The 144179-nt window shown below is 40.7% G+C and overlaps 2 protein-coding genes across 2 annotated transcripts; both read right to left on the bottom strand.

Annotated features, from left to right (window-relative positions):
- Positions 1-26342: 26342 nt before the first annotated feature.
- On the bottom strand, positions 26343-29754 carry LOC100038995 (PRAME family member 8-like). The gene is made up of 3 exons (XM_006542784.4): positions 29454-29754; positions 28196-28786; positions 26343-27220 (listed from the first exon to the last, which is right to left on the bottom strand). The coding sequence occupies exons 1-3, from the start codon at positions 29738-29740 to the stop codon at positions 26653-26655; spliced, it is 1446 nt and encodes a 481-aa protein (XP_006542847.1). The 5' UTR covers positions 29741-29754; the 3' UTR covers positions 26343-26652.
- A 27758-nt stretch (positions 29755-57512) lies between these two features.
- Positions 57513-118482, bottom strand: LOC100039010 (PRAME family member 8-like). Its single transcript, XM_017318919.2, has 4 exons — positions 118444-118482; positions 60608-60921; positions 59355-59945; positions 57513-58390 (listed from the first exon to the last, which is right to left on the bottom strand). The coding sequence occupies exons 2-4, from the start codon at positions 60892-60894 to the stop codon at positions 57823-57825; spliced, it is 1446 nt and encodes a 481-aa protein (XP_017174408.1). The 5' UTR covers positions 60895-60921; positions 118444-118482; the 3' UTR covers positions 57513-57822.
- Between the last annotated feature and the right edge of the window lie 25697 nt (positions 118483-144179).

Genomic DNA, 144179 nt, shown 5'->3' with positions numbered 1-144179 from the left:
CATAGGGCTCCCAATGGAGGAGCTAGAGAAAGTAGCCAAGGAGCTAAAGGGATCTGCAACCCTATAGGTGGAACAACATTATGAGCTAACCAGTACCCCGGAGCTCTTGACTCTAGCTGCATATATATCAAAAGATGGCCTAGTCGGCCATCACTGGAAAGAGAGGCCCATTGGACTTGCAAACTTTATATGCCCCAGTACAGGGGAATACCAGGGCCAAAAAGGGGGAGTAGGTGGGCAGGGGAGTGGGGGTGGGTGGATATGGGGGACTTTTGGTATAGCATTGGAAATGTAAATGAGTTAAATACCTAATAAAAAATGGAAAAAAAAAAAAAAAGACACAAACATCTTGAGTGCTGCGCAGGTGTACCAGGATACAGGTGAATCCAATTTGGTGGAGATTTGCCCCTGCTGCCCTGATTAGCTGAAGCTGCGTGCCTGGTGAGGTGGCGTGGCCTGCTGTGCGTGGATGGGAACTGAGAGTATAAAAGAGTGAGAGGCCCAGGGTTCAGGGGAGATATAAACAAGGGAAGATATAAACAAGGGGAGATATAAACAAGGGAGATATAAAAACAAGGGAGATATAAAAACAAGGGAGATATAAAAACAAGGGAGATATAAAAACAAGGGAGATATAAACAAGGGAGATATAAAGAAAGAAGAAACAGGACTGAATAAACGTGTGCAGAAGGATCCTGTAGCAGCGTCGTTCTTCCTGGCCAGTTGGGCGCGCGCAACAACTAAGTATCTTTATAAAGAATTAGATTTCTCATACTAGCAATTTAATACTACACCTGAAAGCCCTAGAAAGAAAAGAAGTAAACACATCCAATAGTTGTAGACAATAGAGCTGAAACCAATCAATTAGAAACAAAAAGAACAGTACAAAGAATCAAGCTAACAAGTTGGTTTTTTGAGAAGACCAACAAGACAGACAAATCTTTAGTCAAACTAACAAAAGGCAGAGACACTACCCAAATTAACAAATTCAGAAGTGCAAATAATGACAACAGGCACCAAAGAAATCATTAGGTTTTACTTCAAGAACTTGTACTCCTCAAAACTGGAAAATCTAAATGAAATGGAAGATTTTCAAGACAAATGCAACTTACAAAAGTTAAAACTCAATGTCAGGTTAACTGTCTAGTCGTATAACGCCTAGGGATATAGTAGTAGTCATTAAAAATCACTCATCTGCATATGTATCAAAAATGGCCTAATCGGCCATCACTGCAAAGAGAGGCCCATTGGACTTGCAAACATTATATGCCCCAGTACATGGGAAAGCCAGGGCCAAAAAGGGGGAGTGGGTGGGTAGGGGAGTGGGGGTGGGTGGGTATGGGGGACTTTTGGTATAGCATTGGAAATGTAAATGAGCTAAATACCTATTAAAAAATGGAAAAAAAATCACTCATCCAAAAAATTCTTATGGTCAGATGGCTTTAGTGTAGAACTTTACCATACTTCGAAAGAAGAGCTTATGCCAATAATCCTCAAATTATTCCATATAATAGAAACAAAAGGAACACTGACAAACTCATTCTAAGGCCAGAGTCTCCCTGCTGCCTAACTTATATAAAGCCTCAACATAAAAGGAGAACTTCAAACTAACATCCCTTATGAATATTTATACAAAAATACTCAATAAAATATAGGAAACTGAATCCAAGAACACAACAAAGACATAATTCACCATAATCAAGTAGGCTTCATCCCAGGGATGCAAGGAGAGTTCAACATATGAAAATTCACCAATGTATTTCACCATAAATACAAACTTAAAGAAAAAATATCACATGACCATCTATATCACTATATGCTGAGAAAGCCTTTGACAAAAACTAACAGCCTATTATGTTAAAAGTCTTAAGGTTATCAGGATTCATGTTGGATATGTAAACATAAGAGAAGCAACATACAACAAACCAATAGGCAACATCAAATTAAAAAGAGAAACCTAAAGCAATCTCAGAAAAACCAGCAACAAGTCTTCCCACTCTCTCCCTATCTACTCAGCACAGTACTTGAAATTCTAGCTAGAGCAAAAACCAAAGGATTTCAAGGGGACAAAAATTGGGAAGGAAGAAATTAAAGTATCACTAGTCACAGATCATATCGTAGTATAGGTAAGAGATCTACAAAATTATATCAGAGAATCCCTACAGCTGATAAACACCTTCAGCAAAATGGCTAGATAACCAAACTCACTGTAAAAAAAAATAACCCTTTTTTAGACAAATGATAAACTGACTTAGAAAGAAATTAGGGAAACATCACCGTTTATAATACTTACAAAATATCTTGGTGTAACTCTACTCAAGCAAGTGTAAGACATGAATGACAAGAACTTCAAGTTTTTGAAGAAAGAAACTTGAAAGAAATTGGAGGAAGAAATTTAGGAAGATATCAGAACATAGAAAAATCTCCACATACATCGATTCATGGCCTCAATCTAGTGAAAATAGCTGTAATACCAAAAGCAATCTACAGATTCAATGCAATTTCCGTCAAAATTCCAACACAATTATTTACAGATATGGAAAGAACTATTATAATCTTCATATGGAAAAATAAACAAGATAATTAAAACAATCCTGTATAATAAAAGTTCTGGAGTCATCACCATCTTTGACTTCAAGTGGCTCTAGAGAGTAATAGTAATAAACCTTGAATCATTGGTATCAAGACAGAGAGGTTGAATCAAATTGAGGACCCAGAAATAAACCACTATAATTATGGACAATGGTTTTTCACAAGGAACTCAAAAGCATACAATAAAAAAAGAAAAGATCTTCAACAAATGGTGCTGGTCTAACTGGATGTCTGCAAGTAAAAGAATTCAAATAGTTCCATATCTATCACCATACAGAACACTGCAGTCCAAGTGGACCAAAAACCTCAACCTAAACCTAGATATATTAAATATAATTAAAAAGTGGGTAATAGCTTTGAAACCATTATTACAGGAGCCATCTTCCTGAAAGATCCAACATCTCAGTCACTAAGATCAAAAAGTAATAAATGGGACCTCATGAAACTAAAAAAAATCTCCTGTATGGAAAAGGAGATTTTGTCAAGGACAATGGTCAAAAGGACAAAACAGTAGCCTAGAGATTGGGAAAAGATCTCCACCAACCTTCCATCTGAAAGAGGGATGATATACAAATTACCTAAAGAACTAAAAAAAGTAGACACTAACAAACCAAGTAGCCCAAATTTTTAAAATGGGGTAGACAGCTAAATAGAATTTTCAACAGAGGAATATTTAATGACCAAGAAGCACTTACAGAAATGCTCAACATCCTTAGTCATCAGGGAAATCCAAATCAAAAATGACTCTGGAATTTCATTTTACACCCTTTAGAAGGGCAACAGTTCATGCTAGCTAGAGTGTGGAGCATGGGGAACACTCTCTTTCTTTGCTGGTAGGAGTGCAAACTTGTACAACCAGTCTGAAAATAAATTCAGTGCTTTCTCAAATAATTGGAAATAATTCTCTCAGAAATGATTATACCACTCCTGGCCATATACTCAAAAGATGCTGCATCATACCACAAGAATAGTGTTTTAACTATGTGCACAGTTTTTTTTTTTTTTTTTTTTTTTTTTTTTTTTTTTTTTGGAAATAGCCAGAAACTTGAAACAACTCAAATGTCCCTCAACTGAAGAATGGAAAATGAATATATGGTACATTTACACAACAGAATACTACTCAGCTGTTAAAAACAATGACATCATGAAATTTGCAGGCTAAACCGAGACTCAGAAAGGCAAATGTGGCATGTACTCACGAGTGAATATTAACCATAAAGTACAGGATAACCTTGTTATCCAGAGACCTAAAGGAACTAAGAAGGAAGGCCCCGCAGAGGATATTTGGATCTTACTAAGAACATAAATAAAGTATACATCAGGAGTAGATGGATGGAGGGAACTATGTGTAAGGGAAATTCTGGAATGTAACCAGAGTTGTCACATGTGGTGAAGATGAGGTGATAGAGAAGTGGAATCTGTGACTTTGGAGAATCTCTGAGATGAGCTAGATAACTAGGACAATGGAAACTCCCTTGAATCTATGAGAGTGACCCTAGCTATCTATGACTTCTTGCAATAGGACCTATGGAACATGAACCAGTCACCTCTTGTAATTAGGCAAATCTTCTGATGGAGACAACAACTCACCCACAAACTTTTTTTTCCTGCTTATAAATATGCATGGATAAAGAAGGAGCAGAAATTGAGGGAATGCCTAACGAATGACTGGCCCAATGTGAGACCCATGCCATGAGAGAAACACCACCCCTGATGTTATAGTAACAATAGTGTGGATATTTAAAGACAGGAGCCTAGCATACATGCCATTTGAGAGGCTTCATCCATCAACTCATGGAAACACATGCAGAGACCCACTGCAAAACATTAGGCAGAGCTTGAAGAATCTGTGGAAAAGGGGGAGGTAACATTGAAGAATCAGATAAGCCAAGGATACAAGAAAACCTACAGATTCAACCAACCTTGCCCTATAGGGTCTCACTGAGACTGAATTACCAACATAGGATAGAAATAGGCTCCCTAAACAGATGTAACAGATATGCACCTTGTTCTTTCCATGGGATCCCTAATAGCAGGACCAGGGGCTAACTGCCTTTGGATCCCTTTCCCCTAACTTGGCTGCCTTTTCTTACCTTAATAGAAAAGGATGCAACTAGTCCACTGAAACTTGATATACCAAGGCAAATCCATGGGAGGCCTCCACTTCTCTGGGGAGAAACTTTGGGAGTGGAGGGAAGGGAGGTGAAAGGGAGTGACTGGGAAGACAGGGAGGGGAAGCTTCACTCTGGATGTAAAATAAATAACTTAATACATTAATGGAAATCATCCAGTCTCTCCTCCTTTTGGGTTCCCTTGTACAGCCTTGATATGTGGGCCTTTGTCTCCCCTTGCTTTGTTGTCTCTGGCTTTCATCCCTTGGAAACCTGCTTTTTTTCTGAAGAGAAAACAAAGGGGGATTGGATCTGGGGAGGGAGGTATATGTTGATAGGGAGTTGGGCAGAGTAGAGGAAGAGGGAAATGTGCTTTAGATGTGTCATATATATTAGAGAAGAATATTGTAAACAAAATATCCATTCACTTTTAAAATACAAAATCTGCTTTCAAAGTTCAAAGTCTCTCAAGTTTGGGCTCCTGTGAAAATCAAATGTCAATTAAATTCTTACTTCAAGAGGAGAGAAACAGGGCACAGTCACAATCAGATTAGAGTCAACCTCAATGGCAAGAGTATAATGTACTCAATGTCCAATGTCTGGGTACTACCCCGTCTTTTCTGGGTTCCTTCAAAGGGCTTGGGTCACTTCTCTACTCTGCCCTGTATAGCACACAGAGCTTGTCTTCTAGACTCAGGCTGGCTCCATTCCATACCTGCTGTTCTTGGTGCTCATGCCTAGGTACTGTATCTCCAAATGCCGGGGTCTCTCAACTGGGTAGCACTTTCACCCATAGCCTTTCCTAGACTCCAAGACTCCAAGACTCCAGCACTGCTTTCCAGTGCCAAGCTTCACCTGTTCTCCCCTTAGTAACTTCAAAAACAGCACCACCAGGGTGATTCTTTCACTACCTAGTTCAGCTGTCAACCTTCAAATAAAGCTTCTTTGGATTCTGAAAGAACACTTTCCAGATGACCTCACCTCAATAATGCTGGTCTGTTATCTCAGCTGATTCTTCAGCCCCAGCTGACCTGTTGATATTTCAGGAAATCAAAGGTTTCATTTTACTTGTTCTGGTGACTTGTTAATCAAGAGCTGATTCTTAAGCTAAAATCTGAACTATGAAGTCTTAACTCAAATGACTCAGTAGTGTCTTGGCTTCCCTCTGAAGCATTTCAAGCCATGCCTCCATCATCTGTACTGCTCTCATTGCTCTTACCTTCCAACATCCTACAGAACATCTAACTGAGATCTCCTCACTCTATGGATTTTCGAGTCCAAATTTCCAAAGTCCTTCCACAATCCTCCCTAAAACATGACCAGGTGTGTCAAAACAACAGCCCACTATGCCAGTACCAGGTTATGTCTTTGGGATTGTTTGCTGTGATGAACCAGGTCCACGAGCCCAGGGGTGGAACTACCCACAATGGGCTGTGCCCTTCCCCATTAATCACTAATTAAGAAAATGCTCCACAGGCTTGCCTATAGCACAGTCTTATGGAGGCATATTCCCTCCTCTCAGATGACTCTAGCCAGTGTCAGGTTGCCACAAAACACACCACTCCCTCTCCCTCTCCCTCTCCCTACACACACACTTACACACACACTTATACACAATCACACACAAATTCCAACCCAACAGAGTTTTCTCTTATTAGCAACAGAGGAAAACTCCTCTTCAAGATATTTAATGTATTTTTCTATATATTTCTCTTAACCATGAGAATTTCACTTTTCTTTAATGAGTCTATGTTTCCTGAATGCTGACAAGAAGTAAATGAAATAAAAGTTTAAATGTATATACTAGACATGTAGTGAGTTTCAGGAAGGCTTGTCTAGCATGATTTGAGCACTCTTCATCACCACATGCTGTTAAGACACTTGTGTCCCGCCACTTAGGAGGTAGAGGCAGAAGGTCTCTGCTGCTCAAACTCATCTAAGATACATATATATTTCTGGGGTAGCCTGGACTATAGGAGACCATGTTTCAGCTTAACAAAAACTAACCAAGCAATCAAACTAGCCAGAAACACTAAAATGAAAGAGAAGATTCTTGAGTAATAGCCTGTAATGTCAGCTCTTGGGAGCTGTGGCTGGATTTGGTGACACATGCCAATGACTCAAGTATTCAGGAGACAGGGACAGAAGGACTGCAGGTTCCAACTACTCTTAGCTACATGGTCAGTTCCAGTCCAATCTGGGCAACATAGCAAAATGCTGTCTCAAAAATTAAAAGACTTACAAATTATCAAAGAAAACACTCTTTCAGTTAAAGCTAAAACTGAATTTGTCTTGCGCGCACTCAACTGGCCAGGAAGAATGATGCTGCAACAGGATCCTTCTGCACACGTTTATTCAGTCCTGTTTCTTCTTGTTTAGATCTCCCTTGTTTAGATCTCCTCCAAACCCTGGGCCTCTCACTCTTTTATACTCTCAGTTCCCATCCATGCATAGCAGGCCACGCCACCTCACCAGGCATGCAGCTTCAGCTAATCAGGGCAGCAGGGGCATATCTCCATCAAAATGGATTCACCGGTATCCTGGTACACCTGTGCAGCTCTCAAGATGTTTGTGGCTTATATGAGGAAGTCAGGGGCAAATCATACGACTTAGCTGCAGTCCCTGGTGCCTGTGGGACTGCCGCCACACCCGCTCCTCACAAATTTGGGTTTGAATTCAATATCTAATCTGCAAATTTGGGGTTAGAAATTACAGTGCCTGTTGCCGCCTAATGTCCTCAGCATGGAGTGAAAGGGTGGGCTGCAGAATGCAGGGGTTTAACTTACCTGAGGTGACAGTGTCCCTAGTTCAAGCAAGGACAGGCTGAAGTTTTAGGTTCTACAACTCTGAAAGTTTTCCTGACTCCTCTGGAGCAAAAAGCCACTTTCCTCCTCACTCCTCCTCTTTGCCACCCCAGATCCACCCACAAGCTACAATTTGATTCGATGGGAAGGGGTAAATCTCAGAGAGCCCCACCTCTAGTTCAAAAATTGCAGTTAACTAAGGGCTGCTGAGAGAAGGGGGAATTATTACAAAAACCCGAGCCTCCTAATTGCTGTGCAGTTCCAGGTGGTTGGACTTGAAAACACATATGCACAGTAAAGAGTAAATAAGACTCAGCAGGTTGTAGGTATATATATTAGGCATTTAAGTAATTTCATGTGTGTATGTGTAATTGTGTATGTGTATTGTTACTGGAAGTGATCCATGATGTCTCACAATGCAAAGCTCATGTTCTTTGCGTCATGAACAAAGAGTAAGATTGACACATCAATCCAGGGGAGAAGTGGAGTTCCTCTTGTTGATGAGAAAACAATAACAACAACCACCACCCCCCCAAAACCAAGCAAACAAAATAACAACAACAAAAATAAAACAAAAGAAAACAAGACAAACCAGCTCTGATCTCCAAGGGAATAAAACATACTTTATTCTGGTGTCAAATAGGAGTAGCCATGTTCTGAAAAAGGATTTACTTTACACCAAATTTCATATTTGAACATAAAAGCAGGTTTATGAAATTCTTATGGTAGCAACTCAAAAAAGAAATCATAAAGCAATTCTTAGATATATCGGTAAAAATTTAAAAATATTTACATCGGATGGATCCCCAGGTATGGCAGTCTGTAGATGGTCTATCCTTTCGTCTCAGCCCCAAACTTTGTCTCTGTAACTCCTTCCATGGGTGTTTTCTTCCCGATTCTAAGATGGGCCAAAGTGTCCACATTTTCGTCTTCGTTCTTCTTGTGTTTCATGTGTTTTGCAAATTGTATCTTATATCTTGGGTACTCTAAGTTTCTGGGCTAATATCCACTTATCAGTGAGTACATATCATGTGAGTTCCTTTGTGATTGGGTTACCTCACTCAGGATGATACCCTCCAGGTCCATCCATTTGCCTAGGAATTTCATAAATTCATTCTTTTTAATAGTTGACTAGTATTCCATTGTGTAAATGTACCACATTTTCTGTATCCATTCCTCTGTTGAGGGACATCTGGGTTCTTTCTAGCTTCCGGCTATTATAAATAAGGCTATGAACATAGTGGAGCGCTGAAAAGACCCTGATATAGCTGTCTCTTGTGAGGCTATGCCAGTACCTGGCAAACACAGAAGTGGATGCTCACAGTCAGCTATTGGATGGAACACAGGGCTCCCAATGGAGGAGCTAGAGAAAGTACCCAAGGAGCTAAAGGGATCTGCAACCATATAGGTGGAACAACAATATGAACTAACCAGTACCCTCCAGAGCTCGTGTCTCTAGCTGCATATGTATCAGAAGATGGCCTAGTTGGCCATCATTGAGAAGAGAGGCCCCTTGGTCTTGCAAACTTTATATGCCCCAGTACAGGGGAACATCAGGGCAAAGAAGTGGGAGTGAGTGGGTACGGGAGAAGGATTGGGGGAGGGTTGTGGGGATTTTTGGGATTGCATTTGAAATGTAAATGAAGAAAATATCTAATAAAAAATTAAAGGAGCTAATGAGGAAGAGTCATGTCTTTAGAGTTAGGGGCAGCAGTGGAGGTCTGCAAACACAATAGAAAAAGATCGTCTACAGAAGAAAATGGCAAAAAGCCCAGAATAGTTCAGCAGGCATGTTTAGAATTTACACAGGTATTGGAAGGAGAAAGACTGTATTCACAGCTTTGAGTTGGAACCAGGGCAACAGGCTAGTTTGGCAGTGAAAATGACTGACCAACTGGTAGTAGGGAAGTGTAAGAACAGCAGCTCATTATGGGGTTGATCATTCCTCCCATGTCCTTGGAATATCTTCAGGTGAACCAGCCTTCCTGTGGGATGGTCTCCTTTGTGGGATTAACTCACAAGATAAAGGGATAATATAATGTAATGTTCTAATCTTTGGTGCAGGTTAAAATGACAGGTTCTCTCAAGGTCAGGTGTATAACTCAACTCTCACATTCTATGCCCAAGAGAAAGTAGATTTCCTTTAGCATCTGTTAAAAAAATCCAATACCTCTGCCTGATTCCTAGTAAGACCAGTGACACTTGCTGTGAAGAAATTCCCAAAAGAAGCATTTTTCCTGGAAAAGGGTCTTCGTTGTCTCAAAGTTCAAGGGAATACTGTCCATCACAGCAAAGAAGACATCACGGCAAGAGTGAGAGGCAAGTGGTCAGGATGTGCACAGTCGGGAGCAGAGAGAAGGCAAGGGTCATAGTATGTTTACACTCCCTTTCTTATTCTCTCATGACACCAGCAAATGGGGTCAGCCTATGAAACAGTACCTCCACATTCAGATTGGAGCATCGGCCCAAAGCCTCTTTTCACAATGCCATCAGGTATGTTTGCTTGATGTATCTAAAGTGCACCAAGGTGACAAAGTTAACCATTTTATAAATGCTTTTTATGTTGTAGTTTGATTGGTTTTGGTTTTGGACAGTTTGTCTGTATAGCTTTGGCTGTGCTTGAACTCTGCAGACAAGGTGAGCCTACAAGGCTCAGAGCTCTTTTTACCTCTCTGTTTTATGATGCTGGTATTGAAGGTAAGCTCCACTAGACCCAGCCCCATAAATGACTCTTAGCACCCAGAGTAGAAAACTAGAAGTTTTCACTGAAGTTGGAGAAAAGGTACAAGACTGTGGCTAAAGACATTAAATACTTCCAAGGATTTGCTCTTTGAGCCCTAGCAAGTCAGCAAATGGAATCCTCAAAGGTGAGAGCAAGTTGTGCTTTCTAGTAACAAACATTCAAACTACCACACCTTCAAACTTTAACTGAATTCAGAAACTAACTCTCCTGAATTCCCAGAAACCTCTTATTTAGGTGATTAGACCCTGTCTAGTTGAGAGATGATCTCTTTTGCCAAAACCTTATACCTCATCCCAATGCCAATCAAAATATCTACTTATCTGATTTTGGTGTTTGGGTTCTGTATTAGTCGGGGTTCTCAAGAGTCACAGAACTTATGGATAGTCTCTATATAGTAAAGGAATTTATTGATGACTTACAGTCTGCAGTCCAATTCCCAACAATGGTTCAGTAGTAGTGAAAGATCCTGGCAGAATGTAAAAGGACACAGAAGTCCTGAAATTGGCAAGATAGATGTCAGTGTTAGCAGAACTAGCTTCACTGATTTAGAAAAATAGAGGTGCACAATGCTTTGGCCACTCCTTGAACCTGTGTGTCTGCCAATGTTCTGACCAGGTGTGTGTCCATTGCTGCACCTTCATTAGACTCTTTCCTTGTACCCCTCCCATACCCATTTCTTGAGAATAGACATTGTTTAGATCTGGAAATCCCCTACTCTCCCTCTTCTCCTTTCCCCCCTGAGGGCCTATAAAAACTGGGAACTCTTTCCCCTCGAGGACGACTCCTCTACCCCTGTGTGGGATATGAGTCGTCCCCAGAGCTCTGGCTTTCCCCGAATAAAGCCTCATGTGGTTTGCAACAAGCTCGGTCTGTCGTGAGTTCTTGGGTGTCCGCTATTGTCCTGAGGCCTGAGCGAGGGGCTCCTCTCGGAGTCTTTCAGTAGCTGTGAATGGAAGTCCAAGGATCTAGCAGTTACTAAGTCCCACAGGGCAAGCAGGCAAAGGAGAGAGAGTGAGAATCCCTTCTTCCAATGTCCTTATCTGGTCTCCAGCAGAAGGTGTAGCCCAGATTAAAGGTGTGTTCTACCACACCTTTAATCCCAGATGACCTTGAACTCTGAGATCTCCCTGTCTTAATCTTCTGGAATCCATAGCCACTATGCCTTAAGATCCAGATCAGAAATTTCTATCTCCCAGCCTCCAGATTAGGGTCACTGGTGAGCCTTCCAATTCAGGATTGTAGTTCATTCCAAATATAGTCAAGTTGACAACCAGGAATAGCCACTACAGGTTCCAAGTGATGGCTAAGCATGTTTATGGATTTAGAATCTGTATGGAAATCCACCTGAGAATATTTCCTAAAACCTGCGACTGAGAAGAAAGGTAAAACCAACTTAAATGGGAGTGGTACCATCTAATGGACTAGAGGCCAGAACTGAATGTGTGAGGAGCAGGTGTGGCAGTAGTCCCAAGATGATGCCTGGGACTGCTGCTAAATCTTATGACTTGCACCTGACTTCCTCATACACCTGAAAATAAGCCACGACCATCGTGAGAACTGCGCAGGTGCACCATGATGCTGGCGGTGTAAACAAGTCCAGGTGGAGATGTGCCCCTGCGGGCCTGATTGACTGAAGCTGCGTGCCTGGTGAGGTGATGCAGCCTGTTGTGAGTGGATGGGGGCTGAGAGTATATAAGAGTGAGAGGCCCGGGGTTCAGGGAAAGAGAGAGATGAAGAGGGAGAGAGATGTAGACTGAAGCTTGCTGAATAAATTGCTGTTAGAAGAACTGGTGGCCCTGTAGTTCTTTCTGGTCGAGAGCAGATGCGACATGAATTAAAGAGAGAAATCAAGCTGAGCACCACATTCTCTCTGCTTCCTGTTAGGATACACTGTGACCAGGCCTCTCCTCTTTCCACAAGTCCTTTCCCACAATACCATGCTGTAGCATCCCAAGAATAGCAGGCAAAGTAAACTCCTTTCTCTCTTAAGTTGTTTCTTGTGAGGGTTCTGACGACAGCATTTGTTTTTGCAGCTACTAATGTTCAGAGCCTGAGGCTTGATAGACCTAAAAAGTCAGATGTGGTCACTCTTCCCCAGTAAGTCAATTATCAAGTAAGTCATCAGGACCTTGGGCCCAAACTCAGCGGACTGTCTTACAGTCCCCAGAGGACTCTCTACCCCCACCCCAGGTACCCTAGCATGCCCAGGATCTTAGAATCACTGGTGAGTAGGACACAACATCTGTTCAAAGAGAACCAGGAGTGCCTGGGCCCAGCTGGAGCACAGACACAGGAACCCCACTGACCAGTGTCTCAGGTTCCTTCAGGTTAGCTGTGGTCTACATTTGTTTTGAACTCAGCAGACAGTTCCCCAGTCCCCAGAGGAGGTACAACTTCCAGGCACTCTAACACCCAGGATCCCAGGAGCTTGGTCACATCAGGATCTCAGGGTCTCAGCATCACATGATCCCACAATCACAGGATTACAAAGAAAGCTGGACTTTGAGAAGTTCTGACGCAACTGGGGTTAGAGGAAACACAGGCTCCAATCAAAAAATCAAGGGCAGGGAGCACTTAAAATAATCAAATGGCAAGAGGCAAGCATAAGAATAGAAGCAACACAAACTGAATCTTGCTTTTTGGGTGTGTTGGGGTATCCAGGACTCACTGTGGTGGGTGTACTGTGTTCTGATGATGTCCAGTGGTCCTGGTTACTGTTCATAAGATTCTTTTTGCCTTTCGGCATCTGGTAATCTCTAGTGTTAGATATTCTACCTGTCTCTGGCTGGAGCTTGTTCCTCCTGTGATTCTTTAGCCTCTGTCATCACTCATGGGTGACCAACTCTCTCCTGTGTCCCAGTGGTTAGAACATTTTCTGCAGGGAAGCTCTCCTCTTGCACGGAAGGTGCACAGAAGTTTGGAGCTCAGATCCACCTCCTGATTCCTGGAGTCAGAGCCCTCCCTGGAGGCCGACTCTCCTCTGGCAGGGAAGGTGTCCATGGGTCTGGGTCTCAGCTCTGTCTCCTGGCTGAGGATGAAGGACCGAAGGGACCCTGTTCACGAAGCTCTCTTGCTTCTGCTGCCCCCATGCTCTCCTGCTTAGATTGGTGTTAGTGATCCCAAGATTCTGGGTTTGCTAGGGCCTGCCTTTGTCCTTTGACCCTGTTGCTGCTAGCACAAGACCCTCTGTGTATTTTGGAACTGATGTTGCCGAACTCACCAGTGATCTCAGGGTCCTTGGTGTGCTAGGGTGCCTGCAGCATGGAGAGACATCTGGGGACCTTGGGGCCCTCTGTGGAGATTGCACAGAAGATGACATGGGGGTGGTGCAGACCAGAATGAACCCCAGCCAGCAGCCGTCCTTTGTCCCTGTTGCTGCTAGCACAAGACCCTCTGGGTTTTTTGGAACTGATGTTGTGTTCCACTCACCAGTGATCTCAAGGACCTGGGTGTGCTAGGGTGCCTGCAGCATGGAGAGTCCTCTGGGGACCTTCAGGCCCTCTGACTAGATCACACCCAAGATAGCGCAGGGCTCTTTACTTTTTCTTGTGTCTCCCTATCTCTCCCATCTCTAATACTGTCAGACTGCCTTCTTTATCCACTACCCAATAATAGGCTCTAGTGATTGCTGGTTATGCCCTATTATCTTGTGCCTGCCTTCACCTGCATATAGACAACAATCCATATTTCTCCTTTTTTGTCCAGTTAAAAGGCTCTTTCCTCTACAAAATAAATTGAACACCACTATTACCATTTTGTAATTTATAAACTGTATCTTACACCTAATATAGAGTTCATCATTTTTGCCATTTAAATAGAGGCTTATAATTCCATATCTGTTATGTCCTGGTTTAGCTTGCATATTATTTGAACACTATCCTCTCAAATATATACTCTCTATACTAAATAGCCTGGGTTGACTATGAGACTATAACTAGTCTTCAATCCTGTCAGAAATCCAAGAAGGAACAATATTATCTGAAAATATAGGAAACCTAATACAGCTTCCAGAACTGAGACAAGTTGTAGAGACAGCTGCTTACCTATACCACTCCTGTGTGTCAGGAAGTTGGAGTATCAATCTTCAGCCTTCTGGCACAGGATCATCTGACAGTCCTTTGAAACAGGAAATATTAAGGACTAGCTTATTCTGTCTTAGCAGAACTAAGCTGTGCTATCCTGTAACGTGTGTCCTCTCATGAACAATATGAGACTTTAGATGAACTGAGGCAACTCTTGCCTAGTGGTTGTCTCTCCACAACTAGAACAACTCCACTGATGCTTACTTTCTTCTTTGAATCCAGAAATGATGATGTCAGGAACAGATGTGTCTCAACAATAAATGAATAAATATCATTAAATGTCACATGATGTTGATTTCTGATGTTTTTGAAAACTACCTATTTATGTAAAATAATCTGGACTGTTTTCCATTAACTCAGCTATTTCTAAACAAAATATCTTGCAAGTAATATATCTAAATTAACTAAGAGCCAAGAATTTGTTATCTGGACCTTATTTCATAATGTATAAGCATTTTAGATCAGTTTGTAATGACATTTATCGAAGAAGTGGATCTAGCTCTGTATTTTCAAAAATTTTGTATCAATAGAAGAAATTTATACTAATAAAAACCTTGATTCTGCATCAAAATAAATTCTGTACCCGTGTAAGAAATTATAACTTCGAGTTGGTAACAATTATAAAGATTTCTACCAAATGAGATTATGGCCACATAATCAATTCTATCTATATCCTGTTAAAGTCTGACCATTACTAAATTCCCCAGAAAGACAACCTCAGAATGATCACTGCCAGCCCCCAAGCCCAGGGAAGTGGGATGACTCTTCATAACTTTTCCCAGCCTAATATGGGCATTAAGAGATATTGAATGGGCAGGGTTAGGGAAAATGACAGAGTTGGTTGGTCTTAAAAAGGCTACATCAATGGTTGTTGTAGCCTCTGGTGTCCCTGTCCTGACTGGATCCAGCTGAAAGTCTATGAGATCAGGAGATCAGTTCATCATGTCTGGCAAAGAAACTCACCAAGCTGTGCATTCTGTAATACAGAAATCTCAAAACAAAATTTTAGTTCTATCAATATATCTGTATGGATTGTTTTAGTCTGGGTAGGGTGTTCAGACTAGTTAGGATGAAATTCTGTGGCAATCATAAGTCTTCGTTTGTGCCACGTGAAGGATGGCATAAAAAGTCTTTACCTTTTTTGTTTGATTGTCTTGACTCTAGTTCTTCAGGGGGTCCCCCCTCTGTCACAGTTGATCCATATAACTCTGGAAGGTGTCTAGAGTTTAATAACCTTCTCTAAAAATGCAAAGACAAAACCTTTCTCCCAAGTCAGCATATCCTCTAGTTGGCAACCAGGAAATCTTGTCGCTCTCCTTCTCTTCCAGAGGAATAATAAAACAACCACAAAATTCATAACCCTACCAATTTTGATAATAATACCTATTCAAAACAAATGAAGGAAACTAAACCAATACTGTATAAACCTATTTCTAGGCCTATTCTAATGTGACACACCAGGATATTAACACAAAATTCCCATGGAACCCACAAAGAATATGAGTATCCTGTAGACTATATATATTAGACCATCTATCCATTATGCTCTCTGCCCAGAGCTACAGAAATTTGTTGTATTAATACCTGTTCATAGCTGGCAATTATCACTGCTCTCTGATTGGAGTCAGTGAGTAAGTTTTCCCTATACTAGTTCTGAACCACTGGCAAAATTCCCCATATGATTCGGTCAAAATCTGTATATAAATCTATCCTAAAAGCAAATAATCCCAATGTTATAAATTCATAGTTCAATCGATATCTGCTCCAAGAAGTAGGCAGCTTCCAATCTCTGCCTCTCTGTGACTCAGAGCAGCCTGCACTCCCCAGAGCAGGGGTCCTCAGAGCCTGCAAGCAGGAATCTGTCCATTTTCTGTTTTAAGGTTCGCACCCTTGAGTCATCGTGTTACTTGTCCCTGTGAGGCTTGCCCAGACTAAATGACTGACTCACGGGCTAAGAATCTTAAATTTCTAGTGGATTATGGCTTCAATTGTTAGATCGCCACCATTGCATGAAATATTAAATAAGGCACCCACACTATTGTTGATTATGTTATATTCTCGAGGTCTCCGTGCCCTCAAGGTTTCCATGGTACTCATGGTGTGGCTGCCCAACTCCCAGTTCTCTTGCTGTGGGTCCTGCTTGCATTCCCAGCTATATGTCCCCTGTTGTTAGCTGACACAAATCCCCACAACCCGGTAAAATCAAAACTCTGGAGGCTTGTGATTTATCAGTCAGATTTATATTAGAAAATTCTCAACCAACAAAATGCCCACACAATAAACTGAGAGCCCATAGATACTGATATAAACTGTTCACCCAGACTAGTCAAATTATCCTGTCATTATCTATCCCTTATATGACATTTATAGCTACCTGTGGCTATTTAAAGCCACTCAGATCTTATTAGATCTTATTAGTCTTTCTCCTCCTCCATCTTTCTTCCTTCTCCTTGTGTCTCCCCATCTCTCCAGTCTCTAAAACTCTCAGCCTGCTCTCTTTATCCTCTGCCCAATTGCAGGCTCTAGACTTAAAGTGTTCCTGCCCTCACCTGCAAATAGACATCAATCCACACTCAAGCACAAAAACAAACAAATAAATAAGCAAATAACAAAAACAACGAAACCTGCCAAGATCTCCAACCTTCTATACACAGTTTATAGTAAATAAGACTCGACAGGTTGTATTTATATATTAGGCATCTATACATACACTCGTGTATTCATGTTTGTATGTGTAATTGTTTGTGCCTGTGTGAGTGTGTGTGTGTGTGTGTATTTGTAACAAAGAAATAGAAGTCGTGCATTTGGGGTAGATCAGGGAGGGATACATACATGAAAAGAGTTGCAGTGAGATAAAAGAAATCGTATAAACATATTTTAATATAAAATTATTTTAAAAACAAAAATATGGGATAAGTAGATGACTGTACAATAAAGAGCACCGCCTGCTCTTTTAGGGTACCATACTTGGGTTCCCAGGACTCCCTTCTGCTAGATCACAACCCTCTGTAACTCTAGATGCAGGAGGATCCATTATATTCTTCTGGCCGCCCTTGGGACTCCCACTCACCCACAGATACAAATGTTTAATTAAACGTTTTAAACCAAATTATTAACAGAAAATTAAAAGACAACTTTAAAATTATTATGTAGCTTAACTCCACAGTGGAGTGTTTTTCTTCTTCTACCTAACCAAAGTACTTTTATTTTGATTATCTTGAGTTTTCTGTTTCATGAGCCTGATCCTAGAGGTCTGTTTGCAAGCAAGATGTAGTTTCCTTATGGCTTAAGGATCATTAGTGGAAGTGATCCTATGATGTCCCACAATGCAATGCTCAGGTTCTTTGTGTCATCAACAAAGAGTTAAGATTGACACCTATTAGTGGAGAAGTGGAGTTCCTCTTGTTGATACAAAATCACGGCTCTGATCTCAAAGGAAAGAAAAAAAATAGTTTCTTCTGGGCCCAATTATGAGTAGCCATGTACTGAAAACAGATCTAGGTTACTTCAAATATCATCTTTCAACATGGAAACAGTTTCATGGAGTTCTTATGGTTACAACTCAAAAAAAGTCTTAAGTTAAAGCAGTTCTTAGGTATATCAGTACAAAATTAAAAATATTTCCATTGCTGCAAACATTAGTGTGTGGGTTTAACAAAGTTGAGATATTCATATTGGTCTCAGATGGCATCTGAGAATATTCTAAAGCCCTTTGGTGGGACTTGGGTTCTTTAACATAATACATTATAAGTTCTTAAAAGATCTATTAGGCTATTAGGTCCTGTTTTTTTTTTTTTTTTTTTTTTGTTAGTGACAGGATGTTCAGTGGGACCTGTAGGAAGAAACAAGGCATGGCTATTTAATACACAAAAGCTTCCCCAAGTAACTGTGTTGGGAACCCAAATAAACATCCCCAAATTGTTTTGATCATGATTTTTCATTGCAGCAATAGAAACCCTAAGTAAGATAATTAATTTGGTTTGTAGGATCTTCTCAAATCTATAGAATGCAGCTATTAATGGATTGTGACTTTTCTGTCTCAGGTAATACATATTTTGAAGAATGATCCTTACTGGCTCTGAAGCAATACTGTGATTCAGATCAACCTGTTGGCCAGTAGAGGGCAGAACAGACACACACTAAAAGTGCTTGGGGGTAGTGTGTTCTCACCAAGGCCTAGGCTAAGAAGGTCCCCATCACCACCAACCCCTCCCCAACACGTGCAAGTATGATTTATTTGTATTTGAAAATATAACTAGATAGAAACTCATTAAAAATGTAGCTAACAAAAGCTGAGCTTGTACTGATCCTTCTGGCAGTAGAAAATGGGCTACAATGTCCTCACGTGTCTTCAAGGTTGTTTAGCTCACCTGGGCCTCAGAGTGATTTTATTCCACATTTTTTCTTCTTTTGATTCTTCTGCCTTTCCTACCAGCAGTCTTTGCTCCTTCAGGAAACCATTGATAAGAAATGCCAGTCTCTCTTCCTCACCCTTGCTCAGGTGTTTCCAGAGCACTGTAATGTATACTTCCTCTTTAAGCTGCAGCTCCTGGTGGCTCTTGGGTATGGGAAGGTAAAAATAACATAGACTACCTCCTCCTTCGGCTCTTGCAAACAAGAGGCCATGTGTGGCACTTCCCACACCAATGCTGTGGACAAAGTGTGTTTGAAGTTAGGTATTTACACAGTCTCTCTATTGTGGGCTCCTGTGAAAATAAAAATTAAATGAAATACTTTCTTACTATAGAGAAAAGGACCAGGGCACAGTGCCAATGATACTAGAGCAAAATCAAACTGCAATAGTGTAAATAGTTCAATGTCCTCCACTCCTACTAACTTCTCCAGATACACAGAAACACTCCTCCCCAGAGATGACAGCCAGACAGGACAAAACAAGATGCTGTAAGTCAAGGCAAACATCTCCATGTCAAGGATGTAGAAGGGAACCCAACAAGAGGAAAACGGTATGTTTTCAGTCATTCTCTAATTTATTTTACACCCTATATTATGTTAGTTTACATATCATAGCTTCCCCTCCCTCCCGTCCTCTCAATCATTCCCTCTCTTCTCCCTTCTCCCAACTCCCCTCCCCTTCTCAGAGAAGGTGAGGCCTCCCATGAATATATGTTGGCTGACCTAGGTGCATCTTTTTCTATTGAGTCTAGATAAGGCAGCCCACTTAGGGGAAAGGGATCCCAAGGCAGGCAACAGTCAGAGAGAGCCCTTGCTCCTATTGTCCTAGGTGCCACATGAAGACCAAGCTGCAGAACTGTTACATTTCTAGGTGGCTCAGGTCTATCCTATGCAAGCACTCTGGTTGTTGGTTCAGTCTCAGTGAGCACCTATGGGGCTAGGTTGGTTGATTCTGTTTGTGTGTGTGTGTGTGTGTGTGTGTGTGTGTGTGTGTGTGTGTGGTGTGGTGTGCTTGACCTCTCTGGCTCCTTCAATCCTTCTTTCCCTCCTCCAGAAGATTCCCCAAACTCTGTCTAATATTTGGATGTAGGTCTCTGCATCTGTTTCCATCAGTAGCTGAGTGAAATCTCTCAAAGAACACTTATGGAGGTCTCCTGTTTGTAGAATATTATAGTGTCAGGGCTATTGAACTAATTGAGAAAGGTCACCACCTCCTAAACAGAACACCCATATTTCAGGTGCTAAGATCAACAATAAATGGGGCCTCATGAAACTGAAAATCCCCTGTAAGGCAAAGGACAGCATCAATAGGACAAAATGTCAGTCTACAAGAATGGGGGTATGGATTCTCTTAAACTGCTTCCTGCTGTCTAGGGTGGTCATTAATTTTGGGGTGTAGCCAACATTCACTATTGGGGTCTACTTAGTAAATGTTCACACCAGGTTCATCTGTTGACAGCAGCTCCTCTGTAGACAGTGTCTAGTAATCCTGTAACAGGAACTGATTAATAGTTTGTTTATAAATTTTTTGTATTTGCCATTGAAGGAATGTAGAAGATTAATGAGGCAGGGTGTGAATAATAAAACCAGGAAGATGGCTAGGAGAGGCGTTACAAAAGGGAGTATCCACTTGGGTTGGGGGTATCCATGTTGGGTTCTGGAAAATCCCAGAACTGGAGGTCTTGGGTTCCCTGAAATTCTGTATGTCTGATTCTAGCTACTGGATTTTATTTCTCACTATCTTGGATTGGTTGACTTAGAAACAGCATTCTTCTTGGAGGAACAAGCAAAGACTACCTTCTTTAGCTGTCAGGACATCTAGCACCCATCAGTTCTGAAGCACCACAGCTGTCAAAGAATTGGTCTGTTTCTGGATAGTAAGAATAGTTTCAGACATTTTTTGAAAACTGCTTTCAAATTTAGAAGTGCACTTATTATATTGGGAAATGGAAGTCATTATCCCTGTGATTCAAGTTTCAGCTCCTATGGCTATTCCTGCAGTTACTTAGAGTGGCACAACCTGAATTGCCCTCTTATGTTGAGCAGCTGTCTACAACTGGGATTGGCAAGGGTTCATTTCCATGGATTACTCCTAATTCAGGGAAAAGGAGTACCAACATGCAAATTCCTTACCAGCCAGCAGGTAGGTGCTGGGCTGCCTTGTCTGGCCTCAGTGGGAAAGGATGCATTTAGTCCTGATGGAACTTGGGTGTGCCAGGGTGGTATGGTACCTGGTGGGGGTGAGGAGTAGGTGTTGAAGTCTTACTCACAAAGACCACAGAGATCGCCATCACTGCAAACCGCATGAGGATTTTTATTGATCCAATATGTTGGGGACTCCCCTCTCTGTATGCAGGCCAGAGGAGAGACCCAGAACAAAAAAGAACACACTTTTTATACCTTGTAAGGAGCAGATTTAAGCAACAGGGTTCTCATTGGTGTAGCAAGTAACCCTTTCAGACATTGGTTGGTTTGTATAGTGACTACCTCTGTGGTGTAGCAAGTAACCCTTTCAGACATTGGTTGGTTTGTATAGTGACTACCTCTGACCTAGTGACTCACTTTGGTTGCCCCCATGGTGGGTTATTATGATTTGGTCAGCAAAGCAATAGTACATTTTGAACTTATGGGTCAGTCACAGCTACTAACGTCACAGGGAATCCTAGCAAGGTCAGTGCGGTTTGTGGTCTTTCTCAGAATTTAGTGTGGGGCGGGGTAGGGGATTTCTCTGGGAGCTGCTATCCTGTTATGGTTATTTCTCTGAGAACGGCTAATATTGTTTTGGCAGCTTGTAGGCTTAATCATTTTGAACACCCAAACTAAGTTTTTACATTTGTTTAGTCATCCAGCTTCCTTATTTGGCTCTGCACTTGGCCTGCTAGTACAGTTTGGAAAGTCCTTTTTGAAGGCGGAAGGTACTGGTGGTCTTGGATTCATTTTGGATATTCTGTCAGTAACTCTCCTTTTCTGGGGAGAATGGGAGAAGGAAATGAGGAGAAAAGACAGAGGGTAGGTAGGACTGGAGGGCAAAGAAAGGCATGATGTGATCACCTGGTAAAGAGAATAAATGAGTTAATGGAAACCAAAAGAAACGATAAAGAAGGAGGTAGATATTTTAAACAATTAAACTTTGTCCACTGCAAACAGAAATGAAACATGTTTTCCTTGAAACATGTTAGCAACATATGTTTTCATGGGCCACTTTTAATTACACTAAAAAACCTCATGAAATATGCAAGTACTTTGGTAGAAAATAAAGTTCTAAAGATTGCTTTGAAGCTTGATGGCTGTCATTAGTATGTACTTATAACTGATAATTAGCATATGCCAATTATACAAAGAATCTTGTTTCAGTCAGCCCTTTCCCTACAGACATAAATAGATAAAGTTATATTTATTCTTAGTTTTGTATCTCCCTCCCTCTTTCCTTTTTTCCTTTCTCCTCTCTTGTTAATATGTGCTTAAGATTTATACTATAAAAATCATTAAGGTTGTTTTTTTCTGTTTTTTTTTTTTTTTTTTTTTTTTTTTTTTTTTTTTTTTTTGGTTTTTCGAGACAAGGTTTCTCTGTGCAGTCCTGGCTGTCCTAGGGTTTTGTATTATTTTGATTTTTATTTACTTATTTTTCACAGCTTTTATTCCATTCCTGAGCAGGAATAAGATAAAGTCAAGAGAGACCAGAAGGAAAGTGCAGAGGGACACTAGCTCCATGTCAAAAAGAGGTTTCTTGAATTTTCCTAGTAGGTATTTATAAAAGTAGATAGAATGATACTGAATTTCTGCTCTGAAGTCTCAACCTGTATGGTGCTGAGAAAACAGTTATGAACACCCTGTTTAATGGGGTTCACAGATCCAGTGAGTGGATAGATAAACACTCTAGGAAGTGCACTACATCCAGACCTTTCTTGGACTGACCCCGGCCGGATATTGCAATTGCTTTGGCAGACCTACATAGTGAATATGTAAGAAACCAACAAGGAAACCTGCAACACACACGTACAAAAAACGTTTGATAGACACTATTGCATACACCAGAAAGATTTTGCTGAAAGGACCCTGATATAGCTGTCCCTTTTGAGGCTATGTCAGTGCCTGGCAAACACAGAAGTGGATGCTTACAGTCACCTATTGGATGGAACACAGGGCCCCCAATGGAGGAGCTAGAGAAAGTACCCAAGGAGCTGAAGGAGTCTGCAACCCTATAGGTGGAACAACAATATGAATTAACCAGTACCCCCAGAGCTCGTGTCTCTGTAACAGAAGATGGCCTAGTCAGCCGTCATTGGGAAGAGAGGCCCCTTGGTCTTGCAAACTTTATATGCCCCAGTACAGGGGAATGCCAGGGCCAAGAAGTGGGAGTTGGTAGGTAGGGAAGCAGGGTGGAGGGGAGGGTATAGGGTACTTTCAGGATAGCATTTGAAATGTAAATGAAGAAAATACCTAATAAAAAAATTGGAAAAAGAAAAAAAAAACATTTGAAATATAATGAATTAACAATAATGCCAAACTGGTAAGTTTTTATGTAAAATAGACACCTCATTCCTTGTGATTGTGTATCCACAAGTACTTCTTGCATTGTCAAACATGGGCCGGGAGAGAAGATGGCTCAGTAGTAAGAGTCCTGGCTGCTCTTCCAGACAACCAGAGTTCAATTCTACACAACCACCTGGCTAGTTTACAACCATCTATATAGGGTTCTGATGCCTTTTCCTGACATGTAAGCATACATGCAGCTAGAACAGGAATATACTTAAAGAACATACAGAAATAAATATTGAACATTGACAACCTCCTAATTTCTTCTCACTTACCCATGGTGCAGGATGTCAAACTCTGGAGCCCAGAGCACCCTACACTATTGCTCACCAACAGAGGTCAAAGGACACACCTGAAACTCCACATGCTCTCTTCACTGAGCCATACAACTGCTGTCACCTCCCCAGCCTGAAACCTGTTTGCTCAGGTTTCAGTGTTAGCTAGAAGAGAGCATCAGGGCGGAGCTTGCAGCCCCATCATTTTGCCACTCCCACTGCCGCTTACTGTTCTGGAGTAAGTAACACTTGGTCACTTGCAACTTTACTCCAGGATGATTTGGCAGGAAAAGGCCCCTTCCCCTGCTTCATAACCGAGTGTCAGAAATAGTAAAATCGAACCTTGATCAGACTGGCTGTCTTGTTTCCATCTTTATCGCACCGCCTAGCCCCCCACTCCTTCTCTTGCAGATTCCAAGATGACTTTGAGACTAGAACCCACACATGTGAGCCGCTGGCCAGCCACAACAAACTGCTACTGATCAACATCACCATTTTAATTAATTGAGCCATTTTTTATTTGTTTGTGAAATTGAGTCTTTATTATTTTTTTTTTTTTTTATTTAAAGACTTCTTTGGCTAGGCCTATAGCTAAATGAGTATTATGTGGATTTGTGCTTGTGAAAGCCAGGGTCCACATAACCCAGAAAAGAGGGTCCTATCACCTGAAGACTGAGTACCTGTAAAGAACAACCTGATTATTTCCACTGAAATCAAACTTTGGTCCTCTGCAAAAGCAGCACATACTCTTAAGCTGTGAGCAATCTCTCTCAATATATGGCTTTCCAGTTTTGTTGAGTATAGCCTTTTGTAGAAGGATCTGATGGTGTTTTGGATTTCTTCAGGATCTGTTGTTATGTCTCCCTTTTCAGTTCTGATTTTGTTAATTTGGATTTTGTTCCTGTGCCCTCTAGTAAGTCTAGCTAAGGGTTTATCTATCTTGTTGATTTTCTCAAAGAACCAAATCCTCGTTTGGTTAATTCTTTGAATAGTTCTTCTTGTTTCCACTTGGTTGATTTCACCCCGGAGTTTGATTATTTCCTGCCATCTGCTCCTCTTGGGTGAATTTTCTTCCTTCTTTTCTAGAGCTTTTAGATGTGTTGTCAAGCTGCTAGTATGTGCTCTCTCCCGTTTCTTGTGGAGGCACTCAGAGCTATGAGTTTCCCTCTTAGAAATGCTTTGTGTCCCAAAGGTTTGGGTACGTTGTGGCTTCATATTCATTAAACTCTAAAAAGTCTTTAATTTCTTTCTTTATTCCTTCCTTGACCAGGGTATCATTGAGAAGAGTGTTGTTCAGTTTCCACGTGAATGTTGGCTTTCTGTTATTTATTTTGTTATTGAAGATCAGCCTTAGTGCATGGTGATCTGATAGGATACATGGGACAATTTCAATATTTTTGAATCTGTTGAGGCCTGTTTTGTGACTTATTATGTGGTCAATTTTGGAGAAGGTACCATGAGGTGCTGAGAAGAAGGTATATCCTTTTGTTTTAGGATAAAGTGTTCTGTAGATATCTGTCAGAACCATTTGTTTCATAACTTCTGTTAGTTTCACTGTGTCCCTGTTTAGTTTCTGTTTCCATGATCTGTCCATTGGTGAAAGTGGTGTGTTGAAGTCTCCCACTATTATTGTGTGAGGTGCAACGTGTGCTTTGAGCTTTACTAAAGTTTCTTTAATGAATGTGGCTGCCCTTGTATTTGGAACATTTAAAAAAATATATGGCTTTCTTGTTTAAGGAACTTGAATGCATGTTTATTATTAGCAAATCTCAGGTGAGTTCACTGGTCCGAAGGAACAAGGCCAGAGAACTGGACATTCAGACAGGGAGTCAGGTTGTGGGGAAAGACAGAAAAGAGCCTGAGAGAGGTTTGTTGTTTCTTTGTCTTCTTCTATCCCTTAAGCCAGCCTAAATGTCCATGTGTCCAACAATAGCTGATTCCTTTATCCACCTTTTGAATTGTGACAAGCCTTGCATCAATGTGTACATTTTGACTTATCTCCAGAGGGCATCTGTTGCCGAGGCCTTAAGTTTAGCTATGCTATTCAATGCAGAAAATAACAATGATATTTAAACAGAGAACTCATGTTCTAAGTGTTCCGTAAATACAGAGTAACGATAAATTGTTTTATTGATAGTTTACCATACAGAAAGGGTTAATGACTAGGCAAAGGAGATTTTTCTTTTGCTTTTAATAAAATTGAAGACTTAAAATACACGTCTTTTTGAAAGTAAATACTTTATGTAGCAAAGGTACCTGCATAATAGTGGGCACCTTTTTATACACTATGGTTACTTCATAGAGTTTGGGACTCCAAGGGAATTGAGCTCTAGAGACATGTGGCATAAAGACTGTATATAGAGGTTCTTGTTAGTAAGCTCATTAAGGCATGACCAAAAGTTCAGGAGTTCAAAGCTAGAATGGAAAGCCTGTTTTTCTTTGCTTTATGTTGTCTTCTTACCTTTAGGCATCTTTGAGGGGTCCAAGGTGCCTTGTGGTCTCAACATACTGGATATTAACCATCTGTGATCATTTTAATCCCTCTTCACAAGATTTGTGTCTATGTTGCTCACATTAATGTAAATGTTTTGTGCACATAACTGATCAGCCACCCAAAAGTGTTATACATGTAGCCCAGGCAAGAGACTAGGGAAAGATGTGTCAAGAAAACTTTTATTTTATACATGCCATATTCACCTGGAACTTTGCTTCCTTCATAAAACAACAGTGTCTTTCCAAACCTGGACCTATTCTATCATCCTGACACTGAACCTGGTAGTAAGGTTGGAAAAAGTCCAAGACCCCGGGGAGACATCATCCAGGTTGATAGGTACACAAAAAGCATCTATATATACTGTCGGGGCAGAAGCCACATATAAATGCCAAACTGTTATTCTGACTCCATCATGCCCCTGGTCCAACAGTCTATTGGAATAGTCCACATTTCAATCTAAGCATTCAGGGTCCCAGTCACTACCCATCTCTTTACTTCTAACCATATGGGAAGTGTCTGAAGTCACAGTCTCTGAGCACCTTGGATGAGAGATGTGTCCCAAGCATGTCATTTATTCATAGTCAGAAGTCCTGTATCCATGTTTACTGCAAACAGGAACAAAGCCTTGCCCCCTGGCCATAGACACAGGTCTTGCCACAATTTTGGCAGACATTTGTTGCAAAAGATATGCTCTTAGGCTCTCTTTTGGCCCTGAGGGTATCCATGAGCTCCTGACAAAGTTCCACAAATCTTTCTCTGGAGACATGACCCAATGCATCATAGCACTCCAGAGGGACAGGGTATTGTTCCACATTCATCTTGCTCCAGGTGGCTGTGTGCTGCAAAAGGTCCTTCAGGATGGCCATGGAGAAGTCATTGCTGTAGAAGTTGATCTGGTTGAGCTGAGAGCATTGACTGAGGGCAGGTAAGAGGACAATGAGCTGGGAGTCCTTCATGCTACACCACTGAAAATCCAGAGACTTAAGAGTACCTGCCAGTTTTCCTAGGAGACCTCTCAGAGGCATAAGATCGAGAGCAAATAATGTCACTCCTCTGATTTCCAGATTTTTTAACTTAAAAAGGTTGTGACAGCAGGAAAAGGAATCCAAGTCTGTCTGTGAAATTAGGCAGTGAGTGATGGAGAGGGTCTGCAAGGGCGTCCTCAGGCACCTAGGGATAGAGGAGACCAGAGGGTTAGTTCTGGCAAGTGGTGTTGTAAAGGTTTGGCTGGGATGTACACAGTGGTAGAATGAACCAAGTGCCCCAAGGTCAGTTTAAGTAAATGATCAAGGACAACATCTGTGATGCTTCCTGTTGCAAACTGCTCAGTCATGACAATCTCGCAATTCACCCTTGGGCCTCACCCTCAAGCCGAAAACCAGTTCATCACTTAAGCTAAGAAGGCACACAGAAGCTGGGCTTGATGGCACATGCCTTTAATGCCAGCACTCAGGAGGAAGAGGCAGGAGGGTTTCTGAGTTCCAGGACAGCCAGGACTACACAGAGAAACCCCTGTCTCCAAAAGACCAAAAAAAAAAAAAAAAAAAAAAAAGCAAGCAAGCAAGCAAGCACACAGAAGATTGAGCTTCCAACCCAAGAAACCCCTGACAGGATTTTGATAAACTCATTGAATCTGCATTCTATCATTCCCTCTGCAGTCATGCTGGCTCTAAGTTTCAGTCCAAGTTATACTCCTTGTCCCATGCACTCAGTGCTACTTGGGCTCGCACAAAACATTTCATCCAAGGGAACTGGGCAGAGATAGAAGGCTGTTCCCACAGATCTGAGCATATAGTTCATGTTCACACTGAGCTGATGTGTACCCTGACACCTTACTACACACTCCCCTGCTGGTCCCTTTCCATTTGATTGAGTGGGCATGATTGACGAAGAATTACAACCCATGCTTACTAGAACTGACCTCCCCTTAGATCAAATCACTTCTGTACTCCATGAGTGCTTATTTCAGTTGACTGAATTAACTTGTAAAATTTCCCTTGCATATCTCAGTATACATGGAAACAAGACATAACTTTCAGAGTGTTATGAGTATCTAAATTTTGTTCCTAGTGAGTGGCAGGCATTATGTACCACTAATCCTTAAGAGAAGAGAGACAGATTTGCTTTGGTAGCTGACTTGCTTACCCTAGGATCTGATGCAGGTGGTCTCTGAGAAAATGGACACGTTTCATGAAGACATGTTGGAGACAGTTGAATTTGGAAAACTGAGAAATAATCTTTTTGATACACTTGACTTTTGAGGCCCCTGTTATATTCATAATAGGGGAGGTATTCTTGTGGAGTGGTGCCAGGAAGACTTTTTCAAGATTTTTCATCTGCCCAAAGTAGGGAGCAAAATGTGCCAGCCGCAACAGAGTCCAGTCGGTATACAGTTCTAATTCTGTAATGTGCTCTGGATGAAAAACATTCATGATTTCTCTGATAACTTTGTCTGGTGCATCCCAGATCTTCATCTTTGTACAGCAGAAATTTATGGACCCCTTTCTCTGCTTGGCCCAATTCAAGAAATATGCTTTTTCTTCATTGAGCTGAGAACTGATTGACAGATCAACTATGATCTTCAGACGCTGCCTCAGTGCATATCTGGGAAGGGCCTTCACTACTTGCTTTTCATCCAAGGTCTCTGCATCAGAGTCACTGTCATTTGCATCGCTCCCTATGTTCCAGAAGACATGGTGCACATTTCTCATGTCGAGAACCTGAAGTTTTGGCCTCCTGTGGGTGAAACTTATGAATGTCAGCAGTCTTCTTGATACATATGTCTAAACTCAGGTCTCCTCCCTGCTAAAGCTTTTTTTTTTTTTTTTTTGAGACAGGGTTTATCTGTTTAGCCCTGGCTGTCCTGGAACTCACTCTGTAGACAAGGCAGGCCTCAAACTCATAAATCCGACTGCCTCTGCCTCCCAAGTGCTGGGATTAAAGGCGTGTGCTACCATGCCCCACACTGCTACAGTCTTTGTTTTTAAGCACTTTGATATCCAAGGTGGACTCAGGCATGCTACAAAAGCTTTCCTGGGCTTCTGTACACTTGAATACTTTTCTTTCACTAAGGTATACATCATTTCTATTACTATTTCTACTACTATTATTATTACTATAATAATAATAATAATAATAGTAATTATTATTATTATTATTATTACTGTGAAGGCCAGGGATAGGCTCATTCTACTGTGAGGCTAAGTCTACTCTAGTCCATATTCAAGTCTAATCCATATCCAAATGTGCTCTCTACAAGTAAAGAGTAGATTTCAAGAACCTTGTGTCTCTGCTTGTTTATGCAATCAGAAGCATCTAATAGACTTAGGACAAAGCCATTCTCCCTGGCAATGTCTACTGTGTACTCTTTACGCTCCCATATACAATACTTGGATATGCTTACCCGGGGGGAAATTTTCTTGTCAGTCTCCTGTCTACACCATCTAGCAGAGCTTGCAAGGTTTCCAGGTTATGCATATTTATCAATGACCCCACAGGGAGATATTGGAAAGGCCAGGCTGCCACCATTGTCTTTATGAGCGAGTTGTGTCTGCCAGCAAAGGCCTCTTGGAACAGCCATGGGATGTACACAGCTGGCACGTTCTCCAGAGGGGATATGGCCAAAGCCTCATCTCTCAGCTGTGTCTGCCTTGCTCGCTTCTGGAGTGTGGGTGGGGTCTGACCACTCATCCTCTCAGGTCTTCAGGAAGAAGGCTCCTGGGGAAGCATTTAGAAAAGAATACATATTCAAGACAACTTTATACTGCTTCCTCACCACCACATTAACCATTTAGTTTCTGAATTACTGCTCTAGAGTTACAGTGCTAGAGACATCAATTTATTTCTGTATCCTAAACTGGTGGTGTAAAGACAGACTCCCACACTGGCATCATGGGAGCCTCTCTAGTACTCTAATGGACACATAATTTTGGGGTCAAAATATTTTTATGTGTTTCCCTTTCTTTACAAAGGAAAGAATGAAAGGAAGCTGACCTGTCCAACACGTCCAGTTATTTGAGGATCTCGAGGGGACCTCCTCCTAATAACTTAATGGGAGGTAGAGAGAGACGAGGGCCTTGTACGAGTAAGGACACGGAAACCGTTCTGAAGTTGTATCAAGACCCCAATGTATTGAGAAAGATCCAAGGCTTAAATGCACAAGCAAAAGGGGAAGTACAGACACTTATCAGTGGGAGGGGTGGGCCAATACAGGCAAAAGGAGAAGTACTTATGGGAGGGGGGCAATAGAAATTCTTTCTTTTGGCAGCTACACGGGGAAGCAGGAAGCTTGGTGGTATCAGGGTGTGGTCAGGACATCAGTGATGACCTAGGGCTAGAACATCCCATGGTTCTCGGAATCCATGTGTCCCTGGCCCGCTCTTGACCCCTTTTTCTTCTCGGTGGGAGAGGCCCAATTCAGAGATCAAGAGTTGTCTTAATAGCTCCCAACAGGAAGCAAAATGGAAGAGATTCCCAGGACCCAGTACAGATGATCCTAGCTGAAATATGGAACATAGAGGAGATAGAACTTGAAGAGGACACCCCAGTCGATATGCATGGCTCCCTAATGAGGGAAGGGGCCACTTATCCATCTCAAAAATTTTAACCTAGAATTGTTCCTGACTAAAGGAAAAACAGGGAAAAGAGATAGTTCAGAGACTGAAGATTAGGCGCTTGAGAGACTGGGATCTTGGGATGTATAAAATCAGCAGACACCAAACCTAAACACTATTGCTGTTGTCAACATATGACTGTCCTCTGAGAGGCTGTGCCACCACCTGTCTAAGGACAACTGCAGATACTCACAGGCAACCTTTGCATTGAGCATGTGGACCCCAATGGAAGAGATAGGGAAGGATTTAAGGAGATATAGGGGATTACAACCTCATAGGAAGAAAAACAACATCAACTAAGTGGACCTCTCAGATTTCCCAGGGACTAAGTCTCCAAACAAGGAGCATACATGAGTGGATCTATGGTTCCTGATAACATATGTAGCAAATGGCTTATTTCAGAGAGGAGGCTCCTTGTCCTTTGGAGGCCTATTGTCATAGTGAAGGGAGAGGCAGGAGTGTGTGGGTAGGTGGGGGTGTAATGTTTTAGAGGTAAAGGGAAAGTATCATGGGAGGGGGTTTGTGAGGTGAAGCCTGGAAGAGAGATAACATTTTAAATGTAAATATGTAAAATTATCAAAAGGGTGGGGTGATGAGAAGGAAGAATGTGATGAGGAACAAATGGCAGACCAGGAAGGGAATAATGACTGGACTGTAAAACTAAGTTGAAGAGAAATTGAATTTAGTAGTAAAAAAGAAAAAAAAAGGACAAACAACAAAGAAACAAACCAGCAATCAAACAACAACAACAACAACAAAAACAAACAAGGAAAGAAACAATAATACAACCAAAAAGTTCCTGTGTTGTATAACAATATTGAATTTCCAGTAAGGAGGATAACATCTGTGGGTTCCTACCAAGACTGTCAGGCTCACCTTGGTTCCGAAAGCAGACGTTATCCAAAAACCACAGCTATGTGAAAATGATCTAAAGCAAAGACTAAGGTAAGACATTTGAGTAACTTACGAATGTAATTCCAGCTACCAGGATGATCAGAGTTAAAGATGATCAAAGTTACATGAGCTAGGGACTCACAAAAAAAAAAAAAAAATCATCATTTCAGTGAAAGGAAATATGAAAGACCACATTAGTCAGAATGATCTGATTTCAGCTAACCCAGAGCAACACGCCCAACATCTTAGAAAATTCTTGTGTCAAAAAATATATCAAGCACAGTAATGAAATATACAAGTTATCTTAGAGATATAGTGGAGATGAGGCTAAAACGTCATCGGGAATGAAACCCAAGGTCTTCAATGTGTTTTACTAAAGAGACAGAAAATGAAATTTCCTGTACTACCCCGGAATCTAAAGGGTTTCAAATCAAACTGCTTGACCCTAGGGAAACCAATTACATACCAGTTCTGAGTACTGCAGATAGGTCTCTGAGTCCTAGACAACCCTGGTAGTTACCCAATCTCCAGATCTGAATATTTTCTGTCTCCACTGAAGCCTCTCTGAATAACCCTTCCTATTGCAGCCATGTAATTCAACCTCAAACTAGAATTAGATTGGATGGTTAAACTCTGCCCTTTTAATTCTATATGTAACATCCAGCCATTTCATTGATTGCACCAGAGCTCTCAATGAGAATACCTCCATAGCATACCATACCACTCAAACATTTCACTTGTTACTTAATAAAACATCACTGAATTTGTAGATTTTCTCCTTCATTTGCCTTATGATTACATAGTTTTGAGGTTGCTACAGGATTGGGTCTTGCTGTGAAGCCAGGGTTGTTTCTAAACTCTAAGTTCTAGCAATCCTCCTGCCTCAGCATAGTTCTTGCTGCTAGGATTAATGTTGAGAAACACCACACCTGGGCCAATTTTATTCATGTGCACAAAGTCAGTCTGATTTGCCTCAGATCAGGGTTTAATCTATTGATGATCATAGACAGAAAATAATTCATCGATATTATTGTAACTGGATCTGGGACAAAGAGTTTTTAATAGACAGGAGTATGTTCTGGAGCTCAAGGCCTGAATTGGATGTTTTTTCAATAAACTGCAGTAGCACCTACATAAATGTTAGAGGAAGGAGCATTGTCTGATTCCATTAACATTGTCCAAGTGTGCTGGGTGTGCACTCAGTGTGTAAGGAGCTACCCAGCATACAGCCATTCCTCTCTCCAGCACTGTATGCAGCAGACATAATGGCTATGCCTGGAAACTCAACAGTTCAAGAGTTGAACTGTTGAAGCCGGGGAATCAATTCAAAGCTGTCCTCAGCCTTATGGTAAATAGAAGGACAGCTTGAGCTTACATTTGAGTCTACTTCTAAATAGACCTAAAGGCAAACAGAAATTGGAGGGTCTGAGGGAGATGTTGCCTTTGGCTGACAGAAAACAGATAATGTGTCAGGTTTGATATGACCAGAATGATTTGCCCAAGATGAAATCAGGAGTGGGACATGTGCCAAAGAGTTTGCTCCACAATAATGAGCACCTATTAATACTCTATTCTGAACACCTACATGGTGGCTTGAAATGATCTGTAACTCCAGTTTCCGGAAACCTGAAAACTCCATCTGACCTTCTTGGACACCAGGCGTTCATTTGCTGAACATTCATACATGCAGGAAAAACACCAAAACATGGAGAACAAAACGTTTTTTGTTTTGTTTTGTTTCAAGACAGGGTTTCTCTGTGTAGGTCTGGCTGTCCTGGAACTCACTGTGTATACCAGACTGGCCTCGAACTCAGAAATCTGCCTGCCTTTGCCTTTCAAGTGTTGGGTTGGGAATAAAGGTGTGTGCCACCACTGCCAGGCTAAATCTTTAAGAGAATTAAATTTGTAAAAGGAATGGTGGCAAACACCTTTAATCCCTGTACTCTGTAGGTAAAGGTAAACTGGGCACAGTGAGTTCAAGGCTAGTTTTATCTAAGCAGATAATTCTTAACCAGTGAAGCCTAAGGACTAAGGGTCTGTTTTACAATTAAGGCAGAGCAGAGTGGGGTAGCACCTGACTTTAATCCCAGCACCCTGGAGGCAAGGGGAGGAGCTGGATCTTTAGACCCCAGACTGATCTACAGATTAAAGTGTGGGACAGGGAGGGCTCCAAAATAGAGAAACACTCTCTCAAAACCCAAACCAAACCAAATAAAAACAAAATCTAGTTAGGTGAGAGATGCTACAATAGGCCTTTAATCTCAGAATTAAGGAGGCAGATGTAGGTGGACCTTGGAGTTTCAGCTAGTCTGGTCTACAATTTGAGTTCTGGGTCAGCCATGTCTGTTAAACAGAAACTCTGTCTGAAAAAAACTAAAAACAAAAAATGGAACAAAAAAGTGTTTTCTAAGAAAAAACTTTAAGGGAGCTTACTTAGTAGGCTGTGAGTTCCTCAGTGATCAATGGCACTTGTTACCAAGCCTGAATTCAGCAATGGGACACAAAGGTTTAAGGAGAGAAACCACTTCAGGGTCTAGTGGTTTCTAGACCACCAACACATTTTTGGGATCCAGCAAAAATATGAAGACATTGATGAAATATAAGTCCTAGGTAACTGTTACATATTGTAGTATGACAAAACAAAGAAATGGAGGATAAAGAACCAATGAAAAACCACAAGGAATACATATAGATACAGGACAGGATCTCACACACACAAGAATCCAATAAAAATACAAAATTGGTAGCCCTAATATATGAGCAAAGGTCCCAAAGGGGATAAAAACTCTGTAGAAGTCCAACAGCGTAAATTAACCGGGACCTTTGGGGCTCTCAGAAACTGAAACCCCAACCAAAGAGAACATGGGCTGGGCATAGGCCTCCCCACACAGATGTAGGAGATTTTTAGCTTGGTCTTCACGTCGGTCCCCTAACAACTGGACTGAAGGCCACTTCAGAAGCCATTGCCTGTTTGTGGGGTGTGTTCTTCTAGCTGAGCTGCTTTGCCTGGCCTCAGTGGGAGAGGATATGCCCTGCCTTAAAAATACTAAAAGTACCAGGGTGTGGGGATACCCAGGGAACTTCCACCTACTCAGAGAACATGGTAAGAAGGTACCTAGAAGTAGTGAACTAGGGTCTGACCTGGAAAAGAACAGTTAGTGGGGGATTTAAGGTAAATTAAAAAAAAAAAGAATTAAATTAAAAAGCAAATCCAAAAAAACCCAAAAGAGGCCTGTTAAAACATTATGAGACCTAGGACCTCCAAAGAGGCCTCTGAGTTCACTTTGTGTTGGCCAGTAGACCTGCCCATATGAATGAGACTTGTACCCTCAAGGAGAGTCCATTTGAGAAAACTAATTTTTCATTTGTAAATGGTTTTCAGTAATTTCTGGGTTTGGGATAGGAGCTTGTGTCAGTCTACTTTTTTCTCAACACTGATACCCCATGTGGAATAGACCCACACAAGCCCTGAGAATTCTACTTTAGTCTACTTTAGTCTCTCTCTGTGTGTGTTAGTTCTCCTGTGTTTGTTTAAGAAGCTCTGGCTTCCTTGATGTCCACCATTTCCTCTGACTCTATTCCTCTTTCTTTGTTCTCTTCTACAGGATTCCCTGAGCCTTTCCCCTTTAGGTCTGAATCATCCAAGGTCTCTGTGTGAGTGTGTGTGTGTGTGTGTGTGTGTCTGCATGTTGTCATAGTGCTTATTAAGTCTAGGAAAGGGAAGAGGATTCCAGAAACACTGAAGCTAAAGGTAGTTCCAAGCCACAATCACACTTGTTGGGCATTGAATTTATGTGTTCTGCAAATATCAGGTATTCTGAAAATCTCCTAATCCTAGAGATTTTATCTCTGCCCAGGAAACCCTGATCATCTCTCCATGTCCACTGATCCTTCCTTTCTCAAACCTGCTCCGACTTTTTAGAATCATTGATGTTATGCCTCTCCCTGACACACTTTTTAACTTGTTTTGAAAATATTTTAATATAGAACAGGTTTGCCTCACACTATCTATTACAGCAAAGATACCATTGGATTTCTGAGCCTCTATTCAGACTCACGTGTTCTGGGAACACAGGCATGCCCCATTTGTCTAGATCATGCAGTGATTTATAACCTTAATTGTGAATGCCAAGCAAGGACTGTACTACTGGAGTCACACCACAGAATTCCCTCCAAGGTGGATGAAGCCATCCTCCTGGCTCTGCTTTCTGAGTACTACCATAGTATACGATTGGCAAAGCATAAAGCTCACCTCTTTATTCCAGAACTGATAAATAATTGTAAAATGTGATCAAGCCAGCTCTGTCAGGCAACAGGGTCTCAAGGTTGGGAATGATGATTGAAAAGACAATGACCATTAGACAACATTATTCCATGACTCCAGCCAGTGCTACGTCCTAAGCAGATTCACTTTTCTCTAGTCTGCTTTTATACCAGTCTAAATACATGCAAAGGATAAAGTCAGTTTTAGGTCAAAGAACAAACAAGGCAATAAACAATGTACCGAGTAAGGGGTCCCCAATGGAGATGTTAGTAAAAGGACTGGAGGAGCTGAAAGGGTTTGCAGCCCCATAGGAAGAGCAACACAACCCAAGAGCTCCCAGAGACTGAAACACCAACCAAAGTGTACACACATAGGGACCCATTGCTCTAGCTGCATGTATGTCAGTGGATGGCCTTGTTGGGCATCAATGGGAGGAGAGGCCCTCAGTCCTGTGAAGGCTTGATGCTCCAGTGTAGGGGATGCCAGGTTGGAGAGTCAGTAGTGGGTGGGTATGGGATCACGTTTATAGAAACAAGGAGAAAGGGGTTTGGATGAGGGTTTCCAGAGGACAAAATGGGGAAGGGGAGAACATTGAAATGCAAATAAATAAAATAACCAATAAAAAGTCTATTGACAAAAACAAACAAACAAACAAAGTCCCCTGATCACTATTTCTCTGGGTTTATCAAGATGAACAAGGTAAAACAATTGCCACACATTCCTCTGCCGAGTTTTCCTTGAGCTTTGCACTAGCCCAAGATAAATATTCTTATATGAGCCTACTGCACTGTCCTAGCCCAATGTCAAATTCTTGCCCAATTCCTACAAGTAGGCCCCAAAGGTTCTGCACAAGGGTATTTGTCATGCCCTCTTACAATGGTATTTTATGGTTTTGTGCATGTATTTTCAAGGACATATTATGGCTCCCAGGTGAATTTCCCTCTGGCCCATGCTGGTCACAAATGAGGAAAGCATAACCAGGTGTCTTGGCTCACATAGTAATCCTTCCAGCCGGAAGACCAAGGCAAGAAGATCCCTGGGAATTGAAATTCTAAATTATCCCTAGGTAAAGAACAACCATGTTGTCTCAGAATATTATTTGAACCAAGAAAATCAAGAGCAAAAAGGAGAATAAAGAAATCGTTCAAACAATAAATAACCAAGCAAGCAAACAATAAAGTTCAATATGAAATATGCAACAGAGGGGAGACAGAACCTTAAGAGACCACCTCCAGTGGCTAGGAATGGCTTCTAGTTGAGGGAAAGTACCACACACCCATCTAAAAAAAAATTTTTTTTTGAGACAGGGTTGCTCTGTGTAACCCTGGCTGTTCTGGAACCCACTTTGTATACCAGGCTGGCCTTGAACTCAGAAATCTGATTGTCTCTACATCCCAAGACCTGAGATTAAAGGTTTGTACCACCACCGCCCAGCTACCGATCTCAAAAATTTTAACCTAGAATTGTTCCTGTCTAAAGGAAGAACAGGGACAAAAACTGGAGCAGAGACTGAAGAAAGAGCCACCCAGGAACAGGCATCCTTAGATCCATCCCATCAGCAGACATCAAAAACCTATAGTATTGTTGATGACAAGATGTGCTTATATAAAGGAGCCTGGTGTGGCTGTCCTCTGAGAGGTTCTAATAGCACCTAAGACAATTGCAGACATTCACAGACAACCATTGGACTGAGACCAAGGACCACAATCCTCTACAACAAATGTATTCCTAGAAGTATCACCTTCTCTGATCTGAAGTAGTATTACATGCCCATAGTATAACGAAAACTGTGTGGTATTGGCAGTAAAACAGATAAATTGATCAATGGAATTTAACTGAAGACCCAGAAATAAACCCACATAGCTATCAAGCATGGACGCTAGACTTTTAACAGAGAATGCTAAAGAGACATTGTAAAAAAGAAATCATCCCTATCCAATTGTGCCTGTCTAACTGGGCATCTGCATGTATAAGAAAGCAAACTGCTCTGTATTTATTATCCTCCAATACTCTCAAGTCTAACTGATCAAAACCTCAACATAAAAATGGATACACAGCATGTAACACAAGAGGAAGTGGATGTACTTGTCAAGGTTTTCTAGAGTTAGAGAACTTACTGGTAGTCACTGTATAGTAAGGGAACTGATGATGACTCACAGTCTGTAGTCCAACTCCCCAACAATGGTCAGCAGCAGATGTGAATGGAAGTCCAAGGATCTAGCAGTTGCTGAGTCCCACACACACAGAGAAGAGAGAGTCTTTCTTCTTCCACTTTTGTGTAAGTCTCCAGTAGAAGGTGTGGCCCAGATTAAAGGTGTGTACCACCACACCTAAATCTGGAACTTACTTTGCCCCAGATGACCTTGAATTTATAGATCTCCTTGCTTTAGTCTCCTGAGATTCATAGCCACAATGCCTCGAGATCTCCATGCCAAGATCCAGGGCAGAATCTTGTATCTCTCAGTCTCAAGATCAGGATCACAGGTGAGCCTTCCAATTCTGGATTGCAGTTCATTCCAGATATAGTCAAGTTGAAAACCAGAAATATCCACTACAGTGGGGGATTAGCCTTGAACACACTGACACAGGAGATAAATTTCTGAACAGAAACCCATAGCTCAGGCAATAAGATCAGCAATGAATAATGGCACTTGATGAAACTGAAAAGCTTCTATTTGTCAAAGGAGTTCATCAGCAGGCCAAAATTGCAGCCTAAAGATTGGAAGAACATCCTCACCAACCCACATCTGACAGAGGGGTGATATCACTATAAATGGTGATAACCCTATAAATACACAAAGCATTAGATATCCACAAACTAAATACCTCAATTTAAAAATGGGGTACTATAGAATTATACAGAATATTTCAACAGAGGATTCTCTACATGCTGAGAAGCACCTAAATAAATGTTCAACATTCCAAATCATCTGACAGATGCAAATCCCAATGACTGTGAGATTCCATTATGCATATATCATTATGGCTAGGATCAAAACCACCACTGACAGTTCATGTTGGGGAGTTTATGGAAAGAGGGGAACACTTTCCCATTGCTGGTGAGAGTACAAACTTGGACAACCACTTGTGAAATAAATCTGACACTTTATCAGAAATGTGAGAAACTGCCTACCTTCTAGACCAGTTTTACCACTCCTAGACATATAACCAAAGAGGACCCACAATACCAAAAAGACACTTGCTCAACTCTGTTCATAGCAACTCTCCCTCAACTGAAGACACCAGGCCTTATGATGCTCATATGAACTCAGAGAGGCTGAAGCAGCATGCATATGGCTTGCACAAGCTTGTACCACATCTCGTGACAGCCTTGAGAGAAGAAGTAGATACACGTTCCCATTCCCAACACAGAAGCTATCTCCAATCCATGAAGACTTGCAGATGAAACTCTGCTCCAGTCAATTGGAGTCTCCACGTGGAAGCAAATCCCACTATTAAGGAGAGGCTGAATGTCCAGCAGTTGGTGCCAAAACAAAGAAACTCAAAGGCATTTTAAAGCTTTTGTCTGAGAAGAATGTATCAGGCCCCTTTGTTTATTTATTTTGTTTGGCTTTTAAATTACAGTTCCTTTGTTTTTATAGTCAGGCTGCAAATTTCCTGTTTTTACTGGATTCCTCTGTCTTTGATTGTGCTCTTTATCTGTAAGGGATAGTTTTAGTTGTTGTGTTTGTTTGTTTGTTTGTTTGTTTGTTTGTTTGTTTCTTCTTTTTGGGTCTCTCTCTCTCTTTTTTTCTGTTGGTTTATTTTGTCCTGTTTCAACTAGTGTGTTTTTCTTTTGTCTTTGGTTTCTGTTTTGTTTATTTGCTTATTTTTTGTTTTTTTTTTGTTTTGTTTTTTTTCAAGAAATGGTCTCATTGTAAGTCAGACTCTTCTGTACTCGCATAGTAGACCAGGCTGGAGGTTTTCCTGCCTCCTCCCAAGTGCTGGGATTACACTTGTGTTCTACTGCACTGGCTTTGTCTCAGGATTCTGTAAGTGACTGTTTCTTTTCTTAGGAGAGGCACAAAGGGTGTGGATTGAGATGGAAGAGAAGTTAGAGAAGATGTCAGAGGAGTTGGGGGAGGAGAAGCCTTAATAATAACACACTGTATAAAAAATACTTTGAGTAAAGGAAAAGCAAAGAAAGGGGTCTGGAGCTATCTCTGAGCACTTAGCAGCACTGGCTGCTCTGACACACAGCTCTGGTTTATTTCCCAACATTCACATGGCAACTTGTGTGTGCTGTATCCCTAGTGCTCTTAACTCCTGAACCATTTCTTCAGCCCGTACTAGGGAAACCTCAAGAAGGGACAACTTTGGACATTGTGTACACATGATGCCACTCGAGCTAGCCAAGCTAAAGGATCATACTACACATGGAGGTAGAGACAGGATCTTCTTTAGTTTGAGTGTAGCCTGGGTTATAGATGGAAACAGTTTCACAGAGACAACCATAAAGAATGGGTGCTGGGGTTCAATACAGGAACGGTTTTCAATATTTAGACTTGATAAGAGAGAGAGTACAATTCTAGAAGCTTGGAAGTAGGGAGCTGTAGTTCCCTGGATTATGAGAGAACCAGGAACATGGAGAAGGCCTTTGTCTCCTTAAAGTGAGCTTTAGTCTTAAGAACAGGTTGTTTTCTTTTTTTCTTAGATATTTTCTTTATATACATTTCAAACGCTATCCCTAAAGTTCCCTACAGCCTCCCTCCACCCTGCTCCCCTCCCCACCCACTCCCACTTCTTAGCCCTGGCATTCCCCTGTACTGGGCATATAAAGTTTGCAATACCAGCCGGGCATGATGGTGAAGCCTTTAATCCCAGCACTTGGGAGGCAGAGGCAGGCAGATTTCTGAGTTATAGGCCAGCCTGGTCTACAGAGTGAGTTCCAGGACAGCCGGGGCTACACAGAGAAACCCTGTCTCAAAAAATCAAAAAAAGAAAAAAAAAAAAACAGTTCGCAATACCAAGGGTCCTCTGTCCCCAGTGATGACCGACTAGACCATCTTCTGCTACATATGCAGCTAGAGATATGAGCTCTGGGGGGTACTGGTTAGTTCATATTGTTGTTCCACCTATAGGGTTGCAGACCCCTTCACCTCCTTGGGTGCTTTCTCTAGCTTCTCCACTGGGGGCCCTGTGTTCCATCTTATAGATGACTGTGAGCATCCATTTCTGTATTTGCCAGGCACTGGCAGAGACTCACACGAGGCAGCTCTATCAGGGTCCCTTCAGCAAAATCTTTCTGGCATATGCAATAGTGTCTGGGTTTGGTGGCTGATAATGGGATGGATCCCCCGGTGGGGTAGTCTCTGGATAGTCCATCCTTTCATCTTTGCTCCAAACTTTGTCTTTGTAACTCCTTTTATGAGTATTTTATTCCCTATATTAAGGAGGAATAAAGTATCCACCCATTAGTCTTCCCTCTTCTTGATTTTCTTGTGTTTTGCAAATTGTATCTTGGTTGTTCTATGTTTCTAGGCTAATATCCACTTATAAGTGAGTGCATATCTAATGACTTCTTTTGTGATTGGGTTATATCACTAAGGATGATAATCTCCAGATACATACATTTGTCCAAGAATTTCATAAATCCATTGTTTTTAAAAGCTGAGTAGTACTCCATTGTGTAAATGTACCACAATTTCTGTATCCATTCCTCTGTTGAGGGACATCTGGGTTCTTTCTAGCTTCTGGCGATTATAAATAAAGCTGTTCTGAACATAGTGGAACATGTGTTCTTATTACCAGTTGGAACTTCTGGGTATATCCCCAGGAGAGGTATTGCTGGATCTTCCGGTAGAATGTCCAATTTTTCAAGGAACCTACAGACTGACTTCCAGAGTGGTTGTACAAGATTGCAGTTCCACCAGCAGTGGAGGCATGTTCATCTTTTTTTTTTTTTTTTTTTTTTTTTGGTATTTTTGAGACAGGGTTTTTCTGTGTAGTCCTGGCTGTCCTGGAACTCACTCTGTAGAACAGGCTGGCCTTGAACTCAGAAATCTGCCTGCCTCTGCCTCCTGAGTACTGGGATTAAAGGTATGTGCCACCATGCCTGGCTTTTGTTGTTGTTTTGTTTTTGTTTTTGTTTTTTTCTCTTTCTCTCTCTCTGTCTCTCTCTCCCTCTCTCTCCTTTCTTTATTTCTTTTTTTTTTAATTTTTTGAGACAGGGTTTCTTTGTATAGCCCTGGCTATCCTGGAACTCACTTTGTAGACCAGGCTGGCCTCAAACTCAGAAATCCACCTGCCTCTGCCTCCCGAGTGCTGGGATTAAAGGCGTGTGCCACCACCTCGCCTGGCTCTGATTTTGTTTTTCAAGACAGGGATATTCTGTGTAACCCTGGCTGTCCTGGAACTCACTCTGTAGAACAGGCTGGCCTTGAACTCAGAAATCTGCCTGCCTCTGCCTCCTGAGTACTGGGATTAAAGGTATGTGCCACCATGCCTGGCTTTTGTTGTTGTTTTTTTTTGTTTTTGTTTTTTTTTCTCTCTCTCTCTCTCTCTGTCTCTCTCTCCCTCTCTCTCCTTTCTTTATTTCTTTTTTTTTTTTTTAATTTTTTTAATGTTTTTTTTTTTTTTTTTTGCTTGTTTGTTTGTTTGTTTGGTTTTTGGTTTTTCGAGACAGGGTTTCTCTGTATGGTCTTGGCTGTCCTGGAACTCACTTTGTAGACCAGGCTGGCCTCGAACTCAGAAATCCGCCTGTCTCTGCCTCCCAAGTGCTGGGATTAAAGGCGTGCGCCACCACGCCCGGTTATTTCTTTTTTTTTTAATTTTTTGAGACAGGGTTTCTCTGTATAGCCCTGGCTATCCTGGAACTCACTTTGTAGACCAGGCTGGCCTCAAACTCAGAAATCCACCTGCCTCTGCCTCCCGAGTGCTGGGATTAAAGGCGTGTGCCACCACCACGCCTGGCTCTGATTTTGTTTTTCAAGACAGGGATATTCTGTGTAACCCTGGCTGTCCTGGAACTCACTTTGTAGAACAGGCTGATCTCTTACTCAGAAATCTTCCTGCCTCTGCCTCCTGAGAGCTGGAATTAAAGGCATGTGCCACCATGCCTGGCTAGTGTTTCTCTTTCTCCACATCCTCGCCAGCGTCTGCTGTCACCTGAATTTTTGATTTTAGCCATTCTGACTGGTGTGAGGTGGAATCTCAAGGTTGTTTTGATTTGCATGTCCCTGATGATTAAGGATGTTGAACATTTTTTCAGGGGCTTCTCGGTCATTCTGTATTCCTCAGTTGAGAATTCTTTGCTTAGCTCTGAACCCCATTTTTAAATGGGGTTATTTGATTTTCTGGAGTCCAGCTTCTTGAGCTCTTTGTATATATTGAATATTTGTCCCCTATCAGATTTAGGATTGGTAAAAATTCTTTCCCAATCTTTTGGTGGCCTATTTTTTTCTTATTGACAATGTCTTTTGCCTTACAGAAGCTTTGCAATATTATGAGGTCCCTTTTGTCAATTCTTGATCTTACAGCACAAGCCATTGCTGTTCTGTTTAGGAATTTTTCCCCTGTGCCCATATCTTCGAGGCTTTTCCCCACTTTCTCCTCTATTAATTTTAGTGTCTCTGGTCTTATGTAGAGGCCTTTGATCCACTTAGACTTGAGCTTTGTACAAGGAGATAAGAATGGATCAATTCACATTCTTCTACAAGATACCACCAGTTGTGCCAGCACCATTTGTTGAAAATGCTGTCTTTTTTTTCTACCGGATGGTTTTATTTCCCTTGTCAAAGATCAAGTGACCATAGGTGTGTGGATTCATATCTGGTTCTTCAATTCTATTCCATTGCTCTACCTATCTGTCACTGTACCAGTACCATGAAATTTTTTATCACAATTGCTCTGTAGTACAGCTTTAGTTAAGGCATGGTATGGTGATTCCACCAGAGGTTCTTTTATCATTGAGAAGAGATTTTCCTATCCTAGTTTTTTTGTTATTCCAGATGAATTTGCAGATTGCCCTGTCTAATTCGTTGAAGAATTGAGTTGAAAGTGGATGGAGATTGAATTGAATCTGTAGATAGCTTTTGGCAAGATTGTCATTTTTACTGTATTCATGCTGCCAGTCCATGAGCATGGGAGATCTTTCCATCTTCTGAGATCTTCCTCATTTTGTTTCTTCAGAGACTTGATGTTCTTATCATACAGATCTTTCACTTCCTTAGTTAGAGTCACACCAAGGTATTTTATATTACTTGTGACTATTGTGAAGGGTGCTTTTCCCTAATTTCTTTCTCATCCTATTTATCCTTTGTGTAGAAATAGGCCATTGATTTGTTTGAGTTAATTTTATATCCAGCCTTCGCACTGAGGCTGCTTATCAGGTTTAGGAATTCTCTGGTGGAATCTTTAGGATCATATATATATATATACATACTATCATATCATCTGCAAATAGTGGTATTTTTACTTCTTCCTTTCCAATTGGTATCCCCTTGACCTACTTTTGTTGTCTAATTGCTCTGGGGAGGACTTTGAGTACTATACTGAATAGGTAGGGAGAAAGTGGGCAGCTTTGTCTAATCCCTGATTTTAGTGGGATTGCTCCATTTAGTTTGATGATGGCTACTAGTTTGCTATAGATTGCTTTTATTATGTTTAGGTATGGGCCTTGAATTCCTGATCTTTCCAAGACTTTTGTCATGAAGGGGTGTTGGATTTTGTCAAATGCTTTCTCAGCATCTAACGAGATGATCATGTGTATTTTGTCTTTGAGTTTGTTTATATAGTGGATTACATTGATGGATTTCCATATATTAAACCATCCCTGCATGCACCCCTAGGATGAAACCTAGTTGATCATAATGGATGATTGTTTTGATGTATTCTTGAATTCAGTTAGTGAGGATTTTATTGAGTATTTTTGAAGCAATATACATAAGGGAAATTGGTCTGAAGTTCTGTCTCTTTGTTGGGTCTTTATGTGGTTTAGGTATCAGAGTAATTGTGGCTTCATAGAATGAATTGGGTAGAGTATCTTCTGTTTCTGTATTGTGTAATAGTTTGAGGAGAGTCAGAATCAGGTTTTCTTTGAACTTCTGATAGAATACTGCACCAAACCCATCTGGATCTGGGCTTTTTTTTTTTTTTTTTTTTTTTTTTTTGGTTGGGAGACTGTCAATGAATGCTTCTACTTCTTTGGGGGTTATAGGACTGTTTAGGTCATTAACCTGATCCTGATTTAACTTTGGTACCTGGTATCTCCCTAGAAATTTGTCCATTTCATCCAGGTTTTCCAGTTGTGTTAAGTATAGCTTTTTGTAATAGGATCTGATGGTGTTTTGAATTTCCTCAGGTTCTCTAGTTATGTCTCCCTTTTCATTTCTGATTTTGATAATTAGGATACCGTCCCAGAGGCCTGTAGTGAGCCTGGCTAAGGGTTTATCTATCTTGTTGATTTTCTCAAAGAACCAGCTAGTGGTTTGGTTGATTCTTTGAATAGTTCTTTTTGGTTCCACTTGGTTGATTCTGCCCCTGAGTTTTGTTATTTCCTGGCTTCTACTCCTCTTGGGTAAATTTGCTCCCTTTTGTTCTAGAGCTTTTAGGTATGCTGTCAAGCTGCTAGTGTATGCTCTCTCTAGTTTCTTTTTGGGGGCACTCAGAGCTATGAGTTTTACTCTTAGGAATCCTTTCATTGTGTCCCGTAAGTTTGGGTATGTTGTGGCTTCATTTTCATTAAACTCTAAAAAGTCTTTAATTTCTTCATTCCTTCATTGACCAGAGGAATCATTGAGTAGAGTGTTGTTAAGCTTCCATGTGAATGTTGGCTTTCTATTATTTATGCTGTTATTGAAGATCAGCCTTAGTCCGTGGTGATCTGAAAGGATGCATGGGACAATTTCAATATTTTTGTATCTGTTGAGGCCTGTTTTGTTGACAATTATATTTTTGATTTTTGAGAAGGTGCCATGAGGTACTGAGAAGAAGGCATATCCTTTTTGTTTTAGGATAAAATGTTCTGTAGATATCTGTTAAATCCATTTGTTTCATATCCTCTGTTAGTTTCACTGTGTCTCTGCTTAGTTTCTGTTTCCATGATCTGTCCATTGGTGAAAGTAGTCTGTTGAAGTCTCCCACTACTGTTGTGTGAGGTGTAATATGTTCTTTGAGCTTTACTATAGTTTCTTTAATGAATGTGGATGCCCTTGCATTTGGAGCTAGATATTTGGAATTGAGAGTTCATCTTGGAAGATTTTACCTTTGATGAGTATGAAGTGTCCCTCCTTGTCTTTTTTGATAACTTTGGGTTGGAAGTCAATTTTATTCGATATTAGAATGGCTACTCCAGCTCTTTTCTTCAGATCATTTGTTTGAAAAATTGTCTTCCACCCTTTTACCCTGAGGTAGTGTCTGTCTTTTTCCCTGAGGTGGGTTTCCTGTAAGCAGCAAAAAGTTGGGTCCTGTTGGTTTAACCAGTCTGTTAGTCTATGTCTTTTTGTTGGGGAATTGAGTCCATTGATATTAATAGATATTAAGGAAAAGTAATTTTTGCTTCCTGTTATTTTTGTTGTTAGAGTTGGGATTCTGTTCTTGCTGATGTCTTCTTTTAGGTTTGTTGAAGTGTTATTTTTTTGCTTTTTCTAGGGTGTAGTTTCCATCATTGTGTTTGTGTTTTCCATCATTATCCTCTGAAGGGCTGGATTCGTGGACAGGTATTATGTGAATCTGGTTTTGGCATGGAATACTTTGGTTTCTCCATCTATGGTAATTGAGAGTTTTACTGGGTGTAGTAGCCTGGGCTGGCATTTGTGTTCTCTTAGGGTCTGTATAACATCTGTCCAGGATTGTCTGGCTTTCATAGTCTCTGGTGAGAAGTCTGGTGTAATTCTAATAGGTCTGCTTTTATATGGTACTTGACCTTTTTTCCTTACTGCTTTTAATATTCTATCTTTAATTAGTGCATTTTTTGTTCTGATTATTATGTGTTGGGAGGAATTTCTTTTCTGGTCCAGTCTATTTGGAGTTCTGTCAGGCTTCTTGTATGTTCATGGGTATCTCTTTCTTTAGGTTAGGGAAGTATTTTTCTATAATTTTGGTGAAGATATTTATTGACCGTTTAATTTGAAAATCTTCATTCTCATCTATACCTAAAACCATAGGTTTGGTCTTCTCATTAGACACATCCTGGATTTCCTGGATATGTTGGATTAGGATCTTTTTGCATTTTGCATTTTCTTTGATTGTTGTGTCCATGTTATCTATGGAATCTTCTGCATCTGAGATTCTCTCTTCCATCTCTTGTATTCCTTTGCTGATGCTCGCATCTATGGTTCCTGATTTACTTTCTAGTGTTTCTCTCTCCAGTGCTGTCTCCCTTTGGGTTTTCCTCATTGTTTTTTCTTCCATTTTTAGATTTTGGATGGTTTTGTTCAATTCCATGACCTGTTTGGTTTTGTTTTCCTGTAATTTTTTTTAAGTTATTTTTTGTGTGTCTTTTCTCTTTAAGGTCTTTTACCTGTTTAGCAATTTTTTCCTGTATATCCATCAGGGATTTTTGCTCTTCCTCTTTAAGGGTTTCTACCTGTTTAGCAGTGGTCTCCTGTATTTCTTTAAGTTAGTTATTAATTTCCTTCTTAAATTCCTCTACCAGCATCATGAGATATGATTTTAATTCTGAATCTTGTTTTTGTGTGTGTAGGGGTATCCAGGACTCGCTGTGGAGGGCATACTAGATTCTGATACTGCCCAGTGTTCTGGTTTTTGTTACTAGGATTTGCCTCTTGCCATCTGGTAATCTCCGGTGTTAGATGTTCTAGGTGTCTCTGGCTGGAGCTTGTTCCTCCTGTGATTTTTTAGCCTCTGTCAGCACTCCTGGGAGTCCCACTCTCTTTTGTGTCCCAGTGGTCAGAACACTCTCTGCGGGCAAAAGCTCCTCTTGCAGGAAAGGTACACAGAAGTGTCGAGCTTATATCCCCCTCCTAAATCCTGGGGTCAGAGCCCTACCTGGAGGCTGACTTGCCTGTGGCAGAGAAGGTGTTCAGGGGTCTGGGTCTCAGCTCTGTCTCCTGTGTAAGGATAAAGGCGCAAAGGGCCCTGTCCAAGAAGCTCTGTTGCTTCTGCTGTACACAGTCTCTCCTGTATAGTCTGGTGTCAGTGATACCAAGATTCTGGGTGTGCTAGGGCCTGCCTTTGTCCTTTGACCCTGTTGCTGCTAGCATAAGACCCTCTGGGTTTTTTGGAAGTGATGTTTTATTCCACTTACCAGTGATCTCAAGGACCTGGTTGTGCTAGAGTGCCTGCAGCATGGAGAGTCCTCTGGGGACCTTAGGGCCCTCTGCTGGGATTGCACCAAGAATCGCTGAACGCTGGTAGAGGATTTTAAGAAGTGTATTAATAACTCACTTAAAGGGCTGGTAAGATGGCTCAGTGGTTAAGAGTACCGACTGCTCTTCCAAAGGTCCTGAGTTAAAATCCCAGCAACCACATAGTGGCTCACAACCATCTGTAACAAGATCTAACTCCCTTCTAGAGTGTCTACAGCCATATATAATAAATAAATAAATCAATTAAAAAAAATAACTCACTTAAAGAAATATAGCACTTGGGAGGCAGAGGTGGGCACATTTCTGAGTTCGAGGGAAGCCTGGTCTACAAAGTGAGTTCCAGGACAGCCAGGGCCATACCGAAAAACCCTGTTTTAAAAAACAAAAACAAAAACAAAAACAAAACAACAACAAAAGAAATACAGGAGACCACTGCTATACAGGTAGAAGTCCTTAGGGAGGAAACACAAAAATCCCTTAAAGAAATACAGGAAAACACATCCAAACAGGTGATGGAATTGAACAAAATCATCCAAGATGTAAAAATGGAAGTGGAAACAATAAAGAAAACCCAATGGAGGCAACTCTGGAGAAAGAAATCCTAGGAAAGAAATCAGGAAACATAGATGCAAGTATCAGCAACAGAATACAAGAGATGGAAGAGAGAATCTCAGGGCTCCAAAGAGGACCTATTATCAATACTCCTCAAACTTTTCCCCAAAAACAGAAACAGAAAGTAGTCTGCAAAATTCATTCTATGAAGCCACAATTACTCTGATACCTGAACCACAAAAAGACCCAACAAAGAAAGAGAACTTCAGAACAACTTCCCTTATGAATATCAATACAAAAATACTCCATAAAATTCTTGCACACCGAATCCAAGAACACATCATGATTAAGTAGGCTTCATCCCAGAAATGTAGGGATGGTTTAATATATGGAAATCCATCATTGTAATTCACTATATAAACAAACTCAAAGGAAATAAAAAAAGACAATCATTTTATCAGATGCTGAGAAAGCATTTGACAAAATCCAACACACTTTCAAGATAAAAGTCTTGGAATTCAAGACCCCTACCTAAAAATAGTAAAAGCAATATACAGTAAATCTGTAAGCAACATCAAGCTAAATGGAGAGAAACTTGAAGCAATCCCACTAAAATCAAGGACTAGACAAGGCTGCCCACTCTCTCCCTACGTATTCAAGGTAGTACTCCAATCCCTAGTTAGAGCAATTAGTCAACAAAAGTAATCCAAGTGATACAAATTAGAAAGGAAGAAGTCAAACTAAAACTATTTGCAGATGATTTGATAGTATAATTAAGAGACACCCAAAATTCTACCAGAGAACTCCTAAACCTGATAAACAACTTCAGCAAAGTAGATGGATATAAAATTAACTCAAATCTGTAATAGGCTCTGAAGCCCTCTTCTGGTGTGTCTAAAGACATCTTCAATGTTTTCATATAAAGAAAATTAATTCAAAGAAATCAGTGGCTTTCCTCTACACAAAGGATAAGCAGGCTGAAAAAGAAATTAGGGAAACAACCCCCTTCATATTAGTCACAAATAATTTAAAATTTCTTGGTGTGACACTAATAAGCAAGTGAAAGATCTTTATGATATGAACTTCAAGTCTCTGAAGAAAGAAATGGAAGAAGATCTCAGAAGATGGTAAGATCTCCCATGCTCATGGATTGGCAGGATTAATATAGTAAAAATGGCCATTTGGCCAAAAGCAATCTACAGATTCAGTACAATCCCCATCAAAATTCCAATTTAATTCTTCACAGAGTTAGAAAGAGCAATTTGCATATTCATCTGGAATAACAAAAAAATCTAGGATAGCAAAAACTATTCTCAACAATAAAAGAACTTGTGGTGGAATCACTATTTCTGACCTCAATCTGTACTAATAGCAATTGTGATAAAAAAACAAAACAAAAAACAAAACAGAACAAAACAAAACAAAACAAAACGACTTGATGGTATTGGTACACTGACAGGCAGGTAGATGAATCAAAGAGAATAGAAGAGTCAGTAAGACTCCCACACTCCTATGGTCACTTGATCTTTCACAAAGGATCTATAATCATCCAGTGGAAAAATGATAGCATTTTCAACAAGTGGTTCTGGCTCAACTGGAGGTCAGAATGGAGAAGAATGCAAATTGATCCATTCTTATCTCCTTGTACAAAGCTCAATTCCAAAATACACTGAAATTTATGGAGGAGAAAGTACGGAACAGCCTTGAACATATGGGCACAGGTAAAAATTCCTGAACAAACATCAATGGCTTGTGCTGTAAGATCAAGAATCTACAAATGGGTGTCTGGGCGTGGTGGTGCACACCTTTAATCCCAGCACTTGAGAGGCAGAGGCAGGTGAATTTCTGTGTTCGAGGCCAGCCTGGTCTACAGAGTGAGTTCCAGGACAGCCAGGGCTCCACAGAGAAACCCTGTCACGAAAAACAAAAACAAAACAAAACAAAACAAAACAAACCCAACAAACAAACAAAAACAAACAAACCAAAAAAGAATCTACAAATGGGACCTCATAAAACTACAAAGCTTCTGTAAGGCCAAGGACACTGTCAATAAGCCAAAAAGGCAATGAACAGATTGCGAAAAGATCTTTACTAATCCTACATCTGATAGAGGGCTAATATCCAATATATACAAAGAACTCAAGAAGCTAGACTCCTGAGAACCAAATATTGGGATACAGAGCTAAACAAAGAATTCTCAATGGAAGAATACCAAATGGCTGAGAAGCACCTAAAAAAATGTTCAACATCCTTAGTTAAAACAACTCTGAGATTCTACCTCACACAGGTCAGAATGGCTTAGATCACAAACTCAGGTGACTGCAGACGCTGGCAAGGATGTGGAGAAAGAGGAACACTCATCCACTGCTGGTGGGATTGCAAGCTGTTACAACTACTCTGAAAATCAGTTTGGTGGTTCCTCCCAAAATTGGACATAATACTACTTGAGGACCTAGTAATACCATTTTGGGCATACACCCAGAAGATGTTCGAACAAGTAATTAGGACACATCCTCCACTATGTTCATGGCAGCCTTATTTATTTATTTACTTATTATTTTATTTTTTTTAATTAGGTATTTATTTCATTTACATTTCCAATGCTATCCCAAATGTCTCCCACATGCTCCCCCACCCACTCCTACTTCTTGGCCCTGGCGTTCCCCTGTACTGAGGAAGATAAAGTTTGCACGACCAATGGGCCTCTCTTTCCACTGATGGCCGACTAGGCCATCTTCTGATACATATAGTAGCCTTATTTATAATAGCCAGGTGCTGGAAAGAACATTGATGTCCCTCATCAGAGTAATGGATACAGAAAATGTTGTATATTTACACAATGGAGTACTACTCAGCTATTAAAACCAACATATTTATGGAATAGGCAATTTATGATATAGGCAAATAGATGGATCTAGGAAATACTATCCTGAGTGAGATAACACAATCACAAAAGAGCACACATGGTATGTACTTACTGATAAGTGGATATTAACCCAGAAGCTTGGAATACCCAAAATATAATTCACAAACCACCAAGAAGAAGGAAGACCAAAGTGTGGATACTTCAATCCTTCTTAGAAGGGGGAACAAAATACCCATTAATGGAGTAACAGAGACAAAGTGTGGAGCAGAAACTGAAGGAATGCCTATCCAGAGACTCCCCCACCTGGGGATCCATCCCATATTCTATCACCAAACCCAGATACTTTTGTGAATGCCAACAAGTGCTTCCTGACAGAGGCTGTTATAGCTGTCTCCAGAGAGGCTCCACCAGTGCCTGACAAATACAGACATGGATCCTTGCAACCTACCATTGGACTGAGTAGAGGATCCCCAATGAAGGAGCTAGAGAAAGGACCCAAGGAACTGAAGGGGGTTGCAACCACATAGGCGGAACAACAATATGAACTAACCATTAACTCCAGAGCTCCCAGGGACTAAATAACCAACCAAAGGTCACATATGGTGGGACTCATGGCTCAAGGTGCATATGTAGCAGAGGATGGCCTAGTCAGTCATCAATGGGAGGAGAGGCCCTTGGTCCTGTAAGTGCTGTATTCTCCAGTGTAGGGAATGCAAGGGCCAGGACGCACATGTGGGTGGGATGGTGAGCATGGGGAGGAGGGAGGGGATAGTGGGTTTTCGTAGGGGAAACCTGAAAAGGGGACAACATTTGAAATGTAAATAAGGTAAATATCTAATAAAAATCTAAATAAACTGAACTAATTTATTGAAATGGAGATGTTAAGCAGCAGCGAGCTTGCCTGACTTTTGTGTGGCTCCAGTGTTGTTCCCTAATGCCACACAATGAAGAGAGGATGTGGAGTATCAGGTGTGTCCATTGAGCTCAGTTAGTGAGCATAGCCTTGATTGCTTTGGCTTCCAGTTTGAGGCCTGCAACATGGATGAGTAAAAGTATACAAGGGGTTTGTATACTGTTTGTCAGACTATCTGTTTGTCTGTCCATCTACCTAGGTATCTATGCATCTATCTATCTATCTATCTATCTATCTATCTATCTATTCTATTAGGTCACAACCAGGTTGATACACAGACCACACAACAATGACTCTACAAATAAATTTGATAGAATTTAGACAAAGTTTGCCATATGAATATTGATACCAAATACTAAATAACACAAGTGGAATCAAAATTGAAGAAGACATGATAAGAATCATCAATCATGATCCTGTAGGCTTTATTCGAGGGATGCAGGAATGCTTCATCTTAGGAAAATACAGCAGCATATTTCCACCATATAATCAAGTGGAAAGTAAAAGGATACATGGTCATCTCATCAGATGCTGAAAATCCTTTGACAAAATCCAGCACTCTTTCATGATAAAAGTGCTATAGAAACCAGGGATAAAAGGCATACACATAAACACAATAAAAGCAATATACAGCAAGCTGATAACCAACCTCAGATTAAGGGAGAGAAAGGTGGAGCAGTTCCATTAATGAATCAATGACATGGTTAACACAATGCAGTCAAATAACTGCCTATATATGCAATATAGAATTTGGTGGTCTAGCTAGAGCTATAAGACAACTGATGCCAATTGAAGGGAACAGGTTGGGAAGGAAGAAGTCACAGTGTCTCTATTCACAGATGCATTTATAGTATATATGAAAGACACTTCAGATTCTTCCAGAGCAATGCTAGAGATGGAAAATGCCTTTTTCAAAGTGGTAGATAGAGAGTTAATTCAAGATAACCAGGATGAGGAAGAAATTAGGGCAACAACACCCTACAAAAGAGAAAAATACCAAATTTATTGGTATAACTCTATCTGAGCAAGCAAAATACCTGCATGAAGAGAATTTCTGAAGAATTAAATAGAAGAAGCCATTAGAAGATGCAAAGGTCTCTCATGATCCTGCAATCAGGTGATTAATGTAGTAAAATATGTCATCATACCAACAGTAATTTACTGATTCAAAGGAATTCCCATTAAATTCCAACACAATTCTTACAGACCTTGAAGGCTCAATTCTCTATTCCATATGGAAAATTAAAAATAAAAAATGCAGGATAGCTAAAACAATCCCCTCCAATAAAAGAACTTCTAAAAGAATCACCGTCCCTGATCTCATGTTGTACTACATAACCATAGTAAAATGAAAACTGCACAGTATTGACTGAAAAACAGAAAAGTTGATCAACGGAATACCCCTGAATGTGCACAAATAAACCAATACAACTATCAACCTTCAACACTTCATTTTTAACAGAGAAGGCAAAAGAGACATTGGAAAAAAGAAAGCATCTTCATCGATGGGTGGCTGTCTAACTGGACATCTGCATGTAGAAGAAAGCTAGTTGCTCTATAGTTTTCATCCTCCCGTACTCTCAAGTCCAACTGATCAAAGACCTCAAAGTAAAAGTGGATGCACAACATCTAATACAAGAGTAAGTAGGGGATTAGTCTGGAAAACATTGCCCCAGGAGATAACTTCCTGAAGAGAAACCCATAGCTCAGACCATGAGATCAACAATTAATAACGGGATTTGGTGAAACTGAAAAGCTTCTATACAGCAAAGGAGAGCATCAGCATGCGAAAACGACAGCCTACTAAAGATTGGAAGAAGATCCTCACTAACACTACATCTGACAGAAGGATGATATCCAAAACCTATAAGTACAACAACATATTAGTTATCCACAAGCCAAATCCTCCAATTTAAAAATCAAGTACTAAATTACACAGAATATTTCAACAGAGGAATCTCTACAGGCTGAGAAGCACCTAAATAAATGTTCAACATTCCAAATCATCTAAGAAATGCAAATCGCAATGACTCTTGAGATTCCATCTTACACACTTCAGAATGGCTAAGATCACAACCTCAAGTGACAGCTCATGTTGGGGAGGTTATACAACAAGGGGAACACTCCTCAATTGTTTCTGAGAGTGAAAACTTGGACAACCACTTTTGAAATCAATCTTGCAGTATATTCAGAAATTTGAGAATGCTTCTAGATCCAGCTTTACCACTCCTAGACATTTTCCCAGAGAGGACTTTTAAAACCAAAAAGACACTTGCTCAACTATGTTCATAGCAGCGGTCCCTCAACTGAAGACACCGTGCTTTCTAAAACACAGCCGAACTGATGCACATATAAACTCAGTCTGAAGTAGAGTGCAGAGGGCATGTATGAGTTTATATCACATGACATGACTATGTTGAGAGAAGTAGACACATAATTTCCATTCTTAACACAGAAGCTATCTCCAATCCATAGAGACTTGCAAATGAAACACTACTTCAGTCAAATGGAGTCTCCATGTGGAAGGAGACTCCACATTAAGGAGAGGCTGAGTGACCAGCAGTAGATGCCAACACAAAGCAAACTCAAGTGCGTTTAGGCAGCTCTGTGTTGAAATAGCATGCATCAGGCCCTTTTCTTTATTTAGTTTTCCTTTTATATAGTAGGTCCTTTGGTTGTATATGACAGCTAAAAATTTCCTATTTTTATTAGATTTCTCTGTTGTTGAATGTGCTCTGTATCTCTAAGGGCATTTAATTGTTGTTTTTATTTTTTTTAAATTAAATTTTTTTCTTTCTTTTTGTTTGTTTGTTATTTTCAAGACAGAGTTTCTCTGTGTAGTCCTGGCTGACCTGGAGCTCACTCTGTAGACCAGGCTGGCCTAAAACTCAGAAACCCACCTGCCTCCCAAGTGCTGGGATTAAAGGCATGCACTTCCATGCCTGGCTTGACTTTTTTCTGTTGGTTTATTTACTTTGTCCTGATCCAACTTGCGTTTTTCTTTTGCTTTGGCTTTTTTATTTGCTTTTCTTTGTTTTTCAAGACAGGGTCTCTGAGTAACTCTGGCTATTCTATAACTCACTTAGTAGATCAGGCTGGAGGGTACCCTGTGTCTTCCTCTCAAGTGCTGGGATTACACTTCTGTACCATCACACCTGGTTTTGTCTCATCATTCTTAGAGTGGCTGTTTCGTTTCCAGGGGTGTGGATTGAGGTGAAGAGAAGGCAGGGATGATTTCAGAGAAGTTGAGGGAGGAGAAGACATAATCACAACTCAATGCATGAAAAAAACATTTTCAGTAAAATAAAAGCAAAGGGAAGGGAAGGAAAATATGGCTGAGCAGTTAAGAGCACTGACTGGCTGCTCACGTTTTCCTTGAATCTAGAAATGGGTGATGTCAAGAACAGATGTGTCTCAACAACAAATGAATAAATATTAAGTGTCACATGCTGTGGATTTCTGATGTCTTTGAAAGTATCTATGTAAAGTAATCTGGACTGTTTGTTGTCCATTAACTAATCTCAGCTATTTCTAAACAAAATATATTGAAAATAACCTAGCAATTAACTAAGAGCCAAGAATTTGTTACCTGGGTTCTGGTGCCTTTTATGATATGTAAGCATACATGGAATAGAACAGTAATATACATTAAAATATAGAGAGAAAAAATGGTGAACATTGACAAACTCCTAATTTCCTCTTTCTCACTCTTGGAACAGTAGTTCAAACTCTGGAGTCCAGAGCACCCTATACAGCTCACCAACTGAGGTCAATGCACACACCTCAAACTCCACGTGCTCTCTTGAGCCATGCAATCAACATCCCCATTTTAAATAATTGAGCCATTTTTAATTTCTTCATGAAATTGAGTCATTACTTTTTTATTTAAAGACTTCTTTGGATTGGTGTGTAGCTTCATGTATATTATGTGGATCTGTGCTTGTGAAAGCCAGGATCCACACAACCCAGAAAAGAGGGTCCTATCACCTGAAGACTGAGTACCTGTCAAGAGCAACCTGATTATTAGCACTGAAATCAAACTTTGCTCCTATGCAAAATCAGCATGTACCCTTAAGCTGTGAGCAATCTCTCCATATATGGCTTGCTTCTTTAAAGAACTTGAATGCATTATTATGAGCAAACCTCAGGTGAGTTCACTGGTCCCAAGGAACAAGGCCAGAGAACTGAACATTCAGACAGGGAGACAGGTTGTGGGGAAAGACAGAAAGAAGGAACCTGAGAGAGGTGTGTTGTTTGTTTTTTAGTCTTCTTCTATCCCTTAAGCTGGCCTAGATGTCCATGTGTACCACCATAGCTGATAACTTTACCCACCTTCCAAAGATTGAATTGTGACAGGCCTGGCATCAATGTGTACATTTTGACTTATCTCCAGAGGGCATCTGTTTAGATATGCTATTCAATTCAGACAGTAATACTTTACCATACAGAAAAGGGTATAATGACTAGGCAGAGGGAGATTTTTGTTTCTTTTATTTTTATTGCAACTGAAGACTTAAAATACAAGTCTTTTTGAAAGTAAATACTTTATGTAGCAAAGGTACCTGCATAATAGTGGGCACCTTTTTATACACTATGGTTACTTCATAGAGTTTGGGACTCCATAGGAATAGAGCTCTAGGGACATGTGGCATAAAGACTGTATATAGAGGTTCTTGTTAGTAAGCTCATTAAGGCATGGCCAAAAGTTCAGGAGTTCAAAGCTAGAATGGAAAGCCTGTTTACTTTGCTCTATGTTGTCTTCTTACCTTTAGGCATCTTTGAGGGGTCCAAGGTGCCTTGTGGTCTCAACATACTGGATATTAACCATCTGTGATCATTTTAATCCCTCTTCACAAGATTTGTGTCTATGTTGCTCACATTAATGTAAATGTTTTGTGCACATAACTGATCAGCCACCCAAAAGTGTTATACATGTAGCCCAGGCAAGAGACTAGGGAAAGATGTGTCAAGAAAACTTTTATTTTATACATGCCATATTCACCTGGAACTTTGCTTCCTTCATAAAACAACAGTGTCTTTCCAAACCTGGACCTATTCTATCATCCTGACACTGAACCTGGTAGTAAGGTTGGAAAAAGTCCAAGACCCCGGGGAGACATCATCCAGGTTGATAGGTACACAAAAAGCATCTATATATACTGTCGGGGCAGAAGCCACATATAAATGCCAAACTGTTATTCTGACTCCATCATGCCCCTGGTCCAACAGTCTATTGGAATAGTCCACATTTCAATCTAAGCATTCAGGGTCCCAGTCACTACCCATCTCTTTACTTCTAACCATATGGGAAGTGTCTGAAGTCACAGTCTCTGAGCACCTTGGATGAGAGATGTGTCCCAAGCATGTCATTTATTCATAGTCAGAAGTCCTGTATCCATGTTTACTGCAAACAGGAACAAAGCCTTGCCCCCTGGCCATAGACACAGGTCTTGCCACAATTTTGGCAGACATTTGTTGCAAAAGATATGCTCTTAGGCTCTCTTTTGGCCCTGAGGGTATCCATGAGCTCCTGACAAAGTTCCACAAATCTTTCTCTGGAGACATGACCCAATGCATCATAGCACTCCAGAGGGACAGGGTATTGTTCCACATTCATCTTGCTCCAGGTGGCTGTGTGCTGCAAAAGGTCCTTCAGGATGGCCATGGAGAAGTCATTGCTGTAGAAGTTGATCTGGTTGAGCTGAGAGCATTGACTGAGGGCAGGTAAGAGGACAATGAGCTGGGAGTCCTTCATGCTACACCACTGAAAATCCAGAGACTTAAGAGTACCTGCCAGTTTTCCTAGGAGACCTCTCAGAGGCATAAGATCGAGAGCAAATAATGTCACTCCTCTGATTTCCAGATTTTTTAACTTAAAAAGGTTGTGACAGCAGGAAAAGGAATCCAAGTCTGTCTGTGAAATTAGGCAGTGAGTGATGGAGAGGGTCTGCAAGGGCGTCCTCAGGCACCTAGGGATAGAGGAGACCAGAGGGTTAGTTCTGGCAAGTGGTGTTGTAAAGGTTTGGCTGGGATGTACACAGTGGTAGAATGAACCAAGTGCCCCAAGGTCAGTTTAAGTAAATGATCAAGGACAACATCTGTGATGCTTCCTGTTGCAAACTGCTCAGTCATGACAATCTCGCAATTCACCCTTGGGCCTCACCCTCAAGCCGAAAACCAGTTCATCACTTAAGCTAAGAAGGCACACAGAAGCTGGGCTTGATGGCACATGCCTTTAATGCCAGCACTCAGGAGGAAGAGGCAGGAGGGTTTCTGAGTTCCAGGACAGCCAGGACTACACAGAGAAACCCTGTCTCCAAAAGACAAAAAAAAAAAAAAAAAAAAAAAAAAAGCAAGCACACAGAAGATTGAGCTTCCAACCCAAGAAACCCCTGACAGGATTTTGATAAACTCATTGAATCTGCATTCTATCATTCCCTCTGCAGTCATGCTGGCTCTAAGTTTCAGTCCAAGTTATACTCCTTGTCCCATGCACTCAGTGCTACTTGGGCTCGCACAAAACATTTCATCCAAGGGAACTGGGCAGAGATAGAAGGCTGTTCCCACAGATCTGAGCATATAGTTCATGTTCACACTGAGCTGATGTGTACCCTGACACCTTACTACACACTCCCCTGCTGGTCCCTTTCCATTTGATTGAGTGGGCATGATTGACGAAGAATTACAACCCATGCTTACTAGAACTGACCTCCCCTTAGATCAAATCACTTCTGTACTCCATGAGTGCTTATTTCAGTTGACTGAATTAACTTGTAAAATTTCCCTTGCATATCTCAGTATACATGGAAACAAGACATAACTTTCAGAGTGTTATGAGTATCTAAATTTTGTTCCTAGTGAGTGGCAGGCATTATGTACCACTAATCCTTAAGAGAAGAGAGACAGATTTGCTTTGGTAGCTGACTTGCTTACCCTAGGATCTGATGCAGGTGGTCTCTGAGAAAATGGACACGTTTCATGAAGACATGTTGGAGACAGTTGAATTTGGAAAACTGAGAAATAATCTTTTTGATACACTTGACTTTTGAGGCCCCTGTTATATTCATAATAGGGGAGGTATTCTTGTGGAGTGGTGCCAGGAAGACTTTTTCAAGATTTTTCATCTGCCCAAAGTAGGGAGCAAAATGTGCCAGCCGCAACAGAGTCCAGTCGGTATACAGTTCTAATTCTGTAATGTGCTCTGGATGAAAAACATTCATGATTTCTCTGATAACTTTGTCTGGTGCATCCCAGATCTTCATCTTTGTACAGCAGAAATTTATGGACCCCTTTCTCTGCTTGGCCCAATTCAAGAAATATGCTTTTTCTTCATTGAGCTGAGAACTGATTGACAGATCAACTATGATCTTCAGACGCTGCCTCAGTGCATATCTGGGAAGGGCCTTCACTACTTGCTTTTCATCCAAGGTCTCTGCATCAGAGTCACTGTCATTTGCATCGCTCCCTATGTTCCAGAAGACATGGTGCACATTTCTCATGTCGAGAACCTGATGTTTTGGCCTCCTGTGGGTGAAACTTATGAATGTCAGCAGTCTTCTTGATACATATGTCTAAACTCAGGTCTCCTCCCTGCTAAAGCTTTTTTTTTTTTTTTTGAGACAGGGTTTATCTGTTTAGCCCTGGCTGTCCTGGAACTCACTCTGTAGACAAGGCAGGCCTCAAACTCATAAATCCGACTGCCTCTGCCTCCCAAGTGCTGGGATTAAAGGCGTGTGCTACCATGCCCCACACTGCTACAGTCTTTGTTTTTAAGCACTTTGATATCCAAGGTGGACTCAGGCATGCTACAAAAGCTTTCCTGGGCTTCTGTACACTTGAATACTTTTCTTTCACTAAGGTATACATCATTTCTATTACTATTTCTACTACTATTATTATTACTATAATAATAATAATAATAATAGTAATTATTATTATTATTATTACTGTGAAGGCCAGGGATAGGCTCATTCTACTGTGAGGCTAAGTCTACTCTAGTCCATATTCAAGTCTAATCCATATCCAAATGTGCTCTCTACAAGTAAAGAGTAGATTTCAAGAACCTTGTATCTCTGCTTGTTTATGCAATCAGAAGCATCTAATAGACTTAGGACAAAGCCATTCTCCCTGGCAATGTCTACTGTGTACTCTTTACGCTCCCATATACAATACTTGGATATGCTTACCCGGGGGGAAATTTTCTTGTCAGTCTCCTGTCTACACCATCTAGCAGAGCTTGCAAGGTTTCCAGGTTATGCATATTTATCAATGACCCCACAGGGAGATATTGGAAAGGCCAGGCTGCCACCATTGTCTTTATGAGCGAGTTGTGTCTGCCAGCAAAGGCCTCTTGGAACAGCCATGGGATGTACACAGCTGGCACGTTCTCCAGAGGGGATATGGCCAAAGCCTCATCTCTCAGCTGTGTCTGCCTTGCTCGCTTCTGGAGTGTGGGTGGGGTCTGACCACTCATCCTCTCAGGTCTTCAGGAAGAAGGCTCCTGGGGAAGCATTTAGAAAAGAATACATATTCAAGACAACTTTATACTGCTTCCTCACCACCACATTAACCATTTAGTTTCTGAATTACTGCTCTAGAGTTACAGTGCTAGAGACATCAATTTATTTCTGTATCCTAAACTGGTGGTGTAAAGACAGACTCCCACACTGGCATCATGGGAGCCTCTCTAGTACTCTAATGGACACATAATTTTGGGGTCAAAATATTTTTATGTGTTTCCCTTTCTTTACAAAGGAAAGAATGAAAGGAAGCTGACCTGTCCAACACGTCCAGTTATTTGAGGATCTCGAGGGGACCTCCTCCTAATAACTTAATGGGAGGTAGAGAGAGACGAGGGCCTTGTACGAGTAAGGACACGGAAACCGTTCTGAAGTTGTATCAAGACCCCAATGTATTGAGAAAGATCCAAGGCTTAAATGCACAAGCAAAAGGGGAAGTACAGACACTTATCAGTGGGAGGGGTGGGCCAATACAGGCAAAAGGAGAAGTACTTATGGGAGGGGGGCAATAGAAATTCTTTCTTTTGGCAGCTACACGGGGAAGCAGGAAGCTTGGTGGTATCAGGGTGTGGTCAGGACATCAGTGATGACCTAGGGCTAGAACATCCCATGGTTCTCGGAATCCATGTGTCCCTGGCCCGCTCTTGACCCCTTTTTCTTCTCGGTGGGAGAGGCCCAATTCAGAGATCAAGAGTTGTCTTAATAGCTCCCAACAGGAAGCAAAATGGAAGAGATTCCCAGGACCCAGTACAGATGATCCTAGCTGAAATATGGAACATAGAGGAGATAGAACTTGAAGAGGACACCCCAGTCGATATGCATGGCTCCCTAATGAGGGAAGGGGCCACTCATCCATCTCAAAAATTTTAACCTAGAATTGTTCCTGACTAAAGGAAAAACAGGGAAAAGAGATAGTTCAGAGACTGAAGATTAGGCGCTTGAGAGACTGGGATCTTGGGATGTATAAAATCAGCAGACACCAAACCTAAACACTATTGCTGTTGTCAACATATGACTGTCCTCTGAGAGGCTGTGCCACCACCTGTCTAAGGACAACTGCAGATACTCACAGGCAACCTTTGCATTGAGCATGTGGACCCCAATGGAAGAGATAGGGAAGGATTTAAGGAGATATAGGGGATTACAACCTCATAGGAAGAAAAACAACATCAACTAAGTGGACCTCTCAGATTTCCCAGGGACTAAGTCTCCAAACAAGGAGCATACATGAGTGGATCTATGGTTCCTGATAACATATGTAGCAAATGGCTTATTTCAGAGAGGAGGCTCCTTGTCCTTTGGAGGCCTATTGTCATAGTGAAGGGAGAGGCAGGAGTGTGTGGGTAGGTGGGGGTGTAATGTTTTAGAGGTAAAGGGAAAGTATCATGGGAGGGGGTTTGTGAGGTGAAGCCTGGAAGAGAGATAACATTTTAAATGTAAATATGTAAAATTATCAAAAGGGTGGGGTGATGAGAAGGAAGAATGTGATGAGGAACAAATGGCAGACCAGGAAGGGAATAATGACTGGACTGTAAAACTAAGTTGAAGAGAAATTGAATTTAGTAGTAAAAAAGAAAAAAAAAGGACAAACAACAAAGAAACAAACCAGCAATCAAACAACAACAACAACAACAAAAACAAACAAGGAAAGAAACAATAATACAACCAAAAAGTTCCTGTGTTGTATAACAATATTGAATTTCCAGTAAGGAGGATAACATCTGTGGGTTCCTACCAAGACTGTCAGGCTCACCTTGGTTCCGAAAGCAGACGTTATCCAAAAACCACAGCTATGTGAAAATGATCTAAAGCAAAGACTAAGGTAAGACATTTGAGTAACTTACGAATGTAATTCCAGCTACCAGGATGATCAGAGTTAAAGATGATCAAAGTTACATGAGCTAGGGACTCACAAAAAAAAAAAAAAAATCATCATTTCAGTGAAAGGAAATATGAAAGACCACATTAGTCAGAATGATCTGATTTCAGCTAACCCAGAGCAACACGCCCAACATCTTAGAAAATTCTTGTGTCAAAAAATATATCAAGCACAGTAATGAAATATACAAGTTATCTTAGAGATATAGTGGAGATGAGGCTAAAACGTCATCGGGAATGAAACCCAAGGTCTTCAATGTGTTTTACTAAAGAGACAGAAAATGAAATTTCCTGTACTACCCCGGAATCTAAAGGGTTTCAAATCAAACTGCTTGACCCTAGGGAAACCAATTACATACCAGTTCTGAGTACTGCAGATAGGTCTCTGAGTCCTAGACAACCCTGGTAGTTACCCAATCTCCAGATCTGAATATTTTCTGTCTCCACTGAAGCCTCTCTGAATAACCCTTCCTATTGCAGCCATGTAATTCAACCTCAAACTAGAATTAGATTGGATGGTTAAACTCTGCCCTTTTAATTCTATATGTAACATCCAGCCATTTCATTGATTGCACCAGAGCTCTCAATGAGAATACCTCCATAGCATACCATACCACTCAAACATTTCACTTGTTACTTAATAAAACATCACTGAATTTGTAGATTTTCTCCTTCATTTGCCTTATGATTACATAGTTTTGAGGTTGCTACAGGATTGGGTCTTGCTGTGAAGCCAGGGTTGTTTCTAAACTCTAAGTTCTAGCAATCCTCCTGCCTCAGCATAGTTCTTGCTGCTAGGATTAATGTTGAGAAACACCACACCTGGGCCAATTTTATTCATGTGCACAAAGTCAGTCTGATTTGCCTCAGATCAGGGTTTAATCTATTGATGATCATAGACAGAAAATAATTCATCGATATTATTGTAACTGGATCTGGGACAAAGAGTTTTTAATAGACAGGAGTATGTTCTGGAGCTCAAGGCCTGAATTGGATGTTTTTTCAATAAACTGCAGTAGCACCTACATAAATGTTAGAGGAAGGAGCATTGTCTGATTCCATTAACATTGTCCAAGTGTGCTGGGTGTGCACTCAGTGTGTAAGGAGCTACCCAGCATACAGCCATTCCTCTCTCCAGCACTGTATGCAGCAGACATAATGGCTATGCCTGGAAACTCAACAGTTCAAGAGTTGAACTGTTGAAGCCGGGGAATCAATTCAAAGCTGTCCTCAGCCTTATGGTAAATAGAAGGACAGCTTGAGCTTACATTTGAGTCTACTTCTAAATAGACCTAAAGGCAAACAGAAATTGGAGGGTCTGAGGGAGATGTTGCCTTTGGCTGACAGAAAACAGATAATGTGTCAGGTTTGATATGACCAGAATGATTTGCCCAAGATGAAATCAGGAGTGGGACATGTGCCAAAGAGTTTGCTCCACAATAATGAGCACCTATTAATACTCTATTCTGAACACCTACATGGTGGCTTGAAATGATCTGTAACTCCAGTTTCCGGAAACCTGAAAACTCCATCTGACCTTCTTGGACACCAGGCGTTCATTTGCTGAACATTCATACATGCAGGAAAAACACCAAAACATGGAGAACAAAACGTTTTTTGTTTTGTTTTGTTTCAAGACAGGGTTTCTCTGTGTAGGTCTGGCTGTCCTGGAACTCACTGTGTATACCAGACTGGCCTCGAACTCAGAAATCTGCCTGCCTTTGCCTTTCAAGTGTTGGGTTGGGAATAAAGGTGTGTGCCACCACTGCCAGGCTAAATCTTTAAGAGAATTAAATTTGTAAAAGGAATGGTGGCAAACACCTTTAATCCCTGTACTCTGTAGGTAAAGGTAAACTGGGCACAGTGAGTTCAAGGCTAGTTTTATCTAAGCAGATAATTCTTAACCAGTGAAGCCTAAGGACTAAGGGTCTGTTTTACAATTAAGGCAGAGCAGAGTGGGGTAGCACCTGACTTTAATCCCAGCACCCTGGAGGCAAGGGGAGGAGCTGGATCTTTAGACCCCAGACTGATCTACAGATTAAAGTGTGGGACAGGGAGGGCTCCAAAATAGAGAAACACTCTCTCAAAACCCAAACCAAACCAAATAAAAACAAAATCTAGTTAGGTGAGAGATGCTACAATAGGCCTTTAATCTCAGAATTAAGGAGGCAGATGTAGGTGGACCTTGGAGTTTCAGCTAGTCTGGTCTACAATTTGAGTTCTGGGTCAGCCATGTCTGTTAAACAGAAACTCTGTCTGAAAAAAACTAAAAACAAAAAATGGAACAAAAAAGTGTTTTCTAAGAAAAAACTTTAAGGGAGCTTACTTAGTAGGCTGTGAGTTCCTCAGTGATCAATGGCACTTGTTACCAAGCCTGAATTCAGCAATGGGACACAAAGGTTTAAGGAGAGAAACCACTTCAGGGTCTAGTGGTTTCTAGACCACCAACACATTTTTGGGATCCAGCAAAAATATGAAGACATTGATGAAATATAAGTCCTAGGTAACTGTTACATATTGTAGTATGACAAAACAAAGAAATGGAGGATAAAGAACCAATGAAAAACCACAAGGAATACATATAGATACAGGACAGGATCTCACACACACAAGAATCCAATAAAAATACAAAATTGGTAGCCCTAATATATGAGCAAAGGTCCCAAAGGGGATAAAAACTCTGTAGAAGTCCAACAGCGTAAATTAACCGGGACCTTTGGGGCTCTCAGAAACTGAAACCCCAACCAAAGAGAACATGGGCTGGGCATAGGCCTCCCCACACAGATGTAGGAGATTTTTAGCTTGGTCTTCACGTCGGTCCCCTAACAACTGGACTGAAGGCCACTTCAGAAGCCATTGCCTGTTTGTGGGGTGTGTTCTTCTAGCTGAGCTGCTTTGCCTGGCCTCAGTGGGAGAGGATATGCCCTGCCTTAAAAATACTAAAAGTACCAGGGTGTGGGGATACCCAGGGAACTTCCACCTACTCAGAGAACATGGTAAGAAGGTACCTAGAAGTAGTGAACTAGGGTCTGACCTGGAAAAGAACAGTTAGTGGGGGATTTAAGGTAAATTAAAAAAAAAAAGAATTAAATTAAAAAGCAAATCCAAAAAAACCCAAAAGAGGCCTGTTAAAACATTATGAGACCTAGGACCTCCAAAGAGGCCTCTGAGTTCACTTTGTGTTGGCCAGTAGACCTGCCCATATGAATGAGACTTGTACCCTCAAGGAGAGTCCATTTGAGAAAACTAATTTTTCATTTGTAAATGGTTTTCAGTAATTTCTGGGTTTGGGATAGGAGCTTGTGTCAGTCTACTTTTTTCTCAACACTGATACCCCATGTGGAATAGACCCACACAAGCCCTGAGAATTCTACTTTAGTCTACTTTAGTCTCTCTCTGTGTGTGTTAGTTCTCCTGTGTTTGTTTAAGAAGCTCTGGCTTCCTTGATGTCCACCATTTCCTCTGACTCTATTCCTCTTTCTTTGTTCTCTTCTACAGGATTCCCTGAGCCTTTCCCCTTTAGGTCTGAATCATCCAAGGTCTCTGTGTGAGTGTGTGTGTGTGTGTGTGTGTGTCTGCATGTTGTCATAGTGCTTATTAAGTCTAGGAAAGGGAAGAGGATTCCAGAAACACTGAAGCTAAAGGTAGTTCCAAGCCACAATCACACTTGTTGGGCATTGAATTTATGTGTTCTGCAAATATCAGGTATTCTGAAAATCTCCTAATCCTAGAGATTTTATCTCTGCCCAGGAAACCCTGATCATCTCTCCATGTCCACTGATCCTTCCTTTCTCAAACCTGCTCCGACTTTTTAGAATCATTGATGTTATGCCTCTCCCTGACACACTTTTTAACTTGTTTTGAAAATATTTTAATATAGAACAGGTTTGCCTCACACTATCTATTACAGCAAAGATACCATTGGATTTCTGAGCCTCTATTCAGACTCACGTGTTCTGGGAACACAGGCATGCCCCATTTGTCTAGATCATGCAGTGATTTATAACCTTAATTGTGAATGCCAAGCAAGGACTGTACTACTGGAGTCACACCACAGAATTCCCTCCAAGGTGGATGAAGCCATCCTCCTGGCTCTGCTTTCTGAGTACTACCATAGTATACGATTGGCAAAGCATAAAGCTCACCTCTTTATTCCAGAACTGATAAATAACTGTAAAATGTGATCAAGCCAGCTCTGTCAGGCAACAGGGTCTCAAGGTTGGGAATGATGATTGAAAAGACAATGACCATTAGACAACATTATTCCATGACTCCAGCCAGTGCTACGTCCTAAGCAGATTCACTTTTCTCTAGTCTGCTTTTATACCAGTCTAAATACATGCAAAGGATAAAGTCAGTTTTAGGTCAAAGAACAAACAAGGCAATAAACAATGTACCGAGTAAGGGGTCCCCAATGGAGATGTTAGTAAAAGGACTGGAGGAGCTGAAAGGGTTTGCAGCCCCATAGGAAGAGCAACACAACCCAAGAGCTCCCAGAGACTGAAACACCAACCAAAGTGTACACACATAGGGACCCATTGCTCTAGCTGCATGTATGTCAGTGGATGGCCTTGTTGGGCATCAATGGGAGGAGAGGCCCTCAGTCCTGTGAAGGCTTGATGCTCCAGTGTAGGGGATGCCAGGTTGGAGAGTCAGTAGTGGGTGGGTATGGGATCACGTTTATAGAAACAAGGAGAAAGGGGTTTGGATGAGGGTTTCCAGAGGACAAAATGGGGAAGGGGAGAACATTGAAATGCAAATAAATAAAATAACCAATAAAAAGTCTATTGACAAAAACAAACAAACAAACAAAGTCCCCTGATCACTATTTCTCTGGGTTTATCAAGATGAACAAGGTAAAACAATTGCCACACATTCCTCTGCCGAGTTTTCCTTGAGCTTTGCACTAGCCCAAGATAAATATTCTTATATGAGCCTACTGCACTGTCCTAGCCCAATGTCAAATTCTTGCCCAATTCCTACAAGTAGGCCCCAAAGGTTCTGCACAAGGGTATTTGTCATGCCCTCTTACAATGGTATTTTATGGTTTTGTGCATGTATTTTCAAGGACATATTATGGCTCCCAGGTGAATTTCCCTCTGGCCCATGCTGGTCACAAATGAGGAAAACATAACCAGGTGTCTTGGCTCACATAGTAATCCTTCCAGCCGGAAGACCAAGGCAAGAAGATCCCTGGGAATTGAAATTCTAAATTATCCCTAGGTAAAGAACAACCATGTTGTCTCAGAATATTATTTGAACCAAGAAAATCAAGAGCAAAAAGGAGAATAAAGAAATCGTTCAAACAATAAATAACCAAGCAAGCAAACAATAAAGTTCAATATGAAATATGCAACAGAGGGGAGACAGAACCTTAAGAGACCACCTCCAGTGGCTAGGAATGGCTTCTAGTTGAGGGAAAGTACCACACACCCATCTAAAAAAAAATTTTTTTTTGAGACAGGGTTGCTCTGTGTAACCCTGGCTGTTCTGGAACCCACTTTGTATACCAGGCTGGCCTTGAACTCAGAAATCTGATTGTCTCTACATCCCAAGACCTGAGATTAAAGGTTTGTACCACCACCGCCCAGCTACCGATCTCAAAAATTTTAACCTAGAATTGTTCCTGTCTAAAGGAAGAACAGGGACAAAAACTGGAGCAGAGACTGAAGAAAGAGCCACCCAGGAACAGGCATCCTTAGATCCATCCCATCAGCAGACATCAAAAACCTATAGTATTGTTGATGACAAGATGTGCTTATATAAAGGAGCCTGGTGTGGCTGTCCTCTGAGAGGTTCTAATAGCACCTAAGACAATTGCAGACATTCACAGACAACCATTGGACTGAGACCAAGGACCACAATCCTCTACAACAAATGTATTCCTAGAAGTATCACCTTCTCTGATCTGAAGTAGTATTACATGCCCATAGTATAACGAAAACTGTGTGGTATTGGCAGTAAAACAGATAAATTGATCAATGGAATTTAACTGAAGACCCAGAAATAAACCCACATAGCTATCAAGCATGGACGCTAGACTTTTAACAGAGAATGCTAAAGAGACATTGTAAAAAAGAAATCATCCCTATCCAATTGTGCCTGTCTAACTGGGCATCTGCATGTATAAGAAAGCAAACTGCTCTGTATTTATTATCCTCCAATACTCTCAAGTCTAACTGATCAAAACCTCAACATAAAAATGGATACACAGCATGTAACACAAGAGGAAGTGGATGTACTTGTCAAGGTTTTCTAGAGTTAGAGAACTTACTGGTAGTCACTGTATAGTAAGGGAACTGATGATGACTCACAGTCTGTAGTCCAACTCCCCAACAATGGTCAGCAGCAGATGTGAATGGAAGTCCAAGGATCTAGCAGTTGCTGAGTCCCACACACACAGAGAAGAGAGAGTCTTTCTTCTTCCACTTTTGTGTAAGTCTCCAGTAGAAGGTGTGGCCCAGATTAAAGGTGTGTACCACCACACCTAAATCTGGAACTTACTTTGCCCCAGATGACCTTGAATTTATAGATCTCCTTGCTTTAGTCTCCTGAGATTCATAGCCACAATGCCTCGAGATCTCCATGCCAAGATCCAGGGCAGAATCTTGTATCTCTCAGTCTCAAGATCAGGATCACAGGTGAGCCTTCCAATTCTGGATTGCAGTTCATTCCAGATATAGTCAAGTTGAAAACCAGAAATATCCACTACAGTGGGGGATTAGCCTTGAACACACTGACACAGGAGATAAATTTCTGAACAGAAACCCATAGCTCAGGCAATAAGATCAGCAATGAATAATGGCACTTGATGAAACTGAAAAGCTTCTATTTGTCAAAGGAGTTCATCAGCAGGCCAAAATTGCAGCCTAAAGATTGGAAGAACATCCTCACCAACCCACATCTGACAGAGGGGTGATATCACTATAAATGGTGATAACCCTATAAATACACAAAGCATTAGATATCCACAAACTAAATACCTCAATTTAAAAATGGGGTACTATAGAATTATACAGAATATTTCAACAGAGGATTCTCTACATGCTGAGAAGCACCTAAATAAATGTTCAACATTCCAAATCATCTGACAGATGCAAATCCCAATGACTGTGAGATTCCATTATGCATATATCATTATGGCTAGGATCAAAACCACCACTGACAGTTCATGTTGGGGAGTTTATGGAAAGAGGGGAACACTTTCCCATTGCTGGTGAGAGTACAAACTTGGACAACCACTTGTGAAATAAATCTGACACTTTATCAGAAATGTGAGAAACTGCCTACCTTCTAGACCAGTTTTACCACTCCTAGACATATAACCAAAGAGGACCCACAATACCAAAAAGACACTTGCTCAACTCTGTTCATAGCAACTCTCCCTCAACTGAAGACACCAGGCCTTATGATGCTCATATGAACTCAGAGAGGCTGAAGCAGCATGCATATGGCTTGCACAAGCTTGTACCACATCTCGTGACAGCCTTGAGAGAAGAAGTAGATACACGTTCCCATTCCCAACACAGAAGCTATCTCCAATCCATGAAGACTTGCAGATGAAACTCTGCTCCAGTCAATTGGAGTCTCCACGTGGAAGCAAATCCCACTATTAAGGAGAGGCTGAATGTCCAGCAGTTGGTGCCAAAACAAAGAAACTCAAAGGCATTTTAAAGCTTTTGTCTGAGAAGAATGTATCAGGCCCCTTTGTTTATTTATTTTGTTTGGCTTTTAAATTACAGTTCCTTTGTTTTTATAGTCAGGCTGCAAATTTCCTGTTTTTACTGGATTCCTCTGTCTTTGATTGTGCTCTTTATCTGTAAGGGATAGTTTTAGTTGTTGTGTTTGTTTGTTTGTTTGTTTGTTTGTTTGTTTGTTTGTTTGTTTCTTCTTTTTGGGTCTCTCTCTCTCTTTTTTTCTGTTGGTTTATTTTGTCCTGTTTCAACTAGTGTGTTTTTCTTTTGTCTTTGGTTTCTGTTTTGTTTATTTGCTTATTTTTTGTTTGTTTTTTTTTGTTTTGTTTTTTTCAAGAAATGGTCTCATTGTAAGTCAGACTCTTCTGTACTCGCATAGTAGACCAGGCTGGAGGTTTTCCTGCCTCCTCCCAAGTGCTGGGATTACACTTGTGTTCTACTGCACCTGGCTTTGTCTCAGGATTCTGTAAGTGACTGTTTCTTTTCTTAGGAGAGGCACAAAGGGTGTGGATTGAGATGGAAGAGAAGTTAGAGAAGATGTCAGAGGAGTTGGGGGAGGAGAAGCCTTAATAATAACACACTGTATAAAAAATACTTTGAGTAAAGGAAAAGCAAAGAAAGGGGTCTGAAGCTATCTCTGAGCACTTAGCAGCACTGGCTGCTCTGACACACAGCTCTGGTTTATTTCCCAACATTCACATGGCAACTTGTGTGTGCTGTATCCCTAGTGCTCTTAACTCCTGAACCATTCCTTCAGCCCGTACTAGGGAAACCTCAAGAAGGGACAACTTTGGACATTGTGTACACATGATGCCACTCGAGCTAGCCAAGCTAAAGGATCATACTACACATGGAGGTAGAGACAGGATCTTCTTTAGTTTGAGTGTAGCCTGGGTTATAGATGGAAACAGTTTCACAGAGACAACCATAAAGAATGGGTGCTGGGGTTCAATACAGGAACGGTTTTCAATATTTAGACTTGATAAGAGAGAGAGTACAATTCTAGAAGCTTGGAAGTAGAGAGCTGTAGTTCCCTGGATTATGAGAGAACCAGGAACATGGAGAAGGCCTTTGTCTCCTTAAAGTGAGCTTTAGTCTTAAGAACAGGTTGTTTTCTTTTTTTCTTAGATATTTTCTTTATATACATTTCAAACGCTATCCCTAAAGTTCCCTACAGCCTCCCTCCACCCTGCTCCCCTCCCCACCCACTCCCACTTCTTGGCCCTGGCATTCCCCTGTACTGGGCATATAAAGTTTGCAATACCAGCCGGGCATGATGGTGAAGCCTTTAATCCCAGCACTTGGGAGGCAGAGGCAGGCAGATTTCTGAGTTATAGGCCAGCCTGGTCTACAGAGTGAGTTCCAGGACAGCCGGGGCTACACAGAGAAACCCTGTCTCAAAAAATCAAAAAAAAAAAAAAAAAAAAAACAACAGTTTGCAATACCAAGGGTCCTCTGTTCCCAGTGATGACGGACTAGGCCATCTTCTGCTACATATGCAGCTAGAGATATGAGCTCGGGGGTACTGGTTAGTTCATATTGTTGTTCCACCTATAGGGTTGCAGACCCCTTCACCTTGGGTGCTTCCTCTAGCTTCTCCACAGGGGGCCCTGTGTTCCATCTTATAGATGACTGTGAGCGTCCATTTCTGTATTTGCCAGGCACTGGCAGAGCCTCACACGGGGCAGCTATATCAGGGTCCCTTCAGCAAAATCTTTCTGGCATATGCAATAGTGTCTGGGTTTGGTGGCTGATAATGGGATGGATCCCCCGGTGGGGTAGTCTCTGGATAGTCCATCCTTTCATCTTTGCTCCAAACTTTGTCTCTGTAACTCCTTTCATGGGTATTTTATTCCCTATACTAAGGAGGAATAAAGTATCCACTCATTGGTCTTCCCTCTTCTTGATTTTCTTGTGTTTTGCAAATTGTATCTTTGGTGTTCTATATTTCTAGGCTAATATCCACTTATCAGTGAGTGCATATCTAATGACTTCTTTTGTGATTGGGTTATCTCACTAAGGATGATAATCTCCAGATACATACATTTGTCCAAGAATTTCATAAATCCATTGTTTTTAAAAGCTGAGTTGTACTCCATTGTGTAAATGTACCACCATTTCTGTATCCATTCCTCTGTTGAGGGACATCTGGGTTCTTTCAAGCTTCTGGCGATTATAAATAAAGCTGCTCTGAACATAGTGGAACATGTGTTCTTATTACCAGTTGGAACTTCTGGGTATATGCCCAGGAGAGGTATTGCTGGATCTTCCAGTAGAATGTCCAATTTTTCAAGGAACCTCCAGACTGACTTCCAGAGTGGTAGTACAAGATTGCAGTTCCACCAGCAGTGGAAGAGTGTTCCTCTTTTTTTTTTTTTTTTTTTTTTGGTTTTTTTGAGACAGGGTTTTTCTGTGTAGCCCTGGCTGTCCTGGAACTCACTCTGTAGAAGAGGCTGGCCTTGAACTCATAAATCTGCCTCCTGAGTACTGGGATTAAAGGTATGTGCCACCATGCCTGGCTTTTGTTGTTGTTGTTGTTGTTTTGTTTTGTTTTTGTTTCTCTCTCTCTCTCTCTCTCTCTCTCTCTCTCTCTCTCTGTCTCTGTCTCTGTCTCTCTCTCTCTTTCTCTCTCTTTCTTTCTTTCTTTTTTTTTAAATTTTTGAGACAGGGTTTCTCTGTATAGCCCTGGCTATCCTGGAACTCACTTTGTAGATCAGGCTGGCCTCAAACTCAGAAATCCACCTGCCTCTGCCTCCCGAGTGCTGGGATTAAAGGCGTGTGCCACCACCATGCCCGGCTCTGATTTTGTTTTTCAAGACAGGGATATTCTGTGTAACCCTGGCTGTCCTGGAACTCACTTTGTAGAACAGGCTGATCTCTTACTCAGAAATCTTCCTGCCTCTGCCTCCCGAGTGCTGGAATTAAAGGCATGTGCCACCATGCCTGGCTAGTGTTCCTCTTTCTCCACATCCTCGCCAAGCATCTGCTGTCACCTGAATTTTTGATTTTAGCCATTCTGACTGGTGTGAGGTGGAATCTCAAGGTTGTTTTGATTTGCATGTCCCTGATGATTAAGGATGTTGAACATTTTTTCAGGGGCTTCTCGGTCATTCCGTATTCCTCAGTTGAGAATTCTTTGCTTAGCTCTGAACCCCATTTTTAAATGGGGTTATTTGATTTTCTGGAGTCCAGCTTCTTGAGCTCTTTGTATATATTGAATATTTGTCCCCTATCAGATTTAGGATTGGTAAAAATTCTTTCCCAATCTGTTGGTGGCCTATTTTTTCTTATTGACAATGTCTTTTGCCTTACAGAAGCTTTGCAATATTATGAGTTCCCTTTTGTCAATTCTTGATCTTACAGCACAAGCCATTGCTGTTCTGTTCAGGAATTTTTCCCCTGTGCCCATATCTTCGAGGCTTTTCCCCACTTTCTCCTCTATTAATTTTAGTGTCTCTGGTCTTATGTGGAGGCCTTTGATCCACTTAGACTTGAGCTTTGTACAAGGATGGATCAATTCACATTCTTCTACAAGATACCACCAGTTGTGCCAGCACCATTTGTTGAAAATGCTGTCTTTTTTTCCACCGGATGGTTTTATTTCCCTTGTCAAAGATCAAGTGACCATAGGTGTGTGGATTCATATCTGGGTCTTCAATTCTATTCCATTGCTCTACCTGTCTGTCACTGTACCAGTACCATGAAATTTTTATCACAATTGCTCTGTAGTACAGCTTTAGTTAAGGCATGGTATGGTGATTCCACCAGAGTTATTTTTATCATTGAGAAGAGATTTTGCTATCCTAGTTTTTTTTTGTTATTCCAGATGAATTTGCAGATTGCCCTTTCTAATTCGTTGAAGAATTGAGTTGAAAGTTGATGGAGATTGAATTGAATCTGTAGATAGCTTTTGGCAAGATAGTCATTTTTACTGTATTCATGCTGCCAGTCCATGAGCATGGGGAGATCTTTCCATCTTCTGAGATCTTCCTCATTTTGTTTCTTCAGAGACTTGAAGTTCTTATCATACAGATCTTTCACTTCCTTAGAGTCACACCAAGGTATTTTATATTACTTGTGACTATTGTGAAGGGTGTTTTTCCCTAATTTCTTTCTTATCCTATTTATCCTTTGTGTAGAAAAAGGCCATTGATTTGTTTGAGTTAATTTTATATCCAGCCTTTGCACTGAGGCTGCTTATCAGGTTTAAGAATTCTCTGGTGGAATCTTTAGGATCATATATATATATATATATATATACATACTCTCATATCATCTGCAAATAGTGGTATTTTTACTTCTCCCTTTCCAATTGGTATCCCCTTGACCTACTTATGTTGTCTAATTTCTCTGGGGAGGACTTTGAGTACTATACCGAATAGGTAGGGAGAAAGTGGGCAGCTTTGTCTAATCCCTGATTTTAGTGGGATTGCTCCATTTAGTTTGATGATGGCTACTAGTTTGCTGTAGATTGCTTTAATTATGTTTAGGTATGGGTCTTGAATTCCTGATCTTTCCAAGACTTTTATCATGAAGGGGTGTTGGATTTTGTCAAATTGTTTCTCAGCATCTAACGAGATGATCATGTGTATTTTGTCTTTGAGTTTGTTTATATAGTGGATTACATTGATGGATGTCCATATATTAAACCATCCCTGCATGCATCCCTAGGATGAAACCTAGTTGATCATAATGAATGATTGTTTTGATGTATTCTTGAATTCAGTTAGTGAGGATTTTATTGAGTATTTTTGAAGCAATATACATAAGGGAAATTGGTCTGAAGTTCTGTCTCTTCGTTGGGTCTTTGTGTGGTTTAGGTTTCAGAGTAATTGTGGCTTCATAGAATGAATTGGGTAGAGTATCTTCTGTTTCTGTATTGTGTAATAGTTTGAGGAGAGTCAGAATCAGGTTTTCTTTGAACTTCTAATAGAATTCTGCACCAAACCCATCTGGTTCTGGGCCTTTTTTTGGTTGGGAGACTGTCAATGAATGCTTCTACTACTTTGGGGGTTGTGGGACTGTTTAGGTCATTAACCTGATCCTGATTTAACTTTGGTACCTGGTATCTCCCTAGAAATTTGTCCATTTCAACCAGGTTTTCCAGTTGTGTTAAGTATAGCTTTTTGTAATAGGATCTGATGGTGTTTTGAATTTCCTCAGGTTCTCTAGTTATGTCTCCCTTTTCATTTCTGATTTTGATAATTAGGATACCGTCCCAGAGGCCTGTAGTGAGCCTGGCTAAGGGTTTATCTATCTTGTTGATTTTCTCAAAGAACCAGCTAGTGGTTTGGTTGATTCTTTGAATAGTTCTTTTTGGTTCCACTTGGTTGATTCTGCCCCTGAGTTTTGTTATTTCCTGGCTTCTATCCTCTTGGGTATATTTGCTCCCTTTTGTTCTACAGCTTTTAGGTATGCTGTCAAGCTGCTAGTGTATGCTCTCTCTAGTTTCTTTTTGGAGGCACTCAGAGCTATGAGTTTTCCTCTTAGGAATCCTTTCATTGTGTCCCATAAGTTTGGGTATGTTGTGGCTTCATTTTCATTAAACTCTAAAAAGCATTTAATTTCCTCATTCCTTCATTGACCAGAGGAATCATTGAGTAGAGTGTTGTTAAGCTTCCATGTGAATGTTGGCTTTCTATTATTTATGCTGTTATTGAAGATCAGCCTTAGTTCATGGTGATCTGAAAGGATGCATGGGACAATTTCAATATTTTTGTATCTGTTGAGGCCTGTTTTGTTGACAATTATATTTTTGATTTTGGAGAAGGTGCCATGAGGTGCTGAGAAGAAGGCATATCCTTTTATTTTAGGATAAAATGTTCTGTAGATATCTGTTAAATCCATTTGTTTCATATCCTCTGTTAGTTTCACTGTGTCTCTGCTTAGTTTCTGTTTCCATGATCTGTCCACTGGTGAAAGTGGTCTGTTGAAGTCTCCCATTACTATTGTGTGAGGTGTAATATGTGCTTTGAGCTTTACTATAGTTTCTTTAATGAATGTGGATGCCCTTGCATTTGGAACTAGATATTTGGAATTGAGAGTTCATCTTGGAAGATTTTACCTTTGATGAGTATGAAGTGTCCCTCCTTGTCTTTTTTGATAACTTTGGGTTGGAAGTCAATTTTATTCGATATTAGAATGGCTACTCCAGCTCTTTTCTTCAGATCATTTGTTTGAAAAATTGTCTTCCACCCTTTTACCCTGAGGTAGTGTCTGTCTTTTTCCCTGAGGTGGGTTTCCTGTAAGCAGCAAAAAGTTGGGTCCTGTTGGTTTAGCCAGTCTGTTAGTCTATGTCTTTTTGTTGGGGAATTGAGTCCACTGATATTAATAGATATTAAGGAAAAGTAATTTTTGCTTCCTGTTATTTTGTTGTTAGAGTTGGGATTCTGTTCTTGCTGCTGTCTTCTTTTAGGTTTGTTGAAGTGTTATTTTTTTGCTTTTTCTAGGGTGTAGTTTCCATCATTGTGTTAGTGTTTTCCATCATTATCCTCTGAAGGGCTGGATTTGTGGACAGGTATTATGTGAATCTGGTTTTGGCATGGAATACTTTGGTTTCTCCATCTATGGTAATTGAGAGTTTTACTGGGTGTAGTAGCCTGGGCTGGCATTTGTGTTCTCTTAGGATCTGTATAACATCTGTCCAGGATTGTCTGGCTTTCATAGTCTCTGGTGAGAAGTCTGGTGTAATTCTAATAGGTCTGCTTTTATATGGTACTTGACCTTTTTTCCTTACTGCTTTTAATATTCTATCTTTAATTAGTGCATTTGTTGTTCTGATTATTATGTGTTGGGAGGACTTTCTTTCTGGTCCAGTCTATTTGGAGTTCTGTCAGGCTTCTTGTATGTTCATGGGTGTCTCTTTCTTTAGGTTAGGGAAGTTTTCTTCTATAATTTTGGTGAAGATATTTATTGACCGCTTAATTTGAAAATCTTCATTCTCATCTATACCTATAACCATAGGTTTGGTCTTCTCATTGGACACATCCTGGATTTCCTGGATATGCTGGGTTAGGATCTTTTTGCATTTTGCATTTTCTTTGATTGTTGTGTCCATGTTATCTATGGAATCTTCTGCATCTGAGATTCTCTCTTCCATCTCTTGTATTCCTTTGCTGATGCTCGCATTTATGGTTCCTGATTTACTTTCTAGTGTTTCTCTCTCCAGTGCTGTCTCCCTTTGGGTTTTCTTCATTTTTTTTTTTTCCATTTTTAGATCTTGGATGGTTTTGTTCAATTCCTGGACCTGTTTGGTTGTGTTTTCCTGTAATTTTTTAAGTTTTTTTTTTTTGTGTGTGTGTGTGTGTGCTTGTGTGTTTGTCTTTTCTCTTTAAGGTCTTTTACCTGTTTAGCAGTTTTTTCCTGTATTTCCATCAGGGATTTTTGTTCTACCTCTTTAAGGGTTTCTACCTGTTTAGCAGTGGTCCCCTGTATTTCTTTAAGTTAGTTATTAATTTCCTTCTTAAATTCCTCTACCAGCATCATGAGATATGATTTTAATTCTGAATCTTGTTTTTTGTGTGTGTAGGGGTATCCAGGACTCGCTGTGGAGGGCATACTAGATTCTGATACTGCCCAGTGTCCTGGTTTTTTTACTAGGATTTGCCTCTTGCCATCTGGTAATCTCCGGTGTTAGATATTCTAGGTGTCTCTGGCTGGAGCTTGTTCCTCCTGTGATTTTTTAACCTCTGTCAGCACTCCTGGGAGTCCCACTCTCTTTTGTGTCCCAGTGGTCAGAACACTCTCTGCGGGCAAAAGCTCCTCTTGCAGGAAAGGTACACAGAAGTGTCGAGCTTATATCCCCCTCCTAAATCCTGGGGTCAAAGCCCTACCTGGAGGCTGACTTGCCTGTGGCAGAGAAGGTGTTCAGGGGTCTGGGTCTCAGCTCTGTCTCCTGTGTAAGGATGAAGGCCCAAAGGGACCCTCTCCAAGAAGCTCTGTCGCTTCTGCTGTACACAGGCTCTCCTGTATAGTCTGGTGTCAGTGATACCAAGATTCTGAGTGTGCTAGGGCCTGCTTTTGTCCTTTGACCCTGTTGCTGCTAGCATAAGACCCTCTGGGTTTTTTGGAACTGATGTTGAATTCCACTTACCAGTGACCTCAAGGACCTGGTTGTGCTAGGGTGCCTGCAGCATGGAGAGTCCTCTGGGGACCTTAGGGCCCTCTGCTGAGATTGCACCGAAAATCGCTGAACGCTGGTAGAGGATTTTAAGAAGGGTATTAATAACTCACTTAAAGGGCTGGTAAGATGGCTTAGTGGTTAAGAGTACCGACTGCTCTTCCAAAGGTCCTGAGTTAAAATCCAGCAACCACATGGTGGCTCACAACCATCTGTAACAAGATATAACTCCCTTCTGGAGTGTCTACAGCCATATATAATAAATAAATAAATCTTTAAAAAAATAACTCACTTAAAGAAATATAGAACTTGGGAGGCAGAGGTGGGCACATTTCTGAGTTTGAGGCAAGACTAGTCTACAAAGTGAGTTCCAGGACAGCAAGGGCCATACCGAAAAACCCTGTCTCAAAAAACTAAAACAAAAACAAAAACAAAAACAAAACAACAACAAAAGAAATACAGGAGACCACTGCTATACAGGTAGAAGCCCTTAGGGAGGAAACACAAAAATCCCTTAAAGAAATACAGGAAAACACAATCAAACAGGTGATGGAATTGAACAAAATCATCCAAGATCTTAAAATGGAAGTGGAAACAATAAAAAAACCCAATGGAGGCAACTCTGGAGAAAGAAATCCTAGGAAAGAAATCAGGAAACATAGATGCAAGTATCAGCAACAGAATACAAGAGATGGAAGAGAGAATCTCAGGCCTCCAAAGAGGATCTATTATCAATACTCCTCAAACTTTTCCACAAAAATAGAAACAGAAAGTACTCTGCAAAATTCATTCTATGAAGCCACAATTACTCTCATACCTGAACCACAAAAAGACCCAACAAAGAAAGAGAACTTCAGAACAACTTCCCTTATGAATATCAATACAAAAATACTCCATAAAATTCTTGCAAACCGAATCCAAGAACACATCATGATTAAGTAGGCTTCATCCCAGAAATGTAGGGATGGTTTAATATATGGAAATCCATCATTGTAATTCACTATATAAACAAACTCAAAGGAAATAAAAAAGGACAATCATTTTATCAGATGCTGAGAAAGCATTTGACAAAATCCAACACACTTTCAAGATAAAAGTCTTAGAATTCAAAACCCCTACATAAAAATAGTAAAAGCAATATACAGTAAATCTGTAAGCAACATCAAGCTAAATGGAGAGAAACTTGAAGCAATCCCACTAAAATCAAGGACTAGACAAGGCTGCCCACTCTCTCCCTACCTATTCAAGGTAGTACTCCAAGCCCTAGTCAGAGAAATTAGTCAACAAAAGTAATCCAAGTGATACAAATTAGAAAGGAAGAAGTCAAACTAAAACTATTTGCAGATGATTTGATAATATAATTAAGAGACACCCAAAATTCTACCAGAGAACTCCTAAACCTGATAAACAACTTCAGCAAAGTAGATGGATATAAAATTAACTCAAATCTGTAATAGGCTCTGAAACCCTCTTCTGGTGTGTCTAAAGACATCTTCAATGTTTTCATATAAAGAAAATTAATTCAAAGAAATCAGTGGCCTTCCTCTACACAAAGGATAAGCAGGCTGAAAAAGAAATTAGGGAAACAACCCCCTTCACATTAGTCACAAATAATTTAAAATTTCTTGGTGTGACACTAATAAGCAAGTGAAAGATCTTTATGATATGAACTTCAAGTCTCTGAAGAAAGAAATGGAAGAAGATCTCAGAAGATGATAAGATCTCCCATGCTCATGGATTGGCAGGATTAATATAGTAAAAAATGGCCATCTGGCCAAAAGCAATCTTCAGATTCAGTACAATTCCCATCAAAATTCCAACTTAATTCTTCACAGAGTTAGAAAGAGCAATTTGCATATTCATCTGGAATAACAAAAAATCTAGGATAGCAAAAACTATTCTCAACAATAAAAGAACTTGTGGTGGAATCACTATTTCTGACCTCAATCTGGACTAATAGCAATTGTGATAAAAACAAAACAAAAAACAAAACAGAACAAAACAAAACAAAGCAAAACGACTTGATGGTATTGGTACACTGACAGGCAGGTAGATGAATAGAAGAGAATAGAAGAGTCAGTAATACTCCCACACTCCTATGGTCACTTGATCTTTCATAAAGGATCTATAATCATCCAGTTGAAAAATGATAGTATTTTCAACAAGTGGTTCTGGCTCAAATGGAGGTTAGAATGGAGAAGAATGTATATTGATCCATTCTTATCTCCTTGTACAAAACTCAATTCCAAAATACACTGAAATTTATGGAGGAGAAAGTACGGAACAGCCTTGAACATATGGGCACAGGTAAAAATTCCTGAACAAACATCAATGGCTTATGCTGTAAGATCAAGAATCTACAAATGGGAGGCTGGGCGTGGTGGTGCACACCTTTAATCCCAGCACTTGAGAGGCAGAGGCAGGTGAATTTCTGTGTTCGAGGCCAGCCTGGTCTACAGAGTGAGTTCCAGGACAGCCAGGGCTCCACAGAGAAACCCTATTGTATTAGTCAGGGTTCTCTAGAGTCACAGAACTTATGGACAGTCTCTAGATAGTAAAGGAATTTATCGATGACTTACAGTCGGCAGCCCAATTCCCAACAATGATTCAGTCGCAGCTGTGAATGGAAGTCCAAGGATCTAGCAGTTACTCAGTCTCACGCGGCAAGCAGGCGAAGGAGCAAGAGCTCGAGCTAGACTCCCTTCTTCCAATGTCCTTATATTGTCTCCAGCAGAAGGTGTAGCCCAGATTAAAGGTGTGTTCCACCACACCTTTAATCCCAGATGAAAGGCGTAGCCCAGATTAAAGGTGTGTTCCTTAAACTCAGAGATTCAATCTTCTGGAATCCATAGCCACTGTGGCTCAAGATCTTCAAACCAAGATCCAGATAAGCATCTCCAAGCCTCCAGATAAGAGTCACTGGTGAGCCTTCCAATTCCGGATTGTAGTTCATTCCAAATATTGTCAAGTTGACAACCAGGAATAGCCACTACAATCCACCCCTTGTCAATTTGACACAAATAATATCTCATGTTCACATGAAACAATAACAAGGTTGCAAATACGCCTAACATGATATAACTATCCCTCGTACAATCGCAAACGCATTAGTAAATTTACAATGGGCATTCATATTACTTTATAATCCTCGTTTCTGCAACTGGTTACGTGGCCTTAATTGGTATTTATAACTACCTTCCTCTACTACCCATTCTGTATTTCCTTCTCCTTCAGCCAGCACCTCAGCAGGTCTTGGCTCTTTTCCTGGAGGATTGACCCATACCTTCATTCCTGATGGGTCTGCATCCTTTGTCATCCTGCTTGGATTAGGCTGTTGTAGTTTCCCATTGACTTTAATCACAGGACATGGTAGTACTAAGAGACGCCCTAAGGGATCTCCTACACTCCAGACATAATCTTGCTTACCACCATTGTGAAGAGGTAATCCAATTTCCCCATGGTAATCTGGATCTATCACCCCTCCTAACACTGTTATTCCTTTTTTAGCCTGTTGGTTTAAGGGCATTAGAAGCCTAAAATGACCAGGGGGAAGTTTGAGCTTCCAGTTCAATGGAATGTTTGTTGTAGCTCCTGGTAGGAGCACTCCCCTCTCTGGAGCCAAAACTTCTAAGCCAGCAGAACCTAGAGTTATGGGGACAGGAAGCAAAAATTTTCCTAGAGGGTCACTAGGAGTGATAGTAAGTGGAACTATTCCTTTTTCCACCCCTTGATTCCTGGACCCATGAATCCTGGCTATGGGTGAAACTGTACCATATATCGAGCGCTGATTCAAAGCATATACTGCCTTCTGAAGAACTCTACCCCAGCCTTCCAAGCTGTTACCACCTAATTGGCGCTGTAACTGCGTCTTCAAAAGGCCATTCCATCTTTCTATCAGACCAGCTGCTTCAGGATGGTGGGGAACGTGGTAAGACCAGTGAATTCCATGATCATGGGCCCACTGTCGTACTTCTCTGGCTGTGAAATGAGTTCCTTGGTCAGAAGCAATACTGTGTGGAATACCATGACGATAGATAAGGCATTCTGTCAGTCCGTGAATGGTGGTTTTAGCAGAGGCATTACGTGCAGGAAAGGCAAATCCATAACCAGAATAAGTATCTACTCCAGTAAGAACAAAACGCTGTCCTTTCCACGAAGGAAGTGGTCCAATGTAGTCAACCTGCCACCAGGTTGCTGGCTGGTCACCTCGAGGAATGGTGCCATATCTGGGGCTCAGTGTTGGTTTCTGCTGTTGGCAGATCTGGCAATCAGCAGCAGCTGTAGCCAGGTCAGCCTTGGTGAGTGGAAGCCCATGTTGCTGAGCCCAAGCATAACCTCCATCTCGACCACCATGGCCACTTTGTTCATGTGCCCATTGAGCAATGACAGGGATGGCTGGGGAGAGAGGCTGATTGTCCACAGAACGGGTCATCTTATCCACTTGATTATTGAACTCCTCCTCAGCTGAAGTCACCTTTTGGTGAGCATTTACATGGGACACAAATATCTTCACATCCTTTGCCCATTTGGAGAGATCTATCCACATACTTCTTCCCCAGATGTCTTTCTCACCAATTTTCCAATTGTGATCTTTCCAAGTCCCTGACCATCCAGCCAATCCATTGGCTACAGCCCATGAGTCAGTGTATAATCGTACATCTGGCCATTTCTTCTTGCAAACAAACTGTAATACCATGTGTACTGCCCGAAGTTCTGCCCACTGTGAAGATTTCCCTTCACCTGTGTCTTTCAAGGTTGTCCCAGAAAGGGGTTGTAATGCTGCAGCTGTCCACTTCTGGGTGGTGCCTGCATAACGTGCAGAGCCATCAGTAAACCAGGCTCTAGTCTTCTCCTCTTCGGTCAGTTGATCATAGGGAACACCCCATGAGGCTATAGGTGCATGCTTGGCAGCAGATGGCATTGTAACAGGAGTAGAAACCATAGGCATTTGAGCAACTTCTTCATGTAACTTGCTTGTGCCTTCAGGACCTGCTCTGGCCCGATCACGTATATACCACTTCCATTTGATAATAGACTGCTGCTGTGCACATCCCACTTTATGACTTGCAGGGTCTGATAGTACCCAGCTCATGATGGGTAGTTCAGGTCGCATAGTGACTTGGTGTCCTATTGTCAGACGTTCAGTTTCCACTAAGGCCCAATAGCAGGCCAAGAGCTGTTTTTCAAAGGGAGAATAGTTGTCTGCAGATGATGGTAGAGCTTTGCTCCAAAATCCCAAAGGCCTTTTCTGTGATTCACCTACAGGGGCCTGCCAGAGGCTCCAAACAGCATCTCTATCAGTCACAGACACCTCAAGTACCATCGGGTCTGCTGGGTCATATGGTCCAAGTGGTAGAGCAGCCTGCACAGCAGCCTGGACCTGTTGAAGGGCCTTCTCCTGTTCCAGGCCCCACACAAAGCTAGCAGCTTTCCGAGTCACTTGGTAAATAGGCCTAAGTAACACACCCAAGTGAGGGATGTGTTGTCTCCAGAATCCAAATAGGCCCACTAAACGTTGTGCTTCTTTCTTGGTTGTAGGAGGGGCCAGGTGCAATAACTTATCTTTCACCTTAGAAGGAATATCTCTGCATGCCCCACACCACTGGACTCCTAAGAATTTCACTGAGGTAGATGGTCCTTGAATTTTGGTTGGATTTATATCCCATCCTCTGATACGCATATGTGTTACCAATGAGTCCAAAGTGGTTGCTACTTCCTGCTCACTTGGTCCAATCAGCATAATGTCATCAATATAGTGCACCAATGTGATATTTTGTGGAAGATCCAAACGATCAAGATCCCTTCTAACTAAATTATGACACAGGGCAGGAGAGTTAATATATCCTTGAGGCAAAACTGTGAAGGTATACTGTTGGCCTTGCCAACTGAAAGCAAATTGCTTCTGGTGGTCCTTATGGACAGGTACTGAGAAGAAGGCATTTGCCAGATCAATAGCCGCATACCAGGTGCCAGGAGATGTGTTAATTTGCTCAAGTAAGGAAACTACATCTGGTACAGCAGCTGCAATTGGAGTTACTACCTGATTTAGTTTTCGGTAATCAACTGTCATTCTCCATGATCCATCTGTTTTCTGCACTGGCCAGATAGGAGAGTTAAATGGAGATGTGGTGGGAACCACCACCCCTGCATCTTTCAAGTCCTTGATAGTGGCAGTAATTTCTGCAATTCCTCCAGGAATACGATACTGTTTTTGATTCACTATTTTCTTTGGCAGAGGCAACTCTAAAGGCTTCCATTTGGCCTTTCCAACCATAATAGCCCTCACTCTACAGTTCAGGGAACCAATATGAGAATTCTGCCAATTTCTGAGTATATCTATCCCAATTATACATTCTGGAACTGGGGAAATCACCACAGGATGTGTCCGGGGACCTACTGGACCTACTGTGAGTCGGACATCAGTCAAAACTCCATTAATCACCTGCCCTCCATAAGCCCCTACTTTAACTGGAGGGCCACAATGTTTCTTGGGATCCCCTGGGATCAGTGTCAACTCAGAACCAGTATCCAGCAGACCCCGAAAAGTCTGATTATTTCCTTTTCCCCAGTGTACAGTTACCCTTGTAAAAGGCCGTAGGTCCCTCTGGGGAAGAACTGGAGAAAGGGTAACAGCAAAACCTTTGAGTGTCTTATCAAGATCCTTCCTCAGCGGAACCTGGCCACCCCTTCATTCAAGGGGTTCTGGATCTGCAAACTGTCTCAAGTCTGGAAATTGATTCACTGGCCGAGATTGCTGTTTACCACGATCTAATGTAGCCTTTCTTTCATTTGGCTGTTTACCACGATCTAATGTAGCCTTTCTTTCATTTGTTTGAGAATTTTTCTGCTTATACAGATCAAACAAATACGCAGTAGGCTTCCTATGTATTTCATTCCTGGAAACACCATGATTGGTTAGCCAGTACCAAAGGTCCAACCGAGTCATGCCATTATAAATTTCACCTCTCCTGTGCTGACCATTACTGGGTATGTTATTATAAACCTTCTTTTGTCTACGCTGTCCATTATAATAACTAGAATCACCTTGTCTCCGGCGATTCAATGCTGCCACCTGGCCCTTGTTACCTCGGAATCCAACTAAACCCAGTGAATTTAATTCATCTAATTGAGCAGAAGCATCTCCAATGCTAAGATCTGGCACAAGGAAAAAGGGAAAGAACAAAACCCTTCAAATGTGCTGGTGCCCCTCTCACCAATTTGCGTCTTATAGAGCTAGTGAAAGGCATATCTTCTGGACCTTCCCATTGTGGACAATTATGCTTTACACAATATATCCACTCTAGCATTGCAATTTCCCTAAGTCTTAAAATCCCTTCATCAACATTAAGCCACGGAATATCAGGCATCTCCAAGTCATTTCCAGTAGGCCATCTTTTGATAAACACCTCAGCCAACCATTCAAACAAACTTTTGACACCTTTTTTAACCATGCGAGCTTCCGTATTAAACCTAGAATCTCTACTCAGAGGACCCATGTCAATAAACTCAGCCTGCTCTAGTTTTATGTTCCTTCCACCCTTATCCCACACCCTTAAAATCCATTCCCACACATATTCACCAGGTTTCTGCTTGAATGAATTAGCAAACTCATTAAGCTCCTTAGTAGTGTAGCGAATTTCCTCATGGACTACACTTTCTACCTCCCCTCTAGGAGCCTGTTTTGCTTTGAGTCTGGTTACAGGTCTAGAAGAAACTATTGGTGGGCCTTGAGAAACATCAGTAGTGAAAGTCATTGCTGGTTTATCAGACTCTGCAAAATTAATTTCCTCATGTGGGGAAGGCATTATTTCAAGGGGTGGGGCTGAGGGTACTACTTCCTCAGGTGGGGCAAACCCTTGAGAATCTGAAGATTCAAAATTCTCAGCTTCAACATGGTCTTCCCACACATCCCCGTCCGATGTTGTAGGATCCCATTCTTTGCCAATTAGAGCCCTTACTTTAACTGTCGACACACTCTGAGGCTGAGACTTGAATTTTCGCTGTAGTTCAGCCAGCCTTACAATGAGAGTTTCTGTTTGATTTTCTGCAACTTGAGCTCTATTGCTACAAGAGAGAAGATTCTCCTCAAGGACACACTTAGCAACTTTTAGATCGTTTACTTGTGTCTGGAGCCTTTCGATTTTATCACACAACTCCTTCCTTTTATTCATCATTCTTTCCACAGATACTAATAGCAGCCAGCCAGTAAAATCATTTTCCGATTTTTTCCCCATCTTGTAGAAAGCTTTGTGCACTGAATCACCTAATTCATTAAGAAAATCAAGGTCATTAGCTTCTTTAAGTTCGGAATATAGTTTCAACCATGGGTCTTCAAAATTCTCTGAGCTCCCAGGAGGGAGAGAATCTGGAGAGGTTTCAATAGTTGAAAGTGCTGGTGGATCAACAAGCCAATTCCAGTATTTTAAAAGATTCATCCTTGTACTTCTGTTACTCTAGAACCACTCCTGGTACCAAATTCTGTATTAGTCAGGGTTCTCTAGAGTCACAGAACTTATGGACAGTCTCTAGATAGTAAAGGAATTTATTGATGACTTACAGTCGGCAGCCCAATTCCCAACAATGATTCAGTCGCAGCTGTGAATGGAAGTCCAAGGATCTAGCAGTTACTCAGTCTCACGCGGCAAGCAGGCGAAGGAGCAAGAGCTCGAGCTAGACTCCCTTCTTCCAATGTCCTTATATTGTCTCCAGCAGAAGGTGTAGCCCAGATTAAAGGTGTGTTCCACCACACCTTTAATCCCAGATGAAAGGCGTAGCCCAGATTAAAGGTGTGTTCCTTAAACTCAGAGATTCAATCTTCTGGAATCCATAGCCACTGTGGCTCAAGATCTTCAAACCAAGATCCAGATAAGCATCTCCAAGCCTCCAGATAAGAGTCACTGGTGAGCCTTCCAATTCCGGATTGTAGTTCATTCCAAATATTGTCAAGTTGACAACCAGGAATAGCCACTACACCTATCACGAAAAAAAAAAAAAAAAACAAAAACAAAAAACAAACAAAAACAAACAAACAAACCAAAAAAGAATCTACAAATGGGACCTCATAAAACTACAAAGCTTCTGTAATGCCAAGGACACTGTCAATAAGCCAAAAAGGCAACGAAGAGATTGCAAAAAGATCTTTACTAATCCTACATCTGATAGAGGGCTAATATCCAATATATACAAAGAACTCAAGAAGCTAGACTCCTGAGAACCAAATATTGGGATACAGAGCTAAACAAAGAATTCTCAACTGAAGAATACCAAATGTCTGAGAAGCACCTAAAAAAATGTTCAACATCCTTAGTTATCAGGAAAGTGCAAATTAAAACAACTCTGAGATTCTACTTCACACAGGTCAGAATGGCTTAGATCATAAACTCAGGTGACAGCAGATGCTGGCAAGGATGTGGAGAAAGAGGAACACTCCTCCATTGCTGGTGGGATTGCAAGCTGTTACAACTACTCTGAAAATCAGTTTGGTGGTTCCTCCCAAAATTGGACATAATACTACTTGAGGACCTAATAATACGACTTTGGGCATACACCCAGAAGATGTTTGAACAAGTAATTAGGACACATGCTCCACTATGTTCATGGCAGCCTTATTTATTTATTTACTTATTATTTTATTTTTTTTAATTAGGTATTTATTTCATTTACATTTCCAATGCTATCCCAAAAGTCTCCCCCACGCTCCCCCACCCACTCCTACTTCTTGGCCCTGGCGTTCCCCTGTACTGAGGAAGATAAAGTTTGCACGACCAATGGGTCTCTCTTTCCACTGATGGCCGACTAGGCCATCTTCTGATGCATATAGCAGCCTTATTTATAATAGCCAGGTGCTGGAAAGAACATTGATGTCCCTTAGCAGAGTAGTGGATTCAGAAAATGTTGTATATTTACACAATGGATTTCTACTCAGCTATTAAAACCAACACATTTATGGAATAGGCAATTTATGATATAGGCAAATGGATGGATCTAGGAAATACTATTCTGAGTGAGATAACACAATCACAAAAGAACACACATGGTATGTACTTACTGATAAGTGGATATTAACCCAGAAGCTTGGAATACGCAAAATGTAATTCACAAACCACCAAGAAACAGGAAGACCAAAGTGTGGATACTTCAATCCTTCTTAGAAGGGGGGACAAAATACCGATGAATGGAGTAACAGAGACAAAGTGTGGAGCAGAAACTGAAGGAATGCTTGTCCAGAGACTCCCCCACCTGGGGATCAATCCCATATTAATTCACCAAATCCAGATACTTTTGTGGATGCCAACAAGTGCTTCCTGACAGAGGCTGTTATAGCTGTCTCCAGAGAGGCTCCACCAGTGCCTGACAAATACAGACATGGATCCTCACAAGCTACCATTGGACTGAGCAGAGGATCCCCAATGAAGGAGCTAGAGAAAGGACCCAAGGAACTGAAGGGGGTGGCAACCACATAGGAGGAACAACAATATGAACTAACCATTAACCCCAGAGCTCCAAAGGACTAAATAACCAAACAAAGAGCACATATGGTGGGACTCATGGCTCAAGGTGCATATGTAGCAGAGGATGGCCTAGTCAGTCATCAATGGGAGGAGAGGCCCTTGGTCCTGTAAGTGCTGTATTCTCCAGTGTAGGGAATGCCAGAGCCAGGACGCACATGTGGGTGGGATGGTGAGCATGGGGAGGAGGGAGGGGATAGTGGGTTTTCGTAGGGGAAACCTGAAAAGGGGACAACTTTTGAAATGTAAATAAAGTAAATATCTAATAAAAATCTAAATAAACTGAACTAATTTATTGAAATGGAGATGTTAAGCAGCAGCGAGCTTGCCTGACTTTTGTGTGGCTCCAGTGTTGTTCCCTAATGCCACACAATGAAGAGAGGATGTGGAGTATCAGGTGTGTCCATTGAGCTCAGTTAGTGAGCATAGCCTTGACTGCTTTGGCGTCCAGTTTCAGGCCTACAACATGGATGTGTAAAAGTATACAAGGGGTTTGTATTAGGACACTGTTCATCAGACTATCTGTTTGTCTGTCCATCTAACTAGGTATCTATGCAACCATCCATCCATCTATCTATCTATCTATCTATCTATCTATCCTATGAGGTCACAGCCATGTTGATACACAGACCACACAACAATGACTCTACAAATAAAGTTGATAGAATTTAGACAAGTTTGCCATATAAATATTGATACCAAATACTAAATAACACAAGTGGAATCAAAATTGAAGAAGATGTGATAATAATCATCAATCATGATCCTGTAGGCTTTATTCCAGGGATGCAGGAATGGTTCATTTTAGGAAAATACAGCAGCATATTTCCACCATATAAACAAGTGGAAAGTAAAAGGATACATGGTCATCTCATCAGATGCTGAAAATTTTTTGACAAAATCCAGCACTCTTTCATGATAAAAGTGCTATAGAGACCAGGGATAAAAGGCGTACACATAAACACAATAAAAGCAATATACAGCAAGCTGATAACCAACCTCAGATTAAGGGAGAGAAAGGTGGAGCAGTTCCATTAATGAATCAATGACATGGTGAACACAATGCAGTCAAATAACTGCCTATATATGCAATATAGAATTTGGTGGTCTAGCTAGAGCTATAGACAACTGATGCCAATTGAAGGGCACAGTTTGGGAAGGAAGAAGTCACAGTGTCTCTATTCACAGATGCATTTATACTATATATGAAAGACACTTCAGATTCTTCCAGAGCAATGCTAGAGATGGAAAATGCCTTTTTCAAAGTGGTAGATAGAGAGTTAATTCAAGATAACCAGGATGAGGAAGAAATTAGGGCAACAACACCCTACAAAAGAGAAAAATACCAAATTTATTGGTATAACTCTATCTGAGCAAGCAAAATACCTGCATGAAGAGAACTCCAAGTTTCTGAAGAATTAAATAGAAGAAGCCATTAGAAGATGCAAAGGTCTCTCATGATCCTGCAATCAGGTGATTAATGTAATACAAAATGTCATCATACCAACAGTAATTTACTGATTCAAAGGAATTCCCATTAAATTCCAACACAATTCTTACAGACCTTGAAGGCTCAATTCTCTATTCCATATGGAAAACTAAAAATAAAAAATACAGGATAGCTAAAACAATCCCCTACAATAAAAGAACTTCTAAAAAGAATCACCGTCCCTGATCTCATGTTGTACTACATAACCATAGTAAAATGAAAACTGCACAGTATTGACTGAAAAACAGAAAAGTTGATCAACGGAATACCCCTGAATGTGCACAAATAAACCAATACAACTATCAACCATCAACACTTCATTTTTAACAGAGAAGGCAAAAGAGACATTGGAAAAAAGAAAGCATCTTCATCAATGGGTGGCTGTCTAACTGGATATCTGCATGTAGAAGAAAGCTAGTTGCTCTATAGTTTTCATCCTCCAGTACTCTCAAGTCCAACTGATCAAAGACCTCAAAGTAAAAATGGATGCACAACATCTAATACAAGAGAAAGTAGGGGATTAGTCTGGAACACATTGCCCCAGGAGATAACTTCCTGAAGAGAAACCCATAGCTCAGACCATGAGATCAACAATTAATAATGGGACTTGGTGAAACTGAAAAGCTTCTATACAGCAAAAGAGAACATCAGCATGCCAAAACGACAGCCTAAAGATTGGAAGAAGATCCTCACTAACACTACATCTGACAGAAGGATGATATCCAAAAACTATAAATATAACAAAATATTAGTTATCCACAAGCCAAATCCTCCAATTTAAAAATCAAGCACTAAATTACACAGAATATTTCAACAGAGGAATCTCTACAGGCTGAGAAGCACCTAAATAAATGTTCAACATTCCAAATCATCTAAGAAATGCAAATTGCAATGACTCTTGAGATTCCATCTTACACACTTCAGAATGGCTAAGATCACAACCTCAAGTGACAGCTCATGTTGGGGAGGTTATACAACAAGGGGAACACTCCTCAATTGTTTCTGAGAGTGAAAACTTGGACAATCACTTTTGAAATCAATCTTGCAGTATATTCAGAAATTTGAGAATGCTTCTAGTTCCAGCTTTACCTCTCCTAGAGAGGACTTTTAATACCAAAAAGACACTTGCTCAACTATGTTCATAGCAGCGGTCCCTCAACTGAAGACACCGTGCTTTCTAAAACACAGCAGAACTGATGCACATATAAACTCAGTCTGAAGTAGAGTGCAGAGGGCATGTATGAGTTTATATTACATGACATGACTATGTTGAGAGAAGTAGACACATAATTTCCATTTTTAACACAGAAGCTATCTCCAATCCATAGAGACTTGCAAATGAAACACTACTTCAGTCAAATGGAGTCTCCATGTGGAAGGAGATTCCACATTAAGGAGAGGCTGAGTGACCAGCAGTAGATGCCAACACAAAGCAAACTCAAGTGCGTTTAGGCAGCTCTGTGTGAAATAGCATTCATCAGGCCCTTTTCTTTATTTAATTTTCCTTTTATATAGTAGGTCCTTTGGTTGTATATGATAGCTAAAAATTTCCTATTTTTATAAGATTTCTCTGTTGTTGAATGTGCTCTGTATCTCTAAGGGCATTTAATTGTTGTTTTTATTTTTTTAAATTAAAATCTTTTCTTTCTTTTTGTTTGTTTGTTATTTTCAAGACAGAGTTTCTCTGTGTAGTCCTGGCTGACCTGGAGCTCACTGTGTAGACCAGGCTGGCCTAAAACTCAGAAACCCACCTGCCTCTGCCTCTGCCTCTGCCTCTGCCTCTGCCTCTGCCTCTGCCTCTGCCTCTGCCTCTGCCTCTGCCTCTGCCTCTGCCTCTGCCTCTGCCTCTGCCTCTGCCTCTGCCTCTGCCTCTGCCTCTGCCTCTGCCTCTGCCTCTGCCTCCCAAGTGCTGGGATTAAAGGCATGCACTGCCATGCCTGGCTTGACTTTTTTCTGTTGGTTTATTTATTTTGTCCTGGTCCAACTTGCATTTTTCTTTTGCTTTGGCTTTTTTATTTGCTTTTCTTTGTTTTTCAAGACAGGGTCTCTGAGTAACTCTGGCTATTCTATAACTCACTTAGTAGATCAGGCTGGAGGGTACCCCGTGTCTTCCTCTCAAGTGCTGGGATTACACTTCTGTACCATCACACCTGGTTTTGTCTCATCATTCTTAGAGTGGCTGTTTCGTTTCTTCGGAGAAACACCAGGGGTGTGGATTGAGATGAAGAGAAGGCAGGGATGATTTCAGAGAGGGTGAGGGAGGAGAAGACATAATCACAACTCAATGTATGAAAAAATATTTTTAGTAAAATAAAAGCAAAGGGAAGGGAAGGAAGATATGGCTGAGCAGTTAAGAGCACTGACTTGCTGCTCACATTTTCCTTGAATCTAGAAATGGGTGATTCAAGAACAGATGTGTCTCAACAACAAATGAATAAATATTAAGTGTCACATGCTGTGGATCTGATGTCTTTGAAAGTATCTATGTAAAGTAATCTGGACTGTTGTCCATTAACTAATCTCAGCTATTTCTAAACAAAATATATTGAAAATAACCTAGCAATTAACTAAGAGCCAAGAATTTGTTACCTGGGTTCTGGTGCCTTTTATGATATGTAAGCATACATGGAAAAGAACAGTAACATACATTAAAATATATAGAGAAAAAATGGTCAACATTGACAAACTCCTAATTTCCTCTTCCTCACTCTTGGAACAGTAGTTCAAACTCTGGAGTCCAGAGCACCCTATACAGCTCACCAACTGAGGTCAATGCACACACCTGAAACTCCATGTGCTCTCTTGAGCCATGCAATCAACATCCCCATTTTAAATAATCGAGCCATTTTTAATTTCTTCGTGAAATTGAGTCATTACTTTTTTATTTAAAGACTTCTTTGGATTGGTGTGTAGCTTCATGTATATTATGTGGATCTGTGCTTGTGAAAGCCAGGATCCACACAACCCAGAAAAGAGGGTCCTATCACCTGAAGACTGAGTACCTGTCAAGTGCAACCTGATTATTAGCACTGAAATCAAACTTTGCTCCTATGCAAAATCAGCATGTACCCTTAAGCTGTGAGCAATCTCTTCATATATGGCTTGTTTCTTTAAAGAACTTAAATGCATTATTATGAGCAAACCTCAGATGAGTTCACTGGTCCCAAGGAACAAGGCCAGAGAACTGAACATTCAGACAGGGAGACAGGTTGTGGGGAAAGACAGAAAGAAGGAACCTGAGAGAGGTGTGTTGTTTGTTTTTTAGTCTTCTTCTATCCCTTAAGCTGGCCTAGATGTCCATGTGTACCACCATAGCTGATAACTTTACCCACCTTCCAAAGATTGAATTGTGACAGGCCTGGCATCAATGTGTACATTTTGACTTATCTCCAGAGGGCATCTGTTTAGATATGCTATTCAATTCAGACAGTAATACTTTACCATACAGAAAGGGGTATAATGACTAGGCAGAGGGAGATTTTTGTTTCTTTTATTTTTATTGCAACTGAAGACTTAAAATACAAGTCTTTTTGAAAGTAAATACTTTATGTAGCAAAGGTACCTGCATAATAGTGGGCACCTTTTTATACACTATGGTTACTTCATAGAGTTTGGGACTCCATAGGAATAGAGCTCTAGAGACATGTGGCATAGACTGTATATAGAGGTTCTTTTTAGTAAGCTCATTAAGGCATGACAAAAAGTTCAGGAGTTCAAAGCTAGAATGGAAAGCCTGTTTACTTTGCTCTATGTTGTCTTCTTACCTTTAGGCATCTTTGAGGGGTCCAAGGTGCCTTGTGGTCTCAACATACTGGATATTAACCATCTGTGATCATTTTAATCCCTCTTCACAAGATTTGTGTCTATGTTGCTCACATTAATGTAAATGTTTTGTGCACATAACTGATTAGCCACCCAAAAGTGTTATACATGTAGCCCAGGCAAGAGACTAGGGAAAGATGTGTCAAGAAAACTTTTATTTTATACATGCCATATTCACCTGGAACTTTGCTTCCTTCATAAAATAACAGTGTCTTTCCAATCCTGGACCTATTCTATCATCCTGACACTGAACCTGGTAGTAAGGTTGGAAAAAGTCCAAGACCCCAGGGAGACATCATCCAGGTTGATAGGTACAAAAAAAGCATCTATATATACTGTCTGGGCAGAAGCCACAAACTGTTTTTCTGACTCTATCATGCCCCTGGTCCAACAGTCTATTGGAATAGTCCACATCTCAATCTAAGCATTCAGGGTCCCAGTCACCACACATCTCTTTACTTCTAACCATATGGGAAGTGTCTGAAGTCACAGTCTCTGAGCACCCTGGATGAGAGATGTGTCCCAAGCATGTCATTTATTCATCGTCAGAAGTCCTGTATCCATGTTTACTGCAAACAGGAACAAAGTATTGCCCCTTGGCCATAGACACAGGTCTTGCCACAATTTTGGCAGTCATTTGTTGCAAAAAATATGCTCTACTCGAGCACTGGGGTGACTTGCCAGCAGAGTCGTCCGACACCCGCAAGGGCCCACACAGGATTCCCCACGGGATCCTAAGTCCTCTGGTGAGTGGAACACAGTGTCTGCCCCAATCCAATCTCGCGGAACCTGAGATTGTGGTAACTAGGGAAGCAGTGGACCTGGGCCTGACCTGGGGCACGAGTCCCTTCCGCTCCACTTGAGCACTGGGGTGCCTTGCCAGCGGAGTCGCCCGACACCTGCAAGGGCCCACACAGGATTCCCCACGGGATCCTAAGACCTCTGGTGAGTGGAACACAGTGTCTGCCCCAATCCAATCTCGCGGAACCTGAGACTGCAGTAACTAGGGAAGCAGTGGACCTGGGCCTGACCTGGGGCATTAGTCCCTTCTGCTCCACTTGAGCACTGGGGTGCCTTGCCAGCAGAGTCGCCCAATATTCGCAAGGGCCCACACAGGATTCCCCACAGGATCCTAAGACCTCTGGTGAGTGGAACACAACTTCTGCAAGGAGGCAGTTTCGAACACCAGATATCTGAGTACCTTCCCTGTAAGAAGAGAGCTTGCCTGTAGAAAATACTCTGCCCACTGAAACTAAGGAGAGAGCTAGCCTCCCAGGTCTGTTTATAGAGGCTAACAGAGTCACCTGAGGAACAAGCTCTAACCAGAGACAACTATAACAGCTAGCTTCAGAGATTACCAGATGTCGAAAGGCAAACTTAAGAATCCTACTAACAGAAATCAAGACCACTCACCATCATCAGAGGGCAGCACTCCCACCCCACCTAGTCCTGGGCACCCCAATACAACCGAATCTCTAGACCCAGATTTAAAAACATTTCTCATGATGATGGTAGAGGACATCAAGAAGGACTTTCATAAGTCACTTAAAGAATTACAGGAGAGCACTGCTAAAGAGTTACAGGCCCTTAAAGAAAAGCAGGAAAACACAACCAAACAGGTAGAAGTCCTTAAAGAAAAACAGGAAAACACATCCAAACAGGTGATGGAAATGAACAAAACCATACTAGAACTAAAAAGGGAAGTAGACACAATAAAGTAAACCCAAAGTGAGGCAACGCTGGAGATAGTAACCCTAGGAAAGAGATCTGGAACCATAGATGCGAGCATCAGCAACAGAATACAAGAAATGGAAGAGAGAGTCTCAGGTGCAGAAGATTCCATAGAGAACATCGGCACAACAGTCAAAGAAAATACAAAATGCAAAAGGATCCTAAATCAAAACATCCAGGAAATCCAGGACACAATGAGAAGACCAAACCTACGGATAATAGGAGTTGATGAGAATGAAGATTTTCAACTTAAAAGGCCAGCAAATATATTCAACAAAATAATAGAAGAAAACTTCCCAAACCTAAAGAAAGAGATGCCCATGAACATATAAGAAGCCTACAGAACTCCAAATAGACTGGACCAGAAAAGAAATTCCTCCCGACACATAATAATCAGAACAACAAATGCACTAAATGAAGATAGAATATTAAAAGCAGTAAGGGAGAAAGGTCAAGTAACATAGAAAGGCAGGCCTATCAGAATTACACCAGACTTTTCACCAGAGACTATGAAAGCCAGAAGAGCCTGGACAGATGTTATACAGACACTAAGAGAACACAAATGCCAGCCCAGGCGACTATACCCGGCCAAACTCTCAATTTCCATAGATGGAGAAACCAAAGTATTCCACGACAAAACCAAATTCACACATTATCTTTCCACGAATCCAGCCCTTCAAAGGATAATAACAGAAAAGAAGCAATACAAGGACAGAAATCACACCCTACAACAAGCAAGAAAGTAATCCCTCAACAAACCAAAAAGAAGACAGCCACAAGAACAGAATGCCAACTCTAACAACAAAAATAACAGGAAGCAACAATTACTTTTCCTTAATATCTCTTAATATCAATGGACTCAATTCCCCAATAAAAAGACATAGACTAAGAGACTGGATACACAAACAGGACCCAACATTCTGCTGCTTACAGGCAACCCATCTCAGGGAAAAAGACAGACACTACCTCAGACTGAAAGGCTGGAAAACAATTTTCCAAGCAAATGGTCTGAAGAAACAAGCTGGAGTAGCCATTTTAATATCGGATAAAATTGACTTCCAACCCAAAGTTATCAAAAAAAAGACAAGGAGGGACACTTCATACTCATCAAAGGTAAAATCCTCCAAGAGGAACTCTCAATTCTGAATATCTATGCTCCAAATGCAAGGTCAGCCACATTCATTAAAGAAACTTTAGTAAAGCTCAAAGCACACATTGCACCTCACACAATAATAGTGGGAGACTTCAACACACCACTTTCATCAATTGACAGATCGTGGAAACAGAAACTAAACAGGGACACAGTGAAACTAACAGAAGTTATGAAACAAATGGATCTGACAGATATCTACAGAACATTTTATCCTAAAACAAAAGGATATACCTTCCTCTCAGCACCTCACGGGACCTTCTCCAAAATTGACCATATAATTGGCCACAAACCAGGCCTCAACAGATACAAAAATATTGAAATTGTACCATGTATCCTATCAGACCACCATGGCCTAAGACTGATCTTCAATAACAACATAAATAATGGAAAGACAACATTCACGTGGAAAATGAACAACACTCTTCTCAATGATACCTTGGTCAAGAAAGAAATAAAGAAATTAAAGACTTTTTATAGTTTAATGAAAATGAAGCCACAACATACTCAAACTTATGGGACACAATGAAAGCATTCCTAAGATGAAAACTCATAGTCCTGAGTGCCTCCAAAAAAGAGCATACACTTGCATCTTGACAGCAGACCTAAAAGCTCTAGAACAAAAGGAAGCAAATTCACCCAAGTGGAGTAGAAGACAGGAAATAATGACACTCAGTGGCGAAATCAGCCAAGTAGAACCAAAAAGAAATATTCAAAGAATCAACCAAACCACTAGCTGATTCTTTGAGAAAATCAACAAGATAGATAAACTCTTATTCACTAGAGGGCACTGGGACAGCATCCTAATTATCAAAATCAGAAATGAAAAGGGAGACCTAACAACAGAGCCTGAGGAAATCCAAAATACCATCAAATCCTTCTACAAAAGGCTATACTCAACAAAACTGGAAAACCTGGAGGAAATGAACAAATTTCTAGACAGACACCAGGTACCAAAATTAAATCAGTATCAGATTAATGACCTAAACAGTCCTATATCCACTAAAGAAATAGAAGATGTCATTAATAGTCTCCCAACCAAAAAAAGCTCAGGACCAGATGGGTTTAGTTCAGAGTTCTATCAGACCTTCAAAGAAGACCTAATTTCAACTCTCCTCAAACTATTCCACAAAATAGAAGTAGAAGGTACTCTACCCAATTCATTCTATGAAGCCACCTTTACTCTGGTACCTAAACCACATAAAGACTCAACAAAGATAGAGAACTTTAGACCAGTTTCCCTTAAGAATATTGATGCAAAAATACTCAATAAAATTCTCACTAACTGAATCACAGAACATATCAAAACAATTATCCACCATGACCAAGTAGGCTTCATCCCAGGGATGCAGGGATCATTTAATAAATGGAAATCCATCAATGTAATCCACTATATAAGCAAACTCAAAGACAAAAACCACATGATCATCACATTAGATACTGAGAAACCATTTTAAAAAATCCAACACCCCTTGATGATAAAAGTCTTGGAAAAATCAGGAATTCAAGACCCGTACCTAAACAAATTAAAAGCAATTTACAGCAAACCAGTAGCCAACATCAAACTAAATGGAGAGAACCTGGAAGCAATCCCACTAAAATCAGGGACTAGACAAGGCTACCCATGCTTTCAGTACCTATTCAATGTAGGGCTCAAAGTTTTAGCCAGAGCTATTGGACAATGGAAGGAGGTAAAAGGGATACAAATTGGAAAGGAAGATGTCAAAATATCGCCATTTGCAGATGATATGATAGTATACTGAAGTGATCAAATAGGGAAAACTATTCTCAACAATAAAATAACTTCTGGCGGAATCACTATCTCTTACCTCAAGCTTCATTACAGATCAATAGTAATAAAAATATATTGTATTCATACAGAAGAATGGCACAAAGATCAATAGAATAGAATTGAAGTTATGGAAATGAACCGATGCACCTAAGATCACTTGATTTTTGGGAAAGGATCTAAAACTATTCAGTGGAAAAAGGACAACATTTTCGACAAATGGTGCTGGTTCAACTGGCAGTCAGGATGTAAGAGAATGCAAATTGATCCATTCTTATCTCCTTGTACAAAGCTCAAGTCCAAGTGGATAAAGGACCTCCACATAAAACATGATACACTGAACCTCATAGAGGAAAAAGTAGGGAACACATAGGCATAGGGGAAATTTTCCTGCACAGAATACCAGTGGCTTATGCTTTAAGATCAAGAATGGACAAATGGGTACTCATAAAATTGCAAAGCTTCTGAAAGGCAAAGGACACTTTAGGACAAAATGGCAAACAACAGATTAGGATAAAAATGTTTACCAATCCTACATCTGATAGAGGGCTAATATCCAATATATACAAAGGACTCAAGAAGTTTGACTCCAGAGAATTAAATAACCCTATTAAAAATGGGTAATAGTCTCTAGATGGTCCATCCTTTTATCTCAGGTCCAAACTTTGTCTCTGTAACTCCTGCCATGGGTGTTTTGTTCCCAATTCTAAGAAGGCGCAAAGTGTCCACACTTTGGTCTTCGTTCTTCTTGAGTTTCATGTGTTTTGCAAACTGTAACTTATATCTTGGATATTCTAATTTTCTGGGCTAATATCCACTTATCATTGAGTACATATCATTTGAGTTCTTTTGTGATTGGGTTACCTCACTCAGGATAAGGCCCTCCAGGTCCAACCATTTGCCTAGGAATTTCATAAATTCATTTGTTTTAAAGGCTGAGTAGTACTCCATTGTGTAAATGTACCACATTTTTTTTTTATCCATTCCTCTGTTGAGGGACATCTGGGTTCTTTCCAGCTTCTGGCTATTATAAATAAGGCTGCTATGAACATAGTGGAGCATGTTTCTTTCTTACTAGTTAGAACATCTTCTGGATATATGCCCAGGAGAGGTACTGTGGGATCTTCTGGTAGTACCATGTCCAATTTTCTGAGAAACTACCAGACTGATTTCCAGAGTGGTTGTACAAGCTTGCAATCCCACCAACAGTGGAGGAATGTTCCTCTTTCTCCACATCCTTGCCAGCATCTGCTGTCACCTGAATTTTTTGATCTTAGCCATTCTGACTGCTGTGAGATGGAATCTCATGGTTGTTTTGATTTGCATTTCCCTGATGATTAAGGATGCTGAACATTTTTTCAGGTGTTTCTTGGCCATTCAGAATTCCTCAGGTGAGAATTCTTTGTTTGGCTCTGAGCCCCATTTTTTAATGGGGTTATTTGATTTTCTGGAGTCCACCTTCTTGAGTTCTTTATATATATATATTGGATATTAGTCTTCTATCTGGTTTAGGATAGGTAAAGATACTTTCCCAATCTGTTGATGGTCTTTTTGTCTTATTGACGGTGTCTTTTGCCTTACAGAAGCTTTGCAGTTTCATGAGGTCCCATTTGTCAATTCTCGTTCTTACAGCACAAGCCATTGCTGTTCTATTCAGGAATTTTCCCCCTGTGCCAATATCTTCGAGGCTTCTCTCCACTTTCACCTCTATAAGTTTCAGTGTCTCTGGTTTTATGTGGAGCTCCTTGATCCACTTAGATTTGACCTTAGGATCCATCGCATAATCAGCCTCCAAACACTGACACCATTGCATACACTAGCAAGATTGTGCTGATAGTACCCTGATATAACAGTCTCTAGTGAGACTATGCAGGGCCTAGCAAACACATAAGTGGATGCTCACAGTCAGCTATTGGACGGATCACAGGGCCCCCAATGGAGGAGCTAGAGAAAATACCCAAGAAGCTAAAGGGATCTGCAACCCATATAGGTGGAACAACATTATGCACTAACCAGTACCATGGAGCTCTTGACTCTAGCTGCATATGTATCAAAAGATGGCCTAGTCGGCCATCACTGGAAAGAGAGGCCCATTGGACTTGCAAACTTTATATGCCCCTGTACAGGGGAATGCCAGGGCCAAAAAGTGGGAGTGGGTGGGTAGGGGGTTTGGGGGAGGATATGGGGGACTTTTGGGATAGCATTGGAAATATAAATGAGGAAAATATCTAATTTAAAAAATGGGTAACAGATTAAATAGAATTCTCAACAGAGGAAATTCAAAATGCCAAGAAGCACCTAAAGAAATGGTTCAACACCCTTAGTCATCCGGGAAATGAAAATCAAAACAACCCTGAGATTCCACCTCACACCAGTCAGAATGGCTAAGATCAAAAACTCAGGTGACAGCAAATGCTGATGAGGATGTGGAAAAAGAGGAAAACCCCTCCACTGCTGGTGGGATTGCAGGCTGGTACAATTATTTTGGAAATAAGTCTCTCTCTGTTCCTCAGAAAATTTGACATAGTCCTACCAGAGTATCCAGCTATACCACACATGGGCATATATTCAGAAGATGCTCCACCACGTAATAAGGATACTTTCTCTACTATGTTCATAGTAGCCTTATTTATAATAGCCAGAAGCTGGAAAGAACCTTGATGCTCTTCAACAAAGGAATGGATACAAAACATGTGGTACATTTACACAGTGGAGTATTACTCAGCCTTTAAAAAGAATGAATTTATGAAATTCCTAGGCAAATGGTTGGACCTGGAGGGCCTTATCCTGAGTGAGGTAACCCAATAACAAAAGAACACACATGGTCCGCAATCACTGATTTGTTGACATTAGGCCAAAACCTATGAATAACCAAGATACAATTCACAGACTACATGAAGCTCAAGAAGAAGAAAAACCAAAGTGTGGGTACTTTGGCCCTTCTTAGATAGAGGAACTAAATATTCACAGGAGCAAATATGGAGACAAAGTATGGAGCAGAGACTGAAAGAAAGTCTACCTAGAAACTGCACCACCTGGGAATCCATGCCATATACAGTCACCAAACCCAGACACTATTGTGGATGCCAAAAAGTGCAAGCTGACAGGAACCTGATATAGCTCTCCTGAGAGGCTCTGCCAGAACCTGAGAAATACAGAGCCAGATGCTCACATCCAACCATTGGGCTAAGCATAGGCTCCCCAATGGAAGAGTTAGGGAAAGGACTGAAGGAGCTGAAGGGGTTTAAAATCCCATAGGAAGAACAGCAATATCAACCAACAAGAACCCCCAGAGTTCCAAGGGACTAAACTATCAAACGAAGACATGGAGGGACCCATGTCTCTCCACCATATATAGCCAAAGATGGCATTATTGGGCATCAATAGGAGAAGAGGCCCTTGGTCTTCTGAAGGCTCTATGTAACAGTATAGGGAGAATTCAATGGCAGGGAGGAAAGGAGGTAACATTTGAAATGTAAATAAAGAAAATGTCAAGAAAGAAAGAAAGAAAGAAAGAAAGAAAGAAAGAAAGAAAGAAAGAAAGAAAGAAAGAAAGAGCAAACGAACATGGTTCCCTTCTTTAGATGACATTATTGTTGTTTAAGTAGAATAAAGTATCTAAATTGAAGGATTCTGCAACAAATGCCCTCTGGGATGAGTTAAAATGAACACATGGATGCCAGACGTGTCAGGATTCAAAATCTTGAGTAGGTGGATAAAGTTATCAGCTAAGGTAGTTCACATATGGATATCTAGGTTGGCCTTTTGCCACATCACCTCCAGTAAAGATCTGTGTGACAATTTCCACAGACTAAGGCATTTGACTTCAAAAGGGGGAGGCCTCCTGGAACCAGTTGTGAAATTCCTCACAGGAGAAAAATTAATGAGCCATAGTTCTCGTATCAGTTTTATGTTTTCTATTTCTTTTCCTATATACAAGATGTTCCTAATAGCCCAGGCCAAGATCTTAAGTATTTTTTTTATGATTTTTTTTTTTATTTATTATTATAGTAAGTACACTGTAGCTATCTTCAGACACACCAGAAGAGGGAGTCAGATCTTGTTACAGATGGTTGTGAGCCACCATGTGGTTGCTGGGATTTGAACTCTGGAACTTTGGAAGAGCAGTCAGGTGCTCTTACCCACTGAGCCATCTCACCAGCCCAAGATCTTAAGTATTATGGTTACAAAACCATCTCTTGAAATGGAATCACTAAACATGACCTCATCTCTTGGAAAACCAGGACTTCACTTTATAAATCACGTATAAGATAGTAGTGATAAATATAAACTTTCCCAACAATAATATTATATGTGTCTGCATGTGTGTCATCAGAAGTAGGTTTTGGAATCTTGTTTAAGAAAGTCTTAAATAGAATTAAAACAGTTTATGTTTTGAAGAATTACAGAAGAACAGGAACTAGAGGTTAAATAGTACCTGATCATAAAAACTCATTAGCTTGTTCTTGGGAATTTGCCAGTATCCCTAGATGATTTTGTATTTTGATGTATAAAATGATTATTGTACATGATTATGATTATTGTAAATGATTATGTCTGTTCTATTTTGCTGCTTCACTGAATACAGCTTTTTAGAGCTGTAACACCAGTTTCTCTGTTGATTGAGAGCTGCAGAATACACTCAGATTCAAACTGCCTCTGTGTTTGTTTCTGTTTGTCACCACCAAATCCTTACCCACCTGACTTTGAGAATCCAATCCCAGGGACTCTCCTACCCAGCTGTAGTGGTTTGTGGCAGCCTGTGGTAAAGAAAAGTCATAAAAACAATATCTATGTCTCCTTTTATCTTCCTCCACCCATACCTTCTCCCAGTTTGTCAACTTGACAGGCCTTCTTACTTGGAATCTGTCAACCTGCTTTTTGCACTTTCTTTGACTGTTGTGTCAATGTTTTCTATGGTATCTTCTGCACCTGAGATTCTCTCTTCTATCTCTTGTATTCTGTTGGTGATGCCTGATCTCTTTCCTAGGTTTTTAAACGCCAGGGTTGTCTCCCTTTGTGATTTCTTTCTTGCTTCTATATCCATTTTTATATCTGGGATGGATTTGTTCATTTCCTCCACCTATTTGATTGTGTTTTCCTGTATTTCTTTAAGGGGTGTATGTTTCCTCTTTAGGGGCTTCTGGCTATTTACCTGTATTCTCCTGTATTTAAGGGAGTTATTTATGTCCTTCTTACCCGGGCCTAGCAAACACAGAAGTGGAAGCTCACAGTCAACTATTGGATGGATCACAGGGACCCCATTGGAGGAGCTAGAGAAAGTATCCAAGGAGCTAAAGAGATCTGCAACCCTATCGGTGGAACAACATTATGAACTAACCAGTACCCCAGAGCTCTTGACTCTAGCTGCATATGTGTCAAAAGATGGCCTAGTCGGCCATCACTGGAAAGAGAGGCCGATAGGTCAGGCAAACTTTATATGCCCCAGTACAGGGGAACACCAGGGCCAAAAAATGGGAATGGGTGGGTAGGGGAGGGGGGGAGAGGGTGTGGGGGACTTTTGGGATAGCATTGGAAATGTAATTGAGGAAAATACGTAATTAAAAAAAAAAAGTTCTTTATCATCACCCTGAGAAGCGATTTTAGATTTGAATTTTGCTCTATCAGATGTGATGGTATATCCCAGACTTGCTATTGTGGGAGAATTGGGTTCTGATGATGCCAAGTAACCTTGGTTTGTGTTGCTTATGTTTTTATAGCCTCCAGCTATCTGATTATCTCTAGAGCTACCTGCCCTTGCTATTTACTGGAGCTTGTCCTTCTTGTGATCCTAGTTGTGTCAGAACTCCTCAGAGTTCAGCTTTCTCTGTGATCCTGTGATTCTGGGTTCCTGAAGTCCTAGGATCCTGAATTCCTGAGGTCCTGTGTGTGTCAGAACTCCTGGAAGTCAAGCTCTCTCTGGAACCATGCGATCATGGTGTGACCAAGCTCCTGGGACCCTGAGGACCTGGGCATGTTAGAGCGTCTGGGAGTGGATTTTTTTCTGGGTATTGTGGGGCTGGCTTCTGAGTTCACACCCAAGGTCTGCTCAGGGCACACTGGCCCAGATTGGAAGAAATCCATGCCACTGGTCAGATGGAGTTACTGGGTTCCCGGGTCCCACTCGTCTCAGTTACTTCAGGTGTTGGGGCAGATTTTGTGTCCTCCTCTATGATCCCGGGAGTGTTAACACCTTGGAGTGGATCTTCTCTGGTTGTTGTGGGTTTGGCTGTGGAGTTCACACCCCAGTTCTGCTCAGGACATTGGCCCAGACTGGAAGGAACTGGTGCCACTGGTCAGGCAGAGCTCTACATTTGACTTTTCAACAGAGACTCTAAAATATAGAAGGGCCTGAACAGATGTCTTATATCTTTTATGAGACCACAGATGCCAATGTAGACTACTATCCCTAGCAGAACTCTCAATCACCATAGATGGAAAAGATATTCCAAGTCAAAAGCAAACTTTAAAAATATCTATTCAACAAATCTAGACCTACAGAAAATTTTAGATGAAAAACTTCAGCCCAACAGGTTAACTACAACTTTAAAAACTACAGGGGGGCTAGAGAGATGGCTCAGCAGTTAAGAGCACTGGCTGCTCTTCCAGAGGTTCTGAGTTCAATTTCCATCAACCACTTGGTAGTTCACAATGATCTATAAGGGGTTCTTATGCCCTCTTCTGGCATGTCGGTGCAAACGCATCAGAGCACTCATACATAAAAAAAATAATAACAAAATACAATAAAATCATCCATTTCATGTAGATTAAAAAAAACAAACAGAAAATAATTCCATTACAGAATAACCAAAATAAGAGAAGCCCACACAATCACAACCTCTAACACACCAGAGAGAGAGAGAGAGAGAGAGAGAGAGAGAGAGAGAGAGAGAGAGAGAGAAAGTAAGTTGATTGCTGAACTTTACCAGGTCCAAGGGGGGCAAGTTCTTCATACTTCCTGCTTCTCAAAAATTTATATCATACTGGTCAGAAGACTTAAGTTGGATAGTCCAATTTTGTATAGAAAATTTGGGTAGTTCTCCATGTAGACTGCTGTCTGTTTTTTTTTTTTCAATAATTTTAGAAGTTGCTTACTGTGCAAGCACACTAAAGTTATGTTCCTTATCAAATCTCTAATGAGGTGGAGCACTAGATGCTTTTAATCTCACAATTAACCTGAAGATATTTTAGATTAAGCAAAATGCTTTAAAAAGATAGTTTTAGGTCTAAGTAGATTTTTTTTCACGATGACAACTGCAAGCTATGATAGAAAATGACTTAAGTACAGGACTCTGAACTCAAGGAGAGAGCATAGATAGTACAGTACATTCTCCAATGTTGGATAATACAAGTGGACTGGATATTATGCCTAATTCTTACCTGATACGTTTTGATAACTTTTTCATCATTGTTCCTATTGTATAGTTTGTTATATGGATAAAGCCTTTTTTTGGACTAAAGGTGGGAGATTTTGGAGGAGGATCTTGTGCGTTGTGTACTCAGATGATGATTTCTGTATCCTGAGAACTGGGTACAGTCTAGGCACAGGCATTGTCAAGAGTATTTATCCATCTCCTGTATCTTTGTGGTGTAAAAATGCTCCCCAATTATCCCTGGTTGGTTAATGAAAAGCTGACTTGATGAAGACTTGCCTTAGTCATGCTATCTCTTCAAAGCAATGGAAACCCTAAGATAATGATATTTAAAATGTTTATGTTTGGGCCTCAGAGATGACTTGGAGGTTAAGAGCATTGTTTGCTCTACTAGAGGTCCTGTGTTCAATTCCCCACAAGCATATGGTGGCTTACAACCATCTATAATGAGATCTGGTGCCCTCTTCTGCCCTGCAGGATACATGCAGACAGAATGCTGTACACATTATAAATAAATAAATCTAAAAAAAAAGTTTAAGTTTTCTATTACTCCTAATAGTAACATGTGAGGTCTCTGTGGTAATACTAACTACTGGGTCGAACTGACTGATGCCTCTATGCCAGGAGATTCTCCACAAACAGTGGACAATTTCAGTTGACAGCTGTGTTCTACCTAGCCAGGGTTGCCACTAAACAGACAACTATTACCCCAAATTACCTTTGGACTACAAACCTCTCAGGATATACAAGTTCTGAGTGCATATACTGACATGATCATTTTAAAGAGGTCAAAAATAATACTAACACTGCCACCTAAAACCAAGCTGGACAATTGTGGAAAGCTTGGCTAAATTAGATTCATTATTGTAAAGGGTCTCTATCATTTCTAACCAGATTTATAGGGCATGCCTATACTAATTTTCCCAGAGTTAGAGCCTCAGTCAACTAAGACATCTGGACATGGTTTGTGTCCAATTCCCTTTATATATGAAGCTTCTTCAAGCATTTAGAGAATGTAGTAGATACTCTGCAGCCCCTGGACTTTCTGGAATGTGAGATGACAGACTCAGATCAATGTCCTCCTACTTGTCCTCAGCCAATGCTCCTAACTTACCAATGGCAAATTCTATGACAAGGAAATAAAATATGGACAAAAATGAATGTTAGAGCTGAACTAGAGTATCAAGAAAAAACTTTAGAATCCATGGAATTTCACATTTGGCACAATCACAATGGGTGTGCCTTGGAGAGGCAGAGCCCTGAAGGCTGTGTCCTGTGGACTTCATGCTGTTATGGAGTTTTGCTCTGCTTCTTGCTCTCATGCCCCTCCTAATCTATGAGTTCTATGAAATCTCTAAGGAAGCTTCCAGCCCCTTGCCTGGTAGTATCATTGGCACTTACATTAATAGTGAATGATCTTTTCCAAACATGGCTTCACAGCAGATTAATGGTTTAACCACCTCCCTCAGAAAGGACTTAGAGCTGTAGATTTTTATTAATGTCAACCAACCTTAGAAAGAGTTGAAATGGTGGTTGTTAATAAAGTTAGCTTAAGATGTTTTGCTAGTGGCTTTGATGTATAAAATATTACTGAGCACTATCACAATTCCCTGCCTTCTGGCCCCTCTGAGCAAACTCAGTGTTAGGGAGTTCTGACACTGCAATCCCTGAACCTTCTGCTGTCTATTTCTTGGTCCACAGCTAGCTCCTCCTGCATTCTTGGAGGCCTGGCACAACCAGGCTATATTCATAAGCCTCAAGCCCCACCTCAGAGGCTGACATTATATCTTTAACAAAATTATAGAAGAAAATTTATTTCCCCTAAAGGAAAGGATGCCTATAAACATACAAGAAGCTTAAAGAACAAGTAGTAGATTGGAAAAAAAAATCCTTCTGCCACATAATAATCAAACACTAAACATATAGAACAAAGAAAAGAATAGTAAAAGGTGATAGGGATGAAGGCCAAGTAACATAAAAATGTAGAATTACAGGAGAATTCTTAGAGGAGACTTTAAAAGCCATAATGGACTGGGGAGATGTCTTACAGTCTCTAAGAGATCACAGGTACCAACCCAGACTATTATACCCAGCAAAACTTTCAATCATTATGGACAGAGAAGACAAGATACTCCATTACAAAACCCAATTTAAACAATACGTTCTACTTATCCTGCAAGCTAGTCTTCCACTAGCAGCCTTCATATAAAGATGTAAAATTCTCAGCTCTGTCTGGATGCTACCATGCTCCTGCCTTGATGACAATGGTTTGAACTTCTGAATCTCTATACCAACCTCAACCAAAACTTTGCCAGGGGCAGATGGTTTTTAGTGCATAATTTTACCAGACTTTCCAAGAACAGATAATATCATTACTTGTGTGCTCTTTCCCCAGCCTTGAGCAGGATAAACAGATCTTGAGTGCTTGCCACAATGGGTTTTACAACCTAGGTGGACTTGTCTGCACCTGCAATTTCCTACAGGAACTTAGAGGAATAGACTGCCTTCTGTGCTTTCTTTGCAACATATTCCAGCTGAAACAAAGAATGAGGTCTGTGGGCTTTCCCTGTATAAACAAAATGCTGAATATTAAACTTGGAGCCTTGATCAGAAACTTTATCTTCGCTTCATCCTTCTCTTGCATTCCATCCATTATCATTTCCAGGCAACCCAGTTCTTCCATGGCTACTGGACAACTACAAATACCCCTCATGCTATTCCACAATGGAGAAACAGAATGAATATTGCCAAACCTAATCTATGAAGGAAGAGTCACCTTGATAACTAAACAACACAAAGCCTCAACAAACAAAGAAAATTTCAGACACCTTTCCCTTATGAACACTGATGCAAAAATACTCGATATGATATTAGCAAACAGAACCCAAGAAGACATCAAAGTCACAATCCACTATGATAAAGTAGGCTTCATACCAAGGAAGCAGGGTTGGGTTAAAATACAAAAATGCAGCCAGGCATGGTTGCACACACCTTTAATCTTAGCACTTGGGAGGCAGAGGCAGGCAATTTTCTGTGTTCGAGGCCAACCTGGTCTACAGAGTGAGTTCCAGGGCTACACAGAGAAACACTGTCTTGACGCACCCCCCACCCCCAAAAAATATACATCAATGTAATCTACCATATAAACACACCAAGGGAAAAAATTACATGCTATTGAGAAAGACTTTGACAAAATCCAACATATTATATTGAAAGACTTGGAGAGATCAGGGATACAAGGCATAGAAAAAAAATAGGATATAAATTGGAAAAGAGGAAGCCAAAGTATTGCTATTCACAGATTATATAATAACATATGTTTATGAGTCCAAATATTTTTTCAGAGAAATCTGATAGCTGATAAACATCTTTAGTAAAGTGGCTGGATAGAAAACTAATTTAAAAAATCAGTATCCTGCCTTTATACAAATGATAAATGGGATGAAAAAGGAATTAGGCAAACAATGCCCTTCACAACAATCACAAATAATATATCTTTGTATAACCAAGCAAGTGAAAGACCTGTATGACAAGAACTTCAAGTCCTTGAAGAAAGAAAATGAGGAAGACATCAGAACATGGTAAGATCTTCCAGGCTCACAGATTGGTATCAATGTCTAACTCATTGGGTACCAAGGGTAGAGTTGCATTAATCAGTACACAGGGGATGCATAGTAACAGTGTGCCAATGCATAGTTTATTGAGCATTCAATCATCTTTATAGGCAAGCAGAATAAAGTTTTCCTACAGCTTCTAATTCTCAACAGCTTCCATATTCCAAGCAATAACTTATCTAGGTTCATGGTGACCCAAACCTCCTTGCTGTGTGAGAAGTCTCTCAGTGGCCCACCTCTTTTAAGTGTTGCTTAGTTTAATTAAAAACAAAGTACATTTCTAATGAGATAATAATGGCCATGAAGGCTACTTCCTCAGGCACACAGCTAAATTGGCTGAACATCAGGGTTCTCTGCTGAGAAAGAATGTCTTTCCCATGTTCCAGTATGCTGAGATTAACAGAAATCCTTAAGTCACCTTGCAGATAGCAAGCTGGGAGTCATACCATTTTTCTACAGATCAGTAGGATTAACATAGTGAAAATGGCTACCTTATCAAAAGCAATCTACAGATTCAATGCAATTCCCATCAAACTCCAACACAATTATTTACAGACCTTGAAAGAGCAATTCTCAATTTCATATGAATAAACAAAAAACTTAAGATAGTTAAAACAATCCTGGACAATGAAAGAACTTCTGGAGTTATCACCATCCCTTATTTCAAGTGGTATTACTGGTACTACAGAGCAGTAGTTATATAAACTGCATGGTGGTATTGAGACAAACAGGTTGATCAATGGAAGTGAATTGATTATCCACACCCATGGTCCCTTGATTTTTGACAAAGCCAAGACCAGACAATGGAAAAAAGGATCTTTAACAAATGGTATTTGTCTAACTCAATGCCTGCATATAGAAGAATGTAAATAGATCCATAATTATCACCCTGCAAAATACTCAGGCCAAGTGGGTCAAAGTTCCAGTATGTTGCTTCCCTGAATCCCAGTGTCCTCCACTTGATGCTACATGGGTCATGTTACATATAAAGGGAGACCTATTGAAATTACACCCAACTTCTCAAAGGAGACTTTATATCCAGAAGGGCCTTGGCAAATGTCTTACAGCAGAAACTACGAATGGCTGGCCCAGACAAATATACCCAGGTAAAACTTTGCATCACTGTCGATGGTGAAAACAAGACTTTCCATGAGAAAACAAAATTTAAACAATATTTATCTCAAAATACAGCCCTACAGAAGATACTAGAAGGAACACTCCAACCCAAATACAGTAATTCCACACCAGCAAAACCAAAAGCATGGGAACACACACACACACACACACACACACACACGTGCACACACACCCATCACCAACATCAAAATAGGAATTACCAATCATTAGTCATCAATATCTCTCAACATCAAGGACTCAATTTTCAAGTAAAAAGACACAGACAGAATGGATGTGAAAAGAACATCCTGCATTCTACTCCATATAATAAACAGACTTCAACAACAAAGATAGACATTACCTTAGAGTAAAGGTCTCGAAAAAGATTTTCCAAGCAAACAAACCAAAAAAGCAAGTTAGTGTAGCCATCTTGATATTTTTACAGATTTTCAATGAAAATTATTGTAGGACACTTCATAGTAAAAAAAAAAAAATCCATTAAGAGAATGTTTCAAGTATGATCATTTATGCTCCAAATGCAAAGCACACACAAACATAAAACAAACTTTTCTAAAGTTAAATTCAAACCTGGAGTATCACACATTAATAGTGTGATACATCAATACCCCACTTTCACTAAAAGACAAGTCATCGAGACAAACAGTAAACAGAGAAATAATGAAAGAGATGTATGTTTCAAGTGGACATAACAGATATCTACAGACCCTTTCACCCAATTACAAAGGATATGCCTTCTGCTCAGCACCTCTTGGAACATTCACCAAATTAAACATGTAATTGGTTACAGGGAAAACCTAAAAAGATATAAGAAAATTGAAATAAATCTCTGTGTCTTATCAATTACTATAACAATAGAAACAACAGAAAACTAACAACCTCATACGAGCTGAACAACTCTCTACTCAATGATTACTGGGTCAAAGAAGAACTAAATTAAAATCTTTTGATAATTCAGTAAAAATGAAGGCTGAACATATCGAAACTTATGGGACACAGAGAATACAGTTCTCAGGGGTAAATTCATAACACTAAGTATCTTTATAAAGAATTAGATTTCTCATACTAGCAATCTAATACTACACCTGAAAGCCCTAGAAAGAAAAGAAGCAAACACATCCAATAGTTGTAGACAATAGAGCTGAAACCAATCAATTAGAAACAAAAAGAACAGTACAAAGAATCAAGCAAACAAGTTGGTTTTTTGAGAAGACCAACAAGACAGACAAATCTTTAGTCAAACTAACAAAAGGCAGAGAGACACTACCCAAATTAACAAAATCAGAAATGCAAATAATGACAACAGGCACCAAAGAAATCATTAGGTTTTACTTCAAGAACTTGTACTCCTTAAAACTGGAAAATCTAAATGAAATGGATGATTTTCAAGGCAAATGCAACTTACAAAAGTTAAAACTCAATGTCAAGTTAACTGTCTAGTCCTATAACCCCTAGGGATATAGTAGTAGTCATTAAAAATCACTCATCCAAAAAATTCTTAGGGTCAGATGGCTTTAGTGCAGAACTTTACCATACTTCCAAAGAAGAGCTTATGCCAATAATCCTCAAATTATTCCATATAATAGAAACAAAAGGAACACTGACAAACTCATTCTAAGACCAGAGTCTCCCTGTTACTTAACTTATAAAAAGCCTCAACATAAAGGAGAACTTCAGATTAACATCCCTTATGAACATTTATACAAAAATACTCAATAAAATATAGGAAACTGAATCCAAGAACACATCAAAGACATAATCCACCATAATTAAATAGGCTTCATCCCAGGGATGCAAGGAGAGTTCAACATATGAAAATTCACCAATGTATTTCACCATAAATACAACCTTAAAAATATCACAGGACCATCTATATCACTGTATGATAAGAAAGCCTTTGACAAAAACAGCCTATTATGTTAAAAGTCTTAAGGTTATCAGGATACATGTTGGATATGTGAACATAGTAGAAGCAACATACACCAAACCAATAGGCAACATCAAATTAAAAAGAGAAACCTAAAGCAATCTCAGTAAAACCAGCAACAAGTCTTCCCACTCTCTCCCTATCTACTCAACACAGTACTTGAAATTCTAGCTAGAGCAAAAACTAAAGGATTTCAAGGGGACAAAAATTGGAAACGAAGAAAAAGTATCACTAGTCACAGATCATATGATAGTATAGATAAGAGATCTCCAAAATTCTATCAGAGAATTCCTACAACTGATAAACACCTTCAGCAAAATGGCTAGATAACAAAACTCACTGTAAAAAAAATAACCCTTTTTTAGACAAATGATAAACTGACTTAGAAAGAAATTATAGAAACATTACCCTTTATAATACTTACAAAATATCTTGGTGTAACTCTACTCAAGCAAGTGTAAGACACCAATGACAAGAACTTCAAGTTTTTGAAGAAAGAAAATTGAAAGAAATTGGATAAAGAAATTGAGGAAGATATCAGAACATGGAAAAATCTCCACATACATGGATTGGTAGCCTCAATCTAGTGAAAATAGCTGTAATACCAAAAGCAATCTACAGATTCAATGCAATTCCTGTCAAAATCCCAACACAATTATTTACAGACATGGAAAGAACTATTATAATCTTCATATGGAAAAATAAACAAGATAATTAAAGCAGTCCTGTATAATAAAAGTTCTGGAGTCATCACCATCTCTGACTTCAAGTGGTAGTAGAGAGTAATAGTAATAAACCTTGAATCATTGGTATCAAGACAGAGAGGTTGATCCAAATTGAGGACCCAGAAATAAACCACTACAATTATTGACATTGGTTTTTGACAAAGAAGGCAAAACCATACAACAAAAAAGAAAAGATCTTCAACAAATGGTGCTGTTCTAACTGGATGTCTGCATGTAGAAGAATTCAAATAGGTCCATATCTATCACCCTACAGAACACTCCAGTCCAAGCGGACCAAAAACCTCAACCTAAACCTAGATACATTAAATATAATTAAAAAGTGGGTAATAGCTTTGAATCCATTAGTACAGGAGACATCTTCCTGAAAGATCCAACATCTCAGTCACTAAGATCAAAAAGTAATAAATGGAACCTCATGAAACTAAAACATCTCCTGTATGGAAAAGGAGATTTTTGTCAAGGACAGTGGTCAAAAGGATAAAACAGTAGCCTAGAGATTGGGAAAAGATCTCCACCAACCTTCCATCTGAAAGAGGGCTGATATCCAAAGTACCTAAAGAACTAAAAAAAGTAGACACTAACAAACCAAATAGCCTAAATTTTAAAAAGGGGTACATAGCTAAATAGAATTTTCAACAGAGGAATATTTAATGACCAAGAAGCACTTACAGAAATGCTCAACATCCTTAGTCATCAGGGAAATCCAAATCAAAATGACTCTGGGATTTCATTTTACACCCTTTAGAAGGGCAACAGTTCATGCTAGCTAGGGTGTGGAGCATGGGAAAACTCTCTTCCTTTGCTGATAGGAGTGCAAACTTGTACAACCAGTCTGAAAATAAATTCAGTGCTTTCTCAAATAATTGGAAATAATTATCTCTGAAATGCTTATACCACTCCTGGTCATATACTCAAAAGATGCTGCGTCATACCACAAGAATAGTGTTTTAACTATGTGCAGTTTTATTGGAAATAGCCAGAAACTTGAAACAACCCAAATGTCCCTCAACTGAAGAATGGAAAATGAATATATGGTACATTTACACAACAGAATACTACTCAGCTGTTAAAAACAATGACATCATGAAACTTGCAGGCTAAACCCAGACTCATAAAGACAAATGTGGCGTGTACACAGGAGTGAATTGTAACCATAAAGTACAGGATAACCTTGTTATCCAGAGGCTTAAAGAAACTAAGAAGAAAGGTCCAGCAGAAGATATTTGAATCTAAATAAGGACATAAATAAAGTACACTTCAGGAGTAGATGGATGGAGGGAACTATATGTAAGGGAAATTCTGGACAGTAACCAGAGTCGTCACATATGGTGAAGATGAAGCGAGAGAGAAGTGGAATCTGTGACTGCGGAGAATATCTGAGATGAGCTAGATAACTAGGACAATGGAAACTCCCTGGAATCTATGAGAGTGAGTGACCCTAGCTATGACTTCTTGCAATAGGACCTATGGAACATGAACCAGTCACTTCTTGTAATTAGGCAAGTCTTCTGACGGAGACAACAACTCACCCACAAACTTTTGACACACAAATTTTCCTGCTTATAAATATGCATGGATAAAGAAGATGCAGAAATTGCAGGAATGCCTAATGAATGACTGGCCCAATGTGAGACCCATGCCATGAGAGAAACACCACCCCTGATGTTATAGTAACAATAGTGTGGATATTTACAGACAGGAGCCTAGCTTACATGCCATCTGAGAGGCTTCATCCAGCACCACATATAAACAGATGCAGAGACCCACTGCAAAACATTAGGCAGAGCTTGAAGAATATGTGGAAGAGGGGGAGGTAAGATTGAAGAATCAGATAAGCCAAGGATACAAGAAAACCTACAAATTCAACCAACCTTGCCCCATAGGGGCTCACTGAGACTGAATTACCAACCGAAATGCATCCATAGGATAGAAATAGGCTCCCTACACAGATGTAAGAGATGTGCACCTTGTTCTTTCCATGGGATCCCTAATAGCAGGGCCAGGGGCTAACTGCCTTTGGATCCCTTTCCCCTAACTTGGCTGCCTTTTCTTGCCTTAATAGAAAAGGATGCAACTAGTCCACTGAAACTTGATATACCAAGGCAAATCCATTGGAGGCCTCCACTTCTCTCGGGAGAAATGAAGGGGAGTGGAGGGAAGGGAGGTGAGAGGGAGTGACTGGGAAGACAGGGAGGGAAAGCTGCATTCTGGATGTAAAATAAATAAATTAATACATTAATGGAAATCATCTAGTCTCTTTTCTCCTATTGGGTTCCCTTGTACAGCCTTGGGGCCTTTGTCTTGCCTTGTTTTGTTGTCTCTGGCTTTCATCCCTTTGAAACCTGCTTTTTTTCTGAAGAGAAAACAAAGGGGGATAGGATCTGGGGAGGGAGGTATATATTGACAGGGAGTTGGGAGGAGTAGAAGAGGAAAATGTGCTTTAGATGTGTCATATATTAGAGAAGAATATTCTAAAAAAAATCCATTCCCTTTTAAAATACAAAAATCTCCTTTCAAAATTCAAAGTCTCTCAAGTTTGGGCTCTTGTGAAAATCAAATGTCAAAAAAAGAGAGAACCAGGGCACAGTCACAATCAGATTAGAGCCAACCTCAATGGCAAGAGTATAATGTACTCAATGTCCAATGTCTGGGTACTACCCTGTCTCTTCTTGGTTCCTTCAAAGGGCTTGGATCACTTCTCCACTCTGTCCTGTATAGCACACAGAGCTTGTCTTCTAGGCTCAGGCTGGCTCCATTCCATATCTGCTGTTCTTGTTACTTATGCCTAGGTACTGCATCTCCAAATGCTGGGGTCTCTCAACTGGGTAGCACTTTCACCCATAGCCTTTCCTAGACCCTAAGACTCCAAGACTCCAGCACTGCTTTCCAGTGCCAAGCTTCACCTGTTCTCCCGTAACTTCAAAACCAGCACCACCAGGGTGATTCTTTCACTACCTAGTTCAGCTGTCAACCTTGGAATAAAGCTTCTTTGGATTCTGAGAGAACACTTTCCAGATGACCTCACCTCAATAATGCTGGTCTGTTATCTCAGCTGATTCTTCAGCCCCAGCTGACCTGTTGATATTTCAGGAAATCAAAGGTTTCACTTTACTTGTTCTGGTGACTTGTTAATCAAGAGCTGATTCTTAAGCTAAAATCTGAACTATGAAGACTTAACTCAAATGACTCAGTAGTGTCTTGGCTTCCCTCTGAAGCATTTCAAGCCATGCCTCCATCATCTGTACTGCTCTCAATGCTCTTACCTTCCAACATCCTACAGAACACCTAGCTCAGATCTCCTCACTCAATGGATTTTCTAGTCCAAATTTCCAAAGTCCTTCCACAATCCTCCCTAAAACATGATCAGGTGTGTCAAAACAACAGCCCACTATTCCAGTACCAGGTTATGTCTTTGGGATTGTTTGCTGTGATGAACCAGGTCCATGAGCCCAGGGGTGGAACTAACCACAATGGGCTGTGCCCTTCCCCATTAATCACTAATTACGAAAATGCTCCACAGGCTTACCTATAGCACAGTCTTATGGAGGCATATTCCCTCCTCTCAGATGACTCTAGCCAGTGTCAGGTTGTCACAAAACACACACACATCTCTCTCCCTCCCTCCCTCCCTCCCTCCCTCCCTCTCTCTCCCTCTCTCTCTCTCTCTCTCTCTCTCTCTCTCTCCACAAACACACACACACACACACACACACACACACACACACTTATACACAATCACACACAAATTCCAACCCAACAGAATTTTCTCTTATTGGCAACAGAGGAAAACCCCTCTTCAAGATATTTAATGTATTTTTCTATAAATTTCTCTTATCTATGAGAATTTCACTTTTCTCTAATGAGTCTATGTTTCCTGAATGCTGACAAAAAGTAATTGAAATAAAAGTTTAAATGTAGATACTAGACATGTAGTGAGTTTCAGGAAGGCTTGTCTAGCATGCTTTGAGCACTCTTCATCACCACACGCTGTTAAGAGGATACGGTGCTTGGATTTGTGTCCCACCACTTAGGAGGTAGAGGCAGAAGGTCTCTGCTGCTCAAACTAATCTAAGATACATATATATTTCTGGGGTAGCCTGGAGACCATGTTTCAGCTTAGCAAAAACTAACTAAGTAATCAAACTAGCCAGAAACACTAAAATGAAACAGAAGATTCTTGAGTAACAGCCTGTAATGTGAGCCCCTGGGAGCTGAGGCTGGATTTGGTGACACATGCCAATGACTCAAGTATTCAGGAGACAGGGACAGGTGGATTTCAGGTTCCAACCACTCTTAGCTACATGGTCTGTTCCAGGCCAATCTGGGCAACATAGCAAAATGCTGTCTCAAAAATTAAAAGACTTACAAATTATCAAAGAAAACACTCAGTTAAAGATAAAACTGAATTTGGGTTTGAAACAAATCTCTAATCTGCAAATCTTGGGTCAGAAATTACAGTGCTTTGTGCCACCTAATGTCCTCAGCATGGAGTGGCAGGGTGGGCTGCAGAATGCAGGTGTTTAACTTACCTGAGGTGACAGTGTTCCTATTGCAAGCAAGGACAGGCTGAAGTTTTAGGTTCTAGAACTCTGAAAGTTTTCCTGACTCCTCTGGAGCAAAAAGCCACTTTCCTCCTCACTTCTCCTCTTCACCACCACAGATCCCCCCACAATCTACAATTTGATTTGATGGGAAGGGGTAAATCTCAGAGAGCCCCACCTCTAGTTCAAAAATTGCAGTTAACTAAGGGCTGCTGAGTGAGGGGGGAATTATTACAAAAACCTGAGCCTCCTAATTGCTGTGCAGTTCCAGGTGGTTGTACTTGAAAACACATATACAAAGTAAAGAGTAAATAAGACTCAGCAGTTTGTAGTTATATATATTAGGCATCTATACACACACCCGTAAGTTCATGTGTGTATGTGTAATTTTGTATGTGTATTGTTACTGGAAGTGATCCCATGATGTCTCACAATGCAATGCTCAGGTTCTTTGTGTCATGAACAAAGAGTTAACATTGACACATCAATCCAGGGGAGAAGTGGAGTTCCTCTTGTTGATAAGAAAACAATAAGAACAACCAACCCCCCCCCATACCAAGCAAACAATACAATAACAACAACAACAACAAAACAAAACAAAAGAAAACCAGACAAACCAGCTCTGATCTTTAAGGGAATAAAACATACTTTATTCTTGTGCCAAATAGGAGTAGCAATGTTCTGAAAAAAGATTTACTTTACACGAAATTTCATATTTGAACATAAAAGCAGTTTCATGAAGTTCTTATGGTAGCAACTCAAAAAAGAAATCTTAAATCAATTCTTAGATATATCGGTAAAAATGTAAAAATATTTACATTGGATGGATCCCCGGGTATGGCAGTCTGTAGATGGTCCATCCTTTCGTCCCAACTCCAAACTTTGTCTCTGTAACTCCTTCCATGGGTGTTTTGCTCCCAATTCTAAGAAGGGGCAAAGTGTCCACACTTTGGTCTTCATTCTTCTTGAGTTTCATATGATTTGCAAATTGTATCTTATATCTTGGGTACCCTAAGTTTCTGGGCTAATGTCCATTTATCAGTGAGTACATATCATGTGAGTTCTTTTGTGATTGGGTTACCTCACTCATGATTATGCCCTCCAGGTCCATCCATTTGCCTAGGAATTTCATAAATTCATTCTTTTTAATAGATGAGTAGTACTCCATTCTGTAAATGTACCACATTTTATGTATCCATTCCTTTGTTGAGGGGCATCTGTGTTCTTTCCAGCTTCTGGCTATTATAAATAAGGCTGCTATGATCATAGTGGAGCACAAAAAGGACCCTTATATAGCTGTCTCTTGTGAGGCTATGCCAGGGCCTGGCAAACACAAAAGTGGATGCTCAAAGTCAGCTATTGGATGGAACACAGGGCCCCCAATGCAGGAGCTAGAGAAAGTACCCAAGGAGCTAAAGGGGTCTGCAACCATATAGGCGAAACAACAATATGAACTAACCAGTACCCCTGGAGCTCATATTTCTAGCTGCATATGTATCAGAAGATGGCCTAGTTGGCCATCATTGGGAAGAGAGGCCACTTGGTCTTGCAAATTTTATATGCTTCAGTACGGGAGAACGCCAGGGCCAAGAAGTAGGAGTGGAGGGGGAGGGGAGAGTGGGGGGAGGGTCTGGGGAACTTTTGGGATAGCATTTGTAATGTAAATAAAGAAAATACCTAATTAAAAACTAAATTAAAAAATATTTACATTGCTGGAAATGTTATTGTGTGTGGTTTAAAAAGCTGAAAAATCTCTCATATCAGCCTCAAATTCCATCTGAGAACATTCTAAAGTTTTTGATTGGTGGGACTGGTGTTTTTAATTTAATATACTATAAGATTTTAAAAAATCTATTACGGTATTAGGTCCTGTTTTATTTGTTAGTGACAGGATGTTAAGTGGGACATGTTGGGAGAGCAAGGCATGGCTATTTAATATACTAATGCTTCCCCAAGTCTACTGCATCTAGTTTCCTGCCTGAAGCATTCCATCTTCCCTATGTCAGTGAATGCCAGTCAGCCAGTCAGCCTCTGAAGACTCAGCAGCTTCCTGGGAATCCCTTCGTGGCCCTTCTTACTGAGATGAATTACATTAAAAAGAATTGAAAATGAAATTCAGAAGGAAGTGTCTATATCATCTTATTAGAGTCTGAGAAGAAGAGAAGCCAGCAGTAAATCCAAGAAGGTACCAGATAAGATGAAAACCAGTCTGGCAGTTCCTCAGAAAACTGGACATAGTACTTGTTGCAGACCCAGTAGATCCAGCAATACCTCTCCTGGGCATATACCCAGAAGATATTCCAACTGGTAATAAGGACACATGCTCCACTATGTTCATAGCAGCGTTATTTATAATAGCCAGAAGCTGGAAACAACCCAGATGTCCCTCAACAGAGGAATGGATATAGAAAATGTGGTACATTTACACAATGGACTACTACTCAGCTATTAAAAACAATGAATTTACGAAATTCTTGGGCAAATGGATGTATCTGGAGGATATCATCCTGAGTGAGGTAACCCAATCACAAAAGAAATCACTTGATATGTACTCACTGATAAGTGGATATTAGCCCAGAAACCTAGAATACCCAAGATACATTTGCCAAAATACAAAAAAAAAAAAAAAATCAATAAGAAGGAAGACCAATGCATGGATACTTCATTCCTCCTTAGAATAGGGAACAAAATACCCATGGAAGGAGTTGCAGAGACAAGGTTTGGAGCTAATATGAAGGGATGGACCATCCAGAGACTGCCCCACCCAGGAGTCCATCCCATAATTAGCCACCAAATGCAGACACTGTTGCATATGCCAGCAGGTTTTTACTGAAAAGACCCTGATATAGCGGTCCCTTTTGAGGCTATGCCAGTGCCTGGAAAATATAGAAGTGGTTGCTCACAGTCATCTATAGGATGCAACACAGGGCCCCCAATGAAGGAACTAGAGAAAGTACCCAAGGAGTTAAAGAGGTCTGCAACCCTATAGGTGGAACAACAATATGAACTAACCAGTATCCCCAGAGCTCGTGTCTCTAGCGCATATGTATCAGAAGATGGACTAGTCGGTCATCACTGGGAAGAGAGGCCCTTTGGTCTTGCAAACTTTATATGCCCCAGTACAGCGGAACACCAGGGCAATGAAGTGGGAGTGGAGTGGGTAGGGGAGCAGGGTCAGGGGAGGTTTAGGGGACTTTTGGGATAGTATTTGAAATGTAAATGAAGAAAATATCTAATAATTCTTTTTTTTTAAAAGAAATTAATGAGGAAGAGTCATGTCTTTACAGTTAGGGGCAGCAGTGGAGGTTTGCAAACAGAATAGAAAAAGGCTGTCTACAGAAGAAAATGGCAAAAGGCCCAGAATATTTCAGCAGGCATGTTTAGAATTTACACAGGTCTTGGGAGGGAGAAAGACTACATTTACAACTTTGAGTTGGAACCAAGGCAACAGGCTAGTTTGGCAGTGAAGATGACTGACCAACTGGTAGTAGGGAAGTGTAAGAACAGGCGCTCATTATGGGGTTGATCATTCTTCCCATGTCCTTGGAATATCTTCAGGTGAACCAGCCCTCCTGTGGGATGGTCTTCTTTGTGGGATTAACTCATAAGATAAAGGGATAATATAATGTAATGTTCTAATCTTTGGTGCAGATTAAAATGACAGGTTCTTTCAGGGTCAGGTGTATAACTCAACTCTCATATTCTATGCCCAAGAGAAAGTAGCTTTCCTTTAACATCTGTTAAGAAACCCAATACCTCTGCCTGATTCCTAGTAAGACCAGTGACACTTGCTGTGAAGAAATTCCCAAAGGAAGCAGTTTTACCTGGAAAAGGATCTTCGTTGTCTCAAAGTTCAAGGGAATACTGTCCATCATTGAAAGGAGGACATGGTGTCAAGAGTGAGAGGCAAGTGGTTAGGATATGTGCACCGTCAGGAGCAGAGAGTCATAGTCAGTTTGCACTCCCTTTCTTATTCTCTTATGACACCAGCACATGGGATGATGATCTCAGCCTATGAAACAGCACCTCCACATTCAGATTGGAGCATCTGCAAAAACCTCTTTACACAACGCCATCAGGTATATTTCCTTGATGTTTGATTTCTAAACTGCACCATAGTGACAAAGTTAACCATTATGTAAATGTTTTTTTTTTTCTGTTGTTGTTTGATTGGTTTTGGTTTTGGACAGTTTCTCTGTGTAGCTTTGGCTGTGCTTGAAACCTGCAGACAAGGTTACCCTACAATACTCAGAGCTCTTTTTACCTCTCTGCCTTATGATGCTGGTATTGAAGGTATGATCCACCAGGCCCAGCCCCATAAATGGCTCTTAGCACCCAGAGTAGAACACTACAAGTTTTCAGTGAAGTTGGCGAAAAGGTACAAAACTGTGGCTAAAGGCATTAAATATGTCCAAGAATTTGCTCTTTGAGCTTTAGTGAGTCAGCAAATGGAATCCTCAAAGGTGAGAGCAAGTTGTGCTTTCTAGTAACAAATATTCAAACTACCACACCTTCAACTTTAACTCAATTCAGAAACTAACTCTCCTGAATTCCCAGGGACCTCTTTCTTAGGTGGTTAGAGCCAGTCTAGTTGAGAGATGATCTCTTTTGCCAAATCCTTATACCTCATCCCAATGCCAAAATATCTACTTATCTAATTTTGGTGTTTAGGTTCTGTATTAGTCAGGGTTCTCAAGAGTCACAGAACTTATGGATAGTCTCTATATAGTAAAGGAATTTATTGATGACTTACAGTCTGCAGTCCAATTCCCAACAATGGTTCAGTAGTCGCTGTAAAAGGTAGCCCAAGGATCTAGCAGTTACTCAGTCCCACAGGGCAAGCAGGCAAAGGAGCAAGAGCGAGAATCCCTTCTTCCAATGTCCTTATATGGTCTCCAGCAGAAGGTGTAGTCTAGGTTAAAGGTGTGTTCCACCACACCTTTAATCCCAGATGAGCTTGAACTCTGAGATCTCCCTGTCTTATTCTTCTGGAATCCATAGCCACTATGCCTCAAGATCTCCATACCAACATCCAGATCAAAAATTTCTATCTCCCAGCCTCCAGATTAGGGTCACTGGTGAGCCTTCCAATTCTGGATTGTAGTTCATTCCAAATATAGTCAAGTTGACAACCAGGAATAGCCACTACAGGTTCCAAGTGATGGCTAAGCATGTTTATGGATTTAGAATCTGTATGGAAATCCACCTGAGAATGTTTCCTAAAACCTGTGACTGAGTAGAAAGGTGAACCAACTTAAATGGGAGTGGCACCATAAATGGACTAAAGGCCAGAACTGAATTTGTGAGGAGTGGGTGTGGCAGCAGTCCCAAGATGGTGCCTGGGACTTCTGTTAAGTCTTATGAACTTTCTCATACACCTGAAAATAAGCCACGACCATCGTGAGAACTGCACACGTGCACTAAGATGCTGGGGGTGTAAACAAGTCCATATTTGGTGGAGACGTGCCCCTGCCACCCTAATTGGCTGAAGCTGCGTGCCTGGTGAGGTGATGCAGCCTGCCGTGAGTGGATGGGGGCTGAGAGTATATAAGAGTGAGAGGCCCGGGGTTCGGGGGAGAGAGATGAAGAGGGAGAGAGATGAAGACTGAAGCTTGCTGAATAAACTGCTGTGAGAAGAACTGGTGGCCATGTCGTTTTTGCTGGTTGAGGGCAGATGCGACATGAATTAAAGAGAGAAATCAAGCTGAATACCACATTCTCTCTTCTTCCTGTTAGGATACACTGTGACCAGGCCTCTCCTCTTTCCAGAAGTCCTTTCCCACAATACCATGCTGCAGCATCCCAAGAACAGTAGGTGAAGTAAACTCCTTTCTCTCTTCTTTCTTGTGAGCGTTCTGATGACAGCATTTGTTTTTGCAGCTACTAATGTTCAGAGCCTGAGGCTTGATAGACCTAAAAAGTCAGATGTGGTCACTCTTCCCCAGTAAGTCAGTTATCAAGTAAGTCATCAGGACCTTGGGCCCGAACTCAGTGGACAGTCTTACCGACTGTCCAATTCTCTACCCCCACCCCAGGTACTCTAGCATGCCCAGGATCTTAGGATCACTGGTGAGTAGGACACAACATCTGTTCAAAGACAATCGGGAGTGCCTGGTCCCAGCTGGAGCACAGACACAGGAACCCCACTGACCAGTGTCTCAGGTTCCTTCAGGTCAGCTGTGGTCTATATTGGTTTTGAACTCAGCAGACAGCCCCACTGTCCCCAGAGGAGGTACAACTTCCAGGCACTCTAACACCCAGGATCCCAGGATCTCAGGAGCTTGGTCACATCAGGATCTCAGGGTCACAGGATCACAAAGAAAGCTGGACTCTGAGAAGTTCTGACTCAACTGGGATTAGAGGAAAGACAGGCTCCAATCAGATAATCGAGGGCAGGAGCACTTGAAATAATCAAATGGCAAGAGGCAAGCATAAGAATAGAAGCAACAGAAACCAAGGTTACTTGTCATCATCAGAACCCAACTCTTCCACCATAATAAGTCCTGGATATACCATCACACCAGAAAAGCAATATATGGATCTAAAGCCACTTCTCACAATGAAAATGAAGTACATAAATACATAAGTACATAAATAGCTCCCTTAAAGAAATACAGGAGAGGGCTGGAGAGATGGCTCAGCAGTTAAGAGCACTGATTGCTCTTCCAGAGGTGAGTTCAATTCACAGCAACCACATGGTGGCTCACAACCATCTGTAATGCAATCTGATGCCCTGTTCTGGTATGTCTGAAGACAGCTACAGTGTACTCATATAAATAAAATAAATCTTAAAAAAAAGAAATAGAGGAGAACAACATCCAAACAGGTAAAAGAATTAAACAAAACCATCCAGGATCTAAAAATGGAAGTAGAAAAAATAAAGAAATCACAAAAGAAGACAACTCTGGAAATAGAAAACCTAGGAAAGAAGTCAGGAGCCGTAGATGCAAGCATAACAAACAGAATACAAAAGATAGAAGAGAGAATCTCAAATACAGAAGACACCATAGAAAACATTGACACAACAATCAAAGAAAATGAGAAATCAAAAGAGATCCTAACCTAAAACATCCAAGAAATCCAGGACACAATGACAAGATCAATCCTAAGGATAAAAAGTACAGACGAGAAGGAAGTTTTCCAACTTAAAGGGCCAGTAAATATCATCAACAAAATTGTTGAAGAAAACTTTCCCACCCTAAATAAGAGATGTCCATGAACATACAAGAAGCCTACAGAACTCCAAATAGTTTTGGACCAGAAAAGAAATTCCTCCTGTCACATAATAATCAAAACACCAAATGCACAAAACAAAGAAAGAATATTAAAAGCAATAAGGGGGAAAAGATCAAGTACCATATAAAGGCAGACCTCTTAGAATTACACCAGACTTCTCACCAGAGACTATGAAAGCCAGATGATCTTGGACAAATGTTATGCAGACACTAAGAAAAAACAAATGCCAGCCCAGGCTACTACATCCAGCAAAACTCTCAATTACCGTAGGTGGAGAAACCAAAGTATTCCATGCCAAAACCAGATTCACACAATACCTTTTGACAAATCCAGCCCTTCAGAGTATAATAATGGGAAAACACCAACACAAGGATGGAAACTACATGCCTTTAATCCCAGCACTTGGGAGGCAGAGGCAGGCAAAATACCCAAGGTACAATTTGCAAAACATGAAATTCAAGAAGAAGGAAGACCAAAGTGTGTATACTTCTTCTTAGAAGGGAGAACAAAATTAACATGGAAGGAGTTACAGAGACAAAGTTCAGAGCTGAGACTGAAGGAATGACCATCCAGAAACTACCGCATCTGGGAATCCATCCAATAAACAACCACCAAACCCATACACTATTGCAGATGCCAACAAGAGCTTGCTGATAGGAGCCTGATATTGCTGTCTCCTGCGAGACTCTGCCAGTGCCTAACTAATACAGAAGTAGATGCTCACAGTCATCCATTAGAAGTAGCACAGTGTCCCCAATGAAGGATCTAGAAAAAGGACCCAAGGAGTTGAAGGGGTTAGCAATCCCCTAGGAGGAACAACAATATAAACTAACCAGTAACCCCGGAGTCCCCTGGCACTAAACCACCAATCAAAGAAAATACATTGAGGGACTCATGGCTCTAGCTGCATATGTATCATAGGATGGCTTAGTTGGTCATCAATAGGAGGAGAGGTCCTTGGTCCTGTAAAGGTTCTATTCCCCAGTATAGGGGCATGCCTGGGTCAGGAAGTGGGAGTGGGTAGGTTGGGAAGCAGATGTAGGGGGAGAGGATAGGGGTCTTTTGGGGGGGGGAAATAGGAAAGGGGATAACATTTGAAATGTAAATAAAGAAAGTATCTAAAAAAATGTAAGTTTTCAGAACAGCAGATATGAGTTGACTGAGCATTTATTTGGTGGGCAGGGGTCTAGAACAAAGTTTTTATAATATCCCTGGTTATCAGGGCAGAAATGCCAAAAGGAAGCATTGGTTCCTTATCTCCTGGGTGAACATTGTTGCCTGAGGGCCATATGGGAGAATGTGACCAAAAACCCAGTGCAGACACAAATCCCTTCTGGTGAAGAGATTTTAGAATCAGATACTAAAATTTTAATGAGTTTAAAATTAGTTATATCAATTGCACCATTTTCTTCAGTGCATCTACTAAATCAGTGTTTCTCAACCTGTGTGACAGGACACCTTTGATGTACCATATTAAATATCCTGCATATCAGATACTTATACTACAATTCATAACCATGGAATATTACAGTTAAAAAGTAACCATGAAATAATTTTTTTTGGTCGGGGTTCCCACAACATAAGCCAGTACATTGAAGGGTCACAGCATTAAGAAGATTGAGACCCACTGGTGTAGACTGTCTTCCCCTTTCATCCCCGCCAGGATAGTCACAGGGAAGAAGCTTCTAGGCTAGACAGGCAGGTGAGAAGAGAGTCTGTCCTGTGGACTGCATCACAGCTCTGGGAACTGTGAAGTGCAGGAGAAACACCAGGTTCTAGGATAAAAAACAAAAAAGCCACAGAAATTGAAGTCATAGGTAAGGAAAGTGACTTTTCCAAACCACAACTTAGTTCTTACTGGGGTTGTCAGTCTGAAGATAACACATCTCAATTGGGGCTTGTAGCAGGAATGAGGTTGTTAAAATAAGGGTATTATCTCTGCTCAAGAACCCCCGAAACCAGGGATTTCTGGACTTGTAGACATAAGATGGGAAGAGAATGTTAGCCAGTTTATTAACAATTGAAACACTTTTTGTGGGAGGTCTTGAGGTCACAGCCAGTCATAAGTTTGAACCAAGGAATTGATGCTGTAGAATTGTAACCACATGTCTAGAAAAGTCCTGAGGGCTGAAGGTTGGGTAAATTGAGGCTTATTCTTTTCTTTTATTAGATATTTTCTTCATTTACATTTCAAATGCTATCCCAAAAGTCCCCTATACCTTCCCCCGGCCCTCCTCCCCTACCCACCCAACTCCCACTTCTTGGCCCTGGCGTTCCCCTGTACTGGGGCATATAAAATTTGCTAGAAAAGGGGCCTCTCTTCTCAGTGATGGCTGACTAGTCCATCTTCTGCTACATATGTAGCTAGAGACACGAGTTCTGGGGGTACTGATTAGATCATAATGTTGTTCCACCAATAGGGTTGCAGACTGCTTCAGCTCCTTGGGTACTTTCTCTAGATCCTCCATCAGGGACCCTGTGTTCCATCCTATAGATGACTGTGAGCATCCACTTCTGTATTTGCCAAGTACTGGCATAGCCTCACAAGAGACAGCTATATCAGGGACCTTTCAGCAAAAACTTGCTGGCATATGCAATACTGTCTGTGTTTGCTGGCTGATTATGGGATGGACTTCTGGGTGGGGCAGTCTCTGGATGATCCTTCCTTTGTCTTAGCTCCAAACTTTGTCTCTACAATTCCTTCCGTGGGTATTTTATTCCCTATTCTAGGGAGGAATGAAGTATTTATGCGTTGGTCTTCCTTCTTGATTTTCTTGTGTTTTGGAAAATGTATCTGGGGTATCCTAGGTTTCTGAGCTAAAATCCACTTATCAGTTAGTGCATATCAAGTGACTTCTTTTGTGATTGGGTTATGTCACTCAGGATGATATCCTCCAGATAGATCCATTTGCCCAAGAGTTTCATAAATTCATTGTTTTTGATAGCTGAGTAGTACTCCATTGTGTAAATGTACCATATTTTCTGTATCCATTCTTCTGTTGAGGGGCATCTGGGTTGTTTCCAGCTTTTGGCTATTATAAATAAGGCTGATATGAACATAGTGGAGTATGTGTCCTTATTACCAGTTGGAACATCTTCTGGGTATATGCCCAGGAGAGGTATTCCTGGATCTACTGGTAGTACTATGTTCAGTTGTCTGAGGAACCACTAGACTGATTTCCGGAGTGGTTGTACAAGCTTGCAATACCACCTTCAATGGGTGAGTGTTCCTCTTTCTCCACATCCCCACCAGCATCTGCTGTCACCTGAATTTTTGATCTTAGCCAATCTGACTGTTGTGAGGTGGAATCTCAGGTTTATTTTGATTTGCATTTCCCTGATGATTAAGGATGTTGAACATTTTTTCATGTGCTTCTCAGCCCCTTGGTATTTCTTAGCTTAGAATTTTTTGTTTATCTCTGTACCCCATTTTTAAGGGGTTTATTTGAATTTCTGGAGTCCAGTTTTTTGACCTCTTTGTATATATTGGATATTACTCCCCTATCTGATTTAGGATTGGTAAAAATCCTTTCCCAATCTGTTGGTGGCCTTTTTGTCTTATTGACAGTGTCTTTTGCCTTACAGTAGCCTTGCAATTTCATGAGGTCCCATTTGTCAATTCTTGATCTTAAAGCACAGGCCATTGTTTTTCTGTTTAGAATTTTTTCCCCTGTGCCCATATCTTCTTGGCTTTTCTCCAATTTCTCCTCTATAAATTTTACTGTGTCTTGTTTTATGTGGAGTTCTTTGATCCACTTAGACTTGAGCTTTGTACAAGGAGATAAGAAAGATCAATTTGCATTCTTCTACATGGTAACCACCAGTTGTACCAGCACCATTTGTTGAAAATGCTGTCTTTTACCCACTGGATGGTTTTTGCTCCCTTGTCAAAGTTCAAGTATCCGTAGGTGTGTGGATTCATTTCTGGGCCTTCAATTCTATTCCATTGATCTACCAGTCTGTTGCTATATCACAATTGCTCTGTTATACAGCTTGAGGTCCGGCATGGTGATTCCCCCAGAGGTTCTTTTATTGTTGAGAATAGTTTTTGCTCTTCCAGGTTTTTTGTTATTCCATTTGAATTTGCAAATTTCCCTTTCTAACTCCGTGAAGAATTGAGTTGGAATTTTGATGGGGATTGCATTGTATCTGAAGATTTCTTTCAGCAGGATAGCCCATTTTTACTATATTACCCCTGCCAATCCATGAGCATAGGAGATCTTTCCATCTTCTGAGATCTTCTTCAATTTCTTTCTTCAGAGACTTGAAGTTCTTGTCTACAGATCTTTCACTTCCTTAGTTAGAGTCACAGCAAGGTATTTTATATTATTTGTGACTATTGAGAAGGGTGTTGTTTCCCTAACTTCTTTCTCATCCTATTTATCCTTTGTGTAGAGAAAGGCCACTGATTTGTTTGAGTTAATTTTATATTTATCTACTGCACTGAAGCTGCTTATCAGGATTAGGAGTTCTCTGGTGGAATCACTTTAGGGTCACTTATATATACTATCATATCATCTGCAAATAGTGATATTTTGACTTCTTCCTTTCCAATTTGTATCCCCTTGATCTCCATTTGTTGTCGAATTGCTCTGGCTAGGACTTCAAGTACAATCTTGAATAGGTAGGGAGAAAGTGGGTAGCCTTGTCTAGACCCTGATTTTAGTGGATTGCTTCTAGCTTCTCACCATTTACTTTGATGTTGGCTACTGTTTTCCTGCAGATTGCTTTTATTATGTTTAGGTATGGGACTTGAATTCCTGATCTTTCCATAACTTTTATCATGAAGGGGTGTTTATTTTGTCAAATGCTTTCTCAACATCTAACAAGATGATCATGTGGTTTTTGTCTTTGAGTTTGTTTATGTAGTGGATTATGTTGATGGATTTCCTTATATTAAACCATCCCTGCATCCCTGGGATGAAACCTACTTGTTCAGGATGGATGATTGTTTTAATGTGTTCTGGGATTCCATTTGCGAGGATTTTAATATTTTTGAATCGATATTCCTAAGAGAAATTGGTCTGAAGTTCTCTTTCTTTGTTGGATCTTTGTGTGGTTTAGGTATCAGAGTAATTGTGGCTTCATAGAATGATTTGGGTAGAGAACCTTCTGTTTCTATTTTGTGGAATAGTTTGCGGAGAGTTGGAATTAGGTCTTCTTTGAATGTCTGATAGAACTCTGCACTAAACCCATCTTCTGGTCCTGGGCTTTTTTTTTTTTTGGTTGGGAGGCTATTAATGACTGCTTCTATTTCCTTAGGAAAAATGGAACTGTTAAGATTGTGAATCTGATCCTGATTTAACTTTGGTACCTGATATCTGTCTAGGAAGTAGTTCATTTCATCCAGGTTCTCCAGTTTTGTTGAGTATAGCCTTTTGTAGTAGGATCTGATGATATTTGGGATTTCCTCAGGATCTGTTATTATGTCTCCTCTTCATTTTTTATTTTGTTAAGAAGGATACTGTCCCTGTGCCCTCTAGTTAGTCTGGGTAAGGGTTTATCTATCTTGTTGATTTTCTTAAATAACCAGGTCATGGTTTGGTTGATTCTTTGAATAGTTCTTTTTGTTTCCACTTGGTTGATTTCAGCCCTAAATTTGATTATTTCCTGCTGTCTACTCCTCTTGGGTGAATTTGATTCCTTTCGTTCTAGAGTTTCTGTGTGTGCTGTCAGACTGCTAGAGTATGGTCTCTCCAGTTTCTTTTTGGAGGCACTCAGAGCTATGAGTTTTCCTCTGAGGACTGCTTTCATTGTGTCCCATAAGTTTGGGTATATTGTGGCTTCATTTTCATTAAAGTCTAAAAAGTCTTTAATTTCTTTTTTCATTCCTTCCTTGACCAAGGCTTCATTGAGTAGAGTTTTGCTCAGTTTCCATGTGAATGTTGGCTTTCTATTATTTATGCTGTTACTGAAGATCATCCTTAGTCCATGGTGATCTGATAGGATGCATGGGATAATTTTAATATGCTTGTATCTGTTAAGGCCTGTTTTGTTTCTGATTATATGGTCAGTTTTGGAGGAGGTACCATAAGGTGCTGAGAAGAAGGTATATCCTTTTGTTTTAGGATAAAATGTTCTGTAAATGTCTGTTAAATCCATTTGTTTCATAACTTTTGTTAATATCTATGTGTCTCTGTTTAGTATCTATTTCCAGGATCTGTTCATTGGTGGGATGGATTGTTGAAGTCTCCCACTATTATTATGTGAGGTGCAATGTGTGCTTTGAGCTTTACTAAAGTTTCTTTAATGAATGGCTGCCCTTGCAGTTGGAGCATAGATATTTAGAATTCAGAGCTCATCTTGGTAGACTTTACCTTTGATATGTATGAAGTGCCCCTCCTTGTCTTTTTTGATATCTTTGGGTTGGACGTCAATTTTATTCCTTATAAGAAAGGCTACTCCAGGTTTTTTCTTCAGACCATTTGCTTGGAAAATTGTTTTTCAGCCTTTTAGTCTGAGGTAGTGTCTGTCTTTGTCCCTGAGGTGGGTTTCCTCTAAGCAGCAAAAATTGGGTCCTATTTGTGCAGCCCGTCTGTTACTCTATGTCTTTTTGTTGGGGAATTGAGTCCATTGATATTAAGAGATATTAAGAAAAAGTAATTGTTGCTTCCTTTTATTTTTGTTGTTAGAGTTGGGATTCTGTTCTTGCTGCTGTCTTCTTTTAGGTTAGAAGAAGGATTACTTTCTTGCTTTTTCTAGGGTGTAGTTTCCATCCTTGTGTTGGTGTTTTCCCATTATTATCCTCTGAAGGGCTGGATTTATCTAAATGTACTGTGTGAATCTGGTTTTGTCATGGAATACTTTGGTTTTTCCATCTATGGTAATTGAGAATTTTGCTGGGTGTAGTAGCCTGGGCTGGCATTTGTGTTCTCTTAGGATCTGTATAACATCTCTCCAGGCTTTCATAGTCTCTGGTGAGAAGTCTGGAGTAATTCTAATAGGCCTGCCTTTATATGTTACTTGACCTTTTTTTTTTCCTTTACTGCTTTTAATATTCTGTCTTTATTTAGTTCATTTGTTCTTAGGAAAGTCTACATTTTATTAAAGACTTTACTCAACAACTGAGTGCCTTATTCCCTCCTTTTTGCAATAATTTACATCCAAGAAAATGAAATATGAGCTGATGCTGAGTTTTGTGAATGAACAATCTCTGGTGGTTTGTATATGATGCTGTTTCTAGTCATGGGGGTATCTGAATACCTGCTCTCAAGTTGGTGGCATTGTTTGGGAATTCTCAGTAGCTATGATCCTGCTGGGGGATATTTGCCACTAGGGATGGGTTTGAATTAAAAAAATGGGGGTGTTTTGGAGAGACCACACAATGGTTAAGAGGCTGCTCTTTCAGACTACTGGGATCATTTCCCATCACCCACATGAAAACTTTGGGACATGCTGTCTTAACCAGTTTTCTGCTGTGTGACAAAACATTCTGACCAAAAGCAACTTGAGGAGTCAGGATTTCTTTCCTCTTACAGCCTTCAGGTCCAAGTCCTTAACTGAGGGGCACCAGGGGAGGAAGTCAAGCAGGAACCTGGAGGGGTATACTGGAGAAAGTACTAGAGAGGACTAGTTCCACGGGTCTTTCTTTGTCTAAGTTCTCATACAACTCAAGGTCACTTGCATACATGTGGCCCTACCCACAGGGAGTTAGGTCCACCCTCAGCAGTCATTAATCAAGAAAATGCCCCCATAGACGCATTGCCTACATGTAATCTGAGGAAGACGTTTTCTCAATAGAGACTGCTTCCCAGATAACACTAGCCACATCTGTGTCAAGTAAATGAAACTCTGCCAGGGAAGTGTTAGCATTCAGCATGTTTCCAGTGTTACCACTCCTGTTTTCTGAAGTCTTCATGAACACACTAAGGGGCATCAAGTACATGGCATAAATTTCAAATCTTAGGTAATCTTAGAATCACCATGTAGTAGGTCACAGACATGGCCTAAACCTCCTGCACTGGCAGCCAATCTTTGTTGTTTAAGAGTCATCAAGGCTATACTGGTTTAGAAGGCATGAAGGGTAAAGGAGAGCATCTGAAGATTGGCCCTGTGAGAAGCCAGGAGAGGACATTGGTGAAGGTAAAGCCTCAGTGACAGTTGAAGGCACATGTTTGTAGGCTTGATGGAGAGAAGATGAAGCTTGGACCATGAGGAGAGCCTATGAAGTCCTATTGCTAAGAGTGCAATCTTGTCACAGCAGAAGACTCCTGTGTTTTGGAGCTGCCACTATCATGTGATGACCCCAATAACAATAGCAGCATTGAGTATAACAAGCCAGTAAGCAGCACCTTTCAAGGCCTCTGCATCAGTTTCTGCCTCCATGTTCCTGCCCTGTTGTAGTTCCAGATCTGAAGTCCTCTAGTGTTGCAAGCCGTCCAGCAGCTCACAAGGATGGGTACACCTGAATGACAGTTTGGTGCTGAAAGAGAGGGAAGCTACGTGATGAGAGAGAGATGAAACCAAGACAGTGTTCTAATCAATGTTCAATTTTTTTTTTTTTTTTTTTGTATCTTATATCTCCGGTAGTACAATGTCCAATTTTTTCCCTTAATTTACATTTTATTTTTTTTCCTTTTTAAAGTTTTTTTAAAATATTTTTTATTATTATGTATTATCCTCAATTACATTTAGAATGCTATCCCAAAAGTCCCCCATACCATCCCCCCCCACTTCCCTTCCCACCCATTCCCATTTTTTGGCCCTGGCATTCCCCTGTACTGGGACATATAAAGTTTGCGTGTCCAATGGGCCTCTCTTTCCAGTGATGGCCGACTAGGCCATCTTTTGATACATATGCTGCTAGAGTCAAGAGCTCCGGGGTACTGGTTAGTTCATAATGTTGTTGCACCTACAGGGTTGCAGATCTCTTTACCTCCTTGGAAATGTTCTCTAGCTCCTCCATTGGGGGCCCTGTGCTCCATCCAATAGCTGACTGTGAGCAACCACTTATGTGTTTAATAGGTCCTGGCCTAGTCTCACAAGAGACAGCTATATCAGGGTCCTTTCAGCCACTGCTTGCTAGTGTATGCAATAGTGTCATCGTTTGGAGGCTAATTATGAGATGGATCCCTGGATATGGCAGTCTCTAGATGGTCCACCCTTTTGTCTCAGCTCCAAACTTTGTCTCTGTAACTCCTTCCATGGGTGTTTTGTTCCCAATTCTAAGAAGGGGCAAAGTGTCCACACTGTGGTCTTCGTTCTTCTTCAGTTTCATGTGTTTTCAAATTTGTATCTTATATCTCGGGTATACTAAGTTTCTGGGCTAATATCCACTTATCAGTGAGTACATATTGTGAGAGTTCCTTTGTGATTGTGTTACCTCACTCAGGATGATGCCCTCCAGGTCCATCCATTTGCCTAGGAATTTCATAAATTCATTCTTTTCAATAGCTGAGTAGTACTCCATTGTGTAAATGTACCACATTTTTTTGTATCCATTCCTCTGTTGAGGGGCATCTGGGTTCTTTCCAGCTTCTGGCTATTATAAATAAGTCTGCTATAAACATAGTGGACCATGTGTCCTTCTTACCGGTTGGGACATCTACTGTATATATGCCCAGGAGAGGTATTGCGGGATCCTCCGGTAGTACTATGTCCAGTTTTCAGAGGAACCGCCAGACTGATTTCCAGAGTGGTTGTACAAGCTTGCACTCCACGCTGTATAAAGGAGAGGGGAAGCCCATTCCTGCCAAATCATCCTTGGAGCCCAGCTGCAGTTGACCACCTGTAGGATCAGATGTAGACTCCTGAACAGCTAGGCCAACTCCCAGCAGGTAGCAGCAGACAGAGGCTGAACAATAGAGTGATCTAGGGAGGCAGGCTCCACCCTATATAATCTCCTTAGTGGCAACAATGTCCAGGAGGTCTGGTTCAGTGAGCTTTAAGGTTGGGGGGGAGGGGCGGGGATGGGGGGGGTTACACTCTAGTGACTCCTCTGACTATTGCCTGCCTTTGGTCCCTTTCCTCTAACTGGAATACCTTGTCTACGTCAATAGAAAAAGATGCACCTTGTTAAGCTAATGTGCATTTGTGTGAGCACTCCTCTTCTCTGAGGGGAAGCCAAATAAACCTCCCCAATTTTTTTGGTCATGACTGTTATCGCAGCAATAGAAACCTTAAGTAAGATAATGATTTTGGCCTGTAAGCTCTGCTCAATTCCATAGAATGCAGTTATTAATGGATTATGACTTTTCTGTCTCAAAAAATACATGTGATTTTGAAGAATGATCCTTACAGGCTGGGAGTGCAGGTAGTAGGATCCTTGAGTCTCTGAAGCAATCCTGTGGCCAAGATCAACCTGGTTTCCAGTAGGGGGCAGCACTGACACAGAGTATAAATGGTGCCTCGAGTAGTTGTGTGTTCTCAACCAAGGGCTAGACTGAGAAGTTTCCATATACCATCACCCTCTCCCCAGCTCTTGCAACCATGATTAATTTGTACTTGAAAATATAACTAGATGGAAATCCATATATATATATATATATATATATATATATATATATATATATATATATATATGGAAATATAACTAGAATGGCCTCAGGATGATTTTATTCTATATGTTTTCTTATTTTGGTTCTTCTGCCTTTCCTGGTAGCAGAGTTTTGTCCTTCAGGAAACCATTGATAAGAAATGCCAGTCCCTTAGAATACCCAAAATACAATTTTCAAAACACATGAAACTCAAGAAGAAGGAAGACTAAAGTGTGGATACTTCGTTCCTCCTTAGAATGGTGAACAAAATACTCATGGAGGAAGTTACAGAGACAAAGTTCAGAGCAGAGCCTGAAGGAATGACCAACCAGAGACTGCTCCACTTGGGAATCTACCCCATAAACAACCACCAAACCCAGGCACTAGGCAGATGCCAACAAGAGTCTGCTGTCAGGAACCTGATATAGCTGTCTCCTGTGAGGCTCCGCCAGTGCCTGGCAAATACAGAAGTGAATGCTCATAGTTCTCCATTGGACTAAGCACAAGGTCCCCAATGAATGAGCCAGAGAAATACCCAGGGAGCTGAAGAGGACTGAAGTCTCATAGAAGGAACATCAATATGAACTAACCAGTATACTCAGAGCTCCTTGGAGCTATACCACCAATTAAAGAAAACACATCATGGAACTTGAGGCTCTAGCTATATTTGTAGCAGAGGGTGGCCTAGTCGGTCATCAGCGGGAGGAGAGACCCTTGGTCCTGGGAAGACTCTCTGCCCCAATATAGGGGAATGCCAGGACAAGTAATGGGAGTGGGTGGGCTGGGGAACATGGGGAGGGGTAGGACATAGGGGATTTTTTGGAGGGGAAACTAGGAAAGGGGGTAACATTTGAAATGTAAATAAAAATATCTAATAAATATAATATCAAAAAAAGAAAAGAAAAGGAAAGAAAGGAAAAGAAAGAAATGCCAGTCACTCTCCCTCACTCTTGCTCAGTGATGCCTAGGTTCGAGTAACAGAAGCTTCCTTTTTAGGCTATAGCTCATGGTGGCTATTGCATATGAAATATTTTTTACTTCAAGAGAAAAGAAAAGGGGCACAGTCACAATCAGATTAGAGGAAAACAAAACAGTAGTAGTGTAAATAGTTTTATATCTTCCACTCCTACTTGCTATTGGTTGAAGAATATCATTAATGGTGTCAGGGCTCTCAAAGTTATAGTAAAAGTTGAGTAATTCCTGCACAGAACAACCATAGCTCATGCGTTAATATCAACAATAAATGGGCTTCATGAAACTGAATATCCTCTGTAAGGCAAAGGACAGTATCAATAGGACAAAATGGCAGTGTAAAGAATGGAAAATGAATGTCACCAACTGTACATTTGACTGATATCCAAACATTATAAATACCTCAAGAAATTAGACATTAACAAACAAAATACCCCATTTATAAAAGGTGTGCAAATGTCAACAGGGAATTTTCAACAGAGGAATCTCCAATGGTCAAGAAGCACTTAAAGAAATATTTACTACTCCTAGTCAAATGCAAATGGAAAGGACTCTGAGACTCCATCCTGTACACATAATCATGGCTAAGATCAAAAACTCAAGTGACAGCACATGCTGGTGAGGATGTAGAACTAGGGAGACAGTCCTCCCTTTGTGGAAAGTTCACAAACTTGTACAACAAATTTGGCAATCAATCTTAGTATTTCTCACAAATAATTCTACTTCAAGACAAAGTTATTACTCCTGGGAATATACTCAAAAGATGTTTCCCCATAGCACCTGGATATTTGTTCAACTACATTCATAGAATATTTATTCATATTAGCTAGAAACTGGAAGCAGCCCACCTTTCTCTCAACCATAGAATGGATAAGGGAAATCTTGTACATTTATGCTATGAAATACTAATCAACTATTAAAAGTAGGAATATTTTATAATTTTCAGTCAAATAAACAAAACTGGAAAACATCATTGCGAGTGAGGTAACCCTGACCCAAAAGAATTTGCATAGTGTGTACTCAGTGATAAGTGAATATTACCTATAAAATACAGGATAACTATACTATAACCCAAGCACCCAAAGAAGCTAAGTAACAGTAGGGCCCAAGGTAAGATGATTGAATCTCACTCAAAAGGGGAAATAAAATCGATGTCAATAGTGGTTGATTAGTGGGAACTGTATGGGAGAGGGTATGGGGACAGGAGCAGTTTTGGGGATCAGGTGTGGTGGGAAGAGCTATCTCCAAAGGACATCCATATGGGGGCATCTGAGGGAGAAGCCAGAGACCTGGTTTGGAATAGGCTGCTGGGAAGATAAGAGAGTGATATTGGCTGGGACCCTACTAACTTGAGAAAAAGACTGAAGTGGCCACGTCCTTTAGCCCATCAGGATTTCCAATGGAGGTAGGAGGACACCAACCTTCCCACAAAAGATTCCATCCGCAATTCTCCCTCCCTGCAAGATGTACAATTTAAAAGATGGAGCAGAGATCAAAGGAGTATCCAACCATTGAGTGGACAAACTTGAACCCTACCTCATGGAAGACAGCCAAAGTCTGATACACTTTTTTTTTTTTTTTTGCTTTATGAATATTTTTTTCATTTATTTATTTATTTTGTATATTTTTGTTAAGTATTTTCCTCATTTACATTTCCAATGCTATTCCGAAAGTCCCCCATACCCTTCCCCCTACTCCGCTATTCACCCATTCCCACTTTTTGGCCCTAGCATTCCCCTGTACTGGGGCATATAAAGTTTGCATGTCCAATGGGCCTCTGTTAACAGTGATGGATGACTAGGCCATCTTTTAATACATATGCAGCTAGAGTCAAGAGCTCCAGGTACTTGTTAGTCCATAATTTTGTTCCACTTATAGGGTTGCAGATCCCTTTAGCTCCTTGGGTACTTTCTCTATCTCCTCCATTTGTGGGCCCTGTGATCCATCCAATAGCTGACTGTGAGCATCCTCTTATGTGTTTACTAGGCCCCCGCATAGTCTCACAAGAGACAGCTATATCAGGGTCCTATCAGCAAAATCTTGCTAGTGTATGCAATGGTATCAGCGTTTGGAGGCTGATTATGGGATGGATCCCTGGATATGGCAGTCTATAGGTGGTCTATCCTTTTGTCTCAGCTCCAAACTTTGTCTCTGTAACTCCTTCCATGGGTGTTTTGTTCCCAATTCTAAGAAGGGGCAAAGTGTCCACACTTTGGTTTTCGTTCTTCTTGAGTTTCATGTGTTTTCCAAATTTTAACTTATATCTTGGGAATTTTAAGTTTCTGGGCTAATATCCACTTATCAGTGAGTACATGTAGTTAGAGTTCTTTTGTGATTGGGTTACCTTACTCAGGATGATGCCCTCCAGGTCCAACCATTTGCCTAGGAATTTCATAAACTCATTCTTTTTAATAGCTGAGTAGTACTTCATTGTGTAAATGTACCACATTTTTTGTATTCATTCCTCTGTTGAGGGGCATCTGGGTTCTTTCCAGCTTCTGGCTATTATAAATAAGGCTGCTATGAACATAGTGGAGTATGTTTCTTTCTTACTAGTTGGAACATCTTCTGGATATATGCCCAGGAGAGGTATTGCCTGGTCCTCTGGTAGTACCATGTCCAATTTTCTGAGGAACCACCAGTCTGATTTCCAGAGTGGTTGTACAAGCTTGCAATCCCACCAACAATGGAGGAGTGTTTCTCTTTCTCCACATCCTCGACCGCATCTGCTGTCACCTGAGTTTTTGATCGTAACCATTCTGACTAGTGTGAGATGGAATATCAGGGTTGTTTTGATTTGCATTTTCCTGATGATTAAGGATGCTGAACATTTTTTCAGGTGTTTCTCGGCTGTTTGATATTCCGCAGGTGAGAATTCTTTGTTTAGCTCTGAGCCCCATTTTTTAATGGGGTTATCTGATTTTCTGGAGTCCACCTTCTTCAGTTCTTTATATATATTAGATATTATTCCCCTATCTGATTTAGATTAGGCAAAAATCCTTTCCCAATCTGTTGGTGGCCTTTTTATCTTACTGACAGTGTCTTTTGCCTTACAGAAGCTTTGCAGTTTCATGAGGTCCCATTTGCCAATTCTCAATTTTACAGCACAAGCCATTGCTGTTCTATTCAGGAATTTTTCCCCTGTTCCCATATCTTTGAGGCTTTTCCCCACTTTCTCCTCTATAAGTTTCAGTGTCTCTGGTATTATGTGGAGCTCCTTGATCCACTTAGATTTGACCTTACTACAAGGAGATAGGAATGGATCAATTCACATTCTTCTACATGATAACCACCATTTGTGCCTGGATCATTTGTTGAAAATGCTGTCTTTTTTCCACTGGATAGTTTTAGCTCCCTTGTCGAAAATCAAGTGACCATAGGTGTGTTTGTTCATTTCTGGGTCTTCAATTTTATTCTATTGGTCTACTTGTCTGTTGCAACTCTGACACTCTTAATGATACTTGGTTATGCTTAAGGACAGAAGCCTAGCAGCAGTATCATGTGATTAGTTTACAGTTCATAGCATATCGTCAGTCACTTCCACTCCTCTCAATCACTCCCTATTCTCTTCCACACCTTTCCTCCCATTCTCCTCAGAAAAGGGGAGACCTCCGATGGATAAATGTTAGCTTATCAATGTGCATCTTTTTCAATTAAGGCTAGACAAGGGTGCTCAAATAAGGGAAAGTGATCAAAAATTAGGCAACAGTCAGAAATAGCCCCTTGTCCTGTCGTTTCAGTGCCATATGAAGGCCAAGCTTCAGAACTGTTAAATATGTGTAAGGGGCCTAGTTCTGTCTCATGAAAGTTCTCTGGTTGGTAGTTCAATCTCAATGATCCCAAGTGTGGCTAGGTAGCTTGATTCTGTACGTTTTTCTTGTGCTGTCTTTGATCTCTCTGGCTCCTTCAATCCTCCCCCTTCCCCTATAAAATTCCTTGAACTCTGTTTGGCTGGGGTCTCTGCATGTGATTCTATTTATGGCTGTGTGATTCCTCTCCAAGGACAGTTGTGCTAGGCTCCTGTCTGTCATTAGTAATTTCAGGGCTCTTTAACAGATTGGAAAATGTGATGACTTCTTGAAATGAACACCCATGGCTCAGGCACTCAGTTCAACAGTTACTAAAAGGGACCCCATTAAATGGAATATCCTCTGGAAGACAAAGGACAGAATTAGTACGTCAAAACAGAAGCCTATAGAATGAAAAAAAAACCATCTTTACTGTCTATTCATTTGTCAGAGGGCTGATATCCAAACAAAATAAATATCTCAAGGAACCAGAAATCTATAAACCAAATACCCCATTTAAAAATAGGGTACAGAGGTCAACAGAGAATTTTCAACAGAGGAATCTCTAATGGTCAAGAAGCAATTCACAACATATTCTACTTTCCTAGTCAAATGCAGATTGAAAGTACTTTGAGAGTCCATCCTATAACCATCAGCATGGTTAAGACTAAAAACTCAAGAAGCAGTACATGCTGGTGAGGATGTAGAGTAAGGGAGACAGTCTTCAAATTCTGGTGAGTGTGTCAACTTTTATACTACATTTGTAAATCAATCTTGGTATTTCTCACAAATAATTCTACCTCAAAACCCAGCTATATCACTCCTGGGCAAATACTTAAAACATGCTTCCCTATATTACAAGGATACTTCCTCAACTACATTCATAGCACCTTTATTCATAATAGGCAGAAAGTGTAAACAACCCACCTGTACTCTACCATAGAATGGATAAGGAATATTTTGTACATTTATGCCATGGAATACTGGTCATCTATTAAAAATAAGGAATATTATGTTATTTTCAGGCAGATGGATGAAATTGGAAAAGATCATTCTGAGTGAGGTAACTCAGACCAAGAAGGAATTGCATGTTATGTAGTCACTGTTAATGCATTATTACTTATAGAGTATAAGATGACCATGCTACAATCCAAATCCCCAAACAAGCTAAGTAACAATAGGGCACAAGGTAAGGTGATTGAATCTCACTCAAAAGAGGAAAAAAAATCGATATCAGTGGTGATTTCTTAGGGAGAACTGTATAGGAGAGGGTACAGGGACAGGAACATTTTGGGGTATCAAGTATGGTGGGAAGGGTCAAGGGATTTAGAGATTTGGGAGATAGAAAAGCAATCCATGTGGGGGCATTTCAGGGAAAAGCAAGAGACCTGGGATGGAGCAGGCTGCTGGGAGTATATGAGAAGGACCTTGGCTGAGACCCCAGCAGATGGGTATAAAGAGATGAAGTTGCCAACTCCTCTAGCTAGGCAGGATTTCCAATGGAGGGATGGGGACACCAATCCACCAATTCCTATCCAAAAATTTCCATGCCTACAAGATATGCAGGTATAAAGATAGAGCAGAGATTGAAGGAATAAACAACCAACTATTAACCAAACTTGAGATCTACCCCATGGAAGAGAGCCAAACTCTGACAGTCTTAATGATACTTGGTTATACTTAAGGACAGAAGCCTTGCATAACTGTCTTGTGAGTGGCTTCATCCAGCACCTGATGGCAACAGATGGATACCCACAGCCAAAAATTAGGCAGAATTCTCAGAGTCTTGTGGAAAAGTCAGAGGAAGGATAGAGGGAGCCAGATGGTGAAGAGATCAGCCCAGGGCTTTTACCAAATTCGACCAAACAGCAGAGCATAAGGACTCAGCCATTCCTGGAAGACAGAGGAAGTCATGAAGTATGTAGGCACTCCTCCCTTCCTGGATTACATTTCTCAGGAATACCCATGGGCACAGTGTCCATTTGCCACCTACAGACAAGAGAAGTCCTTGCCACCTCATTCCCTAAAGACCAATCAGTTTAAAATTCATACTGTTCCACCAATCATATTGTGCCTAGTTGCTGTATAAAAACTGGCCAAATGGGAAATATGTGGTTGGGGCCTCTTCTTGAGGTGCATGACGATCCAAGCATACTGGAACAATAAATTTCTCTTGATTTTCAAATCATCACCTTCTACGAGTTCTTCACTCGAGGGTCCCCAGTAGCTAAGGGTCATCAGAGCTTTATAACAGAGTCAAGCATTCCAGAAGGAGACCTACAGAACTAAGTCATGTGGACCCATTTGGGGTTCACACAGACTGAACTACCGATCAAAGAGCATGAATGGTCTAGACCTAGGCCTCCTAATCATATGGAACAGATGTGAAGTTTGGTCTTAAATGTGGCTCTCCTAAAAATCAGACTGGGTGTTGTCTCCTTTTGAACTTTGTTCTCTGCCTTTGGAACCTTTTCCCCTTGATGGGCTGACTTGTGTGGCTTCAGTGGGAGAGGATGCATTTAGTCCTGATGCAACTTGCTGTGTCAAAGTGGTGTGGAACCTGGTAGGGGTGGGGAGTGAGTGCCTCTCCTTTGCTGAAGAGAATGGCAGAAGGAAATGAGATGAAAACGTCAGAGGGTAGGACTGGGAGGAAAAGACAGGCAGGAAGTGATCAGGTGGTAAAGTGAATACATAAATGAATTAATGAAAACAAAAAGAAACGATAAACAGGGAGCTAGACATGTTAGCATTTAAACTTTGCTCACCACAAACTGAATAGAAACAAGTTTTTCCTGAAACATGTTAGCAACATATATTCTCATGAGCCACTTATAATTACACTAAATAGTCATGAAATATGCAATTATTTTGATATAAGACAAAGTTCTGAACATTGGATTGAAGCTTGGTGCCTTTAGTTAGTATGTACTTGTAACTGATAATTAGTATATGTCAATTACACAAAGAATGTTGTTTCAGTCAGACATTTCCCTAAGACATAAATAGGTAAGGTTATATTTAGTTATTTCCCTCCCTCTGCATATTGTTTCTTTCTCTTCTCTGATCAACATATGCATAAAGACTATACTATAGAAATTGTTCAGTTTTTTTAATTATTTTGATTTTTATTTACTTATTTTGAACGTTTTTTTTTTCCATTCCTGATCAGGGATAAGATGAAGTCAAGAGACATCAAAAGGAAAGAGCTCAGGGACTCTAGCTCCCTGTCAAGAGGAAGTTTTTGAATTTTTAT

The sequence above is a fragment of the Mus musculus genome (genome assembly GCF_000001635.26).
Source record: "Mus musculus strain C57BL/6J chromosome 5 unlocalized genomic contig, GRCm38.p6 C57BL/6J MMCHR5_RANDOM_CTG5".
Classification (NCBI taxonomy): Eukaryota; Metazoa; Chordata; class Mammalia; order Rodentia; family Muridae; genus Mus; species Mus musculus.
This window is presented reverse-complemented; position numbering and strand designations above follow the sequence as displayed.

Excerpts from the sequence above, each read along its gene's own strand:
- LOC100039010 (XM_017318919.2), bottom strand. The coding sequence starts at position 60,894 with ATGAGTGGTCAGACCCCACCCACACTCCAGAAGCGAGCAAGGCAGACA. Across the intron at positions 59,946-60,607 it reads ACAAGAAAATTTCCCCCCGG|GAGGCCAAAACATCAGGTTC; the intron begins GTAAGCATATCC and ends TTTCACCCACAG. Across the intron at positions 58,391-59,354 it reads CACCTGCATCAGATCCTAGG|GTGCCTGAGGACGCCCTTGC; the intron begins GTAAGCAAGTCA and ends CTCTATCCCTAG.
- LOC100038995 (XM_006542784.4), bottom strand. The coding sequence starts at position 29,740 with ATGAGTGGTCAGACCCCACCCACACTCCAGAAGCGAGCAAGGCAGACA. Across the intron at positions 28,787-29,453 it reads ACAAGAAAATTTCCCCCCGG|GAGGCCAAAACTTCAGGTTC; the intron begins GTAAGCATATCC and ends TTTCACCCACAG. Across the intron at positions 27,221-28,195 it reads CACCTGCATCAGATCCTAGG|GTGCCTGAGGACGCCCTTGC; the intron begins GTAAGCAAGTCA and ends CTCTATCCCTAG.